At 41.8% G+C, this 105907-nt stretch overlaps 4 protein-coding genes and 3 long non-coding RNA genes across 7 annotated transcripts in view; 2 read left to right on the forward strand and 5 right to left on the reverse strand.

Annotated features, from left to right (window-relative positions):
* Positions 1 to 2260, reverse strand: part of LOC118557048 (fibrillin-2-like) — a 7240-nt gene extending 4980 nt beyond the window's left edge. The window contains exon 1 of the mRNA XM_036125941.1: positions 1297 to 2260. Within this exon, the coding sequence (XP_035981834.1) occupies positions 1297 to 2191 (895 nt within the window). The 5' untranslated portion in view covers positions 2192 to 2260. The remainder of the gene's footprint in view (positions 1 to 1296) is intronic.
* Positions 2261 to 23498: 21238 nt separating this feature from the next.
* On the forward strand, positions 23499 to 26093 carry epcam (epithelial cell adhesion molecule). The gene is made up of 9 exons (XM_012862415.3): positions 23499 to 23842; positions 24264 to 24371; positions 24483 to 24744; positions 24832 to 24903; positions 24989 to 25052; positions 25150 to 25248; positions 25335 to 25532; positions 25622 to 25663; positions 25765 to 26093. Exons 1-9 carry the CDS (start codon positions 23782 to 23784, stop codon positions 25786 to 25788), a joined length of 930 nt encoding a protein of 309 aa, XP_012717869.2. The 5' UTR covers positions 23499 to 23781; the 3' UTR covers positions 25789 to 26093.
* Positions 26094 to 34058: 7965 nt separating this feature from the next.
* Positions 34059 to 79939, reverse strand: plekhh2 (pleckstrin homology domain containing, family H (with MyTH4 domain) member 2). The gene is made up of 29 exons (XM_021316335.2): positions 79807 to 79939; positions 64411 to 64473; positions 64192 to 64341; positions 63990 to 64073; positions 63829 to 63910; positions 62426 to 62614; positions 60557 to 61449; positions 60409 to 60484; positions 60232 to 60326; positions 59986 to 60145; positions 58679 to 58815; positions 58447 to 58560; positions 57048 to 57134; positions 56785 to 56943; positions 51870 to 51950; positions 51600 to 51779; positions 51384 to 51492; positions 50774 to 50886; positions 50486 to 50665; positions 49835 to 49932; positions 46187 to 46364; positions 44671 to 44826; positions 44481 to 44578; positions 43578 to 43719; positions 38197 to 38330; positions 37911 to 38040; positions 36784 to 36870; positions 36511 to 36660; positions 34059 to 34650 (listed from the first exon to the last, which is right to left on the reverse strand). The coding sequence occupies exons 1-29, from the start codon at positions 79927 to 79929 to the stop codon at positions 34465 to 34467; spliced, it is 4434 nt and encodes a 1477-aa protein (XP_021172010.2). The 5' UTR covers positions 79930 to 79939; the 3' UTR covers positions 34059 to 34464.
* On the forward strand, positions 39600 to 42100 carry LOC118557082. Its single transcript, XR_004927576.1, has 2 exons — positions 39600 to 41250; positions 41392 to 42100. It is a non-coding gene; the product is annotated as an uncharacterized LOC118557082 (long non-coding RNA).
* Positions 79940 to 88346: 8407 nt separating the features above from the next.
* LOC118557083 lies at positions 88347 to 91165 on the reverse strand. Its single transcript, XR_004927577.1, has 2 exons — positions 90808 to 91165; positions 88347 to 88479 (listed from the first exon to the last, which is right to left on the reverse strand). It is a non-coding gene; the product is annotated as an uncharacterized LOC118557083 (long non-coding RNA).
* A 509-nt stretch (positions 91166 to 91674) lies between these two features.
* Positions 91675 to 92827, reverse strand: LOC105918460. The gene is made up of 4 exons (XR_004927639.1): positions 92785 to 92827; positions 92297 to 92447; positions 91836 to 91994; positions 91675 to 91739 (listed from the first exon to the last, which is right to left on the reverse strand). It is a non-coding gene; the product is annotated as an uncharacterized LOC105918460 (long non-coding RNA).
* Positions 92828 to 99695: 6868 nt separating this feature from the next.
* The window catches only part of LOC118557049 (histidine-rich glycoprotein-like), a 7402-nt gene continuing 1190 nt past the window's right edge, over positions 99696 to 105907 (reverse strand). The window contains exons 2-3 of the mRNA XM_036125942.1: positions 100356 to 100962; positions 99696 to 100178 (exon numbers count right to left, since the gene is read on the reverse strand). Of these exons, the coding sequence (XP_035981835.1) occupies positions 99696 to 100178; positions 100356 to 100962 (1090 nt within the window). The remainder of the gene's footprint in view (positions 100179 to 100355; positions 100963 to 105907) is intronic.

The following is a 105907-nucleotide window of genomic DNA, read 5'->3' on the forward strand; positions in this document are numbered from 1 at the left end:
TAAACATACACCAATCAGGTACAGCATTAGACTGACGCCACAACCAGTATATTTTTATTGCTTCTAACACATCAACGTTAAACACTGTTGTTTTTCTTGTAGCCTAATATATCCCAGCCATTAACTGGTGCCGTGACAGTTATAATCAGTGATAATGTCGTGCCTGATCAGTAAATACAGTAGTATCAAAAAGTATTAGCCCATTGCAGATATCCTCAGTTTTTGCCAGACTTAAATCCTCCAGACCATCTAGAACATTTTTATTCAAGAAAAATATAACCTGAGTTAATACAAAAAAACTGTTTTAATTTATTCTAATTTAATTTATTGAGTGAAAAATCTATCCAAACCATACTGACCCAAGTATGGCCACAGGATTTTGGCCAGGCATTTTCTTTTATTGTTTTCTCAAACAGCTAAGCACCCCCAGCTCATCCCACTAATGCAACCATTTTTGACTGTGGAAAGGATGTTCTTTTCTTGAAATAATATCTTTGCTTGTAAGGCCTGTACACCTTACAAAAAGTTCCAACTTTGGCTCATCCATCCCCAAAATGCTTTCCCAATATCTTTGGTCAAAATATATTTTGCAAATGTGAAACACCCCATTTTGTTCTTTTTTTTTGTTTGTTTTTGTTTTTGGTAGTTGCTTCAGAGATTTTCCAAGGATCTTGTTTTGCCCAGTCTCTTTCTCATTGTTAAATCATGAACAATGACCTTAACTGAGCCAAGTGACACATGCTGTGCTTTAAATGCTTTTCTGGGTTCTTCTGTGACATCCTTACTAGCCCAGTTTTTTATGTGATCTTGGTGTCATTTTGATAGACTAGCCAAGTTTTCTCTGTGGATTATTTGCTTCAGTACAGCAAACTTAGAAATGGCTTTCTAAATCTTTGCAGATTTAAAGACATAGAATACTTTGTTGCTCATCTGTTTATTTTATTTCTTTAGATCATGCACTATTTAAGATGTTTCTTCCTTCTATAGGTCTGACAGTAATCCCGTATGGGGATTACTGCACCAAAAAGGACGTATATAATGGTTAACCACAATATATCTATGATTTAAAAAGGGCAGTTACATTTTTGCAAAGGGCCGGATTGGTTTGGATTGATTTTTTTCTCCCTTTTTGAACAAAATAATCATTTGAAAACTGCATTTTGCACTTATTATTTTCACAGCTCTGTATACACTCTGCGTTTCATCTTAACATGACAAAACCAAACATTTAGGCTGAACTTAGCCATTTGGTTTCATTGTTTTTAATGAGAAATGAAAAATATATGTTTTCATTACCGACACATTGCTGCCCGTTGAGAGTGTAGCCTTGTCTGCAGACACAGGAAAATGATCCAGGGGTATTCAAACACTCAGTCTCATTTTGAGGACAAACATTGTCCTTCTGGCATTCATTGATGTCAGCGCAGGTCACTCCATTGCCGTCAAAGCCGACGTCACAAACACACTGGTATCCGGATGGTGAAAGGTGGCACAGACCTTTACTATGGCAGGGAGGATCACACAGTGAAGTGGGTGGCACACAGGTGCCATTAGAGACCACAGTACCATTTAAACATGAGCACACGTAAGAACCAGGAGAGTTGACACATTGTGAGAAAGCAGGGCACGTGGTGTTGGAGAGGGAACACTCATTCACATCCTGGCAGGAAAATCCATCCCCCGTGAAACCTTGCTGACAAGAGCAGAAGTAGTCCCCTATAACGTTGGTGCATGTGGCCCTTGAGTGGCATATACCGTCCAAAGCGCACTCATTTATGTCTGTACAATGGGAGCCATTCCCTGTAAAGCCTCTCTTACAGGTGCAGGTGTATGAGCCGATGGTGTTGAGACACGTGGCATTGACATGGCATGGTTTGTCTTTACACTCGTCCCAATCGACACAGGCCATGTTGCTGGCAGGACGGTAGTACCCAGCCCGGCAAGGGCACTCATAGGACCCATCAGTGTTTTTGCACTCTTCGTTCACTCCGCACGGATTACTCTTTTCCTTGCATTCATTGATATCTTGGCAAATTGTCCGATTAATCAAGTTGAAACCTGACTGGCATTGGCATGTAAAAGAACCTTGGTTGTTGACACATGTTGCTTTGTTTTTACAACCCCCGTTATTCACCAGGCACTCGTTGATGTCATTACACTGAAGGACCCCATCACCTGAATACCCAGCCATACATGTGCAGTTGTAAGAACCAGGAAGGTTAGAGCAAAGGGCCTTGGAGTGGCATTTTGAATCCAGAGAGCATTCATTTATATCCACACAGGTAAAACCATCTCCACTATAGCCTGACAAGCACTGACAAGAAAAGGAACCTGGTGAATTAGTGCAGTTTGCAAACGGGGCTGCAACGCCCTGCTTTGCATTCATCAATGTCGTTGCACTTGGAGTTGTTAAGTATATAGCCACTGCCACAGTCACATTTATACGATCCAAGACTATTCACACAGGTTGTGAAAGATGGGCAAATGTTTGGCAGTGCGCACTCATCAACATCTTCACAGCGTCGTCCATCGCCAACAAAACCTTCCAGACATGAACACTCATAACTGCCCAACCTGTTGATGCAAAGAGCATTTGAGTCGCATTCATTGCCTGCAATGCATTCATTTATATCTGCACATGTCAACCCATTTCCCTACAAACCCACTCCTGCAGGTACACCTGTATGACCCAATAGAGTTTTGGCATACTGCAAAAGAACTGCAGATGTTGTTCGCACACTCGTCGATGTCAACACAGTTCTGTCCGGCAGTTTGAAAGCCACTGTTGCACGTACAACGGTAGGAACCAGGTGTATTTATGCAGCCATTGTAGCCTAATGACGCAGAACACACGCGAGGATTCTCTGTACATTCGTCTATGTCCATGCACAAGTAGTTTCCATTTCCCTTATAGCCAGTATTACAGGTGCACATATAGGAACCGGGGTTATTAGTGCAGGTGGCGTTCCAATGGCAGATCCGTTGGTTTGAGCATTCATTAACATCTGTACACTGGAAGCCATCTCCTGTGAACCCTGCGCCACACTGACACCTTCGTCCACCATCCAAATTAGTACAGAGTGCATCGGGGTGGCAACCCCCGTTGTTCGTTTGACACTCATTGACGTCCTGGCAGGTTTTACCGTCACCAACATATCCATCGAGGCAGATGCAGTCATAGCTGCCTTGGGAGTTGGTGCAGCGGGCCTTTGGGTGACAGCTGTGCATGCTGGTCAGACACTCATCGACGTCACTGCACTGCAGACCGTCACCCTGGTAGCCCACCCGGCACACACAGGTGTGGTTGCTTCTAATCCTCATGCAGTCGGCCTGAGCGTGGCACTTGATGCCTTCTGCCTCGCATTCACTCTTGTCAACGATAACTAAAAAGAAGGAACAGAAAATAGTTTAGAGAAAAAAAAAACTGTGATTCTATTTCAATTTTCCGAAGATAGCATTGTATGTGAATCGTACAAACAGTAATGTTTCAGGGCAAAATACCTGCACGACAGTAAACCAGCAAGGCAAACAGAGTGAACAGCCACAAGATAGAAAACCTAAAAGGAAAAAAAAGAGTTATACACATAACACATAATTCACTTTATTAGCTAAAGCAGTCTTCAGGTCCAGAGGGAGCATGTTTCTCTGTGTTTAGTCATTCAGGCTTTTACAGTCGTGACCTCTATCATGAGTATATAAATGTGCATTGATTTTCAACCACTAGAGGATAACAATCCACACATATAAGCAGTTATCCAGCATATTAAAGTCAAATTGATTTAGATGTGCCAGGAAGCTTTGTCACTCTTCAAATAACTTTTACAGGAAATGATTCAGAGAAGGGATTACCTTCAGTTTGGACAGAAACGAAAATAATCTCATGTTTGTTCTTATTAGGTTCCAGTTTAAATGTTAATACTCCCCCTGGGACATGAAGGCCTATTGTATGTCTTTGATGGAGGCTCTGGTTGGACGCCATTATAGACTCCAGTTACATACATGCAGAAACGCCTTACCAGCCCTGAGGGACTGCAGCCAGTACGTCAATAAGTGTTACAAGTGCAGTCAAACGTTATTCAGTCTAACATTTGATTTTTTCATCTTTTTAACAACTGTTCCTGTATTTTGTCTTATTTTTTTAATGCTTTGTTACTACTTGCTTTAAATTTTGAAAAAAAATCATACATTTATATAGAAACCGCATTAATAGAGAAATTGGGTAGAGAATATAAGAGTTGTTATTTACAAAAGTTTTAGCTTATTGTCATCTTGTAAAATTTCCCCTAACCTGTCCAGCAAACATTGTCAAAACTTTGTACATTTTGCTGATTGATTGACTGAGCAGTTGGGATTCCTCGTTCCACCCAGTAGGGATTAAAGGCTTGGTTTGATGAAGTGGAAACCATAAATCCAGAGTTAAGTTTTCCTTTCATTTCTCTTGAATTGAAAGCCAGTAGTGATGAACGGTTATGTACCATCCTCGTTTCTAACTGTCATACCTAATAATCATAGCTCGGCAAGAGAAACGTCAAGTTAATTGTCTCTTGTATGTAAAGAAAATGCAAAAAAGGGATAATTTATTTAACCTGAAGTTACATAGCCTGGTCAGATTCAGCCTCTTGTTGTCTCTGTTTATCTGTGTTACTGTTCATGGGTTTTCATTTAGTTTTTTAGATTCAAAAGTTTGAAAGTATTTTTTTTTTGTTACTAGAGTCTCGGTCATGTTTCATATTTGGTATGACAACTGTTTTTCAGTTGCTGATTGTGATTTTTTTTTCTTCAGCGCCTTCAGCGCCTAATATGTAATGCATTCAATTTGCACTGGAAGTTGGAATTTCTAAACAAAAAAATCAAGACAGGGACCATAACAGGGGCCAGGACCCCATAGAACAGACCCCGGCCTCTGTTATGGCCCCTGTACAAAGACAAATCAACTTCTTATGGTGACTTGCGCTGGCACAGAAACCGTAACTGACTTTTTTTTTTTTTTTTTTACCTTTACAGTTTTATTCAAACTTGATTTATAAATCAAGGTGTTTCACTCTTTGCTTCAGCCGTATTGAGACATGGTTACAGTTTCCATCTGCTGGATCAGGGGTCTGCAACCTGCAGTTCCAGAGCCGCAGGTGGCTCTTTGGCTCACTTGGTATGTTAAAAGATGAAAAACACCATATGACATAAAACATTAACAGGTAGGATAGTGTGGCTGATATCACAGTCAACTGATACTAATGCTAGACCTTGTGCTTTTGAACGTCTTTTGAAAAAGGAAGGATTGGGATATACAGTAGATTTGTAGATGTATAGCTGGGTATGCTGAGAAATATTTTGGACAAAGCAAAAGGACAAAAAGAAAGTACCGTACCGTTTATATTTTCAGCGGGAGTGTTTTTTTTGCCCGTTTTTTATTTGCTATGACAGTCTTTGTATTTGACTAGGACACATCATTTACTGTAAACGCCATGTCAAACCGGTTTCCGGGATTTTCTTCCTTTCAGCTCCAGAATATTGCCCAAACTTGTCCGGGCATTTGTTACTCTACCATCAGTTCAAATCCTTAAGTTGATCCAAAATACCGCAGGGAGAGTGCTGATGAAAAGTAATAGGAGGGATCATAATTCTCCAATTTTAGCTTCGCTTCATTGGCTTCCTGTTAAGTCAAGAATAGAATTTAAAATTCTCCTTCTCACATATAAAGCCCTTAATAATCAAGCTCCATCATATATCAGAGCTCTGATTACCCCTTATGTTTCTAACAGAGCACTTCGCCCTCAGACTGCAGGTCTGCTGCTGGTTCCTAGAGTCTCTAAAAGTAGTAAAGTCAAGCTTTGATTATATATGGAGCCCGAAATTTGTTAATCTGTCTCCAGCCGTTTTACCTTCAACGCAAACATCGTTAGAGTTTAACTATTAAATATTAATTAACTATTAACTATTTCCAAGTTTACTCTCCTCTTCATCCATCCATTTTCCAACACACTTATCTCTATTGGGGTCGCGAAGGGTTCTGGTGCCTATCTCCAGCTGTCAATGGGCGAGAGGCGGGGTACAACCTGGACAGGCTACCAGTCCATTACATCAAACGTCGGTAGATATCACCTAACTGAATTATATCTGCATTTAAGTTGCGCCCAATGGTGAAAGGGGTTTATAAAACGATGTGCTGGTAGTCAGGCATTCTCTCTAGTTGTGGTGATCCTTGGCCGCCCACTCAGCTGACATACGGCTCGTCTCAGACACACTTTACTGTCATTCAGCTGCACCTTCACAACGTACATTTGAGCAAAATTTCGTCTCCGAGTAAAAACAGAGGACAAAAGAGAGACATAAATATACCGGAAGTAGGGTATGTGGAATATAGGACAAAACAAATTAAAAGTAGAAAAACAACATATGAAAGAAACATAAACTAATAAAAATGTTGTGGCATTTGTCAGGTGCAAACACTGCAAATACATAAATGTGCTGCAAGCACAGAAATTACTCCAAACACAAAACAGAAGCTAACGCGCAAACACACAAAACACTTGCACACAATGCTGCAAGCAGTAAAAACAACTCCAAGTTGAGAAAAGTTTCAAACTAGCGCTGCATGAGGGAAGTGCTCCAGACCACTAGGGGGAGTAAACAACGATCTGCACTCTACAGACTTCAAACTGCAGTGATTGACATGTTGAAATGCAAACTACTATAAATTACAGTCTCTAGTAGGCTGATACTTAGCAAAACACGAAAGAAAGTGTACCTTCTTTTTTATTTCATCCAAGTTTCCTTGACTCCGTTGGTGGTATACTCCCCCTAGTGGTTTGGAGCACTTCCGTCATGTGGAGCTAGTTTGCAGCTTTTCTTAACTGGCAGCTGTTTTTGGTACTTGCAGCATTTTACCTTTGCATGTGTTTTGTGTGTTTGTGTGCAGCATGTTTGCACTTTGTGTGTCTAATTTCTGTGATTGCTGCGTTTCTCTTTTGCTGCATTTTTCCATTGCATGCGTTTTGTGTGTTAGCCTATTTTTTTTTGCATTTGAAGTACTTTTTGTGTTTGCAGCACATTTATGTATTTGCAGTGCATTTGCACCTCTCGGCCACAGTAGAATATAGCCGCAAACCACAAACTACATTTTTTATATGTACCGAAAAGTTATTTGTTGGACCATATGAATAGTTCCAGTATATCTAGCAGCAGGATGCGTTGCAACATGAACAGACCATATGATGTTGCAGACAGTACAGTTACTCAGGGCAACAGAGTTCACAGTTGAGTCGAGCTGGCTCAGACAAAACGTTGGAGCACTTCTGCAATTAAGCGATATCTTGGTATCCCCATCAGATATTTGAGGTTTACGCAGTTCCGTTCTCGCTTAAAAACATGATAAAGGTTCATTTTGTGACACAGGGCAATATTTTAAACTTTAATCAGTTTTTGCCCCTTATTTCTGGCATTGTTGCTTCCGCTTGAACTGTTTGCTTTGACCCACAATGAACGGAGAAGATGGGCCACGTAGGACACACCACACCCATCCTTCTAATATGAGGAAAAGAAGGACGCATTTGGAGAAGCCTTTGAATTTGGGTCATCGCCTCGCTGTGACTCAATAGCCCTACAAATTCAGCCTTCAAAGGATCCTGCCCCTTTAGTTTTGACACAACTCCAGTTTATTTTTTTATTTTATTTTAGTGGCCAATAAAATTCCACAGGAAAGAGGGGGAAGACAGAAGGGGGAGACATGCAGCAGATGGCCTGAAACGAGCAGGACAACCACGTTGATGTGCAGAGACTTTGGTCTGAGCCACCCAGCAACTTTCACTGACAATATTATTCATGGTATTAATCGTGATATCATGCTGTCTACCATGTACAAAGCTTCTTTAAAATATGATGATAAAAGCAATATAGATAAATAATCATGACTTAGAATGTAATTAATGCATTAAAGGTTTATCGTCTGCTGATAATGTTCCTCCAGAACCTCACTTGAAAATTATTTATTAACATTTATATTGAGTTTGATATTATTCCGAGATCCTAGATCTGAATTCAAAAGAAAACATAATGGTCATGCTGAATTATTAATCTGCTGCAAAGCAAAACCTTTCAAAGCTCTGAATGTTTCCTTATCAGGAGTTAACGTGAGACGAAGTCGGGTTGAAATGAGGTTCTTTCGACGTGCAGGAGTTTGAAATATAAACTGGGCTGAGAATAACTGAGACAATTTGTAACTTTAGTTTGGAGGAACTCAAAGCGACTTGGCTGAGATAGTTCAGATTCACTAATCTGGATTCATACAGTTACTAAATGCAACGTGTAATTGTAGTATAATGTAATGTAGCAATGTAATGTAACCTCGAGTTTTATTATTATTACTTTAACTAGGAAAGAAGCACTGAGATTTAAAAACTAATTTATAAGAGTGCCTGTGACAAAAATTACTCGTGTTTTTTCTGCTTCCTTCCTTACGAGCTCTGCTTTCTTCAGTTCCTTAACAGCTTCAGGTATTTCACGTATTAATAAATCGTTCTCTTTTATCCATTTTACCTTTAAAAATATTTGTTCCATCTACCTGCTACAAATACTTATTTGTGTTGAAATGTCAGCCAGGCCCACACTGCAAATGAAATTACTATATATTTTTTTCCTCAAAATGTTATACAGACCCAGATCAATAAAAAAAAAATACAAATGTTTGCCTGTGGGTCACACAACAAAAGTCAAAGTAATTGCTGAAACGCAGAATCACAGAGATTTTAACTCACCTCATATTTTCCTGTCTGATGGTTCTGTTTGTGTCGGCCATGACAGAGAGAGCATATGCTCAACTTCTTCTGGGGATTTCTGTCCTCCTTTCTTGTAGAGCTTTATCCTCGAGGATCTTCTTCTGCTTTTTTTATTCCCCCCCCTCCCCAACTCCTACCTGGGACAATGGCCCGGTACGCCACAGCGTGCTCTGCCCTGACATCTTAAACCTCTGGGAAGAGGAACACCCATATTCCTCTGGTTATGAGTGAGCTCGTACACAATAAGTGTTCCAGGGACAATGAGGACACCATTTGTCCTCTTTACTGTACATCAGCTAAATAACCTTTATGCTCCTCGTCATTACGGGCAAGAGGGGTTTCCATTCCTCAGCATCTCGATTTTCAGGAATGGATCTCTATATGATCAAAGGTACTGGTAAAGTTACTGTTTAATATTGTAGATCAGCTATTTGGTCAAACTATTACTCAATCATTGGGGAATGACATGACCCACTCCAGGATGTTTTTTTTTGGTAGCCTCAGATTTTAACTTTAAGCTACTTTTTTGTGACATCAAAATGTCCTTGTCAATCCACAGGTCTAGCCAAAACAAAATTGTTTTTTTTTCTAGCAGTCGGCATCCGATAACCTGGCAAACCAGACTGACACTCTCGGTTTACACATTATTAATCTGGGTCTGCTCAGATCTAAGGTTTAGACATATTTTCCATTTATGGTTTTATTCACGAGAAAAAAATACAACTGGTGGATCACAAAATAAAATGAAAACATTCGTTCTGGTCCCACAGTGGGAAAATTCAGGTGAAAGTGAAAGGCAAAAATAAGAATAAAAAGAGAGACAGTACAGTAAAGGGAAAAGCTGAATTATCGGCCTCCAGTCATTCAGCTCTGCAGAGGCCGGCTGACGAGAGATTCTTTTGATTCAAGTGTGTTGGAGAAACGATGCCTCCAAAAGTTTTCAAGGTGGTAGCTCTCGAGGACTTTATGAATAAAGAACATACTTGTTTTAACCAAAAATGCACCACTGAGACACAAAGCTATAGTTTATGTTAAAGTGAGACTTCTTAGTTGTACATGAGCTTTGTTATTTTAATGTAATATTATTAGTAGATATTGTCATTGGAAGTACTTTGCACTGTTCTAACATGCTGTATGTACATTAACTGTGTTACTTTCAAGTTTAATGTTGAAAAAAGATTTAGAAAAGTGTTTTTGTCTGTAGTGCATATTTTGCCTTTAAAGTACCAGAATTTGCTCATAACGTTATACTTTTGTCTGTCCAATGACATCATTGTTAAATATTAAATCATCACCTGTTATGATTAATTATCTGAGTACTTGAGTAGCCTTCTAACTGATTACTTCTTTACTTTTACTTGAGTAATTTCTTGGCAGACAATACTTTACTTTCACTTGAGTAAGAATAGGTTTAAGTAGTGCCACTCTAACTCGAGTACAGTTCTTAGCTACTCTTTCCACCTCTGGCTCTGACTTTAAAAAGCAAAGGGGATTAGAAGCCACGTGGAGGTTGCCGCTTTTCTCACGGACAGGTTGGTTAGATGTTGGCTAATGCTGATCACAGGATCTGGCAACGCAAACAGTACAACTGAAGGTTGGAACGTGAGCGCCGAGCGCAAGTGCGCCGCCTCCTGGCTGGGAAGAGTTAACTTGTAGCTATTGCCTTTAAAAGGCTATTGATCGTTTAATACTTTGCGTCTCCACACACTTCTTTAAGCTGTTTTAAGCCCAGTGCAGTCATCTGAGTCAGGAGGAATGACAGCAAATTTGCCCACCTCCACCTAAGAATGGAAAAGAAAGTGGAGACTGACGTTACAAACCTTTTGAACCTGGCAAAGACATTTTACACCACTTTTTGGCTCCAACTGTGAACAATCAGAAATAATATAAACGTTAAAGCACTATATATCTATAATTTGAAATACATACTGTTATACAAAGGTATATATTTCTAGAAATATGTGTAGTCCCTCCCGGCCTAGAGGCTGGTGAAAATATTGACCCTGTATGCAGAAAGAAGCAGGCGGAAACTTTAGCTCTCATTCAGCTCAACCATAATATTTTATTCTGCCTCAGCAAGGGAAGAAATTAACATTTGATTCCCTGAGGTAACAAAGCAAAACGCTCCGTTACCTCAGGGAACAACCACAACTGCAACCAAAGGTTGACCAAATTTACCAGGGGGGTCAAGGAGGGGCCAGTGTTTTTTCATAGGGGCAACAAAACAAAAGAATGAAACAATAACACAGAGCAACATTTAATGGTTTAATAATATTAAGTGAGCCACTTGTGGCTCTGGAACTGCAGGTTTCAGACCCCTGATCTAGCAGATGAAAACTGAATCTAGCTCAATACGGCTGAATCTAAATGTGAAACCCCTTAATTTTTAAATCCTTCGCAGCGTAAAATTGTAAAGGTAAAAAGTAAAATTGGTCAAAGTCACCAATTAGTTATGGTTTCTTTGCCAGTGCATATAATCGTAAGAAGTGTATTTAAGGTGGTCATAAAACAGGGGCCAGGACCATTTCTACAGGGGCTAGAACCGCCCCTGGCTTGTTGTAATATGAGATGTTTAACTTTACTTTCAAGTATGTAACACATCACCAGTTATTAAGACGACACCAAAGCAATAATAATGTAACAAAACACAGCAAAATTAACACTATGAATGGTCATACTTTTCCTTACACTTCAGTGGAAATGAATTACATGTTGATCAGTAGATCAACCAATAAACTAACAATATAAATCCACATAATAACACCTCAAACTGACAATGAGTAACTAATACATTTGCTCTCATATTACCACTACTTGCAACACTTTCACAACCTATTATATTTCAATCCTTGAAAGTCATCTGCAATGCTTACATGCACATGAAAATAGTTATGTAAGCATAATGTGTTGTACACACGAGCAGAAACGAGACCTTTTGGCAGAGTTCCTCCTCACTATGCATCACCTAATGGCCTTTTTAAGCAGTGTTGTATAAACTACTGAAATCTCGGAGTCAAGTAAAAGTATAAGTACCTCTCCAAAATATGACTTTGGTAAAAGTCCAAGTCACTGACTGAAATGTTACTTGAGTAAAAATCTTAAAGTATCTGAAATGTCTTGTACTTAAGTATGAAAATTACTGTAAAAATAGATGTACTCAAGTAATGTAATGAAAAGTAAAAGTAAAACAAAGCAAATGCAGTTTGAATGACATTTTTTTAGATTTTGGTAAACTTTGAAAGTCAAATTCACTTAAAATAATATTAACAACCAAGTGCAGGAGAAATTTAGACCAAGTTTAGACAGAAAATACAACCTTTTTTTAACCTTATTTTTAACCCGTTATATTACAATTGTCACGAGCTTTGGGTCGTGACAAGGCTTCTAAAGCCTGTTCTTTAGTAATAACATCTTTCGTTAGGCCACAATCCAATACTGTCTCAAAGTTATTTGACTTGGTTGGAGTATTTCTCTCATCTTCCTCATACTGTTTTTAGTTTGTTGTTGTTGTTTTTACCACAACAGTAAATCAAAGAGAATAGTTATTTTATGACAAACTGGAATTTTGGAAACCTTTCATAAAGTCTTTGAAATACAAGGATATATTTTCTGCTTTACTATGACGTCTTAACAAAATAAAACTGAAAATGGGTCCTTATTGGGTCATTCAGTGGGATAGCGATCCAATAAATATGACCATATCAACACACAAATGATGCCAAATCAACCTGTTTAGATGACTAAGTCCCCAGATCTAAATCCTCTAGAAACCCTCCAGAAACTCTGTGAGGTGAGCAGAAGAAGAGAAGATCGTGATCATCTAGAGCAGGAGTGTCCAAACTTTTTGGCACATGGGCCGAAATCATCAAGTCAGAGGTCCTCAAGGGCCACATAATGAATAAATAAATAATGAATAAACAACCAAAAAATTATGTGAATTTTTTTTACCTGCTCTACAAAACATGATCATTTTATTTAACAAATTAGTCAGAAATTCAGCCAGAAAGGGATGTGTAAATCATGGTAGATCCGAAGTTAAAAGGGTTTTTGCTCATTTGTTTTATCAAAAGATGGTCATCCAGTTAGCAAATTATTTTGGGCTTGATAAAAAACAAAGGGGAAAAATGTATTCTTTTTTATTTAGCAACTTAAGAATGGGATTTGGGTCAGTATTTTTTTGAAAACACTTGCTCTATTTAGCTAATTTTAATAAATGAATTCAAATCTAAATTAAACTAAAGCCTGAATTTGAGAAAATGTCCTTGGACAGATGTGCTGTTTATTAAGAATTAAATAGGATGCAAAAAAGTGTGGTTATTAAAAATAATCACTCTCTGTTTTACCTAACATTTTAAATTGCAAGATTTTCACGCGTCTATAATAATTTTGCCCTAATTAAGAATAAAAAGTTGGCATTTGCATAAGCCACCTGTGCTGATGGACCAAATCTTTCTTAAAATGGAGTTGGAGGGCCACAAAAAATCAGCACAGGGGCCGCAAATGGCCCCCGGGCCGCACTTTGGACATGCCTGATCTAGAGAAATCGTCTAAAAAGAGTGGTCAAAAGATAAATATTCTTAGTGTTAAATAGACAACAGGGTTAGGATTAGGGCTGCTAAGAAAGCTGGTTTCAACCTTTCCTTGGTCTTTCCTTCTCATCCTAAAATCTAAATTAATTTCTCTCATTTTTCTTGTCTCTGCTTTTACATCAGACACCATCGGATGTGTGAAGGCTTAAGATCATTTGCCACAGTTAAGCTACGTTTCCTATTTTTTTGTTTTTCATTTTGTGCCACTGGTGGCCTTTATTTGACTGACAGACGATAGGAGTGAGAGTGAGAGAAGGAAGACAAGTGCCAAAGATCAATGAGCCAGGAGTCAAACCTGGGATGCCTTTGCCACGCCCAAGTTACCTGTTCTTCTCTTAGCCATCAGTACCCAGTGGGAAAAGATGGAGGGGAAAAAAACACAGTCTAAATTCTTTAAATATTTGTGGAAACATAATAAAAAAAATGGAAGAACATGAATAAAAGAACAAATTAATTACTTCATTGTCAATGTACTGGAAAAGGTTGCAATAGAAATAGGAATACCTCTCTACTGAGGTACAATCAAAGTAAAAGACTACATCACACACACTACAATATACAAAACAATTTATAATATGAGTACCAGCCATACACCAAGTGATCAGTAACCATGTGAAATGTGATTCGGTGTAAAAGGGAAATTTACTTCTTGGAACATGTGAACCACTCACTTCCAGCAAACATCATTCAAGACAACTGAGAATCGCAACTGAGCTCAGCATTCAGGCCGTTGGACTGTGGGACAAACGAAAAACAGGCCAAGCAGGTTTGACAGTTTGAACCTGGAAACTTTCCATCGTTAAGCAACAAAACAATCAACAATGTTAACAGCAGGAGGAATATATATATACAATACCTTGTTTGTTTAATGGGTCAAAAAAATGACTTGTAGCTTTACGGGCAGGTTCTGAGTCAGACTATTTCTCGATTGTCTTCTAAAACTCATGAGATATAACTCAAGACTGGAGTTTTCCCAAAGGTTGAGGTATCTTTTAAATAAGATTTAATGCACACTCTCCTGAAAAGACTTTGAAAGGTACATTTTTTTTCTTCAATGAGAACAAAGAGTTTTTTTTCTTGTAGTCGGGGTGGCGAGAACACGAAAAAGGTTTGTTTTAGCTCTTTCGATTCCAGTTCTGTATAGAGAGGGGAAATCTAAATATACTGTATTATATATCACTCTGGTCTGTTCGAGACGCTCAGCTGCAGCAGCCAGAGACCGGGTGGGTGGGGCAGGGGGGCACAGAGAGCCGAACACGGAGCAGGCGGAGAGCTGAAAGTTGAGGAGGAGACACACTGCGAACACTGGGGGGCGTGCGGTGCTACAGGGGTGGGACTGCTTCGCCAGCATAGAGTAAATGCTGCAATTCAGAGGAATTGGTAATGATGGAGAGATGAGGCCTCATGAGGCATTGAAGCACTTGAGCCAGTTGCTTCAGCAAAGGGTTAATTTCTCAGAGCTTCATTTGCACACAAATCCACCTGCTGGCCGAGGGTATAATCACAGTCAGCAATATAATCTGTGATGCTTGTCTGTATTTTTATCCTTTAGGGCCCTTGGAAATGATCATTAATTATTAATAACCACTCGTTTCTCTTATGATTATCACATGTGTATAATAAAACATTTTTGAACATGTTCTGTGTGTAATTTTTTCTTAAGAAAAGCATGATGTTATATGGCAGGCTGTGCATGCTTCCCTGTCACTTCGGTGAAATGGCTTAAGCAGACAGACAGTGAAAGTGCTTCTGGAACTTGGACAATGGCATGTGAAACGGGAGATTTTATTTAGAAATAACAGTGTTTTAACAGTTTTTAATGGATTTTTTTTTACACTACTTCTTCACAGGGCACTGAAGATACTGGTGTGCACAAAAATGCCAGTGCACTTGCCTCAACTGGCATTGCCATGGCTTTTCCATTCTGCTAATATTGGGCTCTGAAGGGTAGCGCTGGACATCAATGGTGTAATCTGCGGTTACATTTTTTCCTTTTTCTCGCCTCCATGGCACTCGTGTACAAACGATGCCAGAGTTTGCTACCTAAGAGAAAAAAGTAGATCATGTTAGCAACTGTTCTAATAGAAATAATTGATCTCAAAATGAAAATTAATAGATAACCTCAGGTGATATCATGAGATGTGAAAGCCTGGGAGGTTTCCTCTGAGCTCTGTCACCCTAGAACGCACATCGGCACACTCTGAGGTCAGTCTCTTAATTGCTTTGATGGCTTTAGTCTGGCTGAAAAAACCTGCGACTGTGAATCTAGGGTCGAGGAGGGAAGACATAGATAGGATGCTCATGGGCTGCAAAATATAAAGCTTCTCCCATAGTTGCCTGATGAGATGGTCTCCGACTTCTAATGTGCTGGTGCTGGCTTTATCTTCTCCTCCTGAAGGCTTTGAGACAACATTTTCAGGAGGGGAACCACTTTGAAGGCAGGAACGTTTTCCTCAGCAGACAGCTTAACAGTGGCATCATAAAGTGGAGACAGCAAGGAAAGGCACCTTTCAACAATGTTGAACTCCTCTGATGTTAATAAGGGAGGGCAGTTTGTAGACTACCTAATGCACCTCACCTATAAATAAAGAAACAGTGAAAATACACTTCTTGATGAGCAACTCTAACTTATATTAATCATGTTAGATTAACCTTACCTTATTGGGAGAAATCAAGTCAAAATATTCCCACATAGGGGAAATCCTCCTGTTTCTAGCAGGCTCCAACTTCCTCTCCAAGCTACATTTCCTTCTTTCACCTAAAATCTCCAAACTATAAAAATTCTATCCAAAACCTGAACTGACAGCAACTCTCCACTGATGTTGTTATATTATAATATATATATTATAAATGTGTGGCATTTTTTTTTTTTTTTTGTGGTCTATAGCAGAGTCCAGTGTGAGTGTTTTCTTTGCCTGTATATAGGTGTTTTTAACTCAATTTCCCCCTTGGGCATTAATAAAGTAAAATTAACCTTAATCAACAAAGGCCTGTGGTGCTATTACACAATGTTTAAAGTTATTCAATGTTTAATAAGTAACTCTGTCTGTTAGGTATTGTCTGGTAAATATCAGCCCAAACAGCTGATATTGGAACAATAGTTGAAAGGAGTGATATGAGCACTGGCGTTCTCTTAACAGCAAACTATGCACATACGTAGAATAAATGAGTGACAACTTCTCTTCAAGCTCAATAAGTTATTAACAGAAATAAAATGAACATCCAGAGAACATCACTATACAATGCAGTTTATCTTAATTAGCACTATTTCAATCAACAAATCCTCTCTACTAGGCTAGTGAAGCCTAACTAAAACTACTAAGCAAAATTAGGATAAAGAAAAGCTAAGGAACTATGTAGCCACAAAAGAAACAAAAGACAAAATAAATTGGTTGATCATCATCATCATCATCATCATCATCATCACAATAATACAGTTAATCTTGGTTCAGTGCAGATTCTGAGTTAAAGAACCAAAGTTCATCTTAAAGAACATGGAATGAGATTAAATTAGTTTAACTAATTCAGTACGACATTTGGTATGTGTTTCAACCCAATCACAATGCAAATACTGAGATAAACAAACATTATTTGATTAAAATAACATTTTAAAGAATGATTTTCTCAGTAAAAATCTGCAAACTTTAGAAAGCTCGCTTTTATCAATGTGATTATAACTCCAGGATGCTAGGGGTCGCTGTAGCAATAGCAGCCTCCATCAGCAAGAAGCTTGGTGAGAGGAGGAAAACTGTTGTTGGAGGAGGAAAACTGAACAGAAAAAGAAGAAACACAAAGCAACCATTATTGAACTGTAGTTATCATGACAAAAGTAAAGGATCGGCATTGACGTTTTAAATTGGAGGAGCTTGTTTTTGATCTAAACTCACCAAGGACACCACGGACAATATTCACAGAACACCATAATGAATTAAAATGTTGTCGCCAGGCCCTAAAGAATTTTGCAATTATTCAGAGAGGGGTTGGAAGAAAGTGCTGTGGTCAGATGAGAACAAGATTAAGTTCTTCAGTATTACGTCTTTCATCTCTTTGGAGGAAGAGAAATGCTGAGCTTGACCTGAAGAACGCCATCCCCACAGTTAAGCACAGAGGTGGAAGTATCATGAAGGGGGGCGGTTTTCTGTTAGCCCTTTGTGCTCCTTTTATTCATGCCAGCCAACGGTTTTCCTCTGCTTTATATATTGGTCTAGATGGCTTTATTCTACTGCCAAGCCTAGTACGTTTGCCACGTCATTTCTTTCGCTGACACCCATTTCTAAATGTATTTCGTTTGATATAATAACATTTCTCTACTCACCATCTTGCCTCAGCTTCCCTGACTGCACTTGGGTCTACTTCAAGAGCCACCACTTCTAACAAAGAGAGAGATTTCTCAAGAGCAAATCCATATTTTATTAAGATTGGGGTACATTGCATGGGGTCCCAAGAAGCATGGGGCAAAAAGTTACAAAAGTTTTTACACAAGATAGAAAGGATCCAAGTGAATGTATGTTTCAAGATGGATTACTGTTTACATAACGGCTATGAGCATATTGGGTCATGTCTATTTACATGCATGCAAGGAATATGTGACGTGACGGCTTCCTGTAGGAGTGTCCTGTATGTCTGTGGAACCATTTAACCGTTTCAAGAGGCAGAGATATGGATGGCTGTAGGAAGTGACCGTCAGCCTTTTTTTCTCCTAACACGTTCCCAACGATCATCAGTTAAAGCCGTCTTTACAATTTGTCTCAAATATTTTCTACCAAATATTGACCAAAACTCATGAGTCAGCCCAAAAATACCTGCTGCGGCATTTCTGAAAATGTTTTTCACAAGGATCATCTGGAACGAGACCTGAGGCGGTGACTCAACCGTGTTTCCTGTCAGAGTGTGACTCACGACAGCTGAAAACGTTTTGTTGTTTTTTTGTTTTTTTCGCCTGCCCTCCAGTTTCTGTTATGGTAGATACCTGACGTGACAGGTGATGTTATCCTGTCACAGCGAATGAAACGATAAATGTGATGAAAGAAAAACACAGGGAAACAGCTTTAGCGCATCCATAAACACAGTTTAGGAACAAACTCCTACAGGCGGATCCCGTTAGATCAAAATAAGAATGAATGTCATTAAAACAGTGAATAATAGATTTTTTTCATTTAGTAGTGAAACTAAATGCGTCAGACTTGTCACGGCCAAAGTGTTTTGCAATCTTTGCCCCAACTCAAAGAACTGAATTACAAAAATAACTCAGTTTGATCAACAAATTTCATAGAATGCTGTAAATTTGAAGGTTTTAACATGTGGCGGCAAACACCAACATTTTCCCAACCACATATATTATAGACACACTACAAAGCTCTTATAGTGACTCTCTCACTACAGAGCTCTCTGGATAGTACACAAACAACAGGAAGTTTCACAGTACAGAAAAGCAGAATCGGGGGTGGATCAGATTCTAAATAGTATAATTATTTACTATGGGGATCATACCGTGAACTTTTTCACACCTTGTGTCATAATCACAAAGCTCAGTGCATTTTCTTTTTTCTAAGTTAAAAGTTTCTCAGTACAAACAATATTTGAAATCTGACTTGTTTTAGACTGCAAAACACATCTTTTATAGCCACTTTGATCTGAGTATTTGTTCGTTTTTTCTACTTCATGAGTTTTTCTAATTTTGCATAAGACATCATTGATTGGCTTCTACTGCGATTAAGACATATTTAAGAGAGGAATAATCTAAATTTCACCACTAGGCGGGCTGTTGACCACTGTCTGTAGACCAAACCAAGATGTGAGACTAGCCACGCCTCTTTCTACCTCCAGCTGCAACAACGGCCCCCCGTTTCCCCCCTCTCCTTCTCACCCATGGCATCGTACGCACATATTAGCAAAGGATAAATTCACAACAAAAAAAGCATCAACTTTCGGAGGAACATGTCTTGTGAAGAAGTAAATAACTCATAAGTTTATAATGCTGTTAGCAAGACAACGTTTCGATCCACTGGTCGTGCTCTCCACCGCTTTGCTCCTTCTACACTGCTTTGACGGTGGCATTTTATGGGCAAGGAGGGGGTAAGCCCTAAGTGACATGCCACTGGAGAAGCATTTTAAATAAGAGACAGGAGAACAACACATAGAGATGGCATGTGACGTCATTCCACATTCTGTCTAAAACAATACCTTTGGTTCTTCACATCACTATTTTTAAGTTCTTTATATCTAAAACAATTAAATTTCACTTATTTCTCCTATAACAACTAAGCCTTTAATGTTTACAAGAATATAGAGCGTACCAGCCAGGCTTAAGTTAACTGCAGTACTTCTTGTCAACTATTTTGCTAAAATGTCTTGGAAAGTACCTTAGGAGTACATTCAATCACCATAAATTTGAGGGTTACAAGTAGTGTTGCACCGATACTGATACCAGTATCGGACGGGGCTCCGATCCAGCACTAAAATGGTGATATCGGTATCGGCGAGTACCAACAAATAGGCACCGATACCATTTTGATGTTTGTATGTCACTTGAACGCAGCCTTCTCTCTCCTGACTAGTATTATACATGTTATATAAGTTCATGAAAGTTGCACTATTTTGGCATTTGAGAGCCAAAACTCAGGGTTTAAAAAAGATTATTCAATTATTAATGCAATTTTACTGTCTTACTGTTGCACTACTATTATACATGTTATAATTTCACGAATGTTGCACTATTTTGGCCTTTGAGAGCCAAAAGTTTATTAAACTATTGTCACCCATTCCAGGTAGGCAATAAAAAGTTCTACTACCCTAAGTAGTATCCAGTTCTTCATATATATACACACACACATCAATTTCAAACAGATGGTATCGGTATCGGCCAATACTGCACAGACAGGTATCGGGTATCGGTATCGGGGACAAAAAATGGCATCGGCGCAACACTAGTTACAAGACCATGTGGCCTAATAGACAAGATGTCTAACTTTGGTTCAAAAGATTCCCTTCATGGTTGCTTTTGAAGGATCAACCCCTTAATTGTAATCTTTACTTTTTTTAAACATGTTCTGTTTGTCAGTGTAGCATTAAGAATTATTGTCCTAGTGCAAAAGAGAGCCCAACAGATTTGTTTGCACAAGCGGAGCATTACTGCTTTTGCCATAGTGCTCTGCATAACTTATGTATGCAAGAAGCTTTATTAGATTTTATGCTGGGACTATTTAATGTTCGATGGACACAAAAACGGGTAGGTAAAAGAGGGAAAAACGGAGAGTAATAGATTAGACAAAATGCTGAAAGGGAGAAAAGGTGAAAAAAATCTAAAATATTTGATATAAAAAGAACAGCAAAACGAACCGATAAAGTATAACAGGTACAAACAACCAATGCCTTGATACATCACTGAGAAATTCACAGTATTATTTATTACAAGATGTATAAAGAGACAGCTCGAGCTAATGATAGGTGTTTTCTGTATGCCTGAGGGGATCAACACAGGGAAGAGCAGAGAGGAAACCCCCGACAGCCACAACGCCGAAGCCCCTCATACTTTCTCAGGATTGTATGTGACAGACCACATGAAGTGGAAGGAAAATTAAATTCAGCTTTTTTCTTCACACATTGTTTGTCATGTGTATCAAAAAACAGTTTTTTTTAAGGCATAGAAAGTGAGTGCTGAAAGAAAGCCAGATGAAGTCCCATTTATAGTTTCCCACAAGACATGTGGGGTGATTCTTGAATAAATGGGCCTCTGGGCAAGTCTCTACTTATGTCCCCCCCCTTACAAAGCCCATTTAAGAGAACAGCAACTTTGATTAGGACTTCTATTAACTAAATTAAACAATAAAATAATAAAATTATTTAATTAATCTTATTAGACAATTGTATTTTCATTATTCCCTGTTCAGTGTGCAATATTAGAAATTTGACTTATCTAAATATTTTATTCCTTGAGAAGGTCAAAGAGAAAAGAGAAAAGATTCCTTAAGAAAATAGCAACTTATGACTTTTCGGAGCATTCCTGACACCCCCATGGCCATGCCGCCCTGGGTGGTGAGCTACTGGCCATATTTAAAATAGCCTCCGAGAGTTTTTTTTGCCCAGGCAGTCATTCTGATGAACACAGTGAGCACCTCTTATCCTGAGTAGCCAGCTACACTGATGTGAAAACAAAATAAGTATATTTGCACCTTCACAACCTTCCTTTGTTCCTTTTAATTACATAAAAAAAACTTGTACGTGCAGACATGTATATACGGCTCCTTTTAGCCTTATATTGTTTCCTCTAAAGGAAATATATTTATACTTAATGTCTATATGCTGTGAGCACTTGAAACTAAAGATCATCTTTACTTTGTGTAAACAAGATTAGCCACTGAAGCTGATTTCTGATCATGGGTATGGTGCTCTGGGGTCAGACAAGGCCAAAGTGGCACTTTTTGGCTTGCAGGCAAAATCCTATCTATGTAGGCACTCTAACCGTTAACATCACCCGGCCTAAACAAACCAACCAAGCTGCAAAACATGGTGGTCACAGCCTCGTGTTGTGGGTATACTCACCAGAGAAGTTGATCAGAGTTGATGCATAGATGAATGATGGAGGAAAACCTGTTGGTGGCTGCAAAAGACTTGAGACTTTGCCCGGTGTTCGCCTTCCGGCAGGACAAAGACCCTATCAATACAGTTACAACAAGGGAACGGTTTAAAGCAAAGTACCTCAAACGGACCAGTCAAAATCCAGACGAAATGGAGATAGAGCGTTATTATTTTCAACAAAGCTCTGTCAGAGTTGAAGAAACAATATAAATGTTTTGTGAAAACACTGACCACTTTGGAGGCCGAAGTTGAGGCCTTTGAAGCTTCCTATTGGTGCTAAACTGGCACCAATAAGTACTAACTTTATTATTTCTGGTCATGCCTGAGCAAATTCTAAGTTATCCGGGTCTTGGCAACAGCAAGCAGGTTTAAATCGGAGGCTGAAGAATACAAATCAGAGGCTTAAGCAAACAGAAGTCCGGTTGTCGCCAATTTAAGCCTGTTTGCTACTATTTCTGGTCTACAATACAGAATACTTATCAAACCTGAATCTCACCATTCTACATTCAACAATTATTCCTTTTCACATGGTTACATATGTATGAAACATCTGTTCTAATAAAATGGAAAATAACACAACACATAACACAGATCCAATGTATAAATAACCAATATTACAAAATGTTTGTCTCATTCCCATTAACCCAGTGTCATTGATTGTCACATAACACTTAAATTAAACTGTTTTAATTGATTGGGTTGTGCTGGTATGAACTGGATGTTATTGTAAAACTTATTTGTTGCTTGGTAGCTTCTCCAGTCTGCAACTACAGGTGTATTTTTTTTTAGCTTCTTCATCTGGTTTAAAATGGCAGGAGAGCATACACAGAACCTCAGCACAGTGAGCTCTCTCTTTCCAACTGTCCCACACCTAAACTGCTCCCCCTTGAAAGAGGGCAAGGTGGGAACCAAAAATCACAAGATGTGGCATTAAAAACAAACCTCCTATTTATGACAACAATAATCCCTTAAATGTCCTGCTTGTAACTGCTTGTAATACTTTTGGCAAAAATGAAAAATAACCAATATTGAATGTATAAATGAATCAATGGTACATATATTTCCATGTAATTTTTTTAATCGAAGCTGTTTGTCTAGTAAAGTGAGATTATACGATATTAACTGTAGGTCCATAAATAAACTCAGTTGATTGATTTCGAGTGAGAAAGAAACGAGAGCGTGTGTTATGCCTAGCTTTATCATATTTTACCCACACCATCTGAACGTGGTATCATTTGAAACGCCTTTTGACGCTTATTAGAGTTAGTGGGGTTTTTTTTATTTTGACATTAAAAAAAATAAAACTTATATAAAATGTCGCTGCCGTATCTTGAAACGGAACCGAGACAGAAAGAAAATGAGATTTTAGGATCATTCACAGCCGAAAGCGGAGAATCAGTCCAGAGAGTAAGAGCGACCGAAACAGAAAACAAATATGGTCACACCGGAACCAGGTGAGCGTCACCCATTCCGCCACACCCCTCCCCCGCCGTCCACCGCCTACGCAAATTAGGGAGTGACGTTAACCTCGGCTCCTCTTATAAATGTACTCGACAACAGGTGTTTTTGTCAGTTGGGCGAAAAACAACCGAACGGATTACAATTACCGGGAAATTTACCTCTTCGCTTCCACCTGAGCCGTGCTCGTGATCGTTGTGTGCGTGCGCGCTCCCGCCGAAGTTTCTCTGCAAACAGGTTTTCCCTGCTGACACACCTGTGTCAGGAGCTAAAAGGAAGTATTGTTGTGCGCCTTCTTCATTCTGCGGGTGACCTCTGCGGCTGACGGACGGACAGACAGAGACGCTTTTTAAAGGAACCTTTTGTTTTTTTGGAGGAAAATCATCATGAAAGGTTTAATCCTTCTAGCCCTGGCTGTATTTGCAGCTGTGGAAATCGCTCAATCTTGTAAGTAAAATTAACTCATGATTCTTTTTCTGCTTTATCTTTATTTGGCTTCTTTATTTTAATGTAACTCTTAAACCTGTTTGGTGGGTGTGTGTTGTTTTTTTTTTTTTTTTTTTTTTTTTTTTTTTTTTTTTTTTAATTTCTGCAAACATGAAAGGCAAACTGTAGGGTTGTTCAATAGAACATCCGGGTTGGTAAAAGGTGGGGGTTGGGAGCCCTACCCCACTCTTAGGAAACCAGAAACTGCTGAAACCAACGCCCAGGTGTTAAACAAACCTGCTGGCGCTGCCTAGCGGTTGATCAGGGTTGAAATGTGTGCTGGAAACCACTGTAACATATATATTTTTTTTTAAGGTGAAGGGAAAAGTCATTTGTCACGGGTGTTAACCATTGACTAATGCAAACTTGTTGTCTTGCTTAGGTAAATGTGAAACAATGAAATGGGCCACTTGTGAAGAAACATCTGGCACATGTGAATGTAAACTCATGATTGATGACAATGTCAATCAACCCATTGACTGCAGCAAATGTGAGTATAATCAACATCTTCCTCATGTGTTGCTGTGTTTTTTGTTTTTTTTTGTTTTGTTTTTTTGGTTATGTTCTCATGATCTTCCACTTTTTTTAAATATATTTTAAGTGATTCCTAAGTGCTTTCTGATGAAGGCTGAGATGTACAGAGCTAGAAATAAACTCGACACCCGTACCATCGTTGGAAAGCCCACCGAGGACGCCTTTGTGGACAACGACGGGATCTACGACCCGGAGTGTGAGCGTGATGGCAAATTCAAGGCCAAGCAGAACAACAAAACCGAGGAGTACTGGTGCGTCAACAGCGCCGGGGTTCGCAGAACCGACAAGGGCGACAAGAACATGAACTGCTCTGAGCTGGTGGAGACCTAGTGAGTAAAACCTCTGACGTTAAGAGTTAGTGCCAGGGTAAATGTTGTAATTTGACATTTAAATTTATATATTTTTTTTAACTCCAGCTGGGTCCGTCTTCAGCTGAAGCACAAAGAAGTGGAAGGGAGTGGGAAGGTGGATGAAGCCTCTCTGAAAACGTAAGTTTTTGTTCAGTATTTCCAGTATTTTCTTTACGGTATGTTTATGACTAGACTTAATAGAAACCTCCTCTGCATCCAACAGTGCAATGCGTGACATCATTGAAACCCGTTATGGCTACGACAAGAATTTGGTGACTGAGGTTCAGGTGAGAATCTTTAACCTCCGCGTGGGAAAAGTCTTCACCTTGTGGTAAATGGGATGATCATGATGAAATTTGACTTTTTTTTTTTTTTCCTTCCCAGTATGACCCTGCTGGTCGCTTCATCGTGGCTGACCTGAAGAAGGAGAAAACCGATCGCACCATTAACCTTGGCAACCTGGCCTACTACATGGAGAAAGATGTAAGATCCTAAAAGCTTGTCAAAGTGTGAGCGTTTAACATGAAGGTGCTGATGACACTCTGGCTGATGTTCTCTTCTTTTCGTAGCTGAAGGTCCTCCCTCTGTTCCTGGACCAGAAACCGTTCACTCTCAACTCCGGCCCCCAGAACTTGAAGATGGAAAAGATCGAGGTTTTCTATGTGGACGAGAAGGCTCCGACTTTCACCATGAAGAACCTGTCCGGTGGCATCATTGCCGTCATCGTTGTCGTCGTGCTGGCTGTGGTCATAGGCCTTCTGATCTTGGTGAGTGTACATTTTATCTAGGATTAAAATGGCAATCTTTACCATGGCACCTTGTCGAGCCCTAATCTTTACCTTCTGTGTTGGTGCAGTTCTTTGTTAATCGCAAGAAGATGAGGTACACCAAGACCCAGGTAGGAGCAGCTTCCTGTAAACCTTCAGTATAAAACTGTTTGTTGCACCAAATATTTTGCTGATCAATGACATGCCTTTTTTTTCCCTCTATAAAATCTAGCAAAGGGAGATGGACAACATGTAATGCAGCAAGTCGATGAAGAGCCGGACTGGCCCGAGTAGCGTGCCATTTTATTTTTGATCTTCTACATGAGGAATGGAGATTGTTTCCAGAACTTTTTTGTTTTTTTTCCCCTTATGCTGGTTGCCCATTTATTTATATCTTGTGGAAACTCTTGGTACATGTATCCAGTAATGACAGTTTTTTTGTTTTGTTTTGAAGCTGTGCCTGATGTCATGTGTTTTTAATGTTAGAATCTGTTCAATAGCTATAAATTCCTTATTGTACAGTTTCTTATGATGCCTTTTTAATAAAGACTTTTAAAATTCTATGGTTCAAGTTATTTAATGTGCTAAATACAGTTTATCAGGAAAGGGGGGGGGGGAGGACAAATTTCTCCTGGAACAATAACCACTTATGTTACAATTACTATCAGGTGAATACATGTTTACTTGCAGCTTCAATGGAAGATTGCAGCTCCACTGAGGGTTACCTGGGTGTGGCACCTGTGGATGTGGTTTTTATTTTTTTTAAACTCCAGCATTGCTTGACTTATACAACATGTTGCATTGCTTTTAGGTTAGATTGACAGTTTTGTCTAATGTGTTCACTCAAGTGAACCTGAGCAGTAAACTTTAACCTTTCATTTCCTGTTAATACAAAGGTGCTTGGGTTAAATTACTTTTATATTTAATTTTTTTTTTTTTTTTTTTTTTTTGGAACCTGGCAAATTTATTTTTGTTTTTTAAAACTGGAAATGAGAGAACGACAACTTCCCAGGTTAAACGGTGAAACCACCTGTTTTACTGAGAACTTGTAAGAACAGAACTGCCTCGCATGCCGAACTGGTCTGTCCGGTTGCTGAAGTTTAAAACATGCCAAATGTTTGCATACAAAAGAAAAGAGGGGGGGGGGGGCATATTCAAAGTCTGGAATGTAAAACTGAAGTTATGGAGCAAAAGTTTCCAGTTGCAACATAAATGCTGAGAAGCAGATGTGAAACTTGCTGTTAAAACCCCTAATCTTTTCCTGGAAATGTAAAGAGGCATGGTTGTTTAGCTGCTGTTCAAATCGGTCCTGCCTCACCCAGTTTGTCCCCTTCATCTCCATAGCAACCAGGCCACAAAAGCAGGTCTCCAGCCTGTTGAGGCAGGTTCAGGTGCCATATCTTCCCCTCCCCCAGCGGCTTTGCAGGAATGAGGGCGTGCCTTTCGCTGCCAGCACCTGCTGCAGGTATCGACATGACGGTTCTGCTTTGCACCAATGAGGAGGCAGGAAAATTACTAAGCTTAAGGTTTCTGTCCAGTCAGGTGGCTTTCTATGGGAATTGTGACTTTACTAAAACTAGTGACATGTCTGCAGTAACAATTATATTTGATAAGCCCAATGGAAATGTACAAAACTCGGCATAAACCCCCCCACCCCGAGAGAATACTGGGAGAGCCAGTCTCTTTCAGTCTGTAATCTTAGCTAGCATGTTTCTCTCAGATTCATACAGACTGATTTTATTTATTTATTAAACCACTCTTATTGAAGATTTCAGCTCAGTCGAAAAGTCTCAAAACACAAGTGTAGGACTGGTCCATTTTAACACTAACATTGTATTTTCTTTGAAGCTCTGCCTGCTTGTTTGTGGTGGTTGTCCTGCTGGAAGAGTGAACCTTTGCCCCAGTCTTAAGTCTTCCACAGCCTGTAGCACGATTTCGTCCAGCAGTGTCCTTCATTTAACTCCCTTCACCTTCTCAGTCTGTGAATAACATCTCCACAACATGATGCTGCCACCACAGTACTTAATTATGGGGATGATGTGTTCAGGGCTATGTGCGGTGTGAGTTTTCTACCACAGGAAGAAAACAAAACAAAAAGGCTAAGAACTTCAATATTGGTCTGACAGGACCTTTTGCCGCATGTTTGTCCTTTTGGATTTAACAGGATGCAAATCTCTCTTTTAAACCCCAAACTTACAATGTGGAGAAACGAAAACATGTCCACTAATGCTTTAACGGTGGTACAATAATATTTGCCACATCACGTTGATTTTAATATTTCACCAGATCTGTATTTTAGTTTTTCACTTATTGCCTGGACCCACATGCATTAAAAACTCATTGAATGTGTCTGTCATGACCACTAAAACAATGTTTAGTTCAGGTAAAACTGCACTTGTGACGCTTAAGCTGTCGACAAAGCGCTTAACCTGGTGCTCTCCTTTAAAGAACATGCGTTTAGTAAAGGATAGTCCTCAGTTGAAGAGGCCAAAAATTAGATCATGAAACAGCTAAATTAGCCTAGATACCACAATGGCATTTCACTTCAAAAAACTGAAAGCCAGTTTCAGCACTCATCCATCGTCTATTCCCTCTTATCCGTGCCGGGTGACTGGGCGAGAGGCGGGGTACACCCTGGACGGGTCGCCAGTCCATCACGGCCAAATTCAGCAGTGTTTCATTATTTGTGGGAGCTGCAGACAATAAGACTCACCAACCATTCTTAGGTTAACCTATGTATCCAAACATGAAGGGTTTAAATAAAAATGCTGAGGAAAATCTAGAAAGTCTGGCCAGCAGATGTGAGTCTGTTGATTCCAGGTATTCTCTTTCACAGAAAGGCCCTGAAGGGCGTATGAGATTAGAGTTTAGCGCTGTCCTGGCTGTTCAGTAACTAGAACGCAAAGCCTACTTCCTACTTATAAACATACAAACAACTTTCAACCAACTCAGCAAACCTGCTTCTCTTATGATTCAGACCCAATTACTCAGACTGAAAGCTTCAGCAGTAACATTTTAATGGTAAAAAAAATTAAACAGGTTTAAATGTTTTTAGCAAATATATATTTACTTCTGTTTGAGAATGAACCATAGGTTTTGAACTTTGAGCCACTTTGTTAGAACTGTTTCCTTGTGACATGGAGCTCTATTTTACTGGAAAATCCAGTGTTTTAGGAGCTCGTCTTAGTTGATATTTGATTCCACTCCTTATTTATGGTAGTAGTTCGATGAAGGCCCACTTCTATGAGGAGTAACAACACCACACAGGGATGGTATCAGGATGCTTCACTGTTTGCATCAAACAGGAATTATGGTAGCGCTCAGCTTTTCCTCTCTAGACGACCTAAACAATCAGTAGGATTCATTAGGGTAAAAAAAAAAACCTTTGCACCAGTCTTCTGCTGCTCATCTTTGTGACTTTGTACCTAATGAATTTTAAATACTCCTTGGTAGTTTCCTCAAAGGAAGGGTTTGCAATTTTTCTGGAAGTTTCCCCAAGTACCTTTTTGAATAACTGCGCATCCTCAACACCGTCTTACCTTGCTCTTCCGCTCCTCTGGGGGATTTTGTGGAAAAAAAATCTCTCAAATCCACTCTGGTCTTATTTCTGTCTACTGATGCCTTCCTCTTCTTCTCATAAACTTGTACGAGGTTTGCTTCTTGCGACTCTCAGCCATGTTCAAAGTATATAATGAGAGCAGCAGAGCTATAATGAATGGCTAACACTGAAGCTAATGGCTAAGCTAACCGGATACATAACACTAGAAGTGCACATGCACAGCTAGCGAGCAGAAACTTACAAGGAACGACCACATACATTGGCGTTACGTGAGCTCGTCAGAATGATTATGTGGGACAACTAAAACAAGGCGATGGGTAGACAACATAAATTTTCCATCTTAAGCCACAGGTAGGCAACAGCTTTCTGGTTTTATACAGAACCGAAATACAGCTGAGCCTCATCCGTCTGCACACTTAGAAAATAGGTTATACAAAAGAATCTAATCTAAACAAAGAAACAGAAGATCGCTAATTTAACTTACAAACTCATCTACACAACCAAATGGGTTTGCAGAATTCAATAGTCCACCACCTAATACATCTAAAAAGGTCAAAGAACCTTCCTTTGATTGTATCCAATGATGCAATGACATCATAAAACTAGACAAAGAGGAAGTGCTGGGTTGGCCCCTCCCATAAACCTGTCCTGGGTATAGAATGTCAAGTTGATGTGAGATCTTTCCATGTTTCCATGCATAAATCACAGAGACACAGACAACCTCAGAAATGTGACAAAAAAACGGGATTATGGGTGCAAACAGACCTAAGAATGAAGTGCATAATTAATGTATCTGTTTTCTTGCAGAAGGAGGCCTGAAGCATTATTATTTAGTGATTATTGTGATTAGTAACATGGATAAAACTCAAGGGAATTTTCTGTCTAATTAAGTATGAACAAATTATACCCTAATCAATGAATGATTCTGGTTCCTACTCAGATTGGTGTGCTCTTTGGGCATGTGCGAAGAAAAGTGAGCAGTACAAGCACGCAGCATGCTGCAGAAAGTTAATATAGCCAAAACCAATGGGTGATTGATGATGTGATAAGAGACATAACATGTTTACAGTCGAGTGTAACCTTAAACAAAATTCAGTCGTTATAATGGTGAACGTAACATTGTGCTACAACAGACAATGCTGATGTGAAACGTGTATGCTAACATGTGTGTGCTTGACTGTTTAATAAAGAAAAAAGACAGACTTAGACTTTATTGTCATTCAGCTCCACAAATTTAACATCAGATACATGTATCGGAGTTAAATTGTGTTGCAAGGCTCAGAGTAAAACACGGAAGACAAAAGAAACATGAATATAAGCGTTATCCAAAAGAGAAGGGAAGCAGCAGGACCAGCTAAACAATAAATTGCTTAGACAAGGGATATGAGTGAAGAAACATGACCAGGCATTAAAGAGAACTTAAAGACAAGAGGTCTTAATGCTGTTCGTCACAATCCTTGCCATAACTACATAGCGAGTGGGTGAGGAAGGAGCTTTATCGAAGGCAACTGACAAAAACCAGATAATGAAGCTAGCAGCCAACTAGCTCAACAAGCGCAACAAAAGCCACTAGAGGGAAGACAGTTGAGACGACAAAGAAAAGACAAAACCATGGAAGAAGAATATAAAGAACCAAGAGTTTGCTTAGTGCAGTGCAGGTTGCCGAGACTCACTTGATGCGGATCGGCCTCCCGGTGAAGCTGTTTCTCTACAGGCAGTTTTATCACACTTGGGAGATTAAATGCCAGAACCTATCATCAATCAGCCACAAATGCCCCAGTGGAAGACCCTTGACGCTTCTGTACTTCTACTGAAGACAGCTCCGACAAGCGGTGGTCCATCGAGGTCAAGGGAAATGCCAGGAAGACTGGCTGCCCCGATGAGCACGTCCAAAGGACATGATTCATTTGTTAAGATGGCCGCAAAAAGATTGAAAGGTTGGTGGCAGAGATCAGCTGCAAAGATGAAGACGCAGCGAAGAAAGAGAGTCACAAAACTCACTTTCTTGGCTTACCTTTAGGGCATCGGGGTATTTCTGCCCAGTTAACGGTAGAAAAGAAGTTCCCCAAAGAAGAGAGGGAATTAGCTGTCTTGGCTGAATACTTGAGTGCATCGAATGACTGAGCATAAGGACAGCCGATCTAAGTTATCAAACAAAGTCATCTCAGCAAAGAGACAGTTACAGGGACTAACACGCGGTGGTTAGATTTTAGGTTTTGATAAACTCCTGCTCATGAACCTCCGGAAAACAAAACTAATCATGATTATTTGCGTCAGTTTCCTCTGTAAAGTCAGACCTTTTTTGATGTTTTCTGGTGTGCTTGCATTAAAAAAAACACATGTCAAAACAGCACAAAAATAATTCCTATTTTGACAATTCTACCAACACTTAATAGACCTAGTTCTGTATTACACTCCCCACTTTTGCATTTTATTCATTGTACTTTATTGGTTTCCTTGTTTTAATCCCACAGACAGACACTTGATCCCAAGGGAATTTCACCAAAATTAACTAAAATTAACTGCATTTGCCCTTAGGAAACCCAAATGTCTAGCACCGCCCCTGGTGGCTCCGTTGGGGTTCTGAACAAGCTACGGATGGGGAAGCACTTCCATAATGCCCAGGCGAACCTGTGGTGCTGAAGGCATTGAGTGATGAGAATCCACCTGCTGCCTTACACTCAAAAAAGCAAATGGGACGGTGGAACTGGATAGCAAAATATGCTAAATATTGAGACTGGATCACAAAAAAAACGTAAAAATCGTCGAGGCATTGAATGACCGATACTGAGTTGGTAGACCCTCAGAGCCTAACCAATGATCCTTCACCTCCCAGGGCGTGGGGTGGAGCCCAAGAGAGAAAAATGAAGTGGCAACACCCAGAGTGGCATTCAATGAGGGATAACGAGCGAACAAAAGGACAAACAATGGTGAGTTAGTATATAGGAAGAAACATGACCAGCAATCATTTACCAGAAACGTACCTTAAACGGAGGGGAAAATGTGAATTAACTAACGATTCAATAGTGTTTTCCCCTCCAAAAAAAACTTATGCTTGGATGTAAACAGCAACACAACGCTCCCACAAACACACCCACCCATAAATCAAAGATGAAGCAAAGTTACAACAATGTTAAACTGAACGACTACAAAACAAGATGCAATAAATTATGAACACGTTTTAGGGACAAGTGGTCATTTGTCGCAGACGGTCCTTGTGATTGCTGAACACTTTTGGACATTCTTTCTTCTCCTACAGCCACAGCTGAACGTCTCACCTTGAAGTGATTGATGCACTTCTCTTGTCAGCTGCATCACTCTCAGCAGCGGGTTTCTAGCATGTGAGGCCGCTTTGAAGCAACGCCACATTATTCTTTGGAGTTAATCATTGCTAACACAGAAACACATTGAGCTCAGTCCCGTCTGCCCCTCCTCTACAGCACTCTCTTGACCGACGTGACTCTTTCACGGCGTTTTGGATATAAAGCGTTTCAAGTCAACCAAGCTCTTTGCAATGAACGTATCTCCATCTGATCACTCTTGCACCTTCAAAACCTGAAATGCCTTGAAGTCTAGTTACCATTCTGCAACTTTTATTATGCGTCCAGACCAGAGACAAATGAATGGCCTTTTACCATAATAGCAATAAGAATAACTGAATGCTGCTATTAGAGCAGGGATGCATCCTTAAGTTCCTGCATAGTAGCTCTTGAGGACTGGACTTTAGCACCCTTGCTGTACAACATCCTCAGTGGACCTCTTGGATGAGCCAAAAACAGCCTCTTGTCCTTTACATGAATGTTGTTTTGTCTCTAATTTAAAAAAAAAGGTGTCTGAATGGTTGTGACTGTGTCAATGTATGTCTTCTATAAATGATCCTATCTTGCCATATAAAATCTAACACATTACAGATGTTTAATGGGTTTCATTCTGAGCCCTTGACTGCATGCGGAAGAGCTAACTGAGCCATTTAACTCAGGTGTGTTGGACCAGGAACACATCTAAAAGCTGCAGGACACAGGAACTGGACGACTGGGATTGAAGAACTCTGTTATACAGGTTCAAGTAAACGTTTTCCTTTACATACTTGCAGTGGATATGAAATCCAGCTTATTCAGCAAGATAGCTTCTTGTACTCTTTGATAACCTGGTTTCTATATTCAAAAAGCGAAGAACCGTCATATCCAACACCAGAACCAGATGAAAATGGGCCGAGCCTCCTCTGAAGAACGGCCCTAAATCCAGCTGCTGTGCTAAGATTCCCTCACCTGATGAGCTGGAAAACGAGACGGTCCAGGGGGTTCCAGTCCAGTTTACTGAGAGGTGACACAGCAAGACCCAGGGCAAAGGTTAACCACAAAACACACTGAGATAGAAATGTGTTCTAGCTCTCAGAGCTACGAGAACAATATTATCTTTGTGTTCTTGCTACTTGTTATTGATGCACGTTTTGGGCTGAACCTTTCAGTAGTTCTGAACTTGGGTTCTTCTGAAATGCCAGTGAAGATTCTCAGTCATCCAGGTCATGGTCATTCCAAACAAAGTAAAAAAACAAAGCAACTGGACTTGTTTTCCGTAGTTGAAGACGTTTCGCTTCCTCTCCAGGAAGCTTTCTCATTTCAAAAAGTCTGGAGTAAAGGCTTACAAGGTTTTGCATGTTGTCTAAGTCATTACAAGGCCTTTGTCAGGCATCAGTATAACGCTTGGTACTGCACATTACTCCAGGCTTTTTGAATTGAGAAAGCTTCCTGGAGAAGAAGGTTCTTCTGAAAATATTAAATTCTGAAAGCAAATTTACTCTTGTTCTTGCAGCCTGGAGTAAAACACATGTCTCTGTTGCTGCGGGGTGGGTATCGGTCCTAAAGGATAAAAACTAAATCGACTTTTAAGATATTCAAATCTCATTCTTGCTCTAAAGTTTGTACCACGAGCTTCCAGGCAAAGAAAGAGCATTTACTCGTTAGCTCAGTCATTGGTTGACACCAGATTGATCAATTTTATTAAGGAGATGGATTTTTAACACATAGATAGTATCTTAAAATTGCTTCACTTTTCCTTATCTGTATTGAAAATAAAAAAAAATGCAAACAGACTTATAAATACCATTACCTTCTTTCACAAGCAAACATCTACTTAGAGCAGATGATAAAACCTACTGTACTCTAAGTAGGTTTCACAGTGCAGAGGTCTGGTTTCCACTCAGCTGCTCTGTAATACTGAAGTATACCAAACGGTTCCTTTATTTTTTTTTTGCCCGTCATTCTCAGCAGGAACTGAAGCGACCATCTATTTGCACAAATAACCGAGCCTGAGTTGCAAAACGAAGCTGATTTTTCATGTTAGAACAACGTCGGGGTGTTTGTTCGGCGTCCATCAGAGCAGCGTGGGGGCCTTGCTGGGCCGTCCCAGCGCCGGCGGGGATTTGCTCCGTAGCTCTTTGCTCTTCAGGCTGACGGGCTGGGCCGCCATCAGAGCCGGGGCGGACAGGTGGTGGGCGGCGGCCTTCTGCTGGTGAGCGCTGTTGATGTAACTGGAGACGAGGAGGGTGATTTCCCTGATCTGTGCCATTAAGAACCCAAACAGAGACAACAAGTGAGCTACAGGTGATGACAGCTAAAAGTCGCCACACGTGACCTGTTTCTGTTTCTGCAGGTTCAGTCAAGAGTTTACATGCAACGACTGTGGGAATAATTTAATTACCCTTAGGGATATGAGAGATTCATCTGGTCTATTCTTTTCCCAGGGTGTGAGAAATGATGCAACTTTAAAAAAAAAATAAGAGTTGGTTGCCTCGGTTGAGCATTTAATATAGTTCCAAGATGGAGATAGAGGCACTGGGTGTCCCTTTTAGAGGCTTCATCTAAAGTACATAGGGGGTGCTGACGTTATTTAGAGAGAGCAGGTTATTGGACTCAATTCAATTCAGTTTAATTTATATAGCAGCAATTCACAATACACGTCATTTCAAGGCACTTAAAGTCAAATTCAAACAAATCATCCAGACAGGTTGGTCATAAAGTTTCCTCTCTAATGAAACCCAGCAGGTTGCATCAAGTCTCTCCAAGCAGCATTCACTCCTCCTGAAAGAGCGTAGAGCCACAGTGGACAGTCGTCTGCATTGTTGATAGCTTTGCAGCAATCCCTCATACTGAGCATGCATGAAGCGACAGTGGAGAGAAAAACTGCCCTTTAACAGGGAGGAAAAAAACCTCCAGCAGAACTAGCTGGGGGTGGGGGGGTGGGGGTTGAGAAGACAGAGCAGAGGCACAAAAAGAGCACAGGAGCACTGTTCCAGGAATACTTTCTATGTCCGACAGGGTAATGGCAGAGTAGCTCCATGCGCCGCTGTTTCCAGGAAGAAAACACAACCAACCAGACGCACTCAAGTCTCAAGCCTTGCATAGTTTTATTGAAGCTTTTGAATAGAACAAGTTTGAATGGATCACAGGGTGCCACACCTTGGAGTGTCAGCCGGTGAGAAAAAACAACCTGCTCCATCCATTCAAGAACCTGTTCTCCAACGGGTTTGGGATCTCTGTCTTTTTGGGACACCCACTTTAGTCCACCTTTTAGCCATCTTTCTGTTATTTTGAGGTGAGATGTATGAATTAGGTAGTGCTTCTCCATCTTCAGGCCATCCACCAAAAATACCGGCAGGGAAACAGCCTCACAGTATGAATTCTGCCCTCGCCATGCTTTACAGGTGACGCTATGTTTGTAAGTTTAAAAGCCTCGCCTTGGTTCCTGCAACCACCTTTTTTCTCACTCTGGCTAAACAGTTTAAATCCTGTTATTATGCTTGATCTGTAAATATCAGCTGAGGTTTTTTTTTTGTTTTTTTTTTAGGCAGGGGTCGTCATCAGAGAGGCTTCCCTTCTGGTCTCACCTGCACTCCTTTCCTTTCATCTGGGATTTTCAATGAGCTCCTCAGCATTTTCACCTTTATTTGGAGTATTTATTTCCATGCCAAGAGCAGAAACTCCCAGCAGCACCTCATCACTGACTGATAAATCATTTATCCCCTATGAGGAGTGGACGTAAACGTCTGAGCTTAACCATAACCATTTAATACACTGTGCAATAATCCTAAAGAAGTGACTTCTGCTGCTATTACACCTGAATATATGTCAATACACATGTATATAAGTCACCGTGAATGTACATAAGAGATCCTCTGCCTTATTTCTATTTTGTATTTTTATTCTATTTTTATCTACTTCTTTCTTGATCCACTGTATAAACGAGGACACACTGTATATACCTGATGCACCTTGTCCTACTTTTGGCACCTTCTTCTGATTATTGATTACTGAGCCGATGTGACATGTGAATTTCTCCAATGTGAGATCAATAAAGCCTATCTTATCTTATCTTATCTTATCTTATAGCAAGAACCAGATGCATCTGCCTGTTACTCGCCTTGGAGAAGTCCATCGCGAACAGATGCTTCTCCGCGGGTTTGTCTTTGCTGGCGTTCGTACCGGCGCTGTGGCCCACCACCAGCATGAAGTCCTCCTTGCAGCCTCCGAAAGTCACCAGGTTCTTGTAGGCGTGGGTCACCAGCAGTTTCTGACACACAGGGCAAACCGTTAAGCAGCACATAAAAGTTGCGTGTTTTTAATGTTAGGACATCAACAGGCCGTAAACCAAAAGCACTCATGACTGCACGGCCTTTCCAGAAGAGCATCTTACAATGGAGCTGCGCTCCAGGACACTGATCCCGTCTTCATGCACCGCCAGCCAAACACTCTGACCCGACTCAGGAGAGGGAGATGTAGTCTGAAAAAAGGGATGGAAACAGACTTAAGCGCGACTGTATTTCCATATGATGTTGTGAGCAACTAGAATTAAAATTATTTAAGATAGTAGGGGTGGAGAAGTTTGACCATAACGCATTATGTTATGATCAAACTCAGCCTATCAGCACAAACACAGGGTTGGAGGGGTGGTGCTGTGGGCTCATTTTACAGCCACAGGATCTGGATAGTTTGTATTCTGGTGCCACGCGTGAGGCCATCTGCTAAATCCTGGTCCGAACTGGGTCATAAAGAGGACAATGATACTGAACACAGCACTGATGCTGCATTAAAGACGAGAATGGCCTAGTCAAAGTCTAGCTCGCCCTGAGAGCGCCTGAAGCTTCTCCATGAAGCTTCTTTTATTTTAGCTTCATTCTTGCTTAATAAATATTGAGTTTGGCAAATCGCCCATTTGTTTTTATGGCTTTTGAGTTTAAACTTAAACAGTTTAGGAACCTTTTATAGACCTATGCCCGTATCCACAAAGCTTCTCAGTCCTCTCAGAGAGCTGCTATCTTTTTGCTTTTTATATATAGCGCGACCCACGTATGGAGGCCTTAGTCCTCAATGCGGTCACTTTATGAGCTTTCTTAAAGCCTAAGATGCTTTATGAATAACTTTTTTCCTACCAAGGTAAAATTGTAGGAAAAAGAATTAGTGCAATTCTAAGATTTTTCCTAAAATGACGTCACTAAGAGTCGTAGGAACATTTGTGAATACGGCCACAGATCACTTAATAGCATGTTGAATCATCCTGTTACTGAAAAGCGATATATGAATGAACTTGCCTTAATTATATATCCTGAAGCATGAAACCCTGGAATGTGAGGAGGGTTTACCTTACCTGTAATAGTCATATGCCCTGCTCATATTTAAGCACAGTTTACTTTTTTGAGTTTTGTGCCTTGTTTTAAATTTCAAAGTAAAAAGTGAAGCACCCTAAGTCGTTACTACTGGATCTTTTCCTGGGTATGGAGTTTGGGTTTCTTTATGCTGCTGCTGTGCCAAGCCCTCCCTCACCTCTGCCTGGAACAGTTTAGCACCGAAAAACGGCCATTTTCTGGCAACGGTCAGGTAGATCCTGACGCACTCAGATGAACTCCGCCCCTTTAGGGAGGCCCAGCGGGCAGATAGACGTTGCATCAGTTGTCTAAAAGAGGAAAAACAGCACATGCACTCCTATAAGACATAATTATCACAGTAAGATCTGATAGGACTGGGGGGCTTTGAGAAAAAAAAGTATGCAGCTAAACCAGAATGGCTCATGCTGTGAGGAAGAAAAGCGTGCACAACAAACTGTTTTTACCTTTGTTGCTCCTCAGGCGAGGTCCTGCGGTAGTGTTTAGGGTAGAATCTGTCCAACACTTGTTTCAAAGTCTGATTGGACTTACTTTGAGCCGATCCCGAGGCAAAGGAGCGTTCAAAATCTCCAAACTCCACCTGAAAACAAGAACAAAAAAAACGGTGTAAGTCTCTCTTCATCACACTGTAGCTCTTGGCTACTCTACAAAATGGGAAAGACAAGAAAACCGTGGGCAAAAAAAAAAGCATTTAGTCAGCCACTGATTGTGCAAGTTCTCCTACTTAGAAAGATAAGAGAGGTCTGTAATGTTCAACAGGTACCGTATTTTTTGGACTATAAGGCACACTTAAAATCCTTAGTTTTTCTCAAAAATTCACGGTGCGTCTTATAATCGGGTGCTCCTTACATATGATTACCGTTGTGCTTATTGACCAATTTTATGTGGTACAATGCGCTCAAAAATATGTAATAAGTACGACTTTGGTTGGCAACAAAGCCGCTCCGCTCAATGGATATTCAGAGCGTTACGGTACACTGTGTCACTACCTGATCGGACCCCTGAGCTGTAATGTCAGGAGTACACGCTAGAAACAATAAACCAAGTAAGTTAATTCAAAATAAAAGTTACGTTTATTTTGGCATTATGTTAGAAACAGGGCAGTGTAGTCCAACTACTCTGTCCTCCCGATAGAGACGGATAGCTCTCCCTCTCAGGTAGTATGTGTGTATGCGGAGGGGCGGAGTGATATTACACATTTGGAAGAATATTTAGTGCGTCTTATAATCCGGTCACCTTATAGTCTGAAAAATACAGTACACTTCAACTATCTGAGAAAACGAGATAAAAAAAACGACAAAAAAACCCCCCAGGAAATCACATTGTTGGAGTTTTAAAGGATTTTTTTGTAAATTATGGTGGAAAATAAGTGTTCAGTCACTGACAGAGGTCAAACGTTTCTTCACCAGGTTTGCACACACCGTAGCTGGTATTTTTGGCCCATTCCTCCATGCAGATCTTTCTACTCCCACCCACAAATTTTCTATGTGGTTGAGGTCTGGAGACCGGCGAGGCCCCTCCAGCACCTTGAAATGCTTTTACGGAGCAACTCCTTCATTGCCGAGCGGTTTGTTTGAGGTCATTGTCATGCAGGGAGACTAAGTCACATTCCTCCTCCAATGCTCTCACTGAGCATTGGAGGAAGCTTAATATCTCACCATACATGGCCCCGTTCATTCTTCCCTTAACACGGATCAGTCAGCCTGTCCCCTTTCCAGAAAAATGATGTTTCCACGCCCGTGCCTCACAGCAGGTATGGTGTTCTGGGGATGCAACTCAGCATTCTTCTTCCTCCAAACACTCAACAGTTGAGTTTGTGCCAAAGAGTTCTATTTTGGTTTCACCTGACCACACGATATTCTCCCAATTCTCTTCTGGATCATCCATATGCTTTCTAGCAAACCTCAGACGGGCCTGGACTTGTCCTGCCTGAAGCAGGGGGCATGCCTGGTGCTGCAGGATTTGAGTCTCTCTCGGTGTAGCGTGTTACTGACGGCAGGCTTTGATACTTTGGTCCCAGCTCTCGGCAGGTCATTCATCAGGTCCCTCCGTGTAGTTCTGGGATTTTTGCTCGTCGTTCTCATAATAATTTTGACCCCACAGGATGAACTCTTGCATGGGGCCCCAGATCAACGGTCTTGTTTGTCTTCCATTGTCTTACAATTGCTCCCACAGTAGATTTATTCACACCAACCTGCTTGCCTATTGTAGATTCACTCTTCCCAGCCCAGTGCAGGTAATACAGTTTTCTTCCTGGCGTCCTTAGACAGCTCTTTGGTCTTGGTCACGATTGAATTTGGAGTCTGTTTGAGGCTGTGGACAGGTGTCTTTTATACAGACAACGGATTCAAACAGGTACCATTACAGTTTTTCTCAAATGCTAAAACACAAAAGCCAATCCTCTAAACCAAATGACCAGTTGTCTAAACACATTTACTAAATCTAGCCATCATTTTCCAATATCATAAACACATTTCACATGAAGACACAATTCACAAAACACAATCCTCCATTCACATAAATCTTAACACATTTTTCCTTGCTAAAACACAAGTTGCAAAAGAACTCTGCTCATATTCTCAAATGAAAGCTCATGTGATGCAAAATGCTTGCCACAGTCAGCAATATTTGAACAAAATGAACACACCTGGCGTCATTCATTACACACAACGACTCAAAATTGAAAACACCTGTTGCTAATGCTGTGACCACATGTATAAAAGCAAGTTCAGAGTGCACAGTTTGCTGAAGATTCCAAACAAACACAATGGATGAAGGCAGAGTCAGGGGAAGAGGTAATTGCATCAGAGGAGGAAGAGGAGCAGGCCAGGGAGGAAGAGGAGCAGGCCAGGGAGGAAGAGGAGCAGGCCAGGGAGGAAGAGGAGCAGGCCAACAAGGGAGAGAAGGTCCAGGAGGGAGAGCAAGACAACCTCGTACCATCATTACGGACGAGATGCGAGCAACAGTCATTGACCATGTCATTGTCCATGGCATGACAATGGCTGAAGCAGGACTAAGAGTCCGTCCAAACCTGAGTAGGTTCACCGTGGCCACCATTATCAGGGCATTCAGACAACACAACAGGTATTGTACTCTATTGCTTTCTTTGTCACAATACAATTTTACAAGCCTGTGAAAGTGTTCTATTACAGTAGTTTCAAATCAGTTGTCACTGTATTGTAAAACATGTCAATTGACGACACGTTTCTTTCTTTAGAGTTGAAAGAATGCCACATAGAGGTGGGCGGGTTGCCATATTTACAGCGGCACAAGAAACCCCCATTGTGGATATGGTTCGTGAGAACAACCTCATCAGACTCCGGTAGATCAGAGACAAAGTCATTGACGATAATGTGAACTTTGAGGGCATTGATCATGTCAGCTTGGCCACAATAGACCGAGTTCTCCGGCGCCAAAAGATGCGGATGAAACAAGTCTATAGGGTTCCCTTTGAGCGAAACTCTGCACGACACAAAGACCTACGTTACGAGTATGTGCAAGTAAGTATACATCCATGTTCACAGTACAGTTAGTAAACAGACTGTGTTGCTCAGTGGCCTACATTACTTCTGGACAATACAGTAATATGCTACCTGATTGACTGTTGTTCTGAACACCTGTGCACTTTCACATTTTCACAGAGGATATTACAGTTGGACGCGGTGGCCAGACCTCATGAGTACCTCTTCCTGGATGAGGCTGGCTTCAATCTGCACAAACGAAGGCAAAGAGGCCGTATTATCATTGGCCAAAGAGCCATCACTGAGGTTCCTGGCCAACGGGGGGGGGTGTAATATTACTCTTTGTGCGGCTATGGGTTTGGAGGGGCTTGTCCACCGGCAGGCTGTCCTTGGGTCTTACAACACCCAACGTCTCCTAACCTTCCTAGAGGAGCTAAAAGATATCCTCCTGGACCACCAACAACACCATCCTGGGCCCGAACATCCCATTTATGTGATCATTTGGGACAATGTACGCTTCCACACAACATACCAAATCAGTGAGTGGTTCACCACCAACAGTAACCACTTTTTAAACGTCTGTCTGCCACCCTACTCCCCTTTCCTGAACCCTATAGAGGAGTTCTTCTCATCGTGGAGATGGAAGGTTTATGACAGACGACCATACACTAGAGAAAACCTCCTAAGGGCAATGGAGCTGGCATGTGTTGACATCCCAGTGGAGAACTTCCAAGGGTGGATGCGCCATTCCAGGGCGTTTTTCCCACGGTGCCTGGCAAGAGACAATATAGCCTGTGATGTGGATGAGGTGATGTGACCTGATGCAGCTCAGCGACATGATGCCGCACAGTGATTGTGGTGTAAATACTGTAAAATGAATAAAAAAAAACTTCACACCCTCATCATGTTTTCAAGAGTACTGTTGTGTGCAATAGATTCTGCTTTTGCAGTGAGTTGTGTTACAGTAGTGTACAGAATTTACTATAGATTTATACCCTTCATATGAAACTCACAAATCTAAATGCCCAATCCTCTGCAGAACTCTAAGAAGATCCAGAATTGTAAAGTTTCTAAAATATGCATTGGCAGTAAAGAAACAATGAACCTTCTCACAAATTGAGCATTGTGTTTTCAATTGTTTTGCTGTAGTGTGTAATGATGTGTATAGTGTTTACATTTTTGAAAGCTTCGAGCTGCTCTTTGGGTGTGAAAGTTTTAGTTTTGAAGGGAGAAGGTGTGGTTGTGTTTATGTAGCTTTAGAAAAGGGTGTTGTGTTTAGACATTGGAGAACATGGACAAAACGTTTGTGAAATGTGTTTTAGCATTTGAGAAAAACTGTAATACAGGTAAGGAGTGGAGGACAGAAGATTCCTGACTCCGCCAGATGGATTTGCTCCGCATATCCATCTGGAAACCTTCCGTTGAAGTAATTTTGGGAAGGGCCGAAAATACTGGTTAGCTGATTGGCCTATGTTGGTGATAGACGGGCCAAATAAACCAATCAGATCAACGAAGCATATGACGTACTCGTCAACATGCTTCATCGTCGCTCTGTTACGAGCGACGACCAAAACAACCACAAGCCAAGCTACTCTTGCTGCTGCAGGTAAAGGCTGGTTAGCTCAGCAAAGAAATACTCTGTAATTCCGATAAAACTTGCTCGATAGCCACGCTAACGCTAGTTTCATCGGCTGAAGCCGCCATGTTGTTTAGACTGAACTGTCGCGCTTCTCGTTGCGTCACACCTCAACCCGCCTCAAAGCCAACGCTGATTGGACGTTCGTTTGGTGAACTGCTCCAAATTTTCTTTAACGGAAAGTAGCCAGACTGATCTGCGAGTGAAACCTTGAAAGCTCGCGAGATCAGGATGGTCTCACGAGGCTAGGGCAGAAGAGCTTCTTAAAGAAGAAGTTACAGGTCTGTCAGGACCAGACATCTTGCTTGTTTGATTGTTCAGAAACGTTTTTTTTGGCAAAATATTTATTTGGGCGGCGTACCAGGGTTAAGCCTGTTTTTTCCCTACCATCACAACTGTAAATTTATAAAGTTTGCTTAGCTCTACTGAATCTTTCCCTGAGGCCCCTTAAATGGAGCATTTCTGCAACAAAACCTCAATGGGGCAGGGGTGGAACATGAAGGTTAATTTTTGTGTAAAAGCACAGTGGAGGAGCTATAATGCTGTGGGCCTGTTTCACCTCCAAAGGGCCCTGGGAGACATTTTAGAGTGCATGGCAATGTTAACTCCTCATTTTAAATATCTCAAGGACTTTATTTCAGATGTCTGCTCGATCTAACTCAGGCTGAACATGCTTGCTATAAGGACGAGGACGAGGACGAGGACGAGGACGAGGACCGTTTGCCCAGACCTGAGCGAGCAAGGCTGCCATTTCCAGAGCCAGTTCCTTGTTGATGGGAAAGTGTCCAGCTATGATGGCTTCATTGGTCTGGTAAGCTAGCAGCAACCGCTCCCTCTCTGACTCCCCTCTCATCTGGTGAGAGAAGTAAAGCCTGGGGAAGGAAAATGTAGAAGAAAGAAATGTTACATAATGATAATCAGACTAAACAGAGCAACTCAAACAGCCCCATTTATGTCTCCCAAATGCCTCTGAATTCTATTTGTTTCACATGTTGTAATTTTACACCCATCTTTCAGTTCTAGTTTAAGGGTTTTCACTGACATGCGCAGAGGCTGTTGCTTTTTATCTTATATATTTTCACCAACAACAAATATGGTTGGTTTTATTTAAACTGTGCACAATGAAGGTTGCATAAAAAAGCTTTTAAAGTTTTTATTATGCTTGCTTATTTTACATCACAATAACTCTGGTATTTTTATCAAATCCAACTGAGGAATAAAGGTATTCCGCCTACATATATACGTACGTAGGTACGTATGTATGTAGGCGTCTAGATATATGTATATATGTATATATATATATATATATATATATATATATATATATATATATATATATATATATATATATGTTTATATATATATATATATATATATATATATATAGACCACTATGAATGTAAATAAGACATCATATGCCCATTCCTATTTCTTTTTGTATTTTTTGGTATTCTTTTTGATCCTATGTATATATGAAGATTCACTGAATATAACTGAATGCACCTTCCCTACTCTGCGCCTTCTTGTATGAGCCGATGTGACGAGTGAATTTCTCCATTGTGAGATCAATAAAGACTATCTTATCTTATCTTATCTTAAACCATGGAGGAAACAATGCAGCACAATCCTTCACCTGTTCTTGTAGGTAAGGCGGACTGTTCTGGTGTTTTCAGACTTCCCAGAATGCTGCTCTTTAGACGCCTGCTCCCATTTGGAGAGAATATCACAAATCTGTCGACAAAAAACAGAAGAGACAGCACCATGATTGGCGTGTAGTATGTAAAGAGCGGAAGAAAGAGTCGTTGTGCCAATAAAAGACGCACCTTAATGCCTCCAGACAAACAATGTTCCAGTTCTCTTCCGGTGGGATCATCGGTGTACAGGCTGAAACCAGAAAGACCAGTCTTCCTCATACCCGTGTCCTGGTTGAGGCGACTCTGGAATTCGTCTACAGTTGTTGAAGCATCAAAGCTCACCACCTGGACAGACGGAGGAGAAGGGGGACAAAAAGATGAGATTTTATGGTGTCAAAGTTTTGTGTTAAATCTGTTCTGTTAAAACAAAAGGTTTAAAAAACTTTTAAAAAGGGAAATAAGATTTTTAATGCCTTCTTTTTCATATTTAAAACATTTAGTTGTTTTCTTATAAAGTGGAACTGCAATGCGTTGGTCTGATTTCCTCGTTATTGTTGCCCCACAGGCCCCACCTTTACCCCTGTTCTGAGGTGCGTCTGAGAGCAACTTGTTTTGGTGCCGTCTCTTTAAATGTAAATATCACACCTCAAATCCCGCCCCCTCCAGGTCACAGAGCATTGTACTACACCCCATTCGGCCATTTTTGTAGTATGCTGGGGGGACGGTGATGTATGCTTTAGCTTAGACTACAAAATCACTCCAAGAAATAAAACAGCCATATTTGCGAAATTGGTAGACCAGACGTCCACAACCTTGTTTAGCAGTTCTGCTGCAAACACTGTGACTTGAAGGATCAATAAGTAACAGGGTCATCACCAGGATTTTTTTCAGGTTACCTCTACCTTGTAAATGCTACGAATGTTTAAGTATAAAAGCCCAAAGTTGCTTCTAAAAAATGGATGTGGCAGCACTGCCGGATGCCTGGAACACAGTGCAGGACTGAGCGTTTTCAGAGTTCCCTTTCCCCCTCTGTTATCAGACTCTTTAACGAACGTGCAATAACTAATGACTATTTGGTTTACTTATTGTAACATCAATAATATCAATATTGTTATGTTTAATGTGCTCAAAAACATTTTGGGTTTGATGCTCTTTGGGTTTAACAAAATTGAATGGAGTTATATTTTAGTTTAGTTGGTCAGTTTTAGTACATTGTGTTTTTTTATTATTATTTGCGTGGCTGCTGCAAATTATTACAGCAGGTATAAAAAAAGTACGTGGATTAACAAACACTTTCTCGCCATCTTAATTTTTCTACATGCCAAGTTGGGTGTAAAATGTTGCGGCACAGGTGTTTTTGTGCGTATGCATGCTTCATACATAAGCCCTCAGATCACTTTTATTATGACATGGAAAACATTAATATTCAATTAAGGTTTATATTACTTTTAGCCACGGCTGTGAAGTGCAGCCAGAGGTTTTTTTTATCATTATCGACTTGCTGCTGTGCAGGACATTTACAGTCAAACCGGTTTTTGTGAAGGCTTCAGATGTTTGACAAGATGTTGAGGTCATCACTAAAGAATCCCAGGAGGCAGGGAGTGATGTAAACTGGTCCACAGCCAGGTGACACCTTGATTTGCTCGGGTTGTTGCTGAGCAGAGTGGTAAAGGCCCAAAAAAACACAACGCCCTGTTAGTCTTGCCTGATATGTGTTGTTGAGGAAGTGCACGGGGACGCTGAAAGGCAGAGAGTGGTGATACGGGTTCCTCAGTAGGATCGACAGAATCTCCATACGGGACGGCCGGGCCTGCCTCTCACCCTTCTGCTGGGTCCGCTCTAAAGAGCGCTGGCAGTAGATGGCATACTTTCCCACTTCGGTCCTGGAGAAGGAAAAACAAAAGATGGATTCTTCTCAAACAAAAGCTTTTAGTAGTAATCAGTTGACCCATTGGTTTTAATTGTACTAGTTTTAATTTAACTGACAAAAACACATTCACTGAAAAGTGAAGACCCAAATATGTGCAATTGGTTTGTTTAAGTAGATCAAAGCAGGAAAAGGGCAGTTCCTCCTACGTTAAAGTGAAAACATTCAAGAACGGCTGAAAGTTGCACAGGCCACATAATAAAAAAACGCTCTTTGATCTGCTTTCATTTTGCAAGTATGATCCTGATTGCGAAGCATGGTGGGGGTAGCTTATCTACAGCTGAGAAGAAGCTCACCAGGAAGGTCAGCTAAGGACCCAAGGCAGGTGGTGGGAGGCAGGAGTACTCTAAAACTAACATCCCTGTGGGACAGAGTCTATCTTCTCACGGATGTTGCTCTAGTGGAGCAGGAGAGATCCTTCTGCTGCGTCCTAGATGCACAAAGGAGTGTCATCACAGATCCTTCCTCCCAGCAGCTAATAAAGTTTAGAACCACCGCTGCTCCTAACAATCTGAATCACTGTTCACATCCCTGCTGTTTTTGCACAGTTTCTCCAATTGTTTTAAGTAGACTGCCTTTTTGTTTTTGTGCAGAAATATACACGCACATTTTGTACATTTGTAGTTGTACATTCATATAGTCGGAGTATGATATTGTCAGTTTTTTTGTCATGATTTATTTTTCTGTTGTGTTTTTTTAACATTTGTACCCTTGTGTGTATCTGCATGTTTCTTCTTTGTCCCCCCCTGAGGGACAATAAAGGATATTATTTTATTCTGTGATCTGAGGCTGCTTTGCTTGCTTTAAGTTGGTTAATTGAAAACCGTTAAAAAAGCTACAGAGGAAGTTTAAGTAAAGCACAGAACAACTTAACATTAAGCCTCTTGAGAGGTGTCCCAAAAAGTTATATTATCCACAGCTTGGACCATTTCAATGGATTTCATTGAACAGAACAATATTTTACTCTATTGAGTTGATGTTAGGGCTGTTTAATTGTGTAACCCAAATACCAACTTGGAAACATTGTTTCAATTGGTATGTTTGGCAGGTATTCTGGATAGGATAAGAGTCCAGAAAGATGATCAAACACAAAGTATAATGACATCTTAGTTCACCTAGAATCAGAACGGAACCGTTTCAGAGTCAAATGTTATATGTTCTGCCAGTAAACCATTAAAGGGAAGCGTAACAGAAAGGGAAGCTAAAACGAGCTCAAAATGGAAGCACAGCTAGAAACAAGGGAAAACTGTTGAGCTTTGTTATAATGTTTGACTTTATGTGGAACTTGGCATTAATATGTAACACGCAGATGTTGCAGAACTAGTCAGGTGAAACGTTTACATACATTTATCACTGCCGTGATTGTTATATCTTTAGGGCTGTGCTTCTAAAGTCCTTACACTGGCTCCCTGTACATCAGAGCACAGACTTTAAAACACTTGCATTAGTTTAAATATCACCGCACGGCTTAGCACATAAATACATGAAAGATCTGTGGTATCAGCCTTCCAGACCGCTCAGCACTTTGAATCTTCTTGTAGCTGAAAAGTGCCACATAAATAAACTTGCCTTGCCTTGCCTTGTCTCGGGTCGTCTAGTTTAACTCTACTCCGCATCCCCAGAATCAGACCCAAACATGGGGAAGCAGAATTAAATTTTTATGCCTCAATCTGAAACAAATTCCTGGAAAACTGCAAAAAATGCTGAAACCCTGGGTGCCTTTAAATCAAGGTTAACAACCCATTTGTTTAAAGTTACTCATTCATTATGAGAAATGTATACAATCACAGCTCACTCTGGTTGCATATAAAGGTTTTCCGATCAAACTGTCGCACCCTGTTGGCTGACAATATTTTATTTCTGTGTTTTACAGTTTGTTTTGCTCCATTTGTTAGTAAACAAAGCGCTTTTGTGTATATTTACAACAACAAGAAGACCACATGAGCAGAAGTATGATATAGCACATACGCACAATGAGTAAACAAGGAGAAGCAATGGAGGCCACAGACATAGAAAATTATTAAATACAATTATAAGTATATGATCGTGTCGTATATGAGGCGTCCATAAATATGTCTGTGGTGGAGCTGCGTCAGCAGCGTCCAGCGGAGAAGTGAAACCAAAGAGGTTAACCATGTAGATCTGGTTGGTCTTTAACCACGCTGAGGCATCAATTTACTGCGAGGCGTTGCAGGGCGGTCAATTGGCTCTTACAGTAGCTGCGTCAATTGTTGCCATCTTGGTTTCTTATAGCTCCACGGTACCGCTGGTAAATGGCTCAACAATGTTAATATCTGCTGATCACGCCCGGTGCAAAGTTCTTTTCAGACTCAAAAAAGGACTAAATAAACATTTGGAGGATATTGTTTCATTTCAAGAGGAATATATGCTTTGTTGTGTTTTGTTTTTATGGTCAAAATACGTTGCTAGAACCCTTTAAACTATACTGTAGTTCAACTTTTCCATGCTTTCCTTTATTATACCCCTCCAATGTACTTATTATGCTTTCATCATCTAAAGTACTTTGAATTGTCTTTTTGCTGAAATATGCAAAACAAATAAACTGGAAGTTTTGGGATCTATTATACATCTGCAGACGCCATTCAGCTGTATTTGCTGAGGTAAGACATAAGACCCAACCTTAGGATCATCCGGAACAACTCAGGTACCAGGCTCAAGATTGCTACACCCCCGCCAGAGGCAAAATTCACATATGATCCCGTTTTGTGCCCAGATGAGATCATCGTTGAGTTATTTATTCATAATGACAGGAGGCGTGTTTGATGGAGTCGATGCAATGCTTTCAAACCTAGAAACAATGTACGAGCTGTCACGCATTGCGGTGGCAGCATCATTTGTGGGTTTTTATTATTACCAGTGGTACTGAAGCATTACACAAAGTTCCCCCAAGTTCTCCAATATTATCACAAACCCACAGATAGAAGCAGTCAGGGGTTCTAACGGGACAAAGGCATCAAAGAAAAATCAGGAGCGGTTCTGGAATGATTTAAATTGGATAATATTAAGGTTGTGTGATGGCCTTCAAAAAAGCCAAGCCTGTCAAAGACAACAAAAAGCAGATGGGACATAAAACCAAACAATACAGTGTATTTCAGAGCCTGTGACGATTAAAGAAAGCCCAAAATAAAGTTCAATAATGACAAAATGGTGTAGATGCACCATTAAGCATTAATTTTAAAACAAATACATTCGTTCAGGCCTCTGTTGGTATTTTCAGGTATAGAAGATGTCTCGAAGACTTATTAATTCATGATATTATTTTGCTGATCCTGCTTTGTTGTCTTTCTATTTGATTGTTTGTTCTTGCGTAGGTCCGAAATAAACTTTTTATATATTACAGTATATATATAATGTATTTATTTCCCGGCCTCTGAGTTGGATTTGGGATCTGGGCTGTTTTCCCACCTGGAGTCTCCATGTCTCTTCAGGTGAAGCTGAAGCAGCCAGAGGAACGGATGCTGAGGCAGAAACAGACCGACACAGAGAGCCAGGAACTGCCAACCCTGGAGGACGACAAGCAGACACAGAGGCCTTAGACTTTAGGCTGAGAGTAAGCTGAAGGATTTGTTAGTGAAATATCCGCAAAGCATTCATGAAACAGCCAACCAAAACCCTGACTGTAGCTGTCACCTGACTGGTTATCCATTTTTACACAACGTTGTGGTGAATCATTGTGTTTGTTTGTAAGCTTTCATTGTTCACCTTGGTGACTCACAGTCATGTTTTGGAATCTGATCCGAAACCCTGAAGGTTTCACTCACTTTTTTTTCCCCCTGCTGGTGAGACTGATAAAAAGATTCCTAGGGTTGATGATGGGCGGGACAGTTTCTAGTGCTCAAAAAAATTTAAATAAAGGGTTAACATCAATGTTTTCAGAGAAAAAAGTAAACTCTGCCTTATTTTGAAATCCTCTCTTTTTGTGGAGTCCAGCACGGCAGCATAGAAAGCCGAGAAAACCCAACTAAAAACGCTTAAACGTGTTTCCTTCATCTTCCCGTCTCTCCATGCAAAAGCTTCAGCGCCCTGACGGCGCCATCTACTGGTGGCAGCACCCACCTGCAGAGGGCCCGCCTGGCCTTGCGGCTGCTTCATGCGGGTCTGCTTCATGAGCTGGCAGAAGAACTCGTTCTGAAGCTCCGGGTGGGTCAGGCACACCTGCAAAGCGCTCTGAGCCAGAGAGACGTGGTAGTCGATGGCCGGAGCGTCGATGGCCACGTTGATGAACAGCTGACAGGTCTGGGGACACATGGCGGAAAAGAACGGCTGTTGGAGTACAATGTTATCTCGCTGGTAAAGTTTACGCCCCAATAAACCATTAGTGACCCTTTTTTTTAATTTACCGACCTTGAACAGCTTGACAGCCTCTGTCTGCAGGGCCTGAGAGGGCAGAGTGGTGAGAGGAGAGGAGAGAGCCTCCTTACTGAAACACAGCGTCGGATGTCTCCAGATCTGAGAATCTGAGGAGCCAAGAGGTCATAACTCAAAAAAAAATTTTAAATAAAAAGCACAGCTGACTCACTCTGTGTGAATTAAAGAGAAATCCTTAAAAAAAAAAAGCAAACATAAGCATCTAGTTATTGCTTTTTATATTCATTACAGTTGTTTGTTGCATAATAACTCCACCCTGAGAGAAAAAAAGAACGATTCAAAATCCCATAAAGAATATAACACTCACCTCATCACAACCAAATCACGGCTATATTCATGTTGTTAGCTGTAAAGTGAAAAGACTTTTGCACTTTCCTTTATTATTTATACTTTTTGTTTGTTTGTTTTTGTAGGTGTGTATGATTTTTTTTCTGTTTTATGTGGGGGTTTTGTATATTAAAATGAACAGCATTGTATAAAACTTGAATGCTGTGAAGAATGTGCTGCTGAAAATTAATAAATAAAGTTAAAAACAATAATATAACATCCAGGCCTATGAAGAATGGACAACAGTTGCGTTGCTCACTTGGATCCCCGTCCAGCTGGAAGAGTTTTCCCACCAGCCGCTCAAACTCGGTGCCGACGTTGCCCACCGTGGTACCGGCGGCCACGGACAGATGGTACAGCCACGAATCCTAAAACGTCACACATTTTAACATCCTCCCACCTTATTCCTGACAAATTAAATTTTTTTTTTTTATCCGTTTGTAAATTGTGTTCGTGAGGCATTTCAAACACTGACCTTCTCATGGTTGGACTCAATTAGCAAGTAAGTCGGACTTTGCTCTTGAGGGTGTACGGCGATCGTGAATGGAGCCGTCTCTAAGCCCCGCCCACAAGCTTTCAGCTCCTCGTCCGACTCATTTGACCTGTCCACCTCCTCGACCCGGGCCTCCCACAGCTTAATCTGACCCAGAGGGAACTGGAAGCAGAGGCAGGTGTGGGTCGGACCACCAGACGACAATCTCAACACTTTTCATGTTTGCGTGTCCTGAGTGATGGGGAAGCAAACCTTGTCCTCTTGGCCGCGGAAGTAGTACAACGTTTTGCCAATCAGAGCACACCAGACCCGCTTGGAATAGCCGTGCTTCACCTAGAACAGAAGAGCGACGGAGGTCAAGAGCTGCAGTGACTAAGATTAAAACCTGAGATTACAAATAATAATTTAGGTAAATACTTAGACAACTTCATTGTCATTTTGGAGCGAAATTTTGTTGCATACAGCTTGTAAATTACAGTAAATTACAGTATAAGGTGCAGCAGTGATTTAAAAGTAAATAATTGAAATGTAAACAATGCAGGAGAGAGAGACAGTGTGTGATCACAGTGTACAGATGAGTATTTTTAAAACCATTTGTATGTGCAGAATTTGATTAGACAAAGGGCATTTATGCATGAATGCAATTAAAAAATAAGAGTTCGGTAGCATTTGTAATGCTAGATAGAGGTGCAGTGGTGCGAATGTGCAAATATGGTGCAAAAATGTGGTGCACAGTCCAGTTTATAGTTCAGCAGTTCATCAGTCTGATGGCAACAGGGAAAAAGCTTTTGCAGAACCTGGTGGACCTGCAGTGGATGCAGCGAAACCTCTTCCCAGAGGGCAGCAGGGAGAACAGTCCATGGTGGGGGTGTAAACGGTCACTGTTGATGTTACAGGCTCTGAACATGCGGCGCTAAAATGAAATGTCCTTAATGGAGGGAAGAGGAGACCCGATGATCCCTTCTGCTGTCCTCACCACTCTCCTCACGTTCTTCCAATCAGAGGCATTGCAGCCTCCACACCACACAGAGAGACAGCTGGTCACAATGCTCTCTATGGTGCTTCTGTAAAAGGTTGTGAGGATGGGCGGGGGCAGGTGGGCTCTCCTCTTTCGCTTGAAGTCCAAGTGCTTCTGTGCTCTCTTCACAAGTTTGCCTGTTTTTGCATTTTATCACATTATCAAGTGAGAATGCTATACAGCATTCTCACTTATTAAGTTCCTTCAGGTCTTGATTATTATTCCGTACGTTTTTCGGCATCTAACTACTCCTGCATACTTCAACCGATTTAAACAATTTTTGTATCAAAACGTTCAGCTCGTTCACGACATTACTGCTATGTCTTTTTGTAATTATAACTTTTATAATATTTAAAATATTTAACTTTTTGTGCGTTTTTTGCTCTCATTGAAAATGAATGGAAAATCCTTCAAATTCTTCAAATATTTCAACTTTTTGTCATCTTACTGCTTCAGCCTACTTTCAGCTAGAAACGCCATTCAACTTTTAAAACGTAGTGATATCTTTTGGCTATTATGGTATGTTTCAGCTTTTTCATATCTTTTACCATTTTCATATAGTACCTCCTTAAAATAATTTTGGCTTTTCAAGAAATTCAGCAAATAACATGCGTTGCTATGGTTGTCAAGGAGCCTCTGTTAGAGTGCGCACTCTAGAAATTCAACAAATTCTTCTTCTCCGAACAACTTCTTCTCACTCGCTCAATTTTCAACCTATCCACATAAATTATACATCAAAACGTAGGAATTCTTGTCTGGATTCGGAAAATGTAACCATCATTGGTGTGGGATTTATAGATTTTTCGCAAATCACCTCAGAGTGACACTAACCCGAAACCTTCCCCATTCATTTCCTATGGAGCGGTTTTCAAAAATGACGTCTGAAAATCCAAAACATCACACGTTTTCGCATCATCGCTACTCCTAAACCGTTTCATGTACAGGCACGAGACTTTCACACATTCATGTCCAGACCCTTCTGGCGCTCACAAAAGAGAAATTTTGTCGATAAATGTTACGGTTTTGCCGCAGGAACAATTTGTTCGGGAGTAGCGTTTTGGGAAAATGCTAAAACAGGATCAGACTTCAATCTCCCCAAATGAGGCACTTTTCTACATCGTCACTACTCCTAAACCGTTTTATGTACAGGCATGAGACTTTCACACATGAATGTCCCGACCCTTCTGGCACTCATAAAAAAGGAATTTTGTGGATAACTATTACGGTTTTTCCGCAGGAACAATTTGTTCGGGAGTAGCGAATGTGCAAAATCCTTAAAACGCTTTGGAGCTTCATTCTTCCACATCATCCACTTTTTACATCGTCGCTGTGCCTACACCGATTTTTGTACAAACCTAAAAATGAACTCCATAGTCCTCAAAAGCCTGCTGATACTCAAAGTGAAAGAATTATTTTGATATCTCTTATACTTTTTCAGTTACAGCGATTTGTTCGGGACCGTTTGTAGAGGATTTCTCAAATTTCATAAAAATCCTCTTTATATCATAATTTTTTACGCCTAAATTAAAATATTTCTAGCAAAAACCGATAGTTTTTCTTGTTCTCCTATCCGTTACGAACTAAACGCTGAAATAATTATGTCTCTACCATTTACAGAACAGGAGATATGGAGCGTTGTTTGAGGCAAAGTTCTCCATTCTATTTCAATGAGGCAGAGTCTGACAAAGTCTCTGCACTTCGGGAGACTGGCCGCTGCAGCTGTGTCAGTGAGTTTCCATGACGACGGAACTCTGAGGGCCAGAGGGACACGCTCCATTCGGATAGAATAGAAACTTTCAACATCCACTGCAGTGGCTGTGATTAATGTAGGAGCATGAAATTCGCACAGTCACTTCCTCTTAACATTTTAAAATTTTCAAGTGACTTTCAGCGATATGTCACTTTTCTGTCCCATTTTGGATGTCACATGCTTTCCTATTGGGCCTTTGCTTCCAACAGGACCTGGCATGATGCCCAGACACGACCCAATTGGCCAATACAGCACCCCCCACATGTGGGAAATGGCGCTACTGACCATTTTGGTCAATTGTTGAGTTCTTGGCCCAGATTTGGTGAGGCTGAGTTGCTAAAGGAGGCCAATCTGACCCATGAACTTTGGTCACGTTTGGTGACATTAAGTATTGGCACCCCTTTTTGAGGCACTTCCCAGTACAGGATTTGGACCAAACTGACAGAGTATAATCACCCGGTGATACTGAACACAACCATGCTAGCGGCTAACGGTTAGCATGTTGCTAACCAGAAGTAGCTTTAGAAAGGTCCTACCAACTTCTGCTTAGCCGGGGTTGTTCTGCCTTTACAGACAAATAGAGGGCTACAGCTGTGAGGGAGTCTCCATGACAATCCTTTTAGCCAGAGGCTTCTAGGAGGTCCATTGACTTAACATGGCACCTTTCGAAGGGCACTGTGGGTGCTGTGAAGACCGTAGGAAGCTGAAATTCGCAGTGTTACTCCCCGTTAGTATTTTTGACGGTACCACGAGGCAGGCGCCTTGCTAAATTTCTTCAGAATTTTTTAAGTTGTTCTTAATCTTCAAATTCTTCAATTTTTTTTTAATTTTTCAAATTTTTCAAATTCCTTCAAATTTGTTCAAATTCTCTAAATTTCTTCTAAATTTTTAAATTCTTCAAGTTTGTCAAATTCTTCAAATTTTTCAAATTCCTTCAAATTTTTTGAAAAATTTCGAATATTTCAAATTTCTTCAAATTTTTCAAATTCCTTCAAACTTTTTCAAATTCTCCAAATTTCTTCAAATGTTTCAAATTCTTAAAATTTTTCAAATTCTTCAAATTTCTTCAAATTTTTCAAACTTCAAAATCCTTCAAATTCTTCTATTTCTTTCAATTCTTCAAACTTTTTCAAATTCTTCAAATCTGATTTCAATGTTTTCTGCATCTTCTGCTCAATCATTCTGCAGATTAGCATTCTCACTGCTGTTTCGCAGGAACAGCCTTTTCTAGTTGTGATTAAAATCACTGAACTAAAGGAAAAATTGGGCTCTTTCTTATCTTATTAAATTCTTTCTTACATTTTGTAAATTTTTTAAACTCCTTTGCACGCTATAATGTGCAAAAAACCGGAGCCTTTGTTCCATCGTCTGTTGCCCGTTATGTGCACTCTTAACGCCCCTCATACTTGGGCGTACTTCACTCCATGGGGGATCGCGCGTACTCAAGGCAGACTCGAAGCGGATTCTGCGTCATTTTGTATGACCGCGTACACGGTGTCACACTATAAACTGCTCGGCGGCAAGAAGTCTTTTCATCGAACTGTTTTACATGTGTCACCGAGCTTGATGCACGGAGCTGCTCAAAGCAGGCGGTCACAAAGACGCCCGGCATCACAGCCCCTCCCTGTTCTCACTGACAGGTGGGAGCCTGCAGGAGAAGAAACGCCGAGTACCGTAACGCTCCGACTAGCAATTGGACGGAGCGGCTTCGTTGCTTACCAATGTTGTACTTAAATATTTTAACAGATTTTTGAGCGCATTGTACCACATAAAATCGGTTAGTGAGCACAATGCTAATTATATATAGGGCGCACCGTCAATTTTTTAGAAAATTTAAGGATTTTAAGTGCGCCTTATAGTTCTAAAAAATACGGTATCATTTGTGCGTGTGTGTGTGTGTGCATACTGTCTAGAGCAGCTGTATCCAAACTTTTTGTCACATGAAGGCCAAAACACATACACTGCAAAAATTTAACTAAAATTAAGTAAAACTTTCTTGAAATGAGTGAATTTGTCCTTGATGTGAGCAGGTAAATAAAATGATCTGCCAATGGAATGAGTATTTTTACCCCAAAAATAAGATAATTAGATATACTGCACTTGAAATAAGATGATGGAGATGGCTTGCTCCTGTTTTAAGTGCAAAAATCTTATTCCATTGGCAGCTCATCTTAGTTACCTGCTTAAATCAAGGACAAATACACTTAGTTCTAGAAAACCTGACTTACTTTTAGTTCCCTTTTTGCAGTGTACATTAAAAAAATGAAATACCCCACAAATGTATTTGAATTTTTTTACTTCCTCTTCATCAATTTTTGAGAAAATTTAAGGATTTTAAATGCGCCTTATAGTCTGAAAAATACGTTTGTTTGTTTTTTTTCCATTATAGTTGTGCAGACCTTGATGAGCAGTCCCTTCATGATGGGGCGAATATCCGGCTGGGTGAAGAGAGGACTCGCAGCCTTCATCCTCAGGACGCTCTGCAGGACCCGCAGCCACTCCTCCAGCAGGTTGGGAGAGTCCGCTTTCAGGTAATAAACATGCTTCCCAGTCATGATCTGCCCACCAGAGTAACACAAAAACACACACAAGGAGCTTTAGCATTAATAAATGGGGGTGGACGACATCTGAAGTTTAACATCTTTTGTTTGAAATGAAGCACCTGAAGAACTTGCTTGCCGTCTCCACGGGTGATGCTGCTGCTCGCGTTGACTTCGATCTGACCCTGAGGCTTTCGGATCACGTCACTCTGTCGGAGAAACAGTACATTTTAGAGTTTCAGGGAGATAAGAATAAGAAAAAGAAGATTTTAAAATACTAAATACCAGGTGGCTTTTTCCTTACTTGATCAACCCTAAATATGTTTACGACTTAATAAAACTTGGAAAGAGTTTAAGTAAAAGCCATGATTTTTGTGAAATGTTTTCTGATGAGCGGATGTTTAATGAATAAGGAGCCACAGTTCAGTTTAGTTTGTGCGCCTAAACTGGCTGCATCGTGCTGCGTTTGCTAAATTCACAAAAGGAGAAAACAAATCTCCACAGACTGAAAAGGTATTTCACCAAAAGAAGCGAGAACACAGTCCTCTTTGCAGCTCCATGCCCCAGTAATACGTTACAGCAGAAACACTGATCAAAGTCTAAACGATTCAGCAACAGTTGACCTTAAACTGACTGAATTTACACGCTGATGCCTTTCATGGCTTTTACACAGTCAGAGTTTAAGCATGAGCGTATTAAGCCATCAACCGTAAACCATTTGAACATAATATAAGGTCAATTAAGTGAGAGGCTCTTGGGAATTTCAGATTTTAAGCTCCAAAAAGAAGGTTTCAACAGGAAACACTGCAAAAAGGGAACTAAAAGTAAGTAAAATTTTCTTGAAATTGGTGTATTGTCCTTGATTTGAGCAGGTAAATCAGAGGATCTGCCAATAGAATAAGATTTTTGCACTTAACATTGGAACAACTCATCTCCAGCATCTTATTTCAACCGCAGTATGTCTATTTATCTTATTTTAGATCATCTTATTTAGCTGCTCAAATCAAGGACAAATACACTCATTTAAAGAACATTTTACCTACTTTTAGTTCCCTTTTTGCAGTAAAACACTAAGGATTTAGCCTGGACTTTCAAAATAAAGCTCACAGATTTGCTTCAAAATAAAAGTCTAGGTCGGTCCTAAACACAGTTATCGCACCGTTAGTCTACATCTTCCCAATGGGCTTAGGAGACTGAAGCTGACAGCAGCTTTCTTCTCAGATTTTCTTGCTTTTTCAAAAACCGTTTTACCAGACCCACGATTTAGGATTAAGGACGGGTCATTTCTCATTTAGGTGACCCATGTGCTGCCTGGAAATCAGACATTTTAGCTGCAGTTACTTTTGTTTGGATGCGCTCTTGGGCTTTTCTTTCCCATCTCGAGTAAAAAACAGAAAGACAACACATCTATAGAAAAGTACTCGTAGTTTAACTGGTAGATCCAAAACACAGAGTAAAAGAGGATATGTTTTTTTTTTTTAAAATCTCAAAATAAAGGTTCTATAAACAGATAAAACATACTGGTGACTTATAGTAGAGCAGCTCTCCATCTTTGAGGACGAACCAGCGTCTCTTCCAGGTTTTCTTCCAAGTTTTAACCATTCTCAGCAGATAGCCCGACTTCTCCATCGGCTCCTGGAGGAAACGGCACATTTCAGTTCAAACAACTGCATGTTGAAAAAAAATACACTTGAGCGCTAGATTGGTTAATAAATGCTTCCTATAGTATAGTACACGGCTTGATGAGCCTCACACTCTTGCCGTTGTCGGCGGCTGAAGTGCAGGTCTTGGGCAGCTTCTGCTCAGGTTCAGAGCACTCTGTGTCCGTGGAATAGGCATCAGGAGGGATGGCATAGTCGCTCTCTGACGTCATGGAGGCCACGGACACGGCTGCAGGACATGCAGAGAAACCAACGAGAGGATAGAAAGAAATCTATTTCATCGCTATTGCTTAGGGGGGCTTCTCCCACTTAGAAAAGGGAGGCCTTCTGCAAAACAATACGAGAGTTTTTTAAAAGGGTTTTCAATTGAAGAGTTGTGATTTTTTTTTTATTATTATGTTACATGTTGTATTGTAAACTCATGCAAGTCCTGAGTCCTTGTTAGACCGTCTTAAGTGTGAATACAAATTACTTGTGTTTCATGGCAGATATTTCTTCAGTGGTCAAGATTTAAATGTACGGAGTGAATTCTGTTCCATTATTGTTGCATGCAAAGATGTTTTGTAAATGCAAATGTGGAAAAAAAAAAACAGTCTTTGTAAATTGGAATTTGAATGCAATCCAGGAATTAAACTTTGAAAAACCTCTTAATAAAAAAAGTTTTTGGGAATAACTTATTTGTTTTCATATATTTAATATAAAAATATATATTTTATTTTTTCATATTTAATCTTTTCAAATTTTATTTATTAAAATTTGTTTTAAAGATTTAATATTTTTTAAGGTAATTTTTTTTTTTATATTTCTCTTCCAGAGTGTGTTTTACAGATCGCATCACATTCTCTTCAAGAGCGAGAAGTTAAGAGAATCTGTAAATCGTAATCTGAAAAAAACTGAAATTAAAAACAATAAAACTGGAAAAAATACAATCTGAAAATATGTAATATGAAAAAGAAATGTTTTGTTTTCAAAAAAAATAAATCTGAAAACAGCAAAGTTACTCTCAAAACCTTTTTTTTTAAATTATATAGATTTTCAAAGTTTAGTTTTCAGGATTGCATTTTTTTATTTCCATTCACAAAATGTGTTCTTTGCTCACAACAATAACGGAACAAAATTAACTCCGTATAAACGTTAAACTTCGTATAAACGTGGAACCTGCAAACACTGAGGATGGATGGATGCTTTTTTTTAGACAGTGGATCAGGAAATAACGTCTGGAAATACAAATATTTTCTCACGCGGCATTTTCTTTTTCCATTCATATCCAAACAATTAAAATATCGCGATATAATTCAACGTTTTTCCAGACTTCAGTAGGAAGCCGTCCGCTGCTGCAGTCCAGCAAACACAGAACTCCTGTTTCTCTGAGGGAATCCCCAGCTGACCCGGCCCGTACCTCTTTTGAGGGACCGCGGGCTTCCCGGGCCGCTGTCCTTCCTGGAGTCCGAGGAAGCTTGGGAGCTGCAGACGGAGCCGTCCTCCTCTCCTGAGCTGGAGGACTCCTCGGAGCTGGAGGACTCGTCTGAGAAGGGACTGCTGCTCAGCAGGGTGGCTTTCTGCAGATAAACTCCGGCTGGTTAGCGTCCGCCCTGCCTGGGCATCCTCTCTGTGAGAAACGTAGCGGTAAAGACGCCGCACTCACCCCTTTCACCGTCGTGTAAACTGGGGTCGTCATGTTCTTATAGATGAGCGACGTGTACATGACGAAGGCGGGATAGGAGGCCTGCAGAGAGGGGTCTGAAGGGAGGACAACCCGGTTAGTCGGATATCAAACAAGAACTGGAGTCAGGGAAAGAAACTTGCTTTCAAAGGCTCCTACCTCTGCTGGGATGACCCGAACAGGACGTGTCGGACAGTCTGATCCCCGATTTAGCGACAGCGTAGATACGACTTTCCTGTGGAGAACATAAGCGACTTTCAGATGTTAGGTGTTAACAGAGCTCTGTGATATGTTGCAGCAGTCGTACCCAGGAGGGGAGTCTGTGTAGGGGAGGGGTGGGGGGTTTGCAGGGCCCGGAGCCGTCACCGTCAGCCCTCTCAGAACCGGCCTCTGACCTGGACGAGGTCTGTAAGGCCGACACCGAGTGGGGCGCTGGGGAGAGGGGAGGGATCTGGGGAGGCGTGTCCCTTCCTGTCTCCATGCCGTCCTCCAGGTGACGGTCCAGGTCGGTCTCCTGCGGCCGGAGGGGGCGGAACATGCTGAGGGCGTTGCGGGTTTGGCCGTGCGCCGCCTCGCTGCCGACAGGCGGCTGGCTCAGGTGTTTCTTCGCCAGAGGCGCGTTCAGCGAGCCGCACCCTGCGGGGGTCCTCAGGCGGGGCTGTTTGGGGGACGCCGGGTTGTCCGTGGGGTCCCGGGGCGCGTTGGGCCGCTTCGGCGTCAGGGCTGGGGTGAGGATGGGGCTGGGTGTGGTCGGCTCGCTGGAAGACGACGAGGAGTCCAGCCTCTGGGACTGGAACCTTTGGTTGAGCTCCTCGGAGGTGCAGTCCTCCAGCTTCGCCTTGCTCCCCTCCGACCCCGCGCCCAAACCTCCTGGCGCCGTGTCTGCCGCTCCTACCAGTCCGAAAACGGGTCGCTCGGCACGCTGCATGTCATCGTCAAACAGAGAGCTGCTGTCATCCGAAGCGGTGAGGTAGTTCTCGCTGCAGGGCCGGCTGAACCCGGAGACCCCCACAGGGCCCTCACACACTCCTTCCCCCTCTGAAGCAGCGCTGGGCAGCAGACGCGACCGCCTGTGGGACTTAGGTCCGCACGCATTTTCAGGGCTTTTCTTCGGCGCGTTGCTGTCCTCCCGTGAGGAAATCACGAGTCTGTGGACGTCAGCGCCGGCGTCCGGGGAGGCTGAGGGTTTAACGCTCCTCTCTGCCAAAACAAACAGAAACATGGAGATGAAATGCAATGCAAGCCGGGAGAAATAGCATTTCCTCTGACAAAGTGAAGTTGTACAAATCTGCAGAAAACGCTGAAATCAAAGCAGAATTTGGCCCCAGGGACACAACTCTGGATATCATGGCATCATTCAATGAACCTGCATACAGGTGCATTTTAATAAATTACAATATAATCGAAAAGTTACATTATTCACATCGTTCGATTTAAAAAATGTAACTTCAAAACACACAAAGTGATATATTTCAAACATTTATTTCTGTTAATCTTCATTAAATCTTACATATTGTGAAAATTTTGTTTTTATATTTTCCCAATAAAAATACTTTTTAAATACAGACATTTTAGGCCCTAAACAAACATTCAAAATGCTCGGTAGTTCTTCAGCAGTCAGTGACAAAAGCTCGTTGCTAAAGAGGTTGGATGTTGACAACGTTCTGCATCCAAGCATGTTAAAAGAAAGTTGAGTGGAAGAAAAAAGTACAGTAGAAAACTTAGGAGGCCAAGTGAAGTCTAGTTTTGTGAAGAAGCTTGTAATGTCAACTTGGCTCTTATCTGAGGAAAATTACTCATTTCATCCTCGTCACCAAACTCCAGAATGTTCTCGGTAGAGAACCTGCCTGCTGTCCTCCAACTAGGTCAGTTATGTCACAAAATTTGACAGCATGCAATCAATGATTTTCAGTTTTCTTTTTTAATTACTAAAACAAACAAGCTTCTTGATTATTTTCTAATTCACGGAGCTGTGCATGTTTGCCACGACCCCAATGTTCCCATGAACTGATAGCATGGCTGCCATGTTGTGAGTTGCGAATGCGACGTGCTGTGGAGGCCGCGGTCCGTTGGTTCTGTTTGGAGGGCTTCAGGTTACGCTGTGGTCTGCTATGATGCATCCGCAGATTCATAGTTGAACCCAGAAATAGGAGTTTCCCGCTATGTGAAGACTCACGAGTCGCGTCGACGAGCGTTTCCATCTCCTCCTGTGTGCAGAGGGTCCTCTGGGATGGTGCCGGCCCGGTAAGGACCTGAGGGTTTTTGCCCCTCACCTGAAAGCAGCCAAACGTGAGGCTGCTGAGACGCTGCGCCTCGCTAGGCGTGCACAGGACTCCTCGGTCACTGACGTACCTCTGCTCAAAGGCTGCAAACGCAAACAGACATGAGAGGAGAGAAAGGTCCTGCAGAGGGACAGTACGGTGGCCCAGAGGTGTCAACACTAGTACAGAAGCCGCAACACAAATACAAAAGCGGAAACACAAGAAAATATTGCCCGTTTGATAAGTAAGTGAAATGTTTTTCTTTAGTTATATATGGTACAGGTGTACTGCTATGCCAGAAAGTGAGTTCACTGACAACTGCAGGTTTGTTAACCCTGTGAAGAGAGAAACCTTCTGGAGTTCTGTTAAACTGTGACATCCTCCAGGGAAGACAGATCACCTGATTTACCATCTAATGTAGAACAGATTACTGGATCAATGTGTGCTTCTGTGCTTTTTTGTCTCTCTCGTTGTGTCTCTGCTCTGTCTTCTCTAACCCCCAGTCGGTCGAGGTAGATGACCGTTCATACTGAGCCTGGTTCTGATTCTGCTGAAGTGTTTCTTATCCTGTTAAAGGTGAGTTTTCCTCTCCACTGTCGCTTCATGCTTGCTCAGTATGAGGGATTGCTTCAAAGCCATGGACAATGCAGACGACTGTCCACTGTGGCTCTACGCTCTTTCAGGAGGAATGAATGCTGCTTGGAGAGACTTTGAAGCAATCAACTGGTTTCCTTATATAGGACTTTTTTTGACCAATCTGTATAATCTGACCCAATCTGTATAATATGATTAAATTTGACTTTGGAAAGTGCCTTGAGATGACATGTTTCATGAATTGGGGCTATATAAATAAAATTGAATTGAATTGAATTTTTAGGTTTGCGAGTCAGTGGTTACCATGGAAGCGAGTCCGGCAATTTCGGATAACTTGCATTGCCCAGCGACGGTATGGTGCATAAAACTGAGAATTTATCGCTCAGAAACTCTCCAATTGGTAGTTATAACTCCGACTGTATTGTATACTTTGGTTAAATTGTTTAAAATCGTCTCCATAGACTCGTTGAGTTGTTCTTAAAAGACAAACGGGCAATATTTGCTTGTGAGTCCGCAAGCAAAGCTCCTTCTTCACAGATTGTTTTTTGGCGGGTCTGCCTCTTCTTCTTCTGTCATGTATGACGACAAACTGTTGCGTGACTTCCGGTGTGGTTTTATATTTCCATTGCGGCTTTTGAATTTATGTCGTGGCTTTTGTATTAGTTTTGACACCTCTGGGCCACCGTAGGACATGCAGCTGCAGCGAGGGGTCGGTCCACCTCACCTTGCACTTGTTTCTGCAGCTCTGAGATCTGGGCTTCCTGCTGCTTGTTGGTTTCTCTTAATGCTGCGTTCTCCACCTCAAACTAAAGCAGAACAAAGAGGATTCGCTCTGAGCGGTAACATGGCAGGACTGCTTTAGCTCAGATTCCACTTTTTGTTTACCTCTGACAGCCTGAGCATCACCCACTCCTTGATCTTGGCTGCTTTCTCCTCCACCGTCCTGGCGTCCTGGACTCGAGTCTGTTTCTGTTGAAATCAGCACAAAGCAGGTCTGTGAGGATGGATACAACGAGCTTCCTGATGACCCTGGGGGTCTTGCCCTCAGATAAAGACAGACGGCGATCGGGGGATGTTGGGGATGTACCTGCTCCTCCAGCTGCTGCTCCAGATGGCCGATCACCTCCTCCTTCTCCTGCACCGAGGCCTGCAGCTCCTGGCACTGCTGAAACAAACGCATCTCAGAGTCGCCGCCCTGGCCGTCTGGTGCCTTCAGCTTCTCCTCCATCCACTTCACCTGGGATCGCAGCACGTCAGCTTTCTCCACGGACGCCGACAGGAAATGTTGTTTTTTGTTCTCTCTTACCTGCTGGTTCGCAGCAAACGCTCGCTTCTCTGCATCAATCACCTGTGTCTCCAGTTGCTGAATCTACAAAACATTAGAGCAGGTTTCTTTGTTTTGCTCCTTTTGAGGTGATTAATCTTCAAACCGTTTTCCCCGACGATATTTGTGCAATACCTCAATAGTTGATCAATGTAATTATTGGAAAACAAATAAAACCTAACACAAAGAGTCTGCTAACTTATCCACACCTTTCAAACTCGCAAGTCTACTAATGATGCTTTTTATGTTTCTTCCCCTCTGAGCAGAGTTTTGAAACATTTTTGTAACACTCTCATTTTCTTTACTTGATCATTTTGCTCTCAGATATTTCTCTATATCATTATTTAGGAAGATTTGTTCGACAGACACATACTCTGCACTGGGATGGGAGAGGCAGCTATCCCTGTGTTGGTTCCTCTGGGGCCCCTTAGCTCTGGGGGTCCTTTAGGGCATCTGGGGTTCTGGTCTACCCGGTAGAGATGCACCGATCCAGTTTTTTCTGATCCAATCCGATACCAACACCTGGTACACACCAGGATCTAAGGGTATCGGCCGATACCTGATACCGACTTCATACTACAGTTCAGTTAATAAGCCGTGTACCTTGCCATGTGAGTGAAGTTTTCAGGCTTGAAATAATAAACATTGTTAAAAACGTTCTGCTTTAGCATGGTGCTTCTGGAGGCGCTTATTTAAGTTTGTGGTGTTAAATTTACCAACCTTATCACCCCCCTTCACAACCTCCGCATTGCAGATGCTGCAAAGAAGTTAAAAAGTTAAGTTTGAAATGTCTCCAAATAGCAGACTTGGCTCGGTGTGGCACAGGCTCCATGTTGCTCTGCGTTTGCTCATCGCTACCTGCTGTGCATAACCGCCGTTGCAAATATAGAAGTGACTAGGTCGCCGTAACTGTATTGCTGTGTACGATATTAACAAATATAAAGAAATGTCTGGATCGGCATCAATCATCCGATATCCGATCCAGCTAATTAGTCAATATCGGAGCCGATATTCGATCCGGGTATCGGATCGGTGCATCTCTACTACCCGGTGCCTGCCTCTGTGATCTGGGAGGGTGGGGGGGGGGGGGGGGGGATGGGGTTCTTTGGCTCTTCACAACCACTATTGAACATTTTTCTCATGGATAAACCTTACATACACAGGTGCACTCTCACAAACAGCTACAGGTGCTTGGATCCAGGTGCTTACAGACTCACTACTATACAGAAAAACCTCTATTATTATCTTCATGATAAATAATCCTGTATATTCTTCAGTGATGGTATCAAGGCGTTTTGGTTGTATATACCTGTAATACCTTATCGGCTGGTTTTGTTTTTCTTTCTATATCTCTTTCTCCAGGTGTAGAAGCAGACTCAGAGGATCTTATCTTGTACTCTCTTTTTCGTCGACTCTATTTTTGTTAACTTTTGTCCCCTGTAACATTTTGCCTCCCCATTTTCTCTTCCTTTCTTCCTTTGTTACCTTTCCGTTTCTGTGTCCATTGAACTTGAAGTAATCCCAAAATAATCAAGCGGAGCACCGTAGCGAAAGCAGTAATGCTCCACTTGTGAAAGTAAATCTGTTGGGCTCTCTTTGGCATTAAGACAACAATTCTTATTGCTGCACTGCCAGACAGGACAGGTTAAAAAAAGCAACGATTATAGAATAGGTTATTTTGTTGCCATTGCTATTGGAGCATTACAAAAACTAGATGGAATAATAAAGGAGAAATGTCCTCTGATTCTTTAACTTTAACTCAAATCAACAGGTATATGATTGGTCAAATGTTCGGCCAGAATGACGTCAGAAGCCTGTTGGCGGCTACAGAAAGTGTAAAGTCAAAGTGCATCGTGGTCAGAGACCTTCAGTCAAACATTAGTGCAGGAGCATACAGCAGTGAGGTAGTAAGGTGAGCTTGTGTTTATAATTAGGGATAAAAAAAATCCACAATAAATTCAAACTAGAGCACCCAGGAAAAAAAAAACATTTCAGAAATTTAATTATAGATTAGACTGCTGGTTTCTCACATTATTCTGTGAAATGTAAAAACGTTCTTGTCCATCTAGTGGACATCTGTCCAACAAAACCTTCGGAATAATAAGTAAACGTATTTTAGATTTGACATCAGAATGCCCTACTCTGTAATTAGATGTCTTATTGAATGGCCAAAGGTGGGACATCTTTCAGGTAAGTAGGCGTTTTGTTGAGTTGCAGGGTGTTGCATAATGATGCGGCGCCACGGTCCTGAAGCTGAAGCCACCTCTTTGTGCACAAGGATCCGAGCCGAGGGGGAGGGAGCTGGTGGGAGTGCATTAGACCTGCGGTGACACCTGAAGGTTGCACAGCTCCTACACACAGACACATTGAGGACTGCTCAGCAGATCCTGACGGGGGAGTGAACGATGGCTCGGGGGTTAAGGAGGGAGCCGCCGTGGCTTTATGAGCAACATTCCTCTGACATTCCTCGGCGCAAAGCGGCGGAAGCAGCAGAGTCTTCTCCGCGTCTTCGGAGGGAGATCTCCAAAACCTCAGGAACTTTATGAAGGGGTGGAAAATGCAGGAATGTTGAGGGAACGTTTCACGGTTTTGGATTTTCTGCCACATGTGCAAAAATACACGAAGAATTCAGAAAAGGCTGGGGGGGGGGGATTTCACATGTTTCATTCTGATTTGAAGGACAGTGGCAAAAGGAAATGCTCTAACAGTTTGTGAGCTATTGTGATTCAACTTTTGGACGCATCCTTTCTGAAACGCACCTGAACCAAGAAGCTGAATTCCCACCTCGGCATTCAGTCATCCGGCTCTGCAGAGGTCCGGTAACGAGTCGTTCATTTGATTGAGGTGTGTTGAAGAAGAGATCCGTCTCAAGCTTACAGGACGGTAGCTGTCGAGGGCTATGACCTGGGCACGAGTTAAGGTCATGTCTCCTTCCAGGAGAAAACCCCATCCTTCATCGCTCCTCCTCTAATCTGCTGGGGTCATCAAGCTTTTGGCTGGCTAGTAAATAATGGACCGACCAGAGGAACGGGTATTATGTCAACAAAGCCGACCAGAAATCGTGTTTAACAGAACCCAGATTAAGCCCCCCAAAAAACTAATAATAAACCACGTCTCAGTCATTTTGGCTCCTCCCTTTATTCAGGAGTCGCCACAGCAACTTGCACACAGATTTGTTTTTTACACCAGCTGCCCTTCCTCACTCAAACTGGATTTGAACCGAGGTCCTCTGTATCAAGACACAGCCGGCTATGCCACAGAGGGACTAAAGAAAAAAATAAAAACATAAAAAGTCTCAATCAAATCCGAACCAGAGCTCCAGATCAGGACACCCAAAAGTCTTGACTCCTTAGACTTCTTTAACTTTCCCATGTTTTGCTACATTACAGCAACAAAAGCGAAGGTATTTTACTGAGATTTAAGCCGACGGAAACAATAGATAGGCGATGAAGTTAAATTGTGTTCTGATCTGACCAGAGGACCTTCTTCCACATGTTTGCTGAGTACACCGTGTTGCTCTTCTGCCGGCTTTCTTCCTGCTACTCTGGCCATAAAGCAGAAATGTACGATGTGCAGCACTGGTTTCTCCACTAACAGATGTTCCCACCTGAGCTGTGGATCCCTGCAGCTCCTCCAAAAGCTATCTTGGATGCCTCTGTTTAATGTTTGGAGCTTGGGGTGTTGCTTTATAATCTAATCCTTCTTTACATTTCTCCACAGCTTTCTCCCTCACCTGTCTGCTGTGTTTATACCCTCTGATTTTTATGGGTTTATATTAATTTACACACAGGTTCCACCATTTTCACAACTGGAGGCAAAGGATTTTCTTCAGGGGTACCAGAATAAACCAGCATTTTTCTGATTTTTATTTGTGAACAGTTCTCTACATCATTTATCATTTTCCTCTTGACTTCAGAACGACATACTACTATCTATCTATCTATCTATCGCGCAACAAGTTAATAATGTGATAAAATCAAAATGATGTGAGGGTCTTTAAGTAGTTTTGCAAGAAGCTGTTTAATAACCGAGCTCCTAATTTGGCTTAAACAAATATTCACATTTAAATTCCTTAAAATCTGTGGTTGCAGCTCCACTGAAGTCTGTTTCAGCTTGTTCAAACGCCACACGTGTGCAGCAGCTGGGCTGTTTCAGGCGATCTGTCCAAGAAAATAAATCATTTCAGTAAAGCTATTCAGAAATTTATGAGGTGGACAGAACTACTGCTGTGACGTGACGCCAAGGAGCACAGCTGCCAGACTGAAAATAAAAGAAAAATAACTCTTAAAGTAGGATTAAATGTCTCAGACTCCTTTCAATTTGAATTTTAAGGTCTCCAGTTGCCATAAAAACCAAACGAACATCCATGCACCCATCTATTATCTACAGGCGCTTTTCTGTGAAGAGTCGTGGAAGGGCGTGGGGGGTGGGGGGTGGTGTAGTGCTGGTGCCCATCCCCTGCGGTCATTGGGCCCAAGGAGGGACACACCCTGGACGGGTCCATCACAGTCCACCAGTCCATCACAGGGCAGCACAGAGACACACAGGACAAACAACCATGCACAGAGCGAGAGAGAGACCAATTGACCTGGCACTCATGTTCTTGGACTGCGGGAGGAAACTGGAGTAACGGGAAAGAACCCACACATGCACAGGGAGAACATGCAAAGTCCACGCAAAAAGATTCAAACACAGGACTTTCTTCCTGCTGCCGCCGTGCAACCCATAATAATACAGGTTAGGTCTATTTTATGGTCTCCTATTGTTCTTCATGGCAGTTAGCAGTGAAACAGCTGGAGTATTAGCGCCTTCTTGTGGCAGCAGTCATGATTACACCCAGGAAAACACAAGCAAAACATTTTTCTTTTATTCTTCGAAAATTGTCCAGTGTAATGTACTGGAGAGTATTAGGGCCACTGTGTAAGGGCCAGTCAGAATTCTGCCTTTAATTTAAGAATTCAAACTTTTTTTCTCAGAATTCTGACTTTAATCCCAGAATTCAAACATTTTTTTCTCAGAATTCTGACTTTAATCCCAGAATTCAAACATTTTTTTCTCAGAATTCTGACTTTAATCTCAGAATTCTAACTTTTTTTACTCCGAATTGTAACTTTAATTTTAGAATTCAGAGTTTTTCTCTCAGAATCCTAACTTTAATCTTTGAATTCAGAACTTTTTCCTCAGAATCCTGACTTTTTTTTTTTAGAATTCAGAGTTTTTCTCTTAGAATCCTAACTTTAATCTTTGAATTCAGAACTTTTTCTTAGAATTCTGACTTTAATTTTAAAATTCAGAGTTTTTTCTCTGAATTCTGACTTTAATCCCAGAATTCTAACTTTTTTTGCTCAGAATTCTAACTTTAATTTTAGAATTCAGAGTTTTTTTCTTAAAATCCTAACTTTAATCTTTGAATTCAGAACTTTTTCCTCAGAATTCTCACTTTAATTTTAGAATTTAGAATTTTTTTCTACAAATTCTGACTTTAATTTTAGAATACTTGAATTCACATTTACTTTATGTAAAATAAACATTTGTTTATTGTTTTTATTTTTTTTTTTTGTTTATTTTACATAAAGTAAAATATGTTTGTTTGTTGTTATAGATATTGCCATTTTTAATCTATATAAATGGAAGTGTGAATAAACATGAAGGGTAACGGAATAAAATAATAGTTTTATAGCAAAAGTTTTAGATGCGGCTCACTGGTGGATTGTGCTATTTTTAGAACAGGCTCGTGGACGCCACATGTGGTCCTCGGGGGCTACTTGGTGCCTGCGGGCCCCGTGTTGGTGACCCCTGCTCTATACTGTTCTGTGGTAATGTGAGTTTGAAATAATAAACAGTCCAACAGTGATATATTTGTCTGCTTGGCTAATAAAATAATTGTAGACCATCAAAACTCATCGAGGAAACAGTCCAAACGGAATTTCTAGCCTTACAGAGATTTCTTCTCATTTCCTCTAGTTATCCAAAATGGCAAACAGAAAAACGGCTGGTTTAACGTTAGGCAGTGGAAACAGCGAGGATGTCGGTCAGGGTGTGTCTGCCTCCGGCCTGACTGGGTCTCTGGAAGTCAGTAGAGCCAAGGGAAACCTGGAGCACGGCCATCCCATTCTCCTCTGCCTGCACACACCTTGAGGCTAAAAACAGCTGCCCCCCTTTCCACCCAGTTACCATGAATGTGAAGTCCTCTGCTGTTCATAACAGGAAGACCATACGCTGTACAGTCATGGAAAAAAAAGAAAGTATAACGTTTAACCTAAAAGGACATGCTATAATTAATCAGATTCTTTGCCAGGTCCAAAAAGGATTTTAATCTCCCCTCAAAAGACACAAAAACGCGTGACAAATTCAACACTTTTATCATTTATTAAACAAAGATGAAGCCAAACTGTAAAGGCAGTGTGTAAAGAACAAAGAGGAACCACAATGTTCCTCCGCGAAATTTAGGAACATTATCTCATTAACAGCAGCTGGATTGGCAGTTTGCTGGTCTGGAGCAACCAAGAGCTTGTTAACACAATAGCCCCATTAAAACTACCCTTTTTTAACCAATCCATGGCGATTTCGGACCGAGCTTGGATCTTACGACCGTTTACACACCACGCTAGCACGGTTCCTCGCCTCCTAGTGACGATCTACGGTACTACTGCTCTCTAGGATTGACGGAGGGAATCAAGCAAATAAAAATGGCAGCGCCCGTAACATTCAGGAAGTTATGTTTGGTTATAATTGTGTCTGCGGAGAGTCAGGCGAAGAAGGCAACCTCTGGTGAATTTACTTGACGGAGTCGGCTTTTGGGACGTGGATAAGACAAACGAACGTCTAATCAGGATTTACAGACGCAGGAAACAGTGACAGACGTTGAGGTTCATCACACTGCTAAGCAGTATCATCACTGGAAACCATGTGGCACAGTAAGGAAGCTAGTATTTTTATGAATGTCTGAAACCTCAAAATTAGTCAGCTGACTAAGGAGATGACGTGGTCTGCTCATGCGCTCTTTGTTATCAGCGAACCGAGCCACCGATAAACCGGGCCGAGCCCACCCATCGAACTGGTCTAGATTTAGCGCGGTCCGGTTGTGTCTGGCACGGTTCAGTTCAGTTTGCGTTCCATTTACACTCGATAGTTATCTCAGTTACCGAGCTCGGACCGTTCTTTGCACGGTTAAAAAACGGTAGTGTAAACGGGGTTATTGTTAACATGGAAACACATCACCAATGACTCAGAGAAACAATCGATGACACCATCAATCCTAGAAGGGTTATATCTGCAAACTATTTAAAGTGTGTTCTGCACAGACAACAAAAAAACAACAACAAGGGCTTGGTTGGAATGGTTGAAGGAGAAAAAAAGGTTCTCTTTAAAAAGATTTTTGCACCATGACTTTTCTTCATGATGCACGGTACGATGCTTGAAGAAAACCAAACACAGCGCATCGTACCAACTGTGCAACACGGCGATGGAGGGCTGATCATCAGGGCTCGCTTCACGGTCATTGAGCTGAACATGAACCCCTCTGTACACCAAACTATTGTAGGGTGAAATGTGAGGCCTTCTGTCCAACAGCAGAAGCTTGACCCAAAGTTGGTCATCAACAGGACAACGCTGTCAAACGTAGCAGCAAATCTGCATCAGATCAACTCAAAAAGGAGAGAATCGGTGTGTTGCAAAGGGGCCAGTCACAGTCCAGAACTCCACCTGATTGAAATGCAGAGGAGGAACCCTGAGGGAGTGGTCCCGAAACAACTCTGATGAAATGTAGCGATCACGGAAATACGACAGGGCCAAATTAATCCTGAAGGTTATCGTTGCTAAAGTTGGCGACACAAGCTGTTGAGCCATTGGGTGTGCTTAGTTTTTTCACACAGGGGTTTAACATTTTGGCTTCACTGAAGTGCTGATAATCTCAGTGAAAATCCAGACCTCACCCTGGTTGAAATGCAGTGGAGGGATCTTGAGAGAACTGTGCAGAAACCTCAATGAACTGAAGCGATGTTGTACAGAAATAGGGCCAAAATCTTTCCACAGTGATACGAGAAAGAGAAAGCGACTACTGAGGTGCTACCAAAAAGGTTCCTCTGTTAGCTTTTTTAAGATAAAACATAACTATATAATAATAAAAAAAAACACATTTGCTTTTAAAAGCTGAACTTTTGACACCCACAAACAGAGGCTCTGTCTGCCGTATTTAGATCCGCCGCTCGACCACAACTTAAAAGCCACATCTGCCTCCTTCAGCAGCACATTTAGCATCTGGCACTAAAACATCCTGTCAATTACAGGGCATGTGAGCTGGAGGCTCCAGCTGGAGTCCACACACATCGTCCCATACGGACAACACACAAAGATGTGAGAGCAACCAGTAGGGCCACGATTATGGTTGTCATCTGCCTATTTGTTTCCCTCAGTCTGGGTGCCACACCGGGGGCCTCAAGCTTCAGACTGACGCTGAGGTGGAGAAGTTTAAATTGGCACTTGAATGAATTTTTGCCACATTAAGTCCTTGTGCACAGCCAAGATAACACCCCCCCCCCCCTTCCACCTCCACTGTGCTCACCTACGCAGTCAATCCTCCCTTCAGACCCAAAATCCAGCGTGGCCTGCCATTCCTGAAATTCCACAACTGCTGCAGTTCAGCCAACCTCTCCCTGAACTACACCCTGCAGGCCAGGCAGCCAGCTCACAAAGCCTCCCTCTGTGGGCCGTCACCCACACGCTGCTACGCACGTTAAATATTCACCAAGCAGAGGTGATGCACAGACGCTCACCGACACGCGTTGGAGAACATCGCCCGTTCTAGAACAAACTACTTTCACTCAGACGGCATAAAACGAAGAGCCAACAGAGATCAGGACGGATGTAGGAACGTAAAAGTTGTGCTGAGGGTAGAAAAAAGGGTAAATTAACCATATGTGGCTGTGTTGAGCTGACTGGGAAGCTCCAGACAAAATCAAAGCAGATGCTAGCGGGACACTTTCTTAATTTCTTGCAAAATGGCTTGCATCTAAGTAGTACCTCAAGGGTGAATTCTCGGATCATTAATGTTCAATCTTTGGGGAGTTCATAGAGAAAAAAATTCTAAAAATTCTGACTTTAATCCCAGAATTCTAACTTTCTTTGCTTAGAATTGTTACTTTAATCTTTGAATTCAGAATTTTGTTCTCAGAATCGTAACTTTAATCTTTGAATTTAAACTTTTTCCTCAGAATTTTGATTTTTGATTTTAAGGTTTTTTTTTAAATTCTGACTTTAATCTCAGAATTCAGAATATTTTTGTCAGAATTATCAATTGTCTGTGATTTAAAAAGTCAGATCATTGAGATTAAAGTCAGAATTCTGACATCTCTTTTAAGCTGCCCTATACCACGGGTCACCTCTATTTCATAGACAAATCCACAACAAGATCTCATAATTAAGCAGATTTATTTTTCCCTATTGTCTGATTACCCATTCCACCTCTTATTGCACCATATTTAAGAGTCAGATACTTTCATGCACCCTTTAACTTCCTTCTTTAAATGTTTCTCAATTTCTATGTTGCCATTTTCAGCCAGCGTGTCCTCCACTGCTTCAGGACTCTCAGTTTTCTGTCAAATCCCCCCAGAGTGCAAAGTCCACACACCCAAACTAATTAATTTCCACTATAATCAAGCTCGAAATAACCTTTTTTTCTAACAAAAACCCAAACAAAAACAAAATAAAATAAAAACAGAAATGAATTATATATTTGATCTGACCTGCTTCATAAACCACTGTAGACACAGAAAATCACGCCATGATAAGGTTTGCCCCTTTAAATTCAGGGACTTTAACCATAATCTAAGTGCACATAGATTATGAACAGGCCTAAAATTCAAGCCAGATGCCGTGTTGCGTTTAAAGGGTTTATTATAACAAGAACTGGTGACGGACAAGGAGCCTCTGCAAGAGCAAGCTGGAGACCTAGCAGTGATGAAGGCTGGCTTAAGCCTGGTTTATTTATGCTTGACGCATCCGCGAGGCCATTTTGGCTCCCACGGCTCTTCGTGCGGCCAAAAGTTTCTGCTTGGCGCTCCTAGGAAAATTCCTAACTCTGCGGACGGTCCAACACAGAAACAAAATGGTGGATGAGCATGATCTTTATGATTTGGCCCATAAAGAGCCTCATGATCAACAAATTGTTAACAAATCCTGGAGATTAATCGCCGTCACTCTTGGAAGACAGTAAGGCTTTAAAGTATTGAAAACAACTGTGCTTTCTACTTCTGCATGTAGTGGGTGTTGTATGCTTGCTGTAGGAGCACAACGCCGCCATCTAGAGGCTAGAAAAATAGTGCTAATTCAGAGAAAAAGACGCATGGAGCATAAATCCTGCAGATGTTGTGTCTGCACGTCTCATTTCTGGGCAGAACGTACGCGCGTCAAGCATAAACCAACCTTTACTCTCTGCAGAGATGTCAAGCAGGATGGCTGGGGCTAGATTCAAGTCTGGGGAACAGGCTCGGGTCATACACGGAAGTGCAAACAGGGCAGAGGAATCCAGGGGCTACACAAGGCTCCTGTTGTGGTACATATACCAGTCGGGGTCCAGAAATCAGAAGATTGGTGGAAGTCCAACAAGAGGAGGGAAAGGTAGGAAAATCCAGGGAACGTGAAACGTGGTCAAGACGTGAAGATCAGGCATGAAAGGGCCGCTGACCATCTACTTGCAAAAGCTTTCAATAATCTGGCACCGTCTTAGGAGGAATAGGAAACAGGTTGTGGTATGAGCTTCACTGCCAGGGGCCAGATCATGACACTATGGTTCATAAAAAGAAACCTGTTGTCTTTTTTTTTGTTTTTTGTTTTTTTGTTCCATAGCCAAGTATAAGACGCAAGTATTACATATAATTTTGTTGGTATAGTTTTAATGTATTACAAAGGAAATAACTTTGTCCTGGATTTGTTTATATATAGCTAATTTTGTAGCAAAAAAATTAGAAATTGTTTGTGTAAAGGTTGATGTTTCATCTAGCCATATCGTACCAGAAGAAAAAAAATTTGGAAATATATGGAGCAGAAATAATAAAGTTCAGGCGTTTCTTTAAATGTGTCTTAAGTGTAACAAGTTTGTCCACTTGTTAGTAATAAAGTGCATATATCGAATATAAACTTGGTTCTGTACCAAGTTGCTCTGGTTCATTCCTTGAATGGCATAATTCAGGGTTGGGTGCTTGGTAAAACAGGTAAAAATCAACCAATAAACATCTCAAACGATGATGCATGGGGGTAAAAATGACCAAGGCACAGTGAATGTAACACACATGGTCTCTCCAGAAAAATGTGTGGCCCTCTGTTCCTGCTGCAGGGCCCCGTCGGACAAAACTAACAAGCCTCCCAATCAGCTGCGACCCACGCATGCACAACGCGCGTTTTCATTCTTGTGCAAAAATCCGAGGTAAAAGGGTTTAGATAGGAACCGACCTGCATGCTGCGCTCCCAGAATAACTGACTGCTTCAGCCTGCAAACCCACTTCCTGTATATTACACACACATTCACATAATATTTACTAAAGCGGGTATTTCCTCCCCAGGGCTGCTCGCTCCCCACACAATACTCCCTTTACCTCATTTCTTACCCTGACTCTTGAAGCCACTAAAGCTGGCTTTTTTAGACATTTCTGCTATTAAAGCAGTTTGCCAGTTTTACTCAAACCTGACTGGTTTCTACAGAGCTTCTCAGCAGACCTTTTGGGATCTGCAGGACTCTTGAAACTAGTCTTCTTGTAGGTGATCGTTTTACGGCAAAAATGTTGCTAGAGCGCGACAATTTGACAGAAAACAAGCAAAATGTAATTTAGCTGAGTTACACCATTACCCTTCACAACGACTGCTACATCTGTTTAGATGATAATCTCATCTCGAGGTTTGTTGATAATGACGAACATGCTGAAACTTACCTGGGATAAAACGATCATTTATACTACTGACAGCAAACAAACACTTTAATAATTTGACTAAATGTTTGCATTCCTGCACGTTTTTTAACATTTTCTTTCACACTACAACCACAATCTCCTATTGTATTTTATCAGGATTTTATGTAACAGGCTGACACAAAGTAGTGAATCAATTAAAGTGGAAGGAAAACGATATAAAGCTTCAATATTTTTTTTACAGTTTAAAATCTGTATGTGGTGTGCATTTTAGTTACATTTGAGTTAAATTCCTTTCAGACCCGGTTTCACTATGATAACAGCTGTAAGACGGGAATTTTCCCCAAATAGCTCAGTCAAATTAGCATGAAATAGTTTGTCAAGTCTTGCTGTTATCTTAGTTGGATAAAGTTCTGGACTATGACCAGGTCATTGTAACACATTAATTCACTAGACCGTGTCACTGTAGGTCTGCCTAGACGTTTGGGGCTGTTTGTCCTCCTGGTAGATGAACCTCTGCCCCAGTCTTAAGTATTTTGCTGCCTTTTCTTTCAGGATTGACCTGGATTTAGCTTTGTCCATCTTCCCATCAGCTCTGACCAGCTTCCCTTTCCCTGCTAAGGAATCGCATCGTCGCAACATGAAGCTGGCCCCACGATATCTGACTGTGTGGATGGTGTTTTCAGGGTGATGCGCAGTGTTCTTGTTTTTTTTTTTGCCACGTTTAGTGTTTAGGCTAAAAAGTTATATTGCGGTCTAATCCTACCGTCCTGCGCATGTTTTTCAGTGTTTTCTACATCACTTCTTATGGCTTTTCTTCAAAAATGACATTCTTCTTCCCAATTACCCGAGCTGTGGATCTGTGCAGCCCTTCCAGGGTCATCATGGGGTTCTTAGCTGCCCTGTCAGCAGATTCTCCCACCTGAGCCATGGATCTTTGCAGCTCCTCCACAGTAACAACAGGACTTACGTTGTCGCTGACCTGTCTGCTGTGATCCTTGGTCTTCATGATGCTGTTTGTTCCCTAATACTGTATTTATACTAAAAGTAAAGGAAACCCGGTCAGACTTGGTCGCCTCTTAAGGCAATTTATGGAACCAGATTTTATTTAGGGGGATCAGAGTATAGGGGGCCAATAGAAATGAACACCACCTTTGAAAACCATGCTATATTTTTATTTTACTTCACAGTTATTAGCTATGTAGTGCTCATCACATCAAATCCTAACAAAAGATGAAGTTATGAAGTTTTAGGTTGTAAGGTGCTGTTGCATTTATGGCCCCCAGCTTGGGTTCCCATGTGTTTTTTTTTTAAGTCTACTGAACTCTGACTGACCTCCAAAGCCGGCAAGTTAAATCAGTGATCTCCCATTTGCAGGAAAGACTGAGGGATTACTGATATTCAATGTCAGATTTAGATCAAACCCTCTGAGTTCACATGCGGATCCCTTTACCATAAATGTTCACTTTCTCATGAGCTATGATACTTCTCAGTCAAACATCTCTTCATATTTTGGCTTTTTTTTTCTTGCTTTACCTTAGCTGCTCTTTAAAGCTATGATATAAACACAATCAGAGAGAAAACCCCCTGAAGAAGAAGACACTGTTTCAGGACCGACACCATAAGTCTGTTAATATTAGACGATATGACCAAATTATGCGGCAGTAGAAGCAGAGCGTTTGACGTGTGGGACGAACAAACCCACCAAGTCTATCTGGGAGACTTGTTTTGCTGACCAGCGGGGCTCCAGTAGGGCTCTGTAATTGACTGGAGCTGGGTCAATCCCATCATGCAATGCATGGCCAAGCCCCGCGGTCAGCCTGGTGTTTACATTAGAGCTCTAATCAGCATCCCCGGAGAGCAGCTTCAAATCTAGGCCACGGAGCAGTTTGGGCCGGCCCAGACAGAGCCGGCTGAGAGGGACGGGCAGGTCTGTGCCCAGCTGACATGCCATGAGCTCCCTTTCTGAATTTGGATCCCTTCCTGTCCCTACGGGGGAGGTTTTTTTTTTTTTTTTTTTTTTTTTTTTTTTGGATGCAGTGGCCATATTTTCCGAGAGATCGTCTGTCAAACAATACAGTCAGTGTTTGCACGAGTCGCATCACTTCTTCAGCGTCAATGGATCAATTTCACGCTTGGGTTGTGGGAAGAGTCGGAATCCTATAGATAACCAGATGAAAGTACAAAAGAATTATGAAAAGAGGGAGTTTCCATGTGTACCCATGCAAGATGAGGGATACTCAACCCACTCAGAAACCCAGGCTGAAAGTTCTGCCTAAACCAAAGGTCTAGTTGCTGCATGTATCATTGTGGTTTCTAAGCCACTGTTTAAACTGGGAAAGACAAAATAACATCGCTTTCGAGTGAGGCAGGGTTGTTCTTCATAAGTTAGGATATAGCTACCAGTATAAACTTACCCATATCTACTGTCAGAACACTGATTGAAGACTTTAAACCAGCCGAAACGATCCCAGACAAGGCTGGGGGAGTTTATCTTACAAAGGATCGGTTATCTTGCCACTACACACAGTGATGAGGATGGTAACAAAGGTATAAAATAATCCCTAAACTCATTATTAGAGATCTGAAGCAGTAAGAACAACCTTGATGTCAGTAAGTTTCCAAAACAACCATTAGAAGCCATCTACAGTCAATTCAATTCAATTTTATTTATATAGCGCCGATTTATGAAAGATGTCATCTTAAGGCACTCTCCAAAGTCAAATTAAATCATATTATACCGATAGGATCAGATTATACAGATTACACTAGTTTCGTGAAATCTACATGGCAACTTGTAGTTTGGGAGCCATGTCAACACATTGCTATGTCTCTCCTACCATCACAAACATCAACATGTGGAGTTTAGTCATCTCCATCGGCACTTAAACTGGATCTGTGTGCTTTAAGATGAGGCCAAGACTGAACGTTTCAGGGACAAACACACAAATAATGATGAATATAAATATGGACAGCGGAGGACCTGTGATGCTCTGGTACGGCTTCTCTTCAAAAGACCCCGGGAACCTTACTATCATAAACTATTTGATATACCAGGAGATTTTTAAAGGAAAATCTAGTAGTCTCAGTCAGAAAACTGAAAGCATTGGTGACCATTGGGTCTTTGTTGGGAAAATTACACGAAACCTGTGATTAAATCACAAAGATTCTTCACCAGACACAAAATGAACAGTCTCTCATAGCTACTAATGGCCTTTATGACTAAATCCTTTATAAAAGATGTGGGGTGAGAAGAGAAAACAGTGAAAGATCCCTCTTTTCTGGATGCTCCAACACTTGGACTCCTTCTAGAAGATGAACTACTGTCAAACTCCCAAATCGGAGTTGCACAAAGTATTAAACCTAGGGGTGGGATAAGCAGGGAGCAAAACTCCCTCATTAATGCCAGGAAGAACCATCGGGGACAGCGAGGAGTCTCGGCAGCGCATTCTCAGACGTCGGCTTGCCCTGAACCAACCTTGTCAGCGGTGAGCTCCCGAATCTTAACGATCTGGACCCTGAACTTCAGCAGCAGCGCCTCCAGAACCGTACACCTCTCCTTCCAGTCGTCCTGGCTCATCGCCTCCTCCCCCTCCGCCATGACGCCAAGCTTTTCCACACACAGAAAGAAACGGCAGTGAGAAACAGAGCAGAAACGCGTGAACAAAGTCTTGTGTTGGCGACGATTAGTACCTGAAAATAACAGAATATAGTAAAGTAAAATGAAATGTTTCTCTTCTTTTGGTTTTGAAATAGAAACAATAACCTAAACATTTATGGACCCACTGCTTCTGGTGGTAAAGGTAAAGTCAAATCATATTTAAAGCAAGAAAAGCAGGAAACTGATGGAATGGTTCACTGTTGAACATACATCCTGCCACCGCTTGTTTCGTTTTCTTTTTCCAGGTCTGTGTCCAGCTGAACCTCTGTGGAGAGTGGTGGCATTGCTTCACTTTGCATGGCCAAAACACGTCAACAACCCCCCCCCCTGGTAGGACAGACTTGCATCACATTTTCCACGGCAAACTTTAGGAAAAACACGCCGTAAATGCGGGGGAGAGTGGGGGGGGGGGGGGTTGCAGGAGGACCTGTGATGGAAAGGATGGCCCTCTCTCCTCCAACTATAACCTCTCATTAGCCAGCCTGAGCTCCCTCTCAAAGAGACTCCAAACATGTGTGGAGGAAAGCCATAAAGCTGCTTTTTTTTTTTCCACGAGCCTATTTCTGTCCCTGGTCGGCTGCGGTAAAGACAGACGGAGGCAAGGAATAAAAGCACCGTCGCCTCAGAAAAACAAAAACAACAGGCAGGCGGGGAGGAAAGTCAACACAACACACAGCACGAGGGTGAGGCACACAAAAAAAACAGATATGAAGTCAACCTGTATGAACGCTTTCATTGCCTAGTAAAAATATTCACACACTTGCTCCAGCATGATAGAGGAAGGTGCTCTGGTGAGATAAGACCAAAAAAAAAAAAAAAAAGCCTTTATGGCTACATGGAAAGCATTTTGTGAAGCGGGGAAACTAGCAGGGATCAACCCCAGCAGTGAAACATAGTGGTGGCAGGATCATGGTGTGGGGATGCTTCTCTTCAGCAGCGAAAGAGAGGTTGGTCAGATGTATGGATAACATAATCTGGTTAACTGAGAATTAGCACAGGTAAGGTGTAAGTATCTAAAAACAAGGTCACCCTAGATCCTGACTGGGCTGGACGTTCACCTTCTTGCAGGATAACGACCCTAAACAATTAGCCAGAGCTACAGTGGAATGGTTTAGGTCAAAGCATCGGACAATGGCCTAGTTAAAGTCCAGATCTGAATCTATAAGATAATATTTGACAAGACTTCAACATGTATGGGGAGATACACTCCCCATTTAATCTAGCTAAGGCTTAATTTATCTGCAAAGAGGAATGGTGGAAATTTATATGTTTCTAGATGTTTAAAGCTGCTAGAGACATACCCCAGAAGACCTGCAGCTGGAACAGCAGCAAAAACACAGTTTTACAAAGTAGGAGGGGCCTGTGATGGACTGGTGACCTGTCCAGGGTGTGACCCGCCTCTCGTCCAATGACCACTGGAGATTGGCACCCATAGACATTATATAGGTAGACGCCCCATGGCCTGGCACTGGCTACTGGAGCTGACGTTTCAGCGCGGACGCCATTTTGGATGGGTCTCTCACGCGACCCCAGTGCATTTATTTGTACTTAGGAAGCTGTTTGCCCAACTAAAATAAATCATAACTCCATGACTTTTTACCCAATTTTCAAACGGTTTGGTTTGTTACAAACGGCAGAGATGTGGTTATGTCATACATGAAAAAACATGTTTTCATGCTGAAATATGTTGTTTAAACAACATATTTACACTACCCTGCTTGAAACTAGGGCTGGAGCTTAAGACCCTTGAGAAACAACTTTGTTGCACAGCTTCTTGCATGTGATGGTACCTTGCATCTCCAGGGTACTTAATTTGGCAACTTGATTCAGCCTTAATTTGTGAAATACAGCGATAACAAATTAATAAACATAAAATGATGGCCCATCTGTTGGGTTTCTGCATTGTTCTCACCAAATAAAAACTCTTCTTCAGAGCCAAGCTCAGCGCAAAATGGTGATCTGCACCGTGTGGTCTACTTTCAGTAGTTATCGCCGGTTATTGTAACCCTAAACTGCAGAAAATACGGGCAAAGTTGCTCCCTCTGGGTTTGCTCTCCTCGGCTCCTTTGCCAGCCTTGATTAGGGGAGACCCATCCAAGATGGCGGCGCCACAGGTATGGACGGTGGATCGGTGGATGGATGGATGGATGGATGGATGGATGGATGGATGGATGGATGGATGGATGGATGGATGGATGGACGGATGGATATGTAGGAGGGCTAAAAAGTAACGCACCCCATTTTATATTTTTTTGTAAAAAAACAAAAAAAAATTTCACAGTTAACCACTACTTCATACTGGCCTATCACATAAAACACAACAAGTGAAGCTAAAGTTTGTGTATTTGAGAAAATGTGAAAAGGTATGAATATTTCAGCAAGCCAGTAAAGATGAACCTATTTTTCTGGAGATGTACCCCTCAGTTTCCAACAACAATATTAATCATTCTCTGGGAGGAGACCTAAGGGAAAACCCAGAACCCCTTGGAGGAACTATTCCATCTGGCTGGTCTTGGGTCCCCCCAGACGGAGCTGGAGGATGTCGCTGAGGATATCTGGGCTTCCCTCCTGGACCTGCTGGCTCCACAACCCCATCTCCAATATTTTGGCCCGTTTATTTTTTGTTTTATTCTGTAACAAGACAGTGCTAAATGCTGTAGACAAGCGGAAGACAATGGATGGATGGATAATAATCCCTGTCATAAAACAAAACCCTATATTTACTCTGCGCCTCAAAGAAAATGTGGGGATGCTGCTGGAAAACTTTTGACCCCTTTAACTTTCTTCTGAACAGGGATAATCCTATTTTGTGTATAAATAAGACAACAGAATTGCTTTACATATTCTGATTATTGAACACATCTATGTATTTTTTAGCTTAACTATTAATTAAACAGAAAAAGACTCTTAAGGCTTATTTACACAAAATTATGAATGACTTTTTATATGGCTTTAACCAGACAGTCCATTTGAAAAAGGTAAATATGAAAGCCTGAAAGTGGAGTAATACAAGAACTAACGTTTCCTTTGCAATAAAACTGCCATTTTCATATAATTTCCCCACTTACCTGTTATAATACTGATGCGGATGCTTTTTCAGAGCGTCTTCACGCCATGCTCAGTCCAGCCATATTGTGCCTGCTGTTGAAAATCCTAAATTATGGGGAAAAATTGGGGGAATTCTTTCTTTTCCGGGAGGTTTCCATTTCAGCTCACAGGGAAAAGTTAGACACGGGTATTTTTTTTCTTTATCCAGGAGGGTGCGGTTTCATCAAATGCGTCCAATCACATGCTCGGTAGGCGTTTCTCTCGGCTGCGGGATCTAAATGCTGCATTCCAGTGTCAACCGGAAGTAGGATTTTTCAATTTCCAAGTTGGAAAAAAATAACCTTTTTGAGATTTGGTATGGTGATAATCCACACTGATTGCAGTAAGGATGAACGGTAGCAGTCCTGCAGTAATTAGTTTATCTTAGTAAGTTTCGTATTAGTTTAATATTGATCACAAAATGTTATAATCATACATCAACCAACAACAATAATCCTTCAAATACACCCATTAGATTAAAAAAAGTATTGTCTGAAGCCTTTAATCCTTAACTTCCAACAAACAATTAAAACAAATAATATAAAACACCCCTAGTCTTACAAATAAAATAAATGGACAAATAGCATTTCAAATAAATAAAAAAATAAATAGACCCCATGCAATCAATTATATTAATAGCCTTTAATCATGCCATTTTTTTATATCCATTTTAAACTGTGTTATGTTTTTATTTTGTTTCTACTGGCAAGCTATCCAGAGCTCAGCAACAGAGCTGTGTATATGTATAATATATTTATTTGGTTGTTTTAAGGTAAAATTTCCTCTAAAGTCATTTCCCCCCCTCACGCTCCTTAAACATATCCTGAACATTGTTAGGTAGCAAATATTTTTTTTGCTTAATGTGGTTGACATATAATTAAATACACCATTTATGAACTTCCAGTAAGACTATTGGAATGCACCAAATACCGAGAGATCCGTCTTTATATGTAATGGATATTAAGCACAACAGTCGGTAAAACTGACGAAGGTTGGACCCTCCGGTCACCCTTTCCGTGTTCCGAGACCTGGGTTCAGAGGTTCTTTGAACGCACCATCATTCTAAACTGCAATAATTGAAAGGATTCATCCGCCAATAAAAGACCGAAGCGCCGGGACGTAGCGAGAACGTGGCTCCTCTGATAATATCCATCATAATAATAATAATGAAAGGTTTTAACATGAAGTCAAATCCCTGGCATCAAATGGACATGCATTCCCCTTCCTCAACACCAGTTCCTTGTCAGCGCTGGTCAGGGGCCCATTTTTCTTGGCAACACGTGAGTGGATCTCACAATCAGGGACAGGGAGGAGTGGAAACCACATATTAAAATTAACACATCAGCCAGGTTCGACCTTCTCCTTGTGTAGATCAATACAAATAAAATGTAATATGTTTAAACATCAAATTAACTTGGAGCGTTAGCTTAAAGACTTCATCTGTTTGTGAAGAGATGGATCATGAGGGTTGCAAAACGTACCGTTTGGAAATAACAACCTTTAAACTGTTAAAATGTTTTAAATGTACATATTTTGCATTAATATATTTTATTGTTAGGATGTAATATAGTAATATAAATTTCAGGTTTTATTAGTTAAAATGGATCAGAATTAACAGCATTCTGTGTAATTATTTTCTTTTCTTTTTCCACCTAATGAAACGAGTTACCGAATTTAAATGAACACACATTAAATGAGCATTCTAATTGATTAAATATGATTGTAAGCCCATCAATTAAAAACCCCACTTCCTAAACTGTTAATTTCTATTTACTTATATTCTTTACCTGAATATGTCTAACTTCCCAACACGTATATATTAACAAATCACAAGTTAAAACAAATCCGATTTAATGGTAGCTTTTCCCTTCCCAATATGGCGACCGTGTTTACGTGCTGCTGCGAGGCTCTCTGGGGTCAACGCGCCGGTTAAACCACCAAACTTCAAAATAAGACGTTTTATTCTAGCGCACTCACTTGAAGATTAATTTGAGTCGTATGTTTCCACATAACGCCAATATAAATTTATTCTAAAAAGCAGAAATGTGTGTATATACACTCCTATCCACTTTTATCGAAAGTTAAGAGCGAGATTATGTTAATTTTCGCCGGGCGGGGTAGGGAGGACGGGGGTTTCGCTGTCCAGACGCTGGAAGAGCGGGTCCAGTCAACTCCGTCTCAATTTTATCGGACTAGAGATAGAAGTAGACATGTATTACTTTTGTTAAAAAGTGAAAGAGAAGCGTTAACACGTTGTTGTTCAGTTAGTGCAGGGACTCCCAAAGTGTGGTGCGCGTACCCCTGGGGGTGGAGTACATATACGATGTCTATGGTGGAGAGTAGCATAGACATAATACAATATATAATATATATCTTTATATATGTCTATGGAGAGTAGCCCCTGACTGCAGACCCACCGTAGATCGGGGCGTACCGAAACGTTGAGGTACGCCTGAGTCCACTTCGGGCGCCATCTGGTGGCAGAGACCATTCAGCACATTCACTAACAGCAATGCATCATCTATGGCCAGTTTTCTTTTTTTAATTTGAATTAAATTTTTTCAGACAGACAATTCCACAAACAAAAAAAAAGTGATCGACAAAATTACAAGAAAATCACAATCGATAAATGCATATTTATTGATATGAGCACCAACACCACCTTACATATCTATATATGAACTTGAACATAAATAGCAACTACCAATAAAAACAAAAACCTAATTCCATTTTATAAACCTGCAAGTATAACCTCGGATGTGATTGGATTAGATATTTTTTTATATATAGATCTCTCTTTCTATTTATAAAACAATATTCAAAACAAAGTTTTAAAGCTTTTTCCAAGAACAGACACCATAGCCTACACCTCTCTATAGAAACTTATTGTATATAATTGTACCAAAGATCTCACAAACTACGTATCTCAGGAATGGCAGAGAACTGGTAGACGCTATTTCTTCACTATGCTAACGCACAGAGTTGCAATACTTTTCATTGTGATTCAGACAGGTGTAGTTCATTTTAATCAGAATCAGAAATACTTTAATAATCCCAGAGGGAAATTATTTAAAGATGCGGTTTTGGCGCGTATTCAGACAGGAACAGTGAAACTGACCACCGGGGCGGTGGGGCTGCGGGGAGCTGAGGTGTGTTGCCTTGGGCATGCTTACCTGCTGGATGTAACTGCTGTAAAAGTTTTTATTTCTCTGATTAATAACATCTTCATGGAGCGCTCTGTTATTGATACTCTGTGCTGCTCTCTCTCTCTCTCTCTCTCTCTCTCTTAGTCTATCTCTCTTCCTTCTCTCTTCTCTCTCTCTCTCCGCTCTCTCTCTCTCTCTCTCTCTCTCTCTCTCTATCTCTCTCTCTCTCTCTCTCTCTCTCTCTCTCTCTCTCTCTCTCTCTCTCTCTCTCTCTCTCTCTCTCTCTCTCTCTCTCTCTCTCATCATCGGACAAAAATCTAACTAAACTTCTTTGTGTTTGTATTTTGCAGCGTAAATTGTCAGACTGAGCTTTAGATACATGAAATAAATAAATTGAGAACACACACAGGTAGATTATCAAATTTTAGTCCTCTGCTTCGGAGACGTTTCAGGTTGAGGAGGTGTGACTGTAGCGACTATCAACCACCTTTTTGTCGCTTCTGGGTGCGGGGAATCTGGAATTTAACACGCTTACAAAATGATGTTGAAACCAGGAGATAAGGTATGGGCGTTCCCATTTATATGAACAAACACTCCAAACAATCCGAGTGGCGGTCTTTACAAGTGAGATGGACAAGTAATTATGGAGAGTGTGGATATAACAGAATTTAACCAGTGGACACAGGCTATTGTGTGCCAAAGAAAGCGGTAAAAGCCGTATGACCTCCCGTCACCCAAAACCCTTTCTGCCCTCTCACGTCGCACCTATAAAGCCTTCCCTTCCACACCGTCACCAGTGGTAGAGCAGAATATAGGTCAGTGTGTCAACCTAAACAAAACACTGCCACCCAAAACAAACAAACCAGAAACAAACCATACCTAAACACCAACAACTATAAATGGCTCCTACAGTGACCGATCTGAATCTCTTTCTTTCTCTGGATCCACACTGAGCCACTGCTGCACCTGAAAATCCTCAGGATTCTGTTGTGAATGTTGTGTGTAACCTTATCCATCCATCCATCCATTTTCTGACACGTTTATCCCTGCTGGCGTGTGTGTAACTTTATTGCAATTTAATTCAAATTATGTTCTAATTCAATTTCCACATCCTTTGTTATGACGGTTGTGTTGTTGTAACTGCAACAGATTTTTTATTTTATTTTTTTAAGGCTCCATTCTTGGCCTTTTCTCTCTTTACTCCGTCCCTTGGGAGTCACTTATATATTATATTTACCTACTTTTTTTAGGCAGAAGATAGTCCGATTTTAGGACACTAAATAGGAAAATAGGAGCTCTAAAAATAAACTTCTCAAAGGTTTATGTTGTTTGGGCGCATTGAGGTCTCTGACATCAGTGGGACCCTAAAGTAAATATCTGAAACTGCTACAGATCTGAGTCTAAGACTTGAGAATAATAGCTTTGATGCTCAGTTAAAATCTGTGGTCCGGCCCAGATTTTTCAAACTGAGACAGCTGACAAAAGATTTTTATCTATGCTTTAATTACAACTTGCTTAGATTACTGCACACCACTCTGGGCTTAACAAAACTCTTGTGGCTTGACAGCAGCTGGTCAATAATGCTGCTGCTCTTCTTGTCAGGGTGCAATCCTGCCTACTGCACCCTGAACCTTCCAGAACCTTCCCTCTTCCACCCAGCTCTGTCTCCACTCCACTAATCATCCTCACCTGTTCAGCCTTCAATCAGCCCGGACTCTTTCCAACTGCCAGCTCCTCCATAAAAGCCTATAGGCCATAGGCTGAAGCTCAAAATGAGGCTAGAAATAGGATTTCGCTCCACTAACCTGGGGACTACTTTTCGACAGCAGTTTTCCAATCTTAAATATGTACTCGAGCTGGGGAAAAAAGTTCTCCATGGGATTCCTGCCAGTATTTGAGAAAATGGGTGCCAAAGGTGGCAGTTTACCCAAAAAAGTGACAAATTTGGGTCTTCTACCATTTTCAAACCCTTGTAACTTTTTTATTATTCAGGCGATCGGACTCAAAATTATGATTCCTACAGACATTCATACTTACTCAGAGCTTATAAAGCGGCAACGTTCTGCGTGCTTTAAGTAAGGAGTTATTCTAAATGAAAAAATACACTTTTTAACAATTTCACAATTGCCCATAATATATCTTTATTGCACATGAAAACTGCAATTCTTTGAATTTTCAATTGAAAAACTCTAATAGCAAGATCTCCTTTTGTGTCTGGTTAACTAATAACTATGAAAAGTGGTGTGAATTTTATCACCTAGCACAGTGATTCCCAACCTGGGGTCCGTGCCCCCCTAGGGGGGGGCGCCAGAGATCACAGGGGGGGCGCAGAGCTTTCTCTGCTTTGAGGTGATGAAAATTATGGTTAAAAAAAAGAAAAGAAAATTATGGTTGTGATCATAATTAAAAAATCTGCACACCCAAATCGATTTTACAATATTTATAAATTGTATTAAATATTTTGGTCCAAGGTTGAATAATTTTTGGTTCACGCGTGTCAGTGCAACATCTGGGTCCTGCGGATAGGCAAAAACAGTACTGTTCTTGTCTACTACATGACAAAACGGGTGATTTAGAGCGTACTTTTAGTTAGTTTATTTTTCTAAACAATGCCTACGACTTGTTGTGCTCCCGGTTGCACAGAGAGGCATTCCAAATCGTTGGATGTACGTTTCTGTCGTTTACCGAAGGAGGAAGGACGAAGAAAGAAATGGATATTTTCAATGAAAAGAGCGCAGGCAGACACTCCCAATGGACTGGGGGAGCCAACATACTACGACAGAATTTACAGTCTACACTTCATCTCCGATAAATACAACTTAATTCTGCTCTAGTCATTGTGCTACTTAAATAGCGGCGGAGGGGAGGTGGCGATCGCTACACGGGGTCGGGAGAAGCGGAGTCGATGCACAGCAGCCGCTGTCTGGAGCAGCAGACAGCGGCTCCATTACGCCCCCTGTTCACGCGCGCTAGTACGTCTGTGTTTACGTTGCAATGTCGCCCACACACCCACCCATTTTAACAAGACAAAAACACCAAAATAATCCTTTGTATATGTCGCGGTACGGAACCCTTGGCCAGCATTTCACAGACTCGCTCCGTCCCTTCAGGCTTTTGCTGTGTGGATCTGGCTATCTGATACCATCAACCATCAACTTACTCTTAAAACCATCTTGTGATACGTTATCTAAAAAAGAAAAATACGTGGAGAACTCGTCAGCGACACACTATCAACTGTAGTTAAAGTTGTAAACTTCATCAAAGCTCGCCCTTCTAACAAAAGACTTTTTGCCCAGCTGTGCGAGGACAAAGCGCATCAAACACTGCTGCTACACACTGAGGTGAGGTGGTTGTCGCGTGGACTCGTGCTTGTGCGTTTTATTGAGCTACAAGAAAAAATAAAAGAATTCATCCAAGATCACAATCGGCCACTCTTTGAACAACTGACTGTTCATTCACTTTGTTCAACGAAACAAACAAGCGGATGCAGGGGCCAGAATCGAACATCATGCTTTGCAAAAACGCCCTGGACGCTTTTGTGCGCAAACTGGAATACAGAGTCACTAAAATGTCAAAGGGGGACTTGCAGCATTTCCCGCTGCTGCTGAAACAGTCTGGTGGCGCCGTGCGTGCGTCTTTGCGCACGGAGTTTACGCGGCACATGAACCTTCTCCGCGATGAGATTCAGAGCCGCTTTGCCGACATGGACCAGTATTTATCCAGAGAATCGTGGGTGTTGGACCCCTACGTTTCCACCCCGAAGGACGTAGAATACATCGGCTGTGAAGATGAGCTTTGTGACCTTTAAGCTGATTCCGTGTCCAAAAGATATTTCCAGGAAAACGGATTTAAAAAGTTCTGGATTGCCAAAGGACACGCTGTCGCTCCCACACTGGCCAAACACGCAACAACCAGGGTTATTCTCCCATTTAGCACTACATGCCTGTCTGAAGCAGCTTTCAGCGCGCTATTAACAATAAAAACTAAAGTCAGAAACAGACTCGATGTTCACTAGGACTTTAGACTGGCTATCACAACAATCAAACCTGATATCGCATCCCTGGTCAAAAATATGCAAGCTCAAGGTACCCATTAGTAACTGAACAAATAAGAAGTAAAAAAAGTTGTAAGTTTAGTACTGGTTTCTGAAACTGTTGTATAATTTTATTTTTTAAGCCAGTAGTTGAGTGTGTATAATCACATGGGACTGTTTTTTTTTTTTTAGTTATACTTTATGCATGTTTGTAAATTAGAACTGGAAAATATATTGAAAATGTGGACATGCTCATGAAAGTTAAGCTTAGGTTTGAAGTTTATATGTTAGCTCTCTTTTTTGGAGTTTGTAGTTAATTTCTGTGCACTGTACACCCGTTGACATAAAAAATACATTATTAATCAAAAATAATAAGAACAAAATGACATAGCTGCCATTTATTCTTTATTTTTCAAATAAATAAATGTTCATTACAAATCACTTTAATCTTTTGATACGTTTGTGCGGGCCTGTGTAAGGCTTGGGGGTGCTTGGCTTGTCTTGGACTTCAGCAGGGGGGGCTTTAAGAAATAAAGGTTGGGAACCACTGACCTAGCAGACCAGTTACAATATTGGAAGCAAAATTTTACACAGCTAAAATTTGAACAGTGAAAACTAGGCACGAAAACATTTCTGTTTTTAAACAATGACTTTTGTTGGACCCAGCAAGAGATGTTAAACTTTTTAGGATCACTTCAGGTTGTTACGACTTCAGAATTACAATAGAAAATAGTGTGATGGGTGGTACCCTTCCCTGACGATGTTTCCTCTCCAAAATCTACATTGTCCCACACTAGAACAGTAAAGTTATTACTGGCAAACCCTTGTGGGAGATCCAAACCTCTGGACAACTGAAGCTGAGCAAGACTTGTCTCAAAACCTACAACAGATTCCCAAGATACACAGTGACCATGTTTACTCACCATATGTACAACCTGAAATGACCCTGTCAAGTGGTGCAGAGTTAAACCAAGTGTTAGAGATTTTGGGGTTTGATTTCTACCTTTTGAGGATAAATAAATAATATCTTGGCAGATTGACAGTAAACGAAGATCAACCTCCTCCGATACATTAACCATGTTAGATAATGTCAATTCATCACTTACACCTATGCACCAAGCAAGTAAATTATACAGTTCAATTGGCACAATCTTTCTAGCTGATAAATATTTAGATCCTCAGATGTAGGAGGCCAATTGGCACTCATTTTAGGGGCACTCTTAACTGCTCGTTTAAGAATTATACCTGCACTATAAATGGTTCTGGTATGGTCTCGTTGTGCTGCATATGTACGACCTTGCTGAACTGTCTCTCCACCACTCGACAAAGTCTCTTGCGATCCTGATGACTCAGCTTCAGTTGATGAACCCTTGTTGAGAAGTCCTGTAGATCTGTAAAAACCATTTCACTCAGGTTTTTCCTGAGGCTTGTAGAAATTTAGTTGGGGAAAGTCTTGCCTCAGTCTTTTCTTCAGAAGATCTGATCTGTGAAAAAGTTACAAGGAATAATAAATATATGCTGATGTGAATAATATCAAAATCTATTAATGAATCATAATTCTATTAATGAATCATAATTACCTGTAACTTCCATGACCATGGTGTTCTCGTATCATTTTCTGGAACAGGGAAGAGAGCTTTTTCATCCTGAAGATTTCCTGTTTTTTAATCAACTGTGCCCGAATTATTTTGTCACAAAATTCTGTGTACACAGTGGCATACTCCCAGGCTTTTGGCATCCTGTGTGAAACAATGCAAAATACAGATTAGTTAAAATGCTTACTCAATCTTAAAATTAACAATGATAGAATATCTCATTTAATACAATTTTATGGTTAAAATGTTTTATGTAAAACTGCATCCAAATGTTTATTCTACATTATTTACTACAATATAATTTCTCTATAAACTGGGCTTCATTTGTAAGAATAATCAACTTTCAAAAACGTTTAACCCCAGAATGTAACCCTACCATCAATATAAGGTTCACTCTCAAGTATTTGTATTTCACATATATTCTACTTGAATTATCTGAAATTCACCTTTCATCACTTGTTGTAGCCACCAGAAATCTTGTACATTCTTTGTAGCACCGTTTGTGGTACCGCACTTCAATTGCGACACAATCTTTTCCACGTACATCCTTGAGGATGGATTCGTCCATTTTCAGTTCAGCTGCTTTAACCAAACTCCCTAGCAAAGAGAGAGTTAAAAAAAGTTCAATCATAAACCAGCTGCCAAATAATATAAAATACCTTTTCTCTGTTTTATGAGACTGAACTGGTAGTCGGGTGACAAATTTAAAATCTAACCATTATTTGACAAATGACTGAATTGCCTATCATCACTTCAAGTTCATAATAATGCCTTTTATTATTATTGAGGCCCTACACATAGCCTTCATACGCCTTTTTCATAATGATATGACCAGGCTTGGGCTGGCACCAATTACACATGCATTTTTTTTTATTACTTTTGCTTTTGGTTATAAGCCACAAACAAAGATGCAGTCTGCAAATTATCTACTCACCAGCATTTATAGTTCCTGCTTGGACCAATTATTCTTTTTGTCATGTGTCCTTCTTTCACAAAGCGGTCAAGCCTCTTGCAAATTATACAGATAGCAGGAAGTACATTGCCAGACCTCGATGATTTAGTCGTGGATCTCAACCGTTTTGGCGATGGTGGCCGGCTAGTCGTGGACGTGGTTGTGGAAGATTCGTGATCAGAATCAGAACCATTGTTGTCACCACCAGATGCTCCCCGTTTTTCTGCTAGTTTTTCAGCACTGGCAATTCGTTTCTTATGGATGAAACGTCTATAACAAGTTGGATGAAAACCAAGTTTGTGTACCTCCAAGAAGCCAGGAAGAGTTTCGTCTGGACAAGCCAGGGTTGACGTGGAATCATCATCGTTGTTATTTTTGGCGAACTCGTCATCGTGTACACATACAGCCTCCGCCAACGTGCGGTCGATTCTGTCAATTTCTAGCCACTTACGGGCACATACAACCAGCTTCTTCCAACGAACAACTGTTAGTGGCTGTGTCCGTTCTTTGTCCACCGATGATATGTGTGTGTGATGCATATATAATCCTCATTTTTCTGGCGTTTTTTGTCTGATCCAACGGGAATACGCTGCTCCACGGGAGAGGCCATGTTTGTTGTTGTTGTTTTCTTTCCGCTCGAAGTGCGAGAGCGTACCTGAATGACGCGCTCTGATTGGCTAACGGCTAGGCGGCTTGATTCGAGTGTAGATTAGCGGTGTGATTACGGTGTGATCAGGCTACCGATATAGTTACACTTTTAAGTAATTACTGTAAAAATACTGGCGCAAAGCGATTGGAGAACTTTTGGTTATGGGCTCAAAATTCACTTAGGATTTTATTGTAGGTGTCATTTAGTAGTCCCTAAATAGGTGGAGCGAACCTGAACGATACAGGCTTCAGCCTATGGCCTACTACTCTGTCAGCTCCTCAGGGCTGGTCTGTCATCAGTCTCCTCTGACTCCATGGCTGTCAGCCAAGAACTTTTGCAACTGTATTACTGGATTTCCTTCTGCCCCAGTGAACCATGTAAGCTTTCTGCTATGATGCTGGTTTTCCCTGATGTGCTGCTGACTCTCCTGCAACCTCAAGCTTTCCAGTGCTCCAAGTGACCTCTGTTTTGAGCTGCTGGTTCTCCTGCTACCCCTGCGTTTTCTCACCTGCTCTTGGGGCTTCCTGGTTCCAGCAGCACAGCACCCGCAGCCCTACAGCTCTCCACCTGCACCAGCCCAGTAAAGACTCAGGTTCTCATCCTCCACAACTCACCTTCTTTAATAAACTTTCTAACAGTGCTCAGTGTGTGTGGTTGTGTCCGGGTTCATGAAGACAACACATGACACATCTTTTAACTGCTCCCATAAAATGGGAGCACTTTTCTCCAGTTTTGCAACAATTCATTGGCTACTGGTTCACATTAGGATCGTGTTTTTTTTTTTTTTTTTTTTTTTTTTTTAAATATCTGCAAGGCCTTTCTAGTATCAGACCTGCTTTAGATGCACGCTCTCTCTCGTACTGGCTTAAATTTTTATTCTGTTTTGAATTAGTTTTTAGATTGTATAATGTTAAGGAATTAGTTTTAAAAGGGGGAAATATGATTGTTTGGCAAGCAGTTCTTCAAAAACAGCTCAACAACATAACACAATCTTTTTTTTTTTTTTTTTCCCCTGAATTTTAAAAGAAAATATTATAGTTGATTATAACAGGCACAATATGAATAATCAGATTCACATCCAGGCAATTAAAACACCCCTGATTATCATTAATCTATGGGTTTCTTTATCAATGTAGGTCTATAACCTCATTGGTGAGTGAGGCTGAGTTTCATCAAGCCTATACGGTCTGACATTTTCCCCCTCAGCTGCAACTCTTGAAGCACACAGGGGTCTTTACTCAGAATCCAGCTGCTGGTGTTTTCCCTATTTTCAGCTGCACTCACTTCTAGCCTGTTAGTTTATAACCATCACCTTTCACAGCGAACAGGTTTCCCATCTCAGTTTCCAAGCTGACCAGACAAATCTCCTCTATGGTCCAGGGCGCTCTGGTGCGTAATTACGCAAGCCGAAGGCTGAGTTTGAAGTTGTTCTCTGAGCATGTTTTGTTTGTGGTCGGAGCGGACAGAATAATGACTTTCTGCTTTGCTTTTAGCCCACTAATAGTCTTAAATGGGGAATCGTATAGGAAATATAGCCCTTTTTATGCATTGCAACCACAGAATTGAGTATAGGCGCAGCTTTTCAAGCTCTGCGCCACACTGGTTTCTAAATGACTGTAGAAATAGCACTTTTTGGTGACATATGGTACCAGCATAATTTATACTTAATGATTTTACCCCCATTGGTGCGCTGCGCACGAGGAATAAACAGAGGGAAAAATGAATTAATAAAGACTGTAAAGGGCTCCTTTAGTGGGAAGAGGAGGAATGATGGGTCTGAGCTGAAGCCCCTGTTGTTACAAGTTCCTTAAAATGACCCTTAAATGTATGCACCAAAAATTACATGTAACTTAATTTTGCACACATGAATTCAAGCACAAGGCGATGCTGCACGCCCACTGCAGTATCACTGGTTCCATATCGTTAAACAAAATAGCATGAAACACAACTCTCCTATTGCCTTTAATTGGGATATTTTGCTACAGGTGGAGTGGCTTTAAATGTAGTCCGTTTAATAGTCTGCAGAGCCCCTCCTGATGAGTTTGGGGGGTGCGAGGGCCCAGACATTGAGTCTCTAGGTTCTATCCGCTCCGAAACAAAGGAGACTGCTCTCCCATGAGTCTTCAAGAAGTAAGGCTGATTCATCACCCAAATGTCCTTTCAGGGGTCAAACCAGATGAGCTCAAGAACCATAAACAAGCTTTCACCCCGCATCAGTCCCTCATAAAACTCTCGTTCTTCTCTGTGCCTGCCGTCCCACCAGAGCTTAAAACTATTGAATTGCTACGATCTTCCCCCTCTATACACTCCCAGATAAGGTAACTCTTTATGCTTTAAAAATACAGGTTTACCACAGAAATTATTATACATTTCCATAACATTAGACTGCATCCAACTTCTTTGGGAGGTTTGAGGCACTAAACAGCACTCCAGCAGTGAAAGCTGTTCCCCATCAGGAAGAGGAGGTCCTCCACCTTGACACTGCCAACGTGTGGAAAACTTTGAGGAGAGTCAACTAGAGGAAGGCCCACCTGGACCATTTTTAACATCTGGACCAAGCCACAGTGCCAGCATGCTTTAAGTCTGCTTCCATCATTCCTGTGCCGAAGAAACCTCAAGTCACCTGTTTCAACGACTACCGGCCTGTTGCACTGACTCCCGTCATGATGAAGTGTTTTGAAAGGCTGGTGAAAGAACTCATTGTCTCCAGTCTCCCCCCAACATTTGACCCGTTCCAGTTTGCCTACGGATGGAACCGCTCCACTGAGGACGCCATCTCCTCTGCTCTTCACCTGAGCCTGGCACACCTGGAGGAGAAGAACACGCACGTGCGGATGCTGTTCCTGGACTTCAGTTTGGTGTTTAACACCATCATCCCACAGCACCTGGTGGGAAAACTGGAACATCTGGGCTTCACAGCTGGCTGCTGGACTTCCTCACCAACAGACCTCAGTCAGTCCGGGTCGGACAGAACACCTCTGATGTCATCACCCTCAGCATGGGCTCCCCTCAGGACTGCGTCCTGAGCCCCCTGCTGTTCACCCTGATGACACACGACTGCGTCCCCAGGTTCACCACCAATCACATCGTGAAGTTTGCTGACGACACAACGGTGGTGGGCCTGATCAGAGACGACAACGACCAGGACTACAGAAAGGAGGTGGAGAAGCTGGTGGGCTGGTGCAGAGAAAACAGCCTGATCCTGAACGTGGAGAAGACGAAGGAGATCATCGTCGACTTCAGGAAGAACCAGTCTCACCACGTTCCACTGCTCATCAACAGCTCAGCTGTAGAGGTGGTCAGTAGCACCAAGTTTCTAGGGGTGCACATCACGGACAACCTCACCTGGTCTGTGAACACCACGTTACTGGTGAAGATGGCACAGAAGCGCTTGTACTTCCTGAGGAGGATGAGGAGAGCCCACCTGCCCCCGCCTGTCCTCACGACCTTCTACAGAAGCACCATAGAGAGTATTCTGACCAGCTGTCTCTCTGTGTGGTGTGGAGGCTGCAGTGCCACCGACTGGAAGGACGTGAGGAAAGTGGTGAGGACAGCAGAAGGTATCATCGGGATTCCTCTTCCCTCCATAAAAGACATTTCATCTCAGCGCTGCGTGTCCTGAGCCCGTAACATCACCAGGGACCCCTCACACCGCCACCATGGACTGTTTTCCCTGCTGCCCTCTGGGAAGAGGTTCCGCAGCATCCGCTGCAGGTCCACCAGGTTCTGCAAAAGCTTTTTCCCTGCTGCCATCAGACTGTTGAACTGCTGTTGAACTATAACCCATACACTCTGCACAACATTCGCATTTGCACATTTTGCATCATTGCATCTCCATCTAGCATTACAAATGCTGCCGAACTCTTAGTTTTTAAATGCATTCTTGACAAATGCCCTTTGCACAATCAAATTCTGTACATACAAATGTTTTTTAAAAACATTCACCTGTACACTGTGACTTTCTCATCCATTGTTTACATTTCAATTGTTTTACTTTTAAATCACTGCTGCACCTTACACTGTAATTTAAATCTACTGTAATTTACAAGCTGTATTCTTGCACAAATGCCCTTTGCACAATCAATTCTGCACATACAAATGGTTTTAAAAATACTCACCTGTACACTGTTTACTCTCCTGCATTGTCTACATTTAAATTGTTTACTTTTAAATCACTGCTGCACCTTATACTGTAATTAAATTTTACTGCAATTTACAAGCTGTATGCAACGAAATTTTGTTCCGTACGCACTCTGTGCATACAAAATGACAAATAAAGTTGTCTAAGTCTAAGTCTATCTGGTTAGCAGAACTGTTTTCTGATCCAACAGCAGTCATGACTGGTTCTAAATGAAGGTTTTATCTGGCAGCCGCTCTCCCCCCTTGCTTCCTTCGTACGTACTATGACAGTACCAGCTTACTTTCACTACTGGTTAAGACCAAAATTATTTATACCTCTGATTGCTCTTCTTCTGCTCTGGTACAGTTTTTATTGATTGCTTTAATGCAGCAGTCAACTCAAAATTCACATTTTTCAAAACAGTTAATGCAGAAGCCTAAACAGTGGTAACAATGGTCAAAATTACACATTTTGTTTGCAAAAGGCTCCAACTCTGCCAAAACATTTAAAATATGAACCAAAAGCAAATTTTGCCCTCAAACAACACAACCTGCTCACAAATGTTTGAGCCCTTCCAATCATTCATTACACAAGGTGCAACAAAATACAAAATTCCACACTCAATGTGAATCAGTGCAGCATTGCTGGTTCATTGTAGCCAAAGACTGTACGCAGCTTACATGTCAGTATCATTTGTAGTCAAATTTGCTGTGATCATATACCTTCCATCTCCATGCACTGAATAATTCCTCTATAGGAACAGATAGAGATGTATATACTGTATAGCAGCAATACCTGCTCTCCCGTCGAAAAACTCTTACAATGGAAGCAACCGTGTTTCTATTGAGAATAGGTTGGACTCTTTGTCCCGCTCCTAAGTGAAAGGCCATGATTTACCACATGATCAATCACAGTTGCACAAATTTCATCTGTAACTTTAGCCCTTCTAGCTACACCGCCACATCGCACACGGATTCCTCTTCCTCATAATCTTCTTCCCCTGACCCATCTACCTCTTACTCTGACTCTCATCTGCCTTGGACCACCCATGCTTGCAAAGGACAACACACAACATGGCACCTTTTAAGTAAAGCCTGCAAACTGATTGCAAATTGAAAAATTGTGTAAAGAAGTCTCAATCAGGTGCTTCAGTGATTTCATTTTGAGATCAAGAAGTTTCTAAGAGCTTGGAACATATGGTTTCTGTTATGCTACCACAGCTGAAGCAATGAAGTTTGGACTACATGAATGACATCTGCGTTAACTGTTTTGCAAAAGGGGAAAATGTGTCAAACCAATGAGAATGGGTTAACTCATTTGCAAGAGGTGTCTTTTGCTCTGCTGAGGTGGTGATGATGAAAACTTAGAGGTTGCCAGTTTCTTCAAACAGGTCAAAGCAATCAACAAAAACTGTAATACGTTACTGGGGAATCAGTCATCTTTATTACTGTAATAATGGAAATTGGATGTTTGTACCATTTCCATGTCAAGTGTGTATAAAATCAAGCAACAGGCATTGACTGTCTCTATCTAAACAAATTGGGTTTATTTGTAGGCAGGGCAGTTCAAAGTGCTTTACATCATGAAAACATAAAGACATTATAAACACATTGAATCAGTAAATGGTTGTGAGACCAGTAACAAACATTAAATTTGTAGTAAGGTCTGCAGGGTCATTACACAAACTGGTCGACATTTTTTAAGCTTTTGTAGGATTCATTTGATGATACAAAAATAAATACACAGTTGAAAAAATTTGTTAATTATTATTAAATATATTAAATTAAATAATAGAATTATATACAGTTACTTAAATAAAAAATTAATTTTTACCATCTGTTGAAATTAGTTCAGATGTGACATTGCTGATGTATCTTCTGTTAAATGATGAAGACAAAAAATCCAAGAAAAACGTGGAAGAGACTAAGTCTAAAGCTTGATGCATCACTGGTGGTGGATGTAGTTGTTGATGTTGTTGTTGTACGGGTTGTACGGGTTGGTGTGGCTGTAGTGGTTGTGGTGGCGGGTGTGGCTTTAGTGGTTGAAGCAGACGGTGCAGCTGGAGTGGATGTAGTTGTTGTACGGGTTGGTGTGGCTGTAGTGGTTGTGGTGGTGGGTGTGGCTTTAGTGGTTGAAGCAGACGGTGCAGCTGGACTGGTTGTGGTGGTGGGTGGGGCAAGAGTGGATGTAGTGGTCAGGGAGACTGTACTGGTTGTGGTGGTTGCGGCAGCTGTCGTGGATGTAGTGGTTTGTGTGGCTGTAGTGGTTGTGCCAGTTGTTGTGGATGTAGTGAATGGGGCAGCTGTTGTGGTTGTAGTGGTTGGAGTGACTGTTGTACTTGTAGTGGTTTGTGCGGTTGTTGTGGTTGGAGAGACTGTTGAGGTTGGTATAGTGGATGGAGCAGCTGATGTGGATGTAGTGGTTGGTGTGGCTGTACTGGATTGAGCAGCTGTTGTGGATGCGGCGGTAGGAGCAGCTGTTGTGGTTGTAGTGGTTTGAGCAGCTGATGTGGATGTAGTTGTTGAAGCAGCAGTTGTGGAAGTAGTGGTTGGAGCAGCTGTTGTAGATGTAGTGGTTGAAGCAGACGGTACAGCTGGAGTGGTTGTGCTGGTGGGTGTGGTAGGAGTGGATGTAGTGGCTTGAACAGCTGTTGTGGCTGTAGTGGTTTGAGCAGCTGATGTGGATGTAGTTGTTGAAGCAGCTGTTGTGGAAGTAGGGGTTGGAGCGGCTGTTGTGGAAGTAGGGGTTGGGGCAGCTGTTGTAGATGTAGTGGTTGAAGCAGACAGTGCAGCTGGAGTGGTTGTGCTGGTGGGTGTGGCAGGAGTGGATGTAGTGGTCAGAGGGGTGGTACTGGTTGTGGTGGTTGTGGCAGCTATCGTGGATGTAGTGATAGATGTGGCTGTAGTAGTTGTGCCAGTTGTTGTGGATGGATAGACTGTTGAGATTGGTATAGTTGTTGGAGCAGCTGTTGTAGATGTAGTGGTTGAAGCAGACGAGGCAGCTGAAGTGGTTGTGCTGGTGGGTGTGGCAGGAGTGGATGTAGTGATAGATGTGGCTGTAGTGGTTGTGCCAGTTGTTGTGGATGGATAGACTGTTGAGGTTGGTATAGTGGATGGAGCAGATGATGTGGATGTAGAGGTTAGTGTGGCTGTTGTACTCGTAGTGATTTGTGCAGTTGTGGTGGGAGAAACTGTTGTGGTTGGTGTAGTGGTCTGACCAGCTGTTGTGGATGTGGCAGTTGTTAAGGATGAAGTGCTTTGAGCAGCTGTTGTGGAAGTAGTGGTTGAAGTGGCTGTAGTGGTTGGAGCAGCTGTTGTGGATGTAGTTGTTTGAGCAGCTGTTGGGGCTGTAGTGGTTTGAGCAGTTGTTGTGGAAGTAGTGGTTAGTGTGGCTGTAGTGGTAGGCTCAGCTGTTGTGGATGTAGTCGCTGGTGTGGCTGTAGTGGTTGGAGCAGCTGTTGTGGAAGTAGTGGTTGGTGTGGCTGTAGTAATTGGCTCAGCTGTTGTGGAAGTAGTGGTTGGAGTGGCTGTAGTGGTTGGAGCAGCTGTTGTGGAAGTAGTGGTTGGAGCAGCTGTTGTAGATGTAGAGGTTGTTGTGGCTGTAGTGGTTGGAGCAGCTGTTGTGGAAGTAGTGGTTGCTGTGGCTGTAGTGGTTGGAGCAGCTGTTGTAGATGTAGAGGTTGGTGTGGCTGTAGTTGTTGGCTCAGCTGTTGTAGAAGTAGTGGTTGGTGTGGCTGTAGTGGTTGGAGCAGCTGTTGTGGAAGTAGTGGTTGGTGTGGCTGTAGTGGTTGGAGCAGCTGTTGTGGAAGTAGTGGTTGGTGTGGCTGTAGTGGTTGGTGTAGCTGTTGTTGAAGTAGTTGTTGGTGTGGCTGTAGTGGTTGGAGCAGCTGTTGTTGAAGTAGTGGTTGCTGTGGCTGTAGTGGTTGGAGCAGCTGTTGTGGAAGTAGTGGTTGGTGTGGCTGTAGTGGTTGGTGTAGCTGTTGTGGAAGTAGTTGTTGGTGTGGCTGTAGTGGTTGGAGCAGCTGTTGTGGAAGTAGTGGTTGCTGTGGCTGTAGTGGTTGGAGCAGCTGTTGTAGATGTAGAGGTTGGTGTGGCTGTAGTTGTTGGCTCAGCTGTTGTAGAAGTAGTGGTTGGTGTGGCTGTAGTGGTTGGAGCAGCTGTTGTGGAAGTAGTGGTTGGAGCAGCTGTTGTGGAAGTAGTGGTTGGTGTGGCTGTAGTGGTTGGTGTAGCTGTTGTTGAAGTAGTTGTTGGTGTGGCTGTAGTGGTTGGAGCAGCTGTTGTTGAAGTAGTGGTAGGTGTGGCTGTAGTGGTTGGCTCAGCTGTTGTGGAAGTAGTGGTTGGTGTGGCTGTAGTGGTTGGAGCAGCTGTTGTGGAAGTAGTGGTTGTAGCAGCTGTTGTGGAAGTAGTGGTTGTAGCAGCTGTTGTAGATGTAGAGGTTGTTGTGGCTGTAGTGGTTGGAGCAGCTGTTGTGGAAGTAGTTGTTGGTGTGGCTGTAGTGGTTGGAGCAGCTGTTGTGGATGTAGTTGTTGGTGTGGCTGTAGTGGTTGGTTTAGCTGTTGTTGAAGTAGTTGTTGGTGTGGCTGTAGTGGTTGGAGCAGCTGTTGTTGAAGTAGTTGTTGGTGTGGCTGTAGTGGTTGGAGCAGCTGTTGTTGAAGTAGTGGTAGGTGTGGCTGTAGTGGTTGGCTCAGCTGTTGTAGAAGTAGTGGTTGGTGTGGCTGTAGTGGTTGGTGTAGCTGTTGTTGAAGTAGTTGTTGGTGTGGCTGTAGTGGTTGGAGCAGCTGTTGTTGAAGTAGTGGTTGCTGTGGCTGTAGTGGTTGGAGCAGCTGTTGTGGAAGTAGTGGTTGGTGTGGCTGTAGTGGTTGGTGTAGCTGTTGTTGAAGTAGTTGTTGGTGTGGCTGTAGTGGTTGGAGCAGCTGTTGTTGAAGTAGTGGTTGCTGTGGCTGTAGTGGTTGGAGCAGCTGTTGTGGAAGTAGTGGTTGGTGTGGCTGTAGTGGTTGGTGTAGCTGTTGTTGAAGTAGTTGTTGGTGTGGCTGTAGTGGTTGGAGCAGCTGTTGTGGAAGTAGTGGTTGCTGTGGCTGTAGTGGTTGGAGCAGCTGTTGTAGATGTAGAGGTTGGTGTGGCTGTAGTTGTTGGCTCAGCTGTTGTAGAAGTAGTGGTTGGTGTGGCTGTAGTGGTTGGAGCAGCTGTTGTGGAAGTAGTGGTTGGAGCAGCTGTTGTGGAAGTAGTGGTTGGTGTGGCTGTAGTGGTTGGTGTAGCTGTTGTTGAAGTAGTTGTTGGTGTGGCTGTAGTGGTTGGAGCAGCTGTTGTTGAAGTAGTGGTAGGTGTGGCTGTAGTGGTTGGCTCAGCTGTTGTGGAAGTAGTGGTTGGTGTGGCTGTAGTGGTTGGAGCAGCTGTTGTGGAAGTAGTGGTTGTAGCAGCTGTTGTAGATGTAGAGGTTGTTGTGGCTGTAGTGGTTGGAGCAGCTGTTGTGGAAGTAGTTGTTGGTGTGGCTGTAGTGGTTGGAGCAGCTGTTGTGGATGTAGTTGTTGGTGTGGCTGTAGTGGTTGGTGTAGCTGTTGTTGAAGTAGTTGTTGGTGTGGCTGTAGTGGTTGGAGCAGCTGTTGTTGAAGTAGTTGTTGGTGTGGCTGTAGTGGTTGGAGCAGCTGTTGTTGAAGTAGTGGTAGGTGTGGCTGTAGTGGTTGGCTCAGCTGTTGTGGATGTAGTTGTTGGTGTTGCTGTAGTGGTTGGAGCAGCTGTTGTGGAAGTAGTGGTTGGTGTGGCTGTAGTGGTTGGAGCAGCTGTTGTGGAAGTAGTGGTTGGTGTGGCTGTAGTGGTTGGAGCAACTGTTGTTGAAGTAGTGGTAGGTGTGGCTGTAGTGGTTGGCTCAGCTGTTGTGGATGTAGTTGTTGGTGTTGCTGTAGTGGTTGGAGCAACTGTTGTGGGAGTAGTAGTTGGTGTGGCTGTAGTGGTTGGAGCAGCTGTTGTGGATGTAGTTGTTTGAGCAGCTGTTGGGGCTGTAGTGGTTTGAGCAGTTGTTGTGGAAGTAGTGGTTAGTGTGGCTGTAGTGGTAGGCTCAGCTGTTGTGGATGTAGTCGTTGGTGTGGCTGTAGTGGTTGGAGCAGCTGTTGTGGAAGTAGTGGTTGGTGTGGCTGTAGTAATTGGTTCAGCTGTTGTGGAAGTAGTGGTTGGAGTGGCTGTAGTGGTTGGAGCAGCTGTTGTGGAAGTAGTGGTTGGAGCAGCTGTTGTAGATGTAGAGGTTGTTGTGGCTGTAGTGGTTGGAGCAGCTGTTGTGGACGTAGTGGTTGCTGTGGCTGTAGTGGTTGGAGCAGCTGATGTAGATGTAGAGGTTGGTGTGGCTGTAGTTGTTGGCTCAGCTGTTGTAGAAGTAGTGGTTGGTGTGGCTGTAGTGGTTGGAGCAGCTGTTGTGGAAGTAGTGGTTTGTTGTGGCTGTAGTGGTTGGAGCAGCTGTTGTGGAAGTAGTGGTTGGTGTGGCTGTAGTGGTTGGAGCAGCTGTTGTGGAAGTAGTGGTTGGTCTGGCTGTAGTGGTTGGAGCAGCTGTTGTGGAAGTAGTTGTTGGTGTGGCTGTAGTGGTTGGAGCAGCTGTTGTGGAAAGTAGTGGTTGCTGTGGCTGTAGTGGTTGGAGCAGCTGTTGTAGATTGTAGAGGTTGGTGTGGCTGTAGTTGTTGGCTCAGCTGTTGTAGAAGTAGTGGTTGGTGTGGCTGTAGTGGTTGGAGCAGCTGTTGTGGAAGTAGTGGTTGGTGTGGCTGTAGTGGTTGGAGCAGCTGTTGTGGAAGTAGTGGTTGGTGTGGCTGTAGTGGTTGGAGCAGCTGTTGTGGAAGTAGTGGTTGGTGTGGCTGTAGTGGTTGGAGCAGCTGTTGTGGAAGTAGTGGTTGGTGTGGCTGTAGTGGTTGGTGTAGCTGTTGTTGAAGTAGTTGTTGGTGTGGCTGTAGTGGTTGGAGCAGCTGTTGTTGAAGTAGTGGTAGGTGTGGCTGTAGTGGTTGGCTCAGCTGTTGTGGATGTAGTTGTTGGTGTTGCTGTAGTGGTTGGAGCAACTGCTGTGGGAGTAGTAGTTGGTGTGGCTGTAGTGGTTGGAGCAACTGTTGTTGAAGTAGTGGTAGGTGTGGCTGTAGTGGTTGGCTCAGCTGTTGTGGATGTAGTTGTTGGTGTTGCTGTAGTGGTTGGAGCAACTGTTGTGGGAGTAGTAGTTGGTGTGGCTGTAGTGGTTGGAGCAACTGTTGTGGGAGTAGTGGTTGGTGTGGCTGTAGTGGTTGCCTCAGCTGTTGTGGATGTAGTTGTTGGTATGGCTATAGTGGTTGGAGCAGCTGTTGTTGAAGTAGTGGTAGGTGTGGCTGTAGTGGTTGGCTCAGCTGTTGTGGATGTAGTTGTTGGTGTTGCTGTAGTGGTTGGAGCAACTGTTGGGGGAGTAGTAGTTGGTGTGGCTGTAGTGGTTGGAGCAACTGTTGTGGGAGTAGTGGTTGGTGTGGCTGTAGTGGTTGCCTCAGCTGTTGTGGATGTAGTTGTTGGTTTGGCTGTAGTGGTTGGAGCAGCTGTTGTGGAAGTAGTGGTTGGTGTGGCTGTAGTGGTTGCAGCAGCTGTTGTGGAAGTAGTGGTTGGTGTGGCTGTAGTGGTTGGAGCAGCTGTTGTGGAAGTAGTGGTTGGTGTGGCTGTAGTGGTTGGAGCAGCTGTTGTGGAAGTAGTGGTTGGTGTGGCTGTAGTGGTTGGTGTAGCTGTTGTTGAAGTAGTTGTTGGTGTGGCTGTAGTGGTTGGAGCAGCTGTTGTTGAAGTAGTTGTAGGTGTGGCTGTAGTGGTTGGCTCAGCTGTTGTGGATGTAGTTGTTGGTGTTGCTGTAGTGGTTGGAGCAACTGCTGTGGGAGTAGTAGTTGGTGTGGCTGTAGTGGTTGGCTCAGCTGTTGTGGATGTAGTTGTTGGTGTTCTGTGTAGTGGTTGGAGCAACTGTTGTGGGAGTAGTAGTTGGTGTGGCTGTAGTGGTTGGAGCAACTGTTGTGGGAGTAGTGGTTGATGTGGCTGTAGTGGTTGCCTCAGCTGTTGTGGATGTAGTTGTTGGTGTGGCTGTAGTGGTTGGAGCAGCTGTTGTGGAAGTAGTGGTTGGTGTGGCTGTAGTGGTTGGAGCAGCTGTTGTGGAAGTAGTGGTTGGTGTGGCTGTAGTGGTTGGCTCAGCTGTGGTGGATGTAGTTGTTGGTGTGGCTGTAGTGGTTGGAGCAGCTGTTGTGGAAGTAGTGGTTGGAGCAGCTGTTGTGGAAGTAGTGGTTGGCTCAGCTGTTGTGGATGTAGTTGTTGGTGTGGCTGTAGTGGTTGTAGCAGCTGTTGTGGAAGAAGTGGTTGTAGCAGCTGTTGTGG

This window comes from Fundulus heteroclitus, chromosome 22 (assembly GCF_011125445.2).
Source record: "Fundulus heteroclitus isolate FHET01 chromosome 22, MU-UCD_Fhet_4.1, whole genome shotgun sequence".
NCBI classification, from domain to species: domain Eukaryota; kingdom Metazoa; phylum Chordata; class Actinopteri; order Cyprinodontiformes; family Fundulidae; genus Fundulus; species Fundulus heteroclitus.

What these genes read in the sequence shown, in the direction of transcription:
- plekhh2 (XM_021316335.2), bottom strand. Translation starts at nt 79,929, where the DNA reads ATGGCGGAGGGGGAGGAGGCGATGAGCCAGGACGACTGGAAGGAGAGG. An exon ending in TGAAGGGACTGCTCATCAAG is followed by an intron (nt 51,951 to 56,784) that starts GTCTGCACAACT and finishes CTTCTGTTCTAG; the next exon opens with GTGAAGCACGGCTATTCCAA. An exon ending in AGGCTGTCAAGCTGTTCAAG is followed by an intron (nt 50,666 to 50,773) that starts GTCGGTAAATTA and finishes ATGTGTCCCCAG; the next exon opens with ACCTGTCAGCTGTTCATCAA.
- epcam (XM_012862415.3), top strand. Translation starts at nt 23,782, where the DNA reads ATGAAAGGTTTAATCCTTCTAGCCCTGGCTGTATTTGCAGCTGTGGAA. An exon ending in CCTACTACATGGAGAAAGAT is followed by an intron (nt 25,249 to 25,334) that starts GTAAGATCCTAA and finishes TTCTTTTCGTAG; the next exon opens with CTGAAGGTCCTCCCTCTGTT. An exon ending in TGAGGTACACCAAGACCCAG is followed by an intron (nt 25,664 to 25,764) that starts GTAGGAGCAGCT and finishes TATAAAATCTAG; the next exon opens with CAAAGGGAGATGGACAACAT.